This window comes from Pleurodeles waltl, chromosome 11, assembly GCF_031143425.1.
Source record: "Pleurodeles waltl isolate 20211129_DDA chromosome 11, aPleWal1.hap1.20221129, whole genome shotgun sequence".
In the NCBI taxonomy this organism is placed as follows: domain Eukaryota; kingdom Metazoa; phylum Chordata; class Amphibia; order Caudata; family Salamandridae; genus Pleurodeles; species Pleurodeles waltl.
The window spans coordinates 23,198,387-23,342,565 of record NC_090450.1 but is presented as its reverse complement, the minus strand read 5'-3'; the positions used below and the strand labels follow the sequence as shown (position 1 = coordinate 23,342,565).

Genomic DNA, 144,179 nt, shown 5'->3' with positions numbered 1-144,179 from the left:
GGACACCCCTCACCTAAGCATGCCCACTGCACATACCCATCCCCCCCCAAATCACCGTCACAACAGCCCCCACAAGGGAATGCCAGCACTGGGGTACACGGGCACCCACCCATTGCACGCTATGGCACACACAGAAGCAATAACCATACTCTTATACCCCTGCAGGACCCGAATGCCACGACACCACCCAGGAGGGTCCAGAAAAGTCCATTCCATCCCCAGTAGAGGCCCACAGTGATGACAGCAGCTCTGTCTCCCTGGACCCAGATGACCAGCCCGGCCCATCGGGGACCTCGGGACAGTCGGTTCCCCTCAGACAGCCACAGGCCACAGCAGACCTACCCCCCTCTGGGTACACCAGCACAGCACCCACCCAGCGGGCCCATGCCTCTGTCTCCAGGACACGTCAATCAGCGGTGTGTCCACCACTACAGGGCACCCAGGTTAACCCACCACCCCAACAACAACAGGGGCCTGGGGGCAGTGGTAGTGGGCACACGGTCCAGGGGACAGAGGCCCAGGGAAACAGGGCAACTGGGAGGGCTACTGTGCGACAGGGGGAGGACAGGCCAAGGGAACCCACTCTCCACAAGGCCCTATCCTCCATCATGGCAGCATACCACCGCTCCCAGGAGACGATGGCGACGGTCCTGGCCAGGTTCCAGGAGATCCAGGTACTGCAGGAGGAACAGTTTATGGGGTTCAGGGAAGAACTCAGAAATAGCAGTTCCGCAATGGGCACCATCGTTGTGGCTCTCAATCAGATTGTCTGCACATTGCGGGACCATGTGGCACCACAAAGGGCCCCTGTCACTAGCATGGACCAAGAACAGGCTACCACCTCCGCCGGCGCTAGTGGACAGGAGACCCCGACACAAGTACAACAGGCCACCAGAACCCCACCCCCTGCAGAAGGATAACCACCCCGCAAGCGGTGCCTGAGATCTAGGAAGAAGACAGAGTAGGATGCCAAGACCCCCGCCAGGAAAGGATACCCCCTGATTGTCATCCCACTGTCCCACATTGTCACCCTGTCCAACCTTAAACTGCCCCTGCTCCACCTTCCACAGGCATATGGACAATGCACCTGTGAGACTCAAAATCTGGACTCTGCCATGGACATTCCTCCACCATCACCCATCACCGAATTGCAACCATTACCCAAATTTGAGCACTTTAATAAACACACTTATTGCACAAAAATAATCTGGAGTCTGCCTGTATTTTTGAACAAATGTATTACACAGAACCGTGCCAAAATGTCCAGTTACATTGTGATGACAACATACCACTGTCACACAGCTGTAGTCCATGGGGAAACAAAGCAGAGGTCACAGAGTGGGGCCCACATCTCTGAAATTGGAAGGGAAAGACACAACTCAGTGAACATACACTGGGTTGAAACTTAGACAGTAGAGAGGCAGGAGACTTTAAGTAAATGTAAATTCCGGTGTTGATTCTTACCTGTATGTTATTGAAAATACTGCTGTATTACTCTGTCCCTGTTGTCTGTGTCGTCCTCTTCGTCTTCCTCCTCTTCACTCTCCGCAGGCTCCACAGCTGCCACAACACCACCATCTGCACCATCCTCCTGCAGAAAGGCACCTGGCGGCGCAAAGCCAGGTTGTGAAGCATACAGCAGGCCACGATGATATGGCACACCTTCTTTGGTGAGTACATTAGGGATCCACCTGTCATATGGAGGCACCTAAACCTGGCCTTCAGGAGGCCGAAGGTCCGCTCGATCACCCTCCTAGTACGCCCATGGGCCTCATTGTACCGTTCCTCTGCCCTTGTCCTGGGATTCCTCACTGGGGTCAGTAGCCATGACAGGTTAGGGTAACCAGAGTCACCAATTAGCCACACACGGTGTCTCTGAAGTAGTTCCATCAGGTAAGGGATGCTGCTATTTCGCATGATGTACGCGTCATGCACTGACCCAGGGAATTTGGCATTTACATGGGAGATGTACCGGTCAGCCAAACAGACCACCTGGACATTCATGGAATGATAACTTTTTCTGTTCCTGTACACCTGTTCACTCGTGCTGGGGGGGACCAAAGCAACATGTGTCCCATCAATTGCACCAATGATGTTGGGAATATGTCCAAGTGCATAGGAATCACCCTTCACCGTTGCCAAATCGCCCACCTCAGGGAAAACAATGTAGCTCCGCATGTATTTCAACAGGGCAGACAACACTCTGGACAACACCTTGGAAAACATAGGCTGTGACATCCCTGATGAAATGGGCACTGTAGTTTGGAATGACCCACTTGCCAAGAAATGGAGTACTGACAGAACCTGCACTAGAGGGGGAATCCCTGTGGGTTGGCGGATGGGTGACATCAGGTCTGGCTCCAGTTGGGCACACAGTTCCTGTATAGTGGCTCTGTCAAGCCTGTATGTCAGTATGACATGTCTTTCTTCCATTGTCGACAGGTCCACCAGCGGTCTGTACACAGGAAGATTCCTCCATCTCCTCGCAAGTCCCAGCGGACGGTGCCTAGGAAGGACAACATGGAGTACAGAGTCAATCAACCCACAGGTACGTTCCCACAGCTTGCACAGTACACGATTCTCAATGCATTGAATGGCTTGTATGAGTGTTGATGCAAGGCCTAGGTATGTGTGACGCAGTAGATTTTAAGCCATGTGGGCCGTTGAAATGGCGGCTGCCTGACCTGTGAAGTGCGACAGTGGGATGTGAGGTCAATGCGCTGGCGTGGCACACCGTGGCGGGAGGCGGTCGAAGACCGCGGCGCAAAGCCGCATTGGTTAACATTGAACCCTATGGGTCTCAGGAGCCAATGACGATGTGCGCCGGCGGTCGCGGTACGCACCGCCGCGGTACGCACCGCCGAGGGCGTGACCGCCATTTTCTATCTGCTTAATCACTCGATACCTGATCATCCACAGGAGAGGACCTATACTGCAAGTGCTGCTGTGACCTCGGTCTGGAAGAGACAATGGCTGCTGCGACTGGGGAAAGGGCCCCTGCCTTCACTTCTGAAGAATTGGAGAAACTCGTGGATGGGGTCCTCCCCCAATATGCGCTACTCTACGGTCCTCCAGACCAACAGGTAAGTACACTGGGACCATGCTTTGTGGCCAATGCCTGGGTTGAGTGGGGTGAATGAACGATGGTGGGGAGGGGAGCGAATGAGGCATGCATCAAACGACAGATGAGAGCATGTGCCACATGGCAAGGGTGGGGTTGGGGGGCCACTCACATTGAGCATGCAGAAAATGATTGTTTATTTTTCTCCCCCTGTACATGTCACATAGGTCAGCGCCCATCAGAAAATCGACATTTGGCGTGCCATCGCAAAGGACGTCCGGACCCTGGGGGTCCACAACAGACGGGGCACCCACTGCCGCAAAAGGTGGGAGGACATCCGCTGCGGGAGCAGGAAGACCGCGGAGGCTCTGCTGGGGATGGCCTCCCAACGTAGGAGGGGTGGCACTCGTCAATTGACCCCCCTGATGTCCCGGATCCTGGCGGTGGCCTACCCCGATTTGGATGGGCGCGTGAGGACATCACAGCAGACACAAGGGGGTGAGTACAAATACATTCTGCTGACTTTGCGCGCAGTGGAGGTGTCTGGGTGGGGGAGGAGGGCTGTGGCTAACCCTAGGCCAGGGCGATTTCCGTAGGCTAGGCCCCTCCGTTAGGCATGGCCCTGTGCCCCCACCCCCCACCTCTGTAGGTTGCCTAGTACAGCTATTCATGGCCCTGTGTCACCTATGTGTTGATTTGTCATCCATAGGCTTGTAGGCCATGTCCCACGGATTGAGTAGTGTACCCCAAGTGCGCGGCATAGTGCAGGGGGCTTCTGTGTCTGTCCTCTCGGCCAACTGTGTCGCCAATGCATGCACTCAACATGTCTTTATTTCCCCCCCCCCCCTTTTTTTGGTGGTCTTCCTGTTCATGTGTGCATTACCATCATCAGGCGGAGGAGAAGTGGCATCGGAGCACGAGGGAGCTGCATCTCACATGGCCATGGAGGGCCATGCAACCGACTCGGAGTTCACCAGTGAGACGGAGGGTGAGGGGAGCTCCACAGCGGGGACACGTGGTGACACCAGCGACACAGACACGTCCTCGGAAGGGAGCTCCCTTGTGGTGGCGGCAACATCCGTGCCCACCGCAACAACAGGTACAGCCGCCACCCAGCGCACCAGCTCTGCCCTCCCAGCAGCCCCTCAGCCTTCGCCCCGTGCCCGCTCACCCGGGAAGGTGGGCATCTCCTTCGCCCCAGGCACCTCAGGCTCTGCCCCAGTTAACCCTGCTGCCCTCAGTGAGGAGGTCATTGACCTCCTGAGGACGCTCATTGTTGGGCAGTCTACCCTTTTGAATGCCATCCAGGGTGTAGAAAGGGAGGTGCACCGGAGTAATGCATACCTGGAGGGCATTCATTCGGGTCAGGCTGCCCATCAGCGATCGTTCAACGCTCTGGCCTCAGCACTGACGGCAGCCATTGTCCCTGTCTCCTGCCTCTCTCCTCCAACTTCCTCAACCCAGTCCCACTCCCCTGTACCTCTGCCTATCCCAGACACACCTACAGACCAGCCTGCACACACCTCAACACCCAAGGGAAGCTCATCCAGACATAAGCACCACACATCACACAAGCATTCATCCAAGCAACAGCCACATGCAGACATGCCAAATGCCACTGCCTCCTCTGTGTCCCCCTCCTCCTCGTCTCCCTCCTCCCTCCTTGTGACGTCTCCACTCACACTTGCATGCACAACATCATCAGCCACTACGTCCATCACCAGCACACCCACCAGAACACTCCGCACACGTGCAGTCACCACCCCCACTACCATTTACACGTCCCCTGTGTCCTCTCCCAGTGTGTCTGTCACCCCCTCTTCCAAACCAAACAAACGCAGGCAGCCACCCACCCAACAGCCATCCACCTCACGACAGCCTCCAGCACAAGCACCTGCACCCAAAGACACCAGACTTGACTCACCTACAACCACATCCTCTTCCTCCACTCCCATACCCACTACACCTACCCTTCCCACTGCTCCAAAAAAGTTTTTCCTGTCCAAAATTAACCTCTTTCCATCACCTGACCCACCCCCTCCATCTCATAAGACTCCAACCAGCACCTCAGCCACCACAAAACCTGGACCTACAAGGACAATAGTCCAAGGATTTTGGAGTCCAACACCTTCAAGGCCAGCTACTTCGGCTAGCAGTAAAGATACAGCCAGCCCACCCCCTGGAAAGAAAGCCAAAAAAGCCAGTGCCCGGCGGCGAGAGGCCAGAGACAGCAGGCTCCAAGGGCACTACCCTGGCACCGTCAGGAAGTGGGGTGCCACCTGGCACACCGACAAAGGGAGGAAAGGGCCACAGAGGAGCAGGGAAGGGTGGCAAGGGCAGCACGCCCGACAAGTCTGGCAGCAGGCGAGCTGCCCAGGAGGGCCCCACCAGCCCCATTCCAGGGGTGAAGGAGGACACCCACGGGCCCGGGACGGCAGCACAGGAGGACCCCGCAAGCGAGAAGACAGATGTGCACGAAGGGCACGGCAGCCACATGTCGGGTGGCGAGTGAGATCCATGTCATGGCCGGATCTGGTGCCCTGGAGACACATGTCAAGCACCGCTGAACAGGGCCCTTCAAGTCAAGCACCGCTGAACAGGGCACCGCCGTCTCAAGAACCGCTGAACAGGGCCCTTCAAGACAAGCACCGCTGAACAGGGCACCGCCGTCTCAAGAACCAGTGAACAATGCCCTTCAAGTCAAGCACCGCTCCGCTGGGCACCGCCGTCTCTGCACCGCTCCGCTGGGCCCTTCAAGTCAAGCACCGCTTCGCTGGGCCCTTCAAGTCAAGCACCGCTCCGCTGGGCACCGCCGTCTCTGCACCGCTCCGCTGGGCCCTTCAAGTCAAGCACCGCTCCGCTGGGCCCTTCAAGTCAAGCACCGCTCCGCTGGGCACCGGCGTCTCTGCACCGCTCCGCTGGGCCCTTCAAGTCAAGCACCGCTCCGCTGGGCACCGGCGTCTCTGCACCGCTCCGCTGGGCCCTTCAAGTCAAGCACCGCTGGACAGGGCACCGCAGTCTCATGCACCGCTGGCCCATTGGCAGAAGGGGCAGGGTCGGATCTGTGTCGGGCAGGGCTGCACGAAGCACTCTGGGCACCATGCCTCCTCCAGAACCAGTGGAGTCTGTAATCCACTTGATTGACTGTGGCTTTGCACTCCCCAGGATGGCACAGTGGGCAAGCCACCCACTGAAGAGACTTGTGAGACTGTGGCTTTGCACTCCCCAGGATGGCACAGTGGGCAATCCACCCACTGTAGAGACTTGTGAGACTGTGGCTTTGCACTCCCCAGGATGGCACAGTGGGCAATCCACCCACTGTCTGGACTTGTGAGACTGTGGCTTTGCACTCCCCAGGATGGCACAGTGGGCAATCCACCCACTGTCTGGACTTGTGAGACTGTGGCTTTGCACTCCCCAGGATGGCACAGTGGGCAATCCACCCACTGTCTGGACTTGTGAGACTGTGGCTTTGCACTCCCCAGGATTGAACAGTGGGAATGGAGGCCCCTTGTGGATCTGGCGTCGTGGACTCATCTGGCTGAGGTGCCCCCCCTTTCCTTCCCCTTGAGGTGCCTGTAGTTTTGCTATCTGATGCCCCTGCAGTGTTCTCTCCAATGGATTCGGGTATCGTGTGTGGGCTTTGCCCATGTGTTTAGGCCCATTGGCCCACGAACAATGGCTGATACCCAATTTGCAGAGGACAATTTACATTTGTATATATAGTTATGGATGTTGGATATATTTTTTTACTTAGCCGTTCAATATACTTCAAAATTCATGAACATTTTATTTTGTCTTTGCATTCTTCCTAGGGGTTTGGGGGGTGTCACTCTGAGTTGTTGCTCTGCATTGATGTGTATGTAGTTGTGGGTGAGGGTGAGGGTGGGTGTGTTGCGTATGTGTGTGCTCGTAATTTTTTGCCTCCCCCCTCCCCTGTGTCGTAGGTGCAGTATTCACCGGTGTCTTCTGCGCCGGCGTTCGTGCTCCTGGTAGAGGAGCAGGAAGACAATAGCTGGTAGGATGTGTAGTTCGGGTTCCATGCTGTCCAGATTCCTCGTGGAGTGTGTAGAGGTGAGCGTTTTCCGTTCGTAATGTCTGTTTCCGCCGTGTTTTTATCGGCGCGGCTACCGCCCTGGAAAAGGTGGCGGATTGGTGGGTTGTGATAGGGTGGGCGGTACATTGGCTCCCGCCTGTCTGTTGGCAGTGACCGCCGCGCTGTTTGTTTGTCCCGCCGTGGCAGTCGGAGTGTTAAAGTGGCGGTCTCTGTTGGCGGTTCCCGACAGGGTCAGAATTCCATTTTTTTTACCGCCTGCCTGTTGGCGGGTTGGCCGCCACTTTAACACCGACCGCCACGGTTGGAATGACCCCCTTATTGTTTTAACTGCATTTATATTCTATAAAACAACCCCAATGTGGCGCAACATTAGAAATCAACATCATACCAACAACAAAGATTACATAAGGGAGAAACAAAAAAGTATAACCACAAATTGATCCAATTCAGTGGTACTGGTCTCTCTCCTTATTTTACAAGATACACAGATCTCTTCAACAAGTGCATTAACCACCGGAGTTAATTTACCATTTTTGCATGGGTGTCAATTCACCGAATTGCCAGGGGTAGCAGAAGTGACATCGCATAACCCCCTTTGACCCAGTGACAACGTAGGACGTGACATCATATGATATTTGACACCGAATCCTCTCAGGAAGTGATGTCACATGATCTTAACCCTGATGGCACCACAGTAACTAACACAGCCCAAGCTAAGGGGCTCATAAGTGCACAATTATATAACAACACAACAGTTACTAACACAGATAAATGTTAATTGTATATACTACCTGAATTTTAAATGGGGTGCTGACATAATAAGAACATTACACATGTATTTTTGCGCAAAATTATGTTGACAGAGGAGAATACCGTACCACAAAAAAACACAAAACAACACAGAGAAGCCAAATTAGTTATAAAACAGTTATGATTAGATTAGCTTTTTCTAGCTGCATTATTTAGTCAACCCTGCTGCAGAATTTGGTGCTCCCCTTCCGCATAATTCCAGTGGCCCTGAGTATTGTTAAAAAAAGAAATGATATACTTAGCCTGGATATTTCCTCCCTATAGATTATTATGGCCACGACATTTTTACCATGAGATTATAGTCAAAAAATATGTTGGAGTTGATATTCAGGGGCTATACCGCTAAGTGATATTGTTAGAGTGAATAACGTGTAGACCCCGAGCATTATTCATCGCACATCCTTAATCAGTAAGTCTAAAACTTCCTGCCTGCCTTTCTTTGTAAGATTATCATTCAGTTTGCTGCCAAGACATGCAATACTCCTGCATAAATGTATCCCAAATGGGTTTCAGATTAATGTCCGGACAGGTAGACTGTCTCTCAGAAACCAATTTCTTTTTCTCATCCTCCCTTATTGAGGAAAGTTTATATACTCTTTCCACCCTGGTATGTGGATGGGGCAAGTGGTGACTTACTCTGAACATCAACCTGTAAGCAATGCTTACATTTGAAGCATTCAGAAGCATAAAAGCATTAGTAAGTTTATTTTTTGCAATCCACCATTAGGGAAACGGAAGCTTGCTGCAATTACAACCCGTGGTCCACCTGAATGGGAAGCAAGTTTTCATCATCGCCAACTGATTGGTCTAACGTAACCTGGAGACCTCTCTAAGGGCCATATGTACGAACACTTTTTCCCACAGACACAGAATGGGTAAAAACCTTTGGTACATCTGGCCCTAAACCATCTCTTCCCCTTCTGGAGTGATGGAAGAGATGGTCCAGGCTCAGTCATCATGAAAAGGACGTGATCCACATATCTCATCAGCTTAAGAGAGTTTTCACCCATCTGAATTCTTTTAATGTTGTCATTCCTGTGGACTTGCACCCTAAAAGGCTCCCTCACTGGATGAACAAAAGTTGGGAGACAACCCTGTCCCATTCACTTTCTGATTCAGCAGGCGGGGGACAGACTTATGCTTACCATGACCCGTGCTGGTGGGACTCAATATTTCATAAATCCCTCCCCACATAGCTGGGACCAGATAAAATGTCACAGGCCTGTCATGTATAATGTCCCGGTTGACCCAGTCAAATGTTTTTTGCATTTAACAATAACCTGATAGACTTCTGTGTGAATTTCATATACACAGCCAATCACATGTAAGTTATTCTTTGCGTTCTCCTCCCATTGGCTCCCCTGGATGAATCTGCGCTGGTCACTACGGGACCACTGAACATATCCCGGCTGTTGGAATGCTAGTGAAAGTTTGCATTAAGGCTGAGAATCGAAATTCGTTTGTATGCCCTGCAGGATAGCAGGTATTTACCCAGCTTGGGGGTATCTATGATTATTGCCTCTGACACAAAAGTTGAGATGGAGCCTGACTCTTGAAAAGAATTGGGGCCTGATTTATATCTCGGCTGAGGGGTTACTCCATTGCAACAGTGACGGATACCCCGTCCACTGAAATCTAAACACCATAGAAAACAATGGTATTTAGATTTTGGCAGCTGGAATATCTGTTACCGTTGCGATGGAGTAACGCCTCCTCCGATATCTAAATCTGGCCCTTAAAAATGTATGCCAATATTGGACCAAGTATTGAGCAGAAGGTCATGTGAAAGAAGGAATTGTAACCATCTGGGATTGTGGCCTGCCCCAGTTTTAGTTGAGCATTACTCTTTCAATTTGACTGAGCTTTCGAAGAGGGCCGACTGAAATTCGTATTTCTTTTTGTCATTTATTCTTTGTGAGGTAATGTTAAAAGTTATGATAGCTCAGTAGGTTAAGCATCTGCCCCAGAGACCTGTATTCAGTCCAAAAGAATATCACAATTTTGAACAATTTGCTTTTAAGCATATTGAGGTCAATAAAATGGATTCCATTATTTATTTTTTAAGTCTACTTCATATAGCACTACTGAGTGAAAATACAAGAACCAGCACCCTAAGGCACTTCTTAGAATATGCATTGGTACAAATGAAGCCGGAGATAATGAAACCATGGGGGTGGGAGCAGAAATATCAGAAAAAAATAGATTAATAATTTTGTTAGGTTGTTAGAGTGTTTTTTTTACAAAGACCACTGGGAGGGAGGAGTATGCATATTTGAAGGAAAGCAGGTCAAGATGTTCTTGTGAAGCTGGGCCTGGGCATATGAGGTTGAATCTGGGGATGCAAGGTAGAAATTGAGCATGGGATGATGGGTCTGGTCATGTGAGGCTCAACATGTGTATGCCAGGCTGAACTTGGGCATGCAAGCATTCCACACATGTGCCTAGGTTCAGCCTCACGTACGCATAGGAGGGTGAAGCTGGGCATGTGAACGTGAGCCTGGACATGTGAGGCAGCACATGAGCATGCAAACCAGAGAGAAGACATTGGAGGTTGATCTTGAGCATGTGAGGGTGAAGCTAGGCATGTGAACCTGATTCTGGGAAGGAAAGTTAGAAACTGGCCATGTGCCGCGGTATGTGAGGTAGAACCCGAGTGTTTAAGGTAGAACCTGGGCATGCAAAGTAGAACATGGATGTGGGTGTTTAAGTTTTGGAATGCAAGGCTGAATGCGTGTATGGAGATGCTGAATTGGAGAATGCAAGGAATAAACTAGGCACAGAAAATGACCCAGGGCCTGTGAGGCTGAGATTGGGCACGTGAGGCAGGAACTAGGCATGCAAGGTACAAACTGGGCATAGGAGGCTGAAATTGGCATGTGAGGCAGAACCTTAGCATGTTAGGTAGAAACTGGGCATGAAACACTGAACCTGGGCATTTGAGGCACACCTTGAGTATGCAAGGCTGGACCTGGGCAAGCAAGGTAGAAGCTGGTCGTAGGAGGGTGAACCTGGGCATGGAAATTTGAGCCTGGGCATGTGAAACAATAACGCTGCATATGACATATAGAGCTACATGTACCAAGGTTTGGTGGTGCGACTCGCAATTTGCAAGTCACAAAACCTTATGTTGCATAGTGTCAATGACACTATTTGCGATTCGCAAGGGGGTCACAAATGCCCACCTCATGAATATTCATGAGGTAGGTCGCAATTTGCAACCCCCTTGGGAATGGCGGCCCTCACACGGATGGTGGCCTGCTGGAAACAGCAGACCACCATGTCTGTGACGAGATGCATTTCAAAAACAAAAAATAAAATGTTTTCATTTCATTTTTTCCACTGCCTGCTCTGAAGAAATGTTTTTACTGACATTCACAAAGGGGGAGGGGTCCCATGGGGTCCCCTTCCCGTTTGCAAATGGGTTAGCACCAGTGTGGCACTGGTGCTAACTGCGATTGTTTTGCGACCGCATTCGTGGTCACAAAACAATCATCAATGGGACTGCGAGTCTCAATTGCGACTCGCAATCCCTTTTTGCGATTTGGTAAATAGTTTTTCGAATTGCAAGGGGACACCCCTTCCTAATTGCGACTCGCAATCCCTTTTTGCGATTTGGTAAATAGTTTTTCGAATTGCAAGGGGACACCCCTTCCTAATTGCGACTCGCAATCCCTTTTTGCGATTCGGTAAATAGTTTTTCGAATTGCAAGGGGACACCCCTTCCTAATTGCGACTCGCAATCCCTTTTTGAGATTCGGTAAATAGTTTTTCGAATTGCAAGGGGACACCCCTTCCTAATTGCGACTCGCAATCCCTTTTTACGATTCGGTAAATAGTTTTTCGAATTGCAAGGGGACACCCCTTCCTAATTGCGACTCGCAATCCCTTTTTGCGATTCGGTAAATAGTTTTTCGAATTGCAAGGGGACACCCCTTCCTAATTGCGACTCGCAATCCCTTTTTGCGATTCGGTAAATAGTTTTTCGAATTGCAAGGGGACACCCCTTCCTAATTGCGACTCGCAATCCCTTTTTGAGATTTGGTAAATAGTTTTTCGAATTGCAAGGGGACACCCCTTCCTAATTGCGACTCGCAATCCCTTTTTGCGATTCGGTAAATAGTTTACTGAATCGCAAAATGGGTTGGAACATGTCAAAGTGCGTTTTGCACATCGCAAACGGCCCAATCCACTGTTTGCAATGTGCATACCGCTTCGTACATGTAGCCCATAGTTAGCAACCTGAGGGAGTTTTTTTCCTTTGTGAGGTAGTTATGAGGAGAAGTTTTTATGAAATGCCAAGATGAAACTTAGAGCACGGATAACCTTATTTACTAAGAAATAAAAGCTCAGTTTTTTGGGGGTGAAGTGCTTGGAAACCCAATTAGTTGGCTGGCATTTATTTGATGCCAGTGGAAGCTACTGCTTTGGTGCTAATTTCATCACTTAGAGAGATATTTCATGATCTGTAGTGATGGCTTCTATGACATTTTCACTACGTAAGTGTTTGTGTGAGGGGTTTGTGTGTGACATCGGTGCAACCTCCGGGGCAAGTCTCCTGTCTGAACATGTCACGTCTGCGTGACCTAAGTGGTAGCGCTGCTGGGCCAGAGGGTAAGATTGATTTAACCCGAGGGCTTGGTCTGCTGTCTGAGACCCAAGTCTGGGACATCTCTGCAGCTTTCAATGTTTGTGTTCTTGCTGCACTGGGAACGGCAAGATCAATAATGAATGTCAGGGCAATGAGAAAGTGAAAGAAAGCACTTTCAACATTTTGAAAAATGAGAAGTGGCGATGCTTCGGTGCACATCCAGATTATCCGAACTACCTGTAAATCCTGGGGCTTTTCGAGAAATTCACAAGGATTTTTCTGCTCTAAAATAAACAGATTCAGCTACTTTTTGCAAAATGTTCAAGTAGCCTGGGCATGGTCAGTCTTATTTGACAGATCACAAATTATTAGAATCCTTTCGAGTGTGACCTCATAACTGCATGTAAAACCTATTGCCTTCTAAACAATTCTTGTTTTGCCTTGTAGGGTGTCATTTATGTCAAAATCTCCTAGGGGGTGGGGCTCCAGAAACATTGTAGGTTTGGCCTTGATGGTATACAGCACTTACTCTCTAGATGCAAAAAGAAAGGACCCTTCTCCCTGATGCCACAAGGCCAGGGCACCTCAGCTAAGGATGTCCAATCAGTCGGGTAAAGATTTAGACCCTACTAGAGTTTGGCAGAGAGGGCACAAATGCAACGGTACAGGCGACTGTAACGGCCTGATTTATAAAAAGTTAGCGCCGACTTTGCGTCATTGCCTTGCACCCTAGAGGAAATCAGGCACACCAAGACAATAATTCATGTTCCCATGCTGTAGGCCCAGTTATCACCACACAGCAAGGGTAACACACAAAGTGATTATTGTGGAGATTGGTGATAGCTATAACTTCTGCAAGTATGCAACATACCTGAAAATTCACAGACACTGTGGTACAAACAAGTGCCAACACCCCCACACTTGCAAACAATAGTTTGCGCCATGGTACTATACCAACCTCAGGGTGCAAATGGGAGTGGCACATTGATTGCACAGAGGGGGCGATAATTGTGCCTATTTGACCACAATAAATGTACCAGTGATCTCTTTCCAACAGCTATCATGTCTGGCAAAGCCTGGCCTCTTGGCACTCGGTAGTGGTTGAGACACTTTGCCCAACAGTGTATAATCTTTTCTCTCACTCACCATGTTTTTCTTCTATGTGTCTCTGTCTCCCACTAACTGTCTTCTTATCCCTATTGTCCACTTTCCCGGCTAGTCTAGCTCCATCAGCCTTTCACTCTCCACCCTGTCTGTCTGACTTCCTGCCTCTTCATAATGGTGTCTCAGTAACTTCCTTTTGCCCACAGGGATCACATGTGTCCCGTAGGCCACCTGCAAGCTACCGCACTTGTCTTAGTTACCATGCACCCTGTATTACGTGGGATTCAATCAGACAATCAGACAATTTGTAAAGCGTTCTTTGTCTGATGCAGGTGGGTGGGAAGAGTGTTCCACGTTTTTGGCGTCGAGGTGGGAGAACGATCTGCGGGGGCGGTTGTTCTGCAGATGCGTGGAACGGTGGGGAGGGCAAGGTCGGTGGAGCGGAGATGCCAGGTCGGGGTGTAGAAGGAGAGCCGTCTGTTGAGGTATTCTGGTCCGGTGTTGTGCAGTGCTTTGTGAGCGTGGGTGAGGAGTTTGAACGTGATTTGCTTGTTGACGGGGAGCCAGTGTACGTCTCTCAGGTGGGCTGTGATGTGGCAGTGGCGGGGGATGTCCAGGATTAGGCGTGTACAGAGGCGTTCTGGATGCATTGCAGTATTTTCTAGAGTTTGACTGTGGTTCCTGCATAGAGGGCATTGCCGTAGTCCAGCTTGCTGCTCACAGGGGCTTGGGTGACCGTTCTTCTGGGTTCCGTGGGGATCCATTTGTAGATCTTCCGAAGCATGTGGGGGGTGGTGAAGCAGCAGGAGGTGATGGCGTTGACTTGTGTGTGTAAGCCTAACTTGTAGGGCATTGGCACCTTAAAGGATGCCTCCCACTCTTTGTACAATCGATGTATGCCTCTACACGGTCTCTATAGATTGCATGTGTGTCACTCACAATTTCAGTCCTTTAAAAAACACCGATAAGCACATTATGACAGCATGACATGGGCCTAGCTAAAGGTCTGGTACTTTAAAATGTGAAAGTGTTATAATCATTTGGTTAATGGAATTGTGTAGTGGCTGGTATCATGGTTATTATTCAATTTTGTCCTGAAGAAGTGGTTGGAATGAAACGTGTTGGCTGAGATAACTTTAGGTACAAACTTAGACATAATAAATCACAGATATACATGAATGAAAACAAGGAATTCAACTGGAAAAATGGAGTCGAATTAAATATGTATTTTTTTCTACTATAGTGCCTGAATGATTCACTGTTGCTGAAACTTATTACTTAAGTAAACAAAATTCAAGAGGTATGCAGTAAGGATTGGGAAGGAGAGCGGGTAAACAATTCCGTATCAAACTCTTTTTTAAATTTAAACCTAGACGCCCAGATCTCATAAGATCTTCCTGTCACACCTCCTTTGGCACTCCAAAGCTCCTCTGGGATTCAGGCATAAGGGTGTGCATTGCCATTGGCAGGGGTAGAGGTTGGCTCGGACTTCCTTAGTCATGACAACACCTTAAAGGCCTTGTGCATGGCAACACAAACAATGTTGATTGCCATCTCGAAGATTCAATTGAGTAGAGATTTGAAACTCAAAGGAAGTATAATGACCTTCTTGAATTGGCATGCAAGCCTACTGCAGCAATACTGAAATAGTATCTGGAACAATTGCTGGAGTGACTTAGAAAACAGTCTGGTGGTCTTCTCGCCGTGACCTTTAGCCATTCTAAAACTGGAATTGACTCATTCTTCATGACATTCCAGGCAGCTGCACCTTGTGTTTGTCCCTCAGGATAAGGAAGAATCTCTCTTTTGCTCATCCTTCAGCTCCATCATCTAAGTGGGGTACAGTAGCAGGGATTCAACACTGGCTTATGCATGGACCCATCTTTGAGTGAAGTAGCTCTTTATAGTGGTACCCATGGGAGGTTGTGCAGTTCTCAAGATCCATAACTGAGGACAAACAGCACCAGGCATCTCCTCCTGGCCATTGACACCAAGGAGCAGAGAAGGCAGGCACTAAATGGGTGAAGGGACATGGGTTCCTGGAGAGGTAGTTCATGCTTCTGAAGTGGGTTCTTCCTTTTTCAAAGACTTTCCTAAGCACCGTGGTGAACGCCAGTGAAGAGGGAATGAGAGTAAGCTTAACGAGGCTATTAAAACGTCTTCCTATCATCACACGAATGTCATAGCACAATCACTGTAGTCTTCAGCCAGACTGAAAACATGTGTTATTTTTCCAGGAGTACAGCATCAGCAACACTTAAACCTGTACCAGGTCCACTATGGAAAAATCATAGTTTTCAAACAAATGTAGTTGAACTCCCATTCATCTTAGTGCAATGCTTCATCATCGGATCCACTCCTCACCTTAGGAAATGACTCTGATGCGCTCACCGAGGGCTCCTTCATTTATTTAGTGTTCCAAATAGGTATTCTGCACAGGGCAAAAGGAAAGGCCAAGCACATATGATTTATAAATAGGGAATTTAATGACCAAAGCTTCTGAGGGAGGGAAACCAGGCTGTATCTCTCAATTGGAGTCTCCAATCCACCTGAGTTTGGGTGCAATGCTTTTCAGGAAGAAACCACATGAAAAGATTAAGGGTCACAAAGGCAACATCGAAGAGGAGGGGGCTCCATCTTGTCCTTGAATAATGCATCCTGACAGACAGTACAATACTCCCACAACAAAGAAATACAGGTCTATAGGGTACAAGCATACTACAAAGATGCCACATATTACACACCCCAATTACCTTCACACTGCTATAAAAACAAACTTTGTAGGTGTAAAACATCATAGTGCAGACATCCTCAGAATTGAATCTAAAGATCTGAAAACCTGGTTAGCCAATTCTCCGTCCATCTCTCCCTGCTGAAGTGCACTGCCAAAGACCACGCTTTCAATTTGCAAACATCTAAGAACCTTCCCTTTCAGCTATGCCTGGTGCACAGTACATCACACGTTGCATTACAATCACCATAGCCCGGTGAACATCTGATCTGCAAATGCATCCTCAAGCATTGTATCCTGTACAATTCAGATGCAGTGCTAGAGGGCACATCATGACTGCTCTTGTCATTTGTCCTCCTGGTGCAACTCAAGACAGTTACATCTGGCATTCAGCAATTGTACATTTTTATTCTTGAGGTAAAGGAAAGAAAGTTGATACATTGTGTTGACACCTGTGCAATCCCATTGTTTGCTCATTCTTTATCAGCCCTGTTAATTTCCCTCATTAAGACATCACTGAGTTCAATGAGGCACAAGCTATTTTGCTGTTGCAAACGTTCCATGGGATCTGGCAATCACTGGACCATTGTGGCGAATATATAGTGCAGGGTGACAGGACTCATTTTATGAATTGCTTTCAGTCAATCTACCTTCTCTTCATTTTCATCCGTTCAGGTCCATATAAATGTGCTTCTTCACTTGAGTTGGCTTTCTATCCCTGCTATCAGCAACACTGCTGTGCTCCCATTAAAAAGAAACCCATATCATACTCTGACAGTCCCTGAATCTCAGACGATCTCTTTTAGGAAAGAAACAAACTTGAAAGAGAGGCCCAAATTCAAGGATGGCTTTGCACTCCACATTAGCGTCATTTTTCTGCCGCTAATGTGGCGTTAGATTTCCCAAAACGCCACACCATATCCACAAAGTGGTGCAATGCATGCCTTGCGTCACTTTGCGACCCTTTGCACCACATTATGCATGCGTAATGTATGCAAAGGGGGCGTTTCGGCATTAGGAGGCCTGCAAACATGGCGCAATGAAATCTACAAGTTTTCATTGCACCATTTTGGCATCATTTTTAACGCCTGCTGAAAACAGGCATTGAAAGGACGCACCCATTGTAATCAATGGGCCTCCTTGCACTTTGCTCAACCAGCATCAGATTTTTTTGACGCTAGTGGAGCAAAGCGCAGCAATAGCATCAAAAATGTTGATGCGATTGTTCATAATACACATGGTGCACCATATCTTAAATATGGTGCACACATGGTGGCGTTAGGGGAGTGCTGGGGGAGATGCAAGAAAAGTGGCACGTCACGATGTGAAGCACCACTTTTCTGAAACCTGTGCATAGTGGACAACACTCCTCATTCCTTCTGTGCTTTAAAGGCCGCCAGGAAAAAAGCAAAACCAGCATTATCACTGCAAAAACAGTCTTTTTACAAGAGGAAATACACAACTCTCTAAAAAGATCTTTAGCCTGGCATGCGGCTGGCCGCCACTCCTGTGCTGCATATGGGCCCTGTGCCCTACTCCCATGGTGGCCACCACCGCCGTGTTCGGACTTAGTCTGTGCATGGCATGGGTTAGCTGCAGGACCAGCAATTTGTAGGTGCCAACCCACCACAGACTCTGGCACCCCCCTTTTTTAAACTTGTTTTTCTGATCCAGCCAGACTCTTGTGGGAGCTAGCACAGCCACTGTGTTTCTGGTGGACACTCACAGGAGTAAGGGGGTCCTTTTGGCTCCCAAGAGAGTCCTGTGGGAGTGCAGCAACCCATTTTTTTTTTTTGGCCCCAAGGAGGTCCCTTTGGACCAGGGGGTTAGGTTAGCACTACCACACCCTCTTATACCTTATTTTGTCCATGAAATATATCCACAACATTTCTACTCATGTTGCAGTCAGTCCTTCAGAGTGTGAGCACCACAGACTCACTGGAACCTTTGCTAACGCGGGAGCAAGGCGGATGATGGGAAAAGATGCCCTCTTACCAGTCAGATTGCTCTATTTTTAAAGTTGCATGCCTGCGGGAATCCTGTGAGAATCCTGTGAACCCAACTAGTTATACATCAATTCCAGTTATAAATTCTGAACCTTAATTTCTCAAAAGCTATCCAGAAGAATTACATCAAATCACAAAAGCACAATTTGTGGGTAAAAATCTAGTTTTCTGCCAAACTTTGTGTAATTCTGTTCACCCTTTAGGCTGTAGCGCTGCTCAAAAATCTCTATGGAAATCGTATGGGAAAATTGTGGTTAGAGAGCCCCTTTTTTTGGCCCCCCATGTGAAGTGTCACCCCAACATTTTAAAAAAATGGGCTGAGGTGGATGAACTTTCTTTGGAAAATTTGTGAAGATTGGTCATACAACAGCAAAGATATTAGCAGACCAAAAAAAAGCTCTCTTCCTATGGTAATTTGGTGCTAAGTATAGATTCACAGCGTAATAGATTGTCCACAGCTCATGGGAATTCTAGACAATGGGGGTCATTCTAACCCTGGCGGTCGGCGACCGCCAGGGCTAAAATGACGGAAGCACCGCCAACAGGCTGGCGGTGCTTCCTTGGCCATTCTGACCGCAGCGGTAAAGCCGCGGTCAGAAAAGGGCAACCAGCGGTTTCCCGCCGGTTTACCCCTGGCCCAGGAAATCCTCAGCGCCGCCATGGGGATTCCGACCCCCTTACCGCCATCCTGTTCCTGGCGGTTTTCACCGCCAGGAACAGGATGGCTGTAACGGGTGTGGTGGGGCCGCTGGGGGCCCCTGCAGTGCCCATGCCATTGGCATGGGCACTGCAGGGGCCCCCTAACAGGGCCCCACTAAGATTTTCAGTGTCTGCAAAGCAGACACTGAAAATCGCGACGGGTGCCACTGCACCCGTCGCACCCCTTCGACTCCGCCGGCTCCATTTGGAGCCGGCATCCTCGTAGAAGGGGGTTTCCTGCTGGGCCGGCGGGCGGCCTTCTGGCGGTCGCCCGCCGGCCCAGCGGGAAAGCCAGAATGGCCGCCGCGGTCATTTGACCGCAGTGCGGTCATTTGGCGGTTCCCGCTTGGCGGGCGGCGACCGCCGCCCGCCAATGTAGGAATGACCCCCAATATCTGTAACATCATCTGATGTATCAAAATGACAACTAACACTGTACAGACAATAGCTGGTTTAATAAATAAATAAATAAGAGACAGAAATGAAGCCTTTTAATTTGTTGTCGATTAGATTACAAAATCTTTCAGTGGTTGTTTTATCTCAAGGTACTAAAACCTTTTTCTAACTAGGCCATGTTCTAGTTATGCATTAATAATCTTTTTAACTCAAGGCGGAAAGTACTAAAAGGCACATTACTACACATGTCTGGAAAATGCAGGGGTATAGGTGTGATCCATAGAGGTCCCTCATTCCAGATCTTTCTCATTCATCATGGAGAGTCAGTATCTCTTGGCAAAGTTACCTATGGTGATAAAATATTACTGTGTGTTAAAAAGGCAAGTCTCTGGGTCACAATGCAGCATCCAGGCAAGGTTAAAGGTACCATCACTGGCTGCAGAATTCTGGGTGTTCTTTTGGCTTCTTTCCAGTCTTTTCGCCCTCATTCAGCCCTCAAATCTCTGCCTCTGCTTGCTTCAAAAAAGCAAGAGATTTTCTATTAATCAGAACCACTAGACTTGATTGGTGATGGACACCCCCAGGCATCTTAGAGGTACAGATTCAATTACAATGGTCTTACGTTCATATTTGAACAAATAATAACTCATTTGAATGCATCTGAATTAATGAAGAATTAATTTCTATTTTCAATCAATCTGGATTTCTAGAGCGTATTTAATCATTTGCAAGGGTAATTAGGCGCAAGGGTATCCAGACCTCGTTTTCTTGGGAGAGGATGATAGTGTCGAGGTAAACGGTTTCATTGTGTGAGGGGTGCCTTAGAAGTTGCATGTTGGAGTTGTGAGTGTTTTTCAGGAGGGGAGTTATGGTGAATTATAGGGACAACACCTCTTGCACCTTGGCCTTGGAGGAGGGTGAGTGATAGAATATCTTGCAGGACTTCTAAGACACTGATAGGCTGGGTGTGACCTTTGCACTAGGTTTCCAACAGGAATGGTAACTCAGGCTTGAGCCCATTGGTTCTGTTGTTGATGAGAATGTCCTGTGCATTCACTGATCTGCAGTTATGTAAAGTGACTCTGATGGTGTAGTTCCTGAAGGGATGGCAGTGTAACTACTTAGCGAGACATTTCTGATTGAGTGTACGCTTCTTGAAGTGTAGCCGTCGGTAGGACATAGCAGTTGGATCATGGCAGAAATCGCCTTGAGTGCTGCTAGGGAAGAAGGACGATGTTTATGAGAAGGAGGGAAAGTGGAAAGACTTAAAAGATTGAACTAAAAACTGTGTAGAGGAGAAGAAAGAGTCAAAACCTGTAGCCAGGAATAGAGGAAAGGTGAGCAGTGCAGGAGAGGACTCAACTCGCCCGCCGTGGTGTCTCCAGTAGATGACGATGCCCCTGCCTTTCTCAACAATAGAAATTCATATTAAATTACTCTCTTCACATCTGTATTCATGGTTTATATCATGGCTTTGAGTGGGCCGGGTCCCTCTCGGTCTAAGACATGGTAGCAATTAAAAATGGACATTGAAACAAGTCCAACCCTACCAAGTCTTCTATTCATGTCTTTAACTTCAAAGGCAAAAACACTGATTGATTTCTGAACAGTGAATGTAAAAAACATTAAGGTAATCGATGTCAGTGGTTTAATTCCTGTTTGTATGTCCCACGTTTCACTTCATCTTGCATTCCCTAAGACCTGACTTTTTAGTTAGTTCCTCCCACCTGCCTAGGCAAAGCTAATCTCACACTTGTGAGTGCCAGGATACCCTCCATGGTGGCAGCCATCTTAAACAAATATGTTTAGCATAACATAAATAGCACATTCTGCACTGCACTTTTGCACTTAGCCTATACATTATATTTCGATGTGTTGCGAAGAAAGGTGGCTGATCTTAGGAAATTAACCCCGATCTCTTAGATCATGAGATTGGACTGAAGTTCCTATGTTTCTAGGCCTTCTTTAGTTGTTCCCTGGTAGGACCAGCTCTTAGCCATCAGCAGAAGCTCTGACCCTCCATCAGCCTCTTTGGGCAGGCGGCAGCAGTAGTTAACGCTCCAATCACTAGCATCCTTAGAAGATATTGATTTCCACTCCACGGCGGCCTCCATTGATGTTCTCCTGGCCCTGGTGCCCTGGCAACCGCACAGCCTACAGGTTCCAGTCTCAATGGACCACTCTAGAGGCGAAGATGTTATGGGTCTCACGACTGATGATGCACGGTGGGCGTAAGGGGCTAAAACACTGCATCAGGAGGTGGGAGGAGAGGTCTTACAGCAATAATCAATAAATGAATGAGAAAAGCACCTGCAGACCCCGATTGCTGAGCAGAACAAGCAAACACAATTCGAGGTACGTGCAAGCCACAGAGGGCATGTTGGTGGTCTCTGAACCCTTCCTCCTTCCGGCATCCTCCATCATTGCATCTCCCTGCTTGTTCCCTCGAAGCAACTTAAAGCTTAGGGGAGAGGTAAATGTGTGACCCTTGCGTTTCCATTTAAAAAGGAATCAATAACTGAGAAAGTACAGAGGATAATCAAAAATGTAAATTAACCACTAACAAGATCTTTTTTAGTAGATATATGGATTTGAACAAATGTGTAAATAAAAATGAAACATAACAAATATATATATATAAATAAATAAAAGTTACATATAATGTAAAAAATTGGATAAATGGATTTTTCACTTTTAAGAAAAATGACCAAATATTCGTCTTGAAGTGGATTCAGAACAGGATAAGAGTTTCTCAGACATATATTTGAAGAAAATCTTAGTGAGGGGCAAAATGGGTGTCCTCAATTCAGAAGACCTGAGGCCAGTGGGAGGGTCGGGGAAAAGTACAGATGTTAAGCTTGGATTTACGCTAATTTACCGTGGTGGGTGGGAGCTAGGCTAGCTGTGCAAGCAGGCAACGGAAACCGTGGTAGGTGCAGAATCCTAAGCTTCGCTGTGTGAATTAGGGATGCACTGGAAGCTGAACCTGCCACGCCCATGGCGCGCCACAGGTGTGCCAGACCTTAGCGGGAGACGTGTGAGCAAGCCAGGAGCCCTATTACAAATAGGGCAACCTTTTCCTGTTTGCGGCACGGTGCACCTTCAAATCGATGTGCCATGCGCATACAGAGATAGTGCACCCTATTTTGGTGAATGTACTGCCGCAAGGTGGCGCTGGCCTGGGGGCAGCACATTCAAGTGAAATGCGTATCGGCTGCTTCAAAGCCCCTCTGTGTTTCACTGCTCAAGAGGCGACCCACCTGCACTTTCAAGGGGGATTAGAGATCCCCTTGCAGATGGGTGGAGTGAGGGACTGCACCCCCTTTCAAGGGGATATATATGTGAGGTCCATGGGACCCCCTTGATCCCCTCTCAGGGGCTGCCTTTAGGAGGTGCACTGAAAGAGGGCCACCTTTTTCTGATGCACTTTCAGTCCTCTTACTAAAGGCATATTTGCCTCTCCACCATGTCCATAATGCTGCACAGTTGCAGAGGTAAGGTGATTCCCTCATTTGCATGGGGCCACGCACCCAGGCAAATGAATGACCGCCACCATTGACAGCATTGACACTACGTGGGCTCCAGCACTATCATTATTACAGAAGGGGCCACACAAGCATCTTGCGTCGCCCCTGCCCCACCTAACGTCACCATGGTTGCGCGGTATTTGCAATATGGCGCTCCCTGGTGGTCATTAGGACAATAGTGTCAAAATTTTTTATACCATAGTGGCGCTTTGCTGCACTAGCGTCGAGCACAGGGAAGCTCATTGATTAAAATGAGTGCATCGTTTTAATGCCTGCTCTGAGCAGGTGTTACAAGTGATGAAAAAATGGTGCAGTGAACTGTTGTAAATTTCACTGCACCATTTCTTCAGACCTCCCTATGTCAGAACGGCCTGTTGCATACATTATGCCTGGAGCATTGCGCCACTTTGTAAATACGGCACGGGAAAAAGGCCTCCTTCACGCCGCCTTAGCATAAAAAAAAATGACGCCAGGGTGGCTCAAGGTGGCGCTAGGGGCTTGTAAAAATGCCCCTTTGGACAAGAAGGATGTTTGTGAATTGGAGCCTCCATTCTTTTCAGAAAAGCGTATGGGTTTGTGGCCCCTATTTGGATATTTCTCGCTCACATCGGGCAGATGGTAAGAAAATTACCTGCTCAGAGCATAAACAAAACAGCTGTGGGAGTTTCTCACCACTGCGCGTGCCAGCACCTAGGCCCAAGCTCACTACAATGTTGGCAGTTCTGTGCAGGGATGGACTTGTGAACCAAGGGCAGCCCTGACAACATGCTCAGACCAGCCTCACTCCCCTTGCTCTCTTTTCATCCATCATTCTCTCTTGTTCCTTCTCTCCTCTGTCTCTCTTCCACCACCCTGATCTTTCTCTCTACTTCCCCAGCCTCTCCTCCTCCCCCCTCTCTTTCTTGAAGTCTCTCCTACCTGCTGCAATTAACCTTGGGGAGGCAGAGGCACCAGGGAAGAGCCTGGACTTTCAAAACCAGCCTCAAATGACTCCAATCCACAGGGGAAATGCCCGGTGGAATAAAAGGCCAGTCTGGTCCTGGGTGAACACAGCAGCGCTGGTTGCATGAAGGATAAAACATTATGCAACATTCTATGTAGAAAGAGTTATGCACTATTCATACTGCAGGTACTACAATAGAAATGTCTACATGCAGACAATCACTTATGAGTAAATTACGTAACATGTGCATTTTTGCAGAGTTATACATCTTATGCATAAGCGGCACAATTTTCCATTTATCTGCTGTTTTATCCAGTTTTTATTTGTCATTTGGATTTTACACAAAGCTAGTTACGCTACGGTCTGCCTTTGTGTGGAATCGTTGGGTGTTTGCGCTATTCCAAACCCGCTATATCCACTTTCTATACATTAACAGGGGCTTGGCTGGACTCCGGGACCTGGCATGATGCTTGAAATTATGGCCATAATAACCTCACCCTACCACCCCCTGATAAAAGGAAAATGGCGTCCCCAAACCCTTGAGCATACCCTAAAATATAGAGGTTGCACAGTTTCAAAACAAATACAACATCCTTCCAACCACACACCCTACACAGTATACATTGCTGTCGCGGGCGGTGAGTGCCTCAGCGCCCACATAGGGGTAGTAAGTGCTATGGAAATGCTGCTATAAAATGCATATATTTCTTCTGATGCACCGGTCACTTAAACCTGGTGCCCAAAAGGGTAATAGTAAGATTGAAACCAACAGTGTTGCAATTAGAGCTACACGTATGATCACTAGTCTACTGGTGCTGATTTCGTATGGAATACATTGTTTCAATGGAGTATAAATCTTTTTTTTTTCCTTTCCTTGGCTGCCATTTTTTTACGTCACCAGTTTTACACCTGTTTCCTCTGGGGGTGGTGCGTTCAGGTCTAATGAGGATGTATGTGGTTGTTGTCTACAGGTAAGAAACAACTTTTTTAAGTATTTTTTTTTAAATAGGGTATGTTTACTGCGGAGAAAGGTGGATTACGGTTAGTAGAATGGTTGACATTTAGAATGGAGAATGCTTTTGTGCGTGTCTGTAATTTATTTTGCAATCTACGCCAGTTAGCGTCTTACTGTTGGACATGAAGTATGCAATCACCATTTTTTTAGCTTTTCAGTATTGGGCGTGTCATGGGTCTCCTTTAACAAAATATACCTTTCACTGAATTTTTCAGTCTTCCTGGTGTGTATTTTTAGTAATTTTAAGTTTTTCAGGTTTTTATGGTGTTGATACCCATGGAATACGCAGATGGAAAGGGGTGTGCTATTTCTGAAGTCCACAGTGTGGCAGGCACCATTGACTGCACTCGCCTGAAGGCCAGGCAGGTGGTCTGCAGAACCCATGAGATGTACTACGTGATGTGTAGCAAATGCCATTGGTGTAGGCCCATGCACACCCAGCTGCTGTTCCAAACATGCATGGTTCATACAGTATTTAGAGCGTTTCTGACTCACGTCAATCAATCAATCAAGGATTTATAAAGCACGAGGGTATCCAGGCCCTTTGAACATAGTGTTTAGGGAGCTCAGTTGAATAGCTAGGTTTTGAGTCCTTTCCTGAATTCCAGAAGAGAGGATGAGGGCCGTAGGAGAAGACAGAGGTTGTTCCGGGATTTCGCAGCAAAGTGGGAGAAGGAGAGTCCTCCACTGTTGCTTCGCGGATGCGGCGGGTGTATATGATCAAACACAATTTTCTGTCCCTGCTACGACCATATCCACATTTACTCCAACATATATGTTGGTAAATGTTCCTTGCTAATACAATATGACTTATAGTTTACCTTTCACTCAAAGTGAGCCTGTTGGTGCAGTAGAAAGGAGAATGATGGGCTGGAATAGTCATCACTTTCCCTGCATCTCTGTAAATCGCTTCCATGTGCCCTGTCACGGACACTCTTAATTCGCTACTGGGCTGCACAATGTGTTGCACAGTTTTCTGCACTTGCTCATGCTTTTTTTAAATTCTGCTACTCTTTGTTGTATTTCTATAAGTTTAGAGCAGCTTTAGTGCCCCCGGAGTTGGGTAAAAAGTGTGCATGTTGGTGCTGGTAAAACATCTGAAGACTAAACAATAACACTGCTATGTTTTCTGTTTAATTTAGTGGCAACTCATTGAACACGCCTCTATTAATACCCTTGTTAGCTTTTGCTTCAACCAAAAACCTTGTTGCTATGGAGATGTAGCAAACCATCCCCCTGCATTGCAAAAATAACACAAATGTATCTGCTACCTGTTCAAACACAGGGAGAAAAAGAACAGAGTAAAAAATATTGAAACTAACTGTTACTAAGGCTTGTGTGTGTGGGGTGGGGGTGCTGGTAACTCTGCTGTGAGTTCTCTCACCAGTGGGAACTAAGGCCTCACTCCCCAAGAGTGCTAATGATGCTCTCCTGTGAGCCCCCCTCACCAGCTGCCCCCTCCCATGGCTGTGAGTGGTAGTCTTGCTTGACCCTCCCCCCAGCGCACCTCTCCGCCTCCGCCCCGGAGGCCCTCCCACTTGCTTCGGTTCCCCACTTGCTCTGAGACCCAGACCTGTACCCCATCGCCAACAAGGAACTCATGCTGGTTCTGTGGAGCTCAGAGCCATCCAGTCCGCTCCGGCCTCAGGCAGGGAGCATGGGTTGGGTACCAAAAACTGGCCCTCTGAGGAAGAGGAGAGCTGGCCTAGCGGGCAAATTGATGGCGCTGGAAGATAGGTATGGACAAAGGAAGTCTTCATGCTGTGTTTGTGCACATGTATACATTTTTGCGTGGTGCACACATGCATTGCTCAGTTTATGAGTGTCTGAGTGTGTATGTGAGCATGCATGAGGTGTGTGCATCAGTGCTAGGTCAGCCGTCCACCCTTGTATGATACTGGCACTGACGCAATGATGGTAATTCTTTACAACGTGTGATGTTCTGTATAGGGCCCTTGCTCATCGAGGTAACATGCTGGATCTTGCGCAAGAGTAGTTATTGGCAGCGTGTGGGAATACATGGGATCATTACGCCCCTTTTCCTTTTTTCCCTCCTTTTTTAGGGGGGTGCCCTGTCCCGCCTGGACAACCCATCCTCTAATCCATTGTGGCCACACAGTGAGCCCACTGCCTCCCATCACAGCTGGGTACCCGCACACTTGGCTTCATTCCTACTGGCGCGGGATCCGGAAGGCTTCGTTCCTGCCTGCACCGAGGGGCGGAGTTCAGCGCCCTTCACCCCATTTTGATATCTTGCTGGACTTTGTAGGTCAAAGGGAACTGAAACGAGGCTCCCAGTAAACCATGCTGACTGTATGATGAGTGCACTAATACTACAAGAGCTATCCCAGGTCAACACCTAAACATGCAGAGCCCCCCTTGCACCAGGCCACCTGTGCGCAGTTACCAGGTTGCACACAACAGTAGTCTCACACATGCACCCCACAGTTCCTGGAATATTGTGTACATCAGTTATATGATGAAGACTATTTCCGACATAATTGTTGCAACAATAGTGCCCATCCCTGAGAAAGTTTTTCATGGCACCCTGGTGGTAATTTCTGGGATAATTTGGGCATCCATGGCACAATGGCGGTAATTTCTGGAATACTGTGGCCATCCATGGCACAATGATGGTTTTGGTAGTATTGTCTTAATTCTTGACACATTGTGGGCACCCAAGGCACTCTTATTGGCATTAATAATGGCCGTGTCTTATGGTAGGAATTCGTGACCTATTCCGTGTTAGCATGACATGATTGTACCAAGCCACAAATTTAAATAATTTGGAATACGTGCCAGTTGAAGCAAAGCTTAGAGAGAAAGGGAGGAGTGCAAGAGACCATATGTAATGTATATGCTAATGTTCATCCTTAGTCAAACCTCTGGTCAAAACACTGGGCAGATAGTTGTTTGCCAATGCTTGGTTCTGGAGAAAGGGTTAGGAGGCAAAAACTGTGCATTTGTAAATATCTGATCATACATGGTGCCAAAAATGAACAGCGCCATCATAAGCGGTGAGCCCTGGGTGTGCAATTGGAGCTGCAGTTTACCCCACAGGCTTCAAGGCGGCCAACATTTTGCATTTCCTTGTGCATTCCAAATGCCGGCAATATCCTGAGGCACCAAACGGGACCCTTTACTCGCTGTCTTCTGATCGTGCACGTCATGCGCATTAGACATTTCCGTCACCCTCGGAGAGTCAGGTGGCAGATGACGGCTTGTGTGCGGTGGAGCTGGGATTCACTGTCTTGAGCCAGATGCCTTCTGCTCACAAAACCAAGAAAGGATGCAAGAAGCCTGTGCCGGCAGAATGCAGTGACACCTTTTTAAGGGATACTGAAATCAAGAAAGGATGCAAAAAGCAGCCTGTGCCGGCAGAATGGAGTGACACATTTTTTTAAGGGATACTGAAATCGTGAAAGTGCAAAATGGGAAATGTGTAGCTGTGTATCCCAGACTCTGGTACGGGACACACAGGTGCATCCACCAGAAGGGATCTGGTGGAACGCATCCCCTCCAGTGCTTAATTTGATCCGGGTGGGGCCCACCGGCTGTCAGTTGTGGGGACTGGCACTTATTTTTCCTTATCAGACTGGCACCCAGAGCAAGAAAGAGAAACACAAAAAAGGTGGAAGGAACCATGAAGAGAAAGGCGGAAAACAGTGACAAGCGGAGAATAAGAGGTAAAGAAGAACTAGCAACTGTGAAATAAAAGGATTGGGCAGGGCTCTTCAAACGGGGAGGCAGCCCCCCCCGCCCCCAGGGGGGGCTCAAGAGACCCAGGGGGGTGGCAGGCTGTGGCCAAAAGAAGGGTTATGCAGATAAAAGTGCTTTGTTTTAAGCAGAAAAATATTTAATGCATTTTTAAAAAGGTAACGGAACTTAACTGCAATGTTTAAATAAGTCTAGGTATTTTTTAAACATTAACACTTAATAGAATACTTATGAAAATTTCTGAGGGGGGGGTGATTTATTTTTTCCCCATCGAGGGGGCGCGGCATTGACAACTTTGAAAACCACTGGTATGGGGGCAGGGAGGTAGTTACCATTGAGGCAATGCACTGAGGTCTAGAGGGGCAAGGACATAGCTACCACTGGGGCAATGCACTGGGGTCCATAGGGGGCAGGGACGTAGCTACCACTGGGGCAAAGCACTGGGGTCCAGAGGGGCAGGGACGTAGCTACCACTGGGGCAAAGCACTGGGGTCCAGAGGGGGCAGGGGCGTAGCTACCACTGGGGCAATGCACTGAGGTCCAGAGGGGGCAGGGACGTAGCTACCACTGGGGCAATGCACTGGGGTCCAGAGGGGGCAGGGACGTAGCTACCACTGGGGCAATGCACTGGTGTCCAGAGGGGGCAGGGACGTAGCTACCACTTGGGCAATGCACCAAGGTCTAGAGGGGGCAGGGACGTAGCTACCAAAGGGGCAAGGCACTGGGGTCCAGAGGGGGCAGGGACGTAGCTACCACTGGGGCAATTCATTGATGTCCAGAGGGGGCAGGGGCGTAGCCACCACTGGGGCAATGCACTGGGGTCTAGAGGGGGCAGTGCTGTAGCTATCACTGGGGCAACGCACTGAGGTCCAGAGGGGGCAGGGACGTAGCTACCACTGGGGCAATGCACTGGGGTCCAGAGGGGGCAGGGGCGTAGCTACCACTGGGGCAATGCATTGGTGTCCAGAGGGGGCAAAGACGTAGCTACCACTGGGGCAATGCACTGGGGTCTAGAGGGGTTAGGGACTTAGCTACCACTGGGGCAATGCATTGAGGTCCAGAGGGTGTCCAGAGGGGGCAGGGACGTAGCTACCACTGGGGCAATGCACTGGGGTCCAGAGGGGGCAGGGACGTAGCTACCACTGGGGCAATGCACTGGGGTCTAGAGGGGTCAGGGACATAGCTACAACTGGGGCAATGCATTGGGGTCTAGAGGGGGCAGGGACGTAGCTACCACTGGTGCAGTGCACTGGGGTCCAGAGGGGGTCCAGAGGGGGCAGGGACGTAGTTACCACTGGGGCAATGCACTGGGGTCAAGAGGGGGCAGGGACGTAGCTACCACTGGGGCAATGCATTGAGGTCTAGAGGGGGTAGGGACGTAGCTACCACTGGGGAAATGCATTGGTGTCCAGAGTGGGCAGGGACGTAGCTACCACTGGGGCAATGCACTGGGGTCTAGAGGGGGTAGGGACGTAGCTACCACTGGGGAAATGCATTGGTGTCCAGAGTGGGCAGGGACGTAGCTTCCACTGGGGCAATGCACTGGGGTCTAGAGGAGGTAGGGACGTAGCTACCACTGGGGCAATGCACTGGGGTCCAGAGGGGGCAGGGACGTAGCTACCACTGGGGCAATGCACTGAGGTCTACAGGGGGTAGGGACGTAGCTACCACTGGGGAAATGCATTGGTGTCCAGAGTGGGCAGGGACGTAGCTACCACTGGGGCAAAGTACTGGGGTCTAGAGGGGGCAGGGACGTAGCTACCACTGGGGCAATGCACTGGGGTCCAGAGGGGGCAGGGACGTAGCTACCACTGGGGCAATGCACTGGGGTCAAGAGGGCGAAGGGACATAGCTACCACTTGGGCATTGCACTGAGGTCTAGAGAGGGCAGGGACGTAGCTACCACTGGGGCAATGCATTGGGGTCCACAGGTGGGCCAGAGGGGGCAGGGACGTATCTACCACTGAGGCAATGCACCAGTGTCCAGAGGGGGCAGGGACGTAGCTACCACTGGGGCATGGCACTGGGGTCCAGAGGGGGCAGGGTCGTAGCTACCTCTGGGGCAAGGCACTGGGGTCAAGAGGGGGCCGGAGCGTAGCTACCACTGGGGCAATGCACTGGTGTCCAGAGGGGGCAGAGACGTAGCTACCACTGGGGCAAGGTACTGGGTTCCAGAGGGGACAGGGGCGTAGCTACCACTGGGGCAAGGCACTAGGGTCCAGAGGGCGAAGGGACATAGCTACCACTTGGGCATTGCACTGAGGTCTAGAGAGGGCAGGGACGTAGCTACCACTGGGGCAATGCATTGGGGTCCACAGGTGGGCCAGAGGGGGCAGGGACGTATCTACCACTGAGGCAATGCACAGGTGTCCAGAGGGGGCAGGGACGTAGCTACCACTGGGGCAAGGCACTGGGGTCCAGAGGTGGCAGGGTCGTAGCTACCTCTGGGGCAAGGCACTGGGGTCAAGAGGGGGCCGGAGCGTAGCTACCACTGGGGCAATGCACTGGTGTCCAGAGGGGGCAGGGGCGTAGCTACCACTGGGGCAATGCATTGGTGTCCAGAGGGGGCAAAGACGTAGCTACCACTGGGGCAATGCACTGGGGTCTAGAGGGGTTAGGGACTTAGCTACCACTGGGGCAATGCATTGAGGTCCAGAGGGTGTCCAGAGGGGGCAGGGACGTAGCTACCACTGGGGCAATGCACTGGGGTCCAGAGGGGGCAGGGACGTAGCTACCACTGGGGCAATGCACTGGGGTCTAGAGGGGTCAGGGACATAGCTACAACTGGGGCAATGCATTGGGGTCTAGAGGGGGCAGGGACGTAGCTACCACTGGTGCAGTGCACTGGGGTCCAGAGGGGGTCCAGAGGGGGCAGGGACGTAGTTACCACTGGGGCAATGCACTGGGGTCAAGAGGGGGCAGGGACGTAGCTACCACTGGGGCAATGCATTGAGGTCTAGAGGGGGTAGGGACGTAGCTACCACTGGGGAAATGCATTGGTGTCCAGAGTGGGCAGGGACGTAGCTACCACTGGGGCAATGCACTGGGGTCTAGAGGGGGTAGGGACGTAGCTACCACTGGGGAAATGCATTGGTGTCCAGAGTGGGCAGGGACGTAGCTTCCACTGGGGCAATGCACTGGGGTCTAGAGGAGGTAGGGACGTAGCTACCACTGGGGCAATGCACTGGGGTCCAGAGGGGGCAGGGACGTAGCTACCACTGGGGCAATGCACTGAGGTCTACAGGGGGTAGGGACGTAGCTACCACTGGGGAAATGCATTGGTGTCCAGAGTGGGCAGGGACGTAGCTACCACTGGGGCAAAGTACTGGGGTCTAGAGGGGGCAGGGACGTAGCTACCACTGGGGCAATGCACTGGGGTCCAGAGGGGGCAGGGACGTAGCTACCACTGGGGCAATGCACTGGGGTCAAGAGGGCGAAGGGACATAGCTACCACTTGGGCATTGCACTGAGGTCTAGAGAGGGCAGGGACGTAGCTACCACTGGGGCAATGCATTGGGGTCCACAGGTGGGCCAGAGGGGGCAGGGACGTATCTACCACTGAGGCAATGCACCAGTGTCCAGAGGGGGCAGGGACGTAGCTACCACTGGGGCATGGCACTGGGGTCCAGAGGGGGCAGGGTCGTAGCTACCTCTGGGGCAAGGCACTGGGGTCAAGAGGGGGCCGGAGCGTAGCTACCACTGGGGCAATGCACTGGTGTCCAGAGGGGGCAGAGACGTAGCTACCACTGGGGCAAGGTACTGGGTTCCAGAGGGGACAGGGGCGTAGCTACCACTGGGGCAAGGCACTAGGGTCCAGAGGGCGAAGGGACATAGCTACCACTTGGGCATTGCACTGAGGTCTAGAGAGGGCAGGGACGTAGCTACCACTGGGGCAATGCATTGGGGTCCACAGGTGGGCCAGAGGGGGCAGGGACGTATCTACCACTGAGGCAATGCACAGGTGTCCAGAGGGGGCAGGGACGTAGCTACCACTGGGGCAAGGCACTGGGGTCCAGAGGTGGCAGGGTCGTAGCTACCTCTGGGGCAAGGCACTGGGGTCAAGAGGGGGCCGGAGCGTAGCTACCACTGGGGCAATGCACTGGTGTCCAGAGGGGGCAGAGACGTAGCTACCACTGGGGCAAGGTACTGGGTTCCAGAGGGGGCAGGGGCGTAGCTACCACTGGGGCAAGGCACTAGGGTCCAGAGGGGGCAGGGACGTAGCTACCACTGGGGAAATGCACTGGTGTCTAGAGGGGGCAGGGACGTAGCTACCACTGGGGCAATGCACTGGTGTCCAGAGGGGGCAGGGGCGTAGCTACCACTGGGGCAATGCACTGGTGTCCAGAGGGGGCAGGGACGTAGCTACCACTGGGGCAAGGCACTGGGGTCCAGAGGGGGCAGGGGCGTAGCTATCACTGGGGCAAGGCACTGGGGTCCAGAGGGGGCAGGGGCGTAGCTTCCACTGGGGCAATGCACTGGGGTCTAGAGGAGGTAGGGACGTAGCTACCACTGGGGCAATGCACTGGGGTCCAGAGGGGGCAGGGACGTAGCTACCACTGGGGCAATGCACTGGGGTCTAGAGGGGGTAGGGACGTAGCTACCACTGGGGAAATGCATTGGTGTCCAGAGTGGGCAGGGACGTAGCTTCCACTGGGGCAATGCACTGGGGTCTAGAGGAGGTAGGGACGTAGCTACCACTGGGGCAATGCACTGGGGTCAAGAGGGCGAAGGGACATAGCTACCACTTGGGCATTGCACTGAGGTCTAGAGAGGGCAGGGACGTAGCTACCACTGGGGCAATGCATTGGGGTCCACAGGTGGGCCAGAGGGGGCAGGGACGTATCTACCACTGAGGCAATGCACCAGTGTCCAGAGGGGGCAGGGACGTAGCTACCACTGGGGCATGGCACTGGGGTCCAGAGGGGGCAGGGTCGTAGCTACCTCTGGGGCAAGGCACTGGGGTCAAGAGGGGGCCGGAGCGTAGCTACCACTGGGGCAATGCACTGGTGTCCAGAGGGGGCAGAGACGTAGCTACCACTGGGGCAAGGTACTGGGTTCCAGAGGGGACAGGGGCGTAGCTACCACTGGGGCAAGGCACTAGGGTCCAGAGGGCGAAGGGACATAGCTACCACTTGGGCATTGCACTTAGGTCTAGAGAGGGCAGGGACGTAGCTACCACTGGGGCAATGCATTGGGGTCCACAGGTGGGCCAGAGGGGGCAGGGACGTATCTACCACTGAGGCAATGCACAGGTGTCCAGAGGGGGCAGGGACGTAGCTACCACTGGGGCAAGGCACTGGGGTCCAGAGGTGGCGGGGTCGTAGCTACCTCTGGGGCAAGGCACTGGGGTCAAGAGGGGGCCGGAGCGTAGCTACCACTGGGGCAATGCACTGGTGTCCAGAGGGGGCAGAGACGTAGCTACCACTGGGGCAAGGTACTGGGTTCCAGAGGGGGCAGGGGCGTAGCTACCACTGGGGCAAGGCACTAGGGTCCAGAGGGGGCAGGGACGTAGCTACCACTGGGGAAATGCACTGGTGTCTAGAGGGGGCAGGGACGTAGCTACCACTGGGGCAAGGCACTGGGGTCCAGAGGGGGCAGGGGCGTAGCTACCACTGGGGCAATGCACTGGTGTCCAGAGGGGGCAGGGACGTAGCTACCACTGGGGCAAGGCACTGGGGTCCAGAGGGGGCAGGGGCGTAGCTATCACTGGGGCAAGGCACTGGGGTCCAGAGGGGGCAGGGGCGTAGCTCCCACTGGGGCAAGGCACTGGGGTCTAGAGGGGGCAGGGGCGTAGCTACCACTGGGGCAATGCACTGGGGTCCAGTGGGGGAAGGGACGTAGATACCACGGGGTCAATCCAGAGGGGGCCCAGTTTGGCCTGCACCAGCTGATGTTATTTCAGAGACTTCTTGTTCTGGCTGTTTTTGACACTGTGCATGCCTGGGGCTTGGATGTATTAAATTTTCAGGGAAGGGTACATAGGACTAGAGGATTAGGGAAGGATGAAGAAGAGAGGGGAAACAGATGAAAGGTAGAGTGTGAAAAAACAGTGGGAGGGCAGGAAAATGTAACAGAATAGAAGAATGAAATAAATTTGAGCGAGAAATAGAAAGGAGATATGGATGAGCATAGTTGGCAAGAGAATAGGAAGAGAGAGGAACTAGAAAAAAGAATCAAAGCGAGGAAGGTGGATAGGATGAGTGAGAGACTGAAGAGAGAGACCCAGGAAGGGGATGGAGAGAAGACATTAAATGGATGTAGGAGATGAGAGGAGAGAGGGCTGTGGATAGGTAGGTGAGAAGGGAAGACGCATGGAATGAGAGACATGGAGTCCCCTTACGTACGTTAGTGCAGCAGGTACAGTGTCGGGGGAAGGGGGGTCACCTCATAGCAGAATTGTAACACTGCTGGGGGCCTAGTTTCCTTGCTTACTCTAGGATCATGATCTCTACGCTATGTCACGGGGTACGGGGTGCCTGGTGGTGGATAATGAGGCATGAGGTGCAATCAAAGCTATGCAGCCTTGGCACTTGGCACCACCAATATTCATAGCGCCAACTGTCGGATTCTGAAGAAAGCTTTGGGCCTTCACTAATTGCTGTACAAATTAAGCACTGATCCCCTCCCAAGATTTGAAATGCACCTTAGGTGGCCAGTACATTTTCTTTCTTCAGTGAATAGCTTTGTGGGCTGTGAAGTCTCTTTCTGTGCTAAAGTGCTGCGCAGACTGCCAATGAATCATAATTGCATGTTGCAGGACATTAACGGAGTCGTAGGATTTAGATAAAGGTTGTGATGCTGTGTATGGGGCCGCCAGTGCTGTGGCTTCTTTCATCACACTACAGGTTTGCTGAGCATGTGTTATCTTTAAAGCACCCGCATTGCGAACAAAATACTGATGGCCCTAATACATGCATATGTTTCTTCCTGCATTTCTTGGCCTTTCTACATACATTTTCCCCTACTGGTGTCCGCCATGTCTTGCATGGTGGACGCGGACAGAGAAAACAGTGAATGTTTCCCCGCTCTCATTAGAGGAGTGTGCCCACCACTGTTGGCAATCCCCTGGATGACGGAATGCCAGGGAAGGGATTCATCATTGGAAAAGCCAGCTGAGCCTCTGTCAGCAGTAATTCAGCAGTTCCCTGCCGTTGAACGGGGTTGTGAAACCATAGGTTTGGCAGGGAGAAAGGACCTCCCCCATACACCGCTCCTCCTGCTCTGCCAAATCCTCAATGAGGCCCTTTGATTTTCCACCGTAGAGTGAAATGTATCAAATGCTGGACGCCCAGAAAGAGGAGAAGAAACCAACATTTGGAATAGAAACATTGTTGCGTCCTCCCCCACCCGGAGTAAGCAGAAAAACACGCTACACATGGAGCGCATCTCTAACGTCTTTATTCCACAGCGTACAACATGCAACTCACTTCACACTTTCACATAACCGTTAAAGACCACACCCTAACACCTCCCAGATTAATGGCGTAATCCCTTTCCTTGGGCCCACCCCTTAGCCGTGGGGTCTTCATGCTCACAGTCCCAAGACACTGCAGCATCACAGCTATTTTTTAGGGAGCTCAAAAAATAAATCTGGCTACTTTACAGGCCAGTGTTGTAAGACACATACATACTAATGGACACTATCAGAGTCCAAAAACACAGCAGAGACCATCAGGCATCCAAATAGATAGTGGCATTGTCAGAATCTCAATGAGATAAAGAATTACCTCAAAGACCCATAAATTGCTGGGCGCCCAAAGGCTAAGAGACAATATAAGACATTGAGCAGTAACCATTGTCCTCAAAACAATTTTCCCCAACATTAACCACTGAACTACATCAGAAATTGCCCCTAGCAGCATTCATCCCCCAGCTCAACTTCCCTTCAGCAGCAAATACTGCCCAGTCAGAAGCTGCCACAATCAATAACCTCTCCCGCAGCAGAAATCACCACAAGCAGGAATTATACCAGCTGAATATTGCCATTTTTCCCAGGGGCCAAAAACATTGGTCTGTGATGTGATCGAGGGCCACATTGGTGGCGATCGGTGGGGTAGGGAGTGAGGGATGGGGTACGGGGGTGAGATGGCAGTAAGGCGGGTTCAGGGGAAGCAAAGCATATGCATCTAGTGGCTGCATAGCATAAGGTGTAATCGGAAAACCTGTGATTAACCTCGGCTTCCCCACTTTACCAAATTGTGTGGTCCTCAGCAATTGTTTTATTTCACTTTCCTTCCTTTTTCTTTATTATCATGAATAAGAGGGCCTCGAAATGCATGGTTTCAGGTTGTATGCTCTAGAAATCCTGTGTTTGATTTATTAAACCATATGTTGTTCATGTATAATAGGAACCCAGGCCACATAAAAAGTACTCATAACAGCTGACGTGTGTCTTGGTTCACTATTAGCATTGTTGCTGGGGTAGGGGGAGAACTTATGTTTCTAAATTCATGTTTGAAAACTATGAAAAATTACTTTTCATTGCACTGATATAATCTGATGTACTAAGGTGAAAAGGTTCTGTATGTTATGAAATACACATATTGAATTTTGAAGAGACTTTATCATATTTTTGCACTTTTGCCGCCAGATGTCTTAAAAAATGAAGGGTTTCCTAATGTTAAGTGGTGCAGGAAGATACTTCCTTTCTTTAACTTCAATTAATCTTTAAATAAATGCTTGCCTGTTTATTGAACACATTTTAATGGTAGTGCTGAGTCACGTAAACAGGAGTCCAGGGGGCCAAATGCAAATATCAGGAGGGCCATATGCTAGCAGGACCAACTCCTTCCTCTTAGGGATAGTAAAATATAGGGGTGGGCAGTGAACTCTGCTCTGCTCGGGGAGTTTGCAAAGTTTTTCCCACTCCACGCTCCGCTTAGCGGGCGCAGTTGCAAAAAAACTCCGCACAGAGGAGTTTTTTCCTCGTTCGCGCTCACCAACATTATGTTGGTGACCGCGAGCAAGGAAAATCTAACTCCAGAGCACTTCCCAGTGAGATTTCTAAACGAGGGCGATCACGGATGGTCGCTACTGCTTGCGTTGGGAAACGCTTTGAGGAAGCTGCTGCTCGAGTAGAAAATCTATTCGAGCCGTAGGAAAGAAGCAGCGACCTCTTGCTCTTTGTGTGGTGCCGTTCATTCTGATTTGACAGCATGAGACAAACACCCAGTGCTAAAATCAGCGTGAATTGTGTGACCTAACGCACTCCTCTGCTTGCGGAACTCTGCATAGCATTGGTAGAGTTTTTTTATCACTTCGTGGAGTTCCACTACGCCCAGGCCTAGTAAAATAGTGCCATTAAATGGATAAAATCACCTTTTTTTACTTTGTTGAGAATTAGCAGGTGTTGTATAGAACACTATCTGAAAACAAATTTGTATTGTTATGTATGGCTTCCATAAAGAACGATCATCAGCATGAAATCCAGATTTTGAATCCAGTTTTTCACTGCTATAACAGAACACAAGCAGAAAACCAAAGGCTGTTAATCCCCTTTTGTGATGTTATAGGGAAGCTAGTTTGCGTAACCCCGCCGCACCTTAGTCTCCAGCAACCGCAGAACAGCGGCGGAATGGTGGCTGACGTACGACGACCAGATCTTGAGCACCAATAACCAAGACATTTTGCAAAAATTGAAAAGGGACTACTTTTTTACATCATTGGAGCATCGCGGAAGGACAGCTCTCATCAACATCGGAATGCCGAAGAGGCAATAAAAAAGTAGATAAAATGTCATTTTTTAAAACCAGCTTCATAGTTGATAATTAAATTGCTTACTTATAACAACTGCTAGCTAGCACAGCTTTGGAACACCTAAAAAAGTGCCCCTCACAGCTTTCAGTTGAGCCACCCTGAAAACCAGGACATAACCAAATTTGCTGAAATCTGCCAGGACAGCTGGTGAACACAACAGGACTGTCCTGCCAAATCTGGGATGACTAGTCACTCTAGGCTGACAGCGTCACCCGCCTTTTAGAACCTATCTTGGATTTTCATTGGCTCTAGAGAGTGAGGAGAATGCAGGCAGAGCGCTGCCTCCTCCGACCGCCACATGCCGTACAGAGGATGCGGGACGCGCACTGCCTCCTCCGACCGCCACATGCCCTGCAGGGCAGAGGTTTCTGCAGCCCTGCACTGACATGAAGTTCCAAGCGGCGTGCTGGGTCACTGGTATGCAGGAGGGATGAGAGCATAGCTTCAGACTGGGGAGCCAGGGAAGCCTAAGGGAGTGGGGTAAAAATGGCAAAGCTGAGGGTGACATTGTAATCCATTTTAAATATGTGGGAGCCATAAGGCTGAGGAGAGGGAGGGCTTGTAAATTTTAGTTTACATACAGCACAGGTTGAGGGGGGCGTGGACTACTTGTGCATGACTTCCTGATGTGTAGCATTCTGCTGCTGACTTGGGAAGACAAATGGGATTTGGGTGGGCCGTACATGAAAAATGGAATGGCGAGGACGTTTTTCACCTAAGGGGTGTGTGTGTGACATCTTAGATAATACCATTTTGGCTGATGCGTTTGAGGTCACTCAGAATCGACTTGTAAAAAAAAATATTCACAGTTACCCATCTATAATTCTATAAATTATTACTGTGTGTCAAAAGTTCTCATTTGCTGTCTACAGCTTTAAATCCTCGCCTCCTTCCGATGCATGCGTTCCTTTGCATAAACTACAAGTATACCAGTGGCAGCTTGTGGGAGGGAAAAGGGGTTGGGCGGCGCGTGGCAGGGGGAGGTAAGAAAAAAAAAAAGAAATTGAAAAAACGTACCTTAATTCCGCGCCGCCCTGCTCCGCTCCTCCCTCCTTGAGTCGACTGCAGACACAGGCTCCCAGCCTGCCCTGCGGCCACTCCTGGCGCTGCTTAGAGCAGCGTTAGGATTGGCTGGGAGCGCCCAGCCAGGGCTCTCCCAGGCAGACTGGGAGCCGCTGCATGCTCTCTCCAGCCTGGCAACATGCTGGGCTGGGGAGAGTACACTGCGCATGTGTGTTTGGCCAACCCGAGACGGCCAGCCAAACAAACATGTTTTGAGGGGAGTGCACAGTGCACTCCCCTCAGTGCTCGTCACTGTCCGTGGCCCCACCCCTTTTAATACAAAACAATAATAAACACAGTTTATTATCTTTTTGCATTAAAGGGACGAGCCACCCCTGAAGTATATGCCGCTTCCGAACACACTACATTGTTACCACTCATCCTGTTCTTACGGAGTGTGGTTGCGCACCATTACTCAGGTCTATATACTTCTGCTATACATCTAGAGTGATCACATTGGAAGAAATCGAATGTATAGACATTTGCCAATATTTGTGAGTACCTACATCATACCAATACGTTAACACACGGAAACAAGTTAAAGAACCAAAACAGAGAGCATGTAAGAAAGAGTGTGTTTGCGCGAGTGTGTGAGAGAGCATGAGTGTGTGTGAGAGAGCTAGAGTGTGTGTGAGCGTAAGTGTGTGTGTGTGAGAGAAAGAGAACGAGACAGAGAGAGAGATAGAGTGGGAGAAATAGAGAAAGAGTCAGATAGAGAGAAAGAGAGAGAGAGAGAGATGAAAGAGAGAGAGAAAAAGAGAGGGAGAAATTGAGAGACAGAGAAAGAGAGTGAGATTAAGAGAGAGAGCAAAAGAGAAAGAGAGAGAGGGAAGCCAAAAAGAAAATGAGTGGGAACGGAGTCAAGAGCGTGGCGTCCTGGAAGTGCCAGTAAGAGTGTTGGAGGTGAATTGACTCCCAGAGTCTCAGATGTAATCTAGAACAGGGGTGCTGATGAATGACGCGTCAGGCTCGCTGATTATGAATCTGCTGCTCGCATTACCAGCCATGCTAGGGGAGGCGCACCTCATCCTTCAGATCCTAGTGCAGGGACATGCTCACTTTCGAGGTGCATTCAGAGCACCTTCATGCAGAGCCCTTAACAAGAGAACGCCTTCGCCCTCCCATCAAGGAGCTACACGGCCACCTGCCTGCTGTATCTACATAGCTGCTATGCGTGACACTTTCATAATTTCAGTGTAGTTATGAGTTACATTTCAATGACTATGACTGACACTTTCTCACAAGCGAAATCAAGTGATGAAGACAAGGGAACCATAGAAGTATCGCAATATCAAGAATCGTAAACCTCCCTTTGTACAACAGTGCCACCTTGTGGTCTTTGATAAACACTACTCTGAGCTTACCTGGCAAAGTGAGAAACTGGAACAAGAAGGTTTTAACGCAATTCAGGACACAGTTCTTTTGCGTGACAATCTCAGGCACTGCAATAATGTGAGAAAATGACCGGATATGCGTTATTCTAACACGAGATGCGTGACACTTGGCCAGGCTGCATTTAGTCACTTCTGCCCGACTCCGATCCACCCCAAGAAGTCCAAGCCCAGCTACACCACTACTGCAAAAGATGATATGGTATGAAGGCAGAGTATGGCGTTTTAGAGTCTATTCCAGAAGCATACGCAAGGTAAGTATCATTGCACAGAGCATCTTCATTGACTAGAAGCAGTGGCGAAGGTGGTTGCAGGACACCTGAGTCAACCTGCCATTACCGTCCTCATTTTATAAGTAACTACCTCCGCTGACCCAAGTCCTGCTACCTGGCGTTCTCAGACTCGAACCCTAGATGCATCCTAACTTTAGACAAACTTTACACTCAGCTTAGTCTAACAAGTCCAGATGTACAGCCTATTCTCCGTCAGGGCCAAGGAGACCAAATCACAAAAGACACAGAATGGAGTGGGCCAGTGGGCCTGCCACATATTCAAGAGTAACCCTCTCTTTTCTAAGGAAAAAATACATTTCCACCCGAATTTCTTATTTTGTTCAGGCCAAACTAGAAGGACATAAGAGACAACTGAATAAAGGAGGCTGAAAGAAGAGGGGATCAAAAGATATCAAAACACGTCTCACAGCCATTCGATTCAGGATAAGCTCTGATTCCAAATAGGCTCAGAAACTTGCATTTAAATTGCCTCAGTGAAATCCAATCATTTCTGATAGTATTTTGTATTTAATTTACCATGAATGCATTTAAGGTTTACTCAGCGCTCTTATAGAACAATTGTTCTGTAAAAGGAGCCACACCTAACATTCTACCCTATATGACAAATACAGTCAGAGGCCAAGTTATCATATAATTCATATGGCCAGGCCCTGCGGCCAACCCCGCCGCGTAGTCGAAGGTCCTTCACAGCGCAGGGTTAGGTTGTTATAGGCGTCGGCTGCAGGCTCTGTAACTATAACTCGCCCCCGCCATGCATTGCTAATTAGCTCTGACATTACAGCACTCATGACAACTTCTATAACGTTATTAAAAATATAAATGAAGCATTAGCAGTCAAATTACAAAAAAGAAAAAATTGTGCATGGTGGGGCGTGCGTTATAGTTACTTAACATAACTCTGACTATAACTGCTGAATTTTTCTGGTTTTGTGCGAGGAAAATTCAGAGCCTAACTATAACATCCTTGTAACCTTTGTTTTTTCATTGAATATATACATATTTATATATATATGTATACACACACATATATGTATGTATATATATATATATATATATCCTAAGGCCCCCTATAGTTGTAGGAAATTAGGAAATGGCAAACGGCCATCAATCTAGGGTGTGAAGCTCCTGCCATGTGTCCGAAGGGAACATAACGTGAATGTCTGATGCTCGCAAAGTTCTAGATGTCGTCAGGTGTTGCCCGCTGCTGCCTCTTTAACAGTTAATCTTCAAAATGTTGAAGTAAGAGAGAAGGCCTTCTTACTAGAGTCTGGAGCCATTCAAGTAAGAGGTGCATTCTCATTTCATTTTAGGTCCTAAGGATACAGAACAGCAGTTAGGTCCTGTCAGGGCCACGTCCTCCCTCAAACTGCCTCCATATCCTCGGTTCTATTCCACAACACGCTGATATTCTATCACATCATTCACTCTCAGCGTTTCAGACACCAACGTTCTATTACATCATTCACTCTCAGCGTTCCAGACACCAACATTATATTACATCATTCACTCTCAGCATTCCAGACACCAACATTTTATCACATCTTTTACTCTCAGCATTCCAGACACCAACATTTTAGTACATAATTCACTCTCAGCATTCCAAACCCCAACAGTGTATTACATCATTCACTCTCTGCATTCCACCAACGCTAACATTCTATTACATCATTCACTCTCAGCGTTCCAGCCACCAACATTTTATCACATCTTTTACTCTCAGCATTCCAGACACCAACATTTTAGTACATAATTCACTCTCAGCATTCCAAACCCCAACAGTGTATTACATCATTCACTCTCTGCATTCCACCAACGCTAACATTCTATTACATCATTCACTCTCAGCGTTCCAGCCACCAACATTCTAATACATCATTCACTCTCGGCATTCCAGACACCAACATTTTAGTGCATCATCCACTCTCAGCATTCCAGACCCCAACATTCTATTACAGCATTCACTCTCTGCATTACACCAACACTAATATTCTATTACATCATTCACTCTCAGCGTTCCAGACACCAACATTCTATTACATCATTCACTCTTGGCATTCCGGACACCAGCATTTTAGTGCATCATTCACTCTCAGCATTCTAGACCCCAACATTCTATTACATCATTCACTCTCTGCATTCCACCAACACTAATATTCTATTACATCATTCACTCTCAGCATTCCAGCCACCAACATTCTATTACATCATTCACTCTCAGCATTCCAGACACCAACATTTTAGTACATCATTCACTCTCAGCATTCCGAACTCCAACAATCTATTACATCATTCACTCTCAACCTTCCACCACACACTCACATTCTATTACACCACCCACTCTCAGCATTCCAGACACCAACAATCTATTACATCACTCACTCTCAGCATTCCAGACACCAGCTCAGACATACAGGGAACGAGGATCACAAAGGATGCCACACCAAGTTTACAAACCTACCCTTCAGACTTTCAACTTAGTCAGCAGTGCTATCGTTTTCATAATACATTCAGCGGGTCATTCCGACCCTGGCGGTCGGTGGCCGCCAGGGCCACCGACCACGGGAGCACCGCCAACAGGCTGGCGGTGCTCCTACGAGCATTCTGACCGCGGCGGTTTAGCCGCGGTCAGACGCGGAAAGCCAGCGGTCTCCCGCTGACTTTCCGCCGCTCGTAGGAATCCTCCATGGCTGCGGAGCGCGCTCCGCAGCCATGGAGGATTCCGACTCCCCCTCCCGCCATCCAGTTCCTGGCGGTTCTCCCGCCGGGAAACGGATGGCGGGAGGGGGAGTCACGGGGCCCCTGGGGGCCCCTGCCGTGCCCATGCCTATGGCATGGGCACGGCAGGGGCCCCCGTAAGAGGGCCCCTAAAAGTATTTCAGTGTCTGCAAAGCAGACACTGAAATACGCGACGGGTGCAACTGCACCCGTCGCACCTTCCCACTCCGCCGGCTCTATTACGAGCCGGCGTCATCGTGGGAAGGGAGTTTTCCCCTGGGCTGGCGGGCGGTCTTGCGAAGACCGCCCGCCAGCCCAGGGGAAAACTCGGAATACCCTCCGCGGTCTTTCGACCGCGGAGCGGTATTTCGGAGGGGGGAAGTCTGGCGGGCGGCCTCCGCCGCCCGTCAGACTCAGAATGAGGGCCTCAGTCTTTTACTTGGATACCATAGCTCTCATTCAGCTAACACACCTTTCTGATTATTGCTTTCAATGGAAGAGCTGCAATAAGCAACGCGATGATGGAACAAATACTTTCAGTTTATTTCGGCCACTTAAAATCACTCTGGGGGCACAATCAGGAACATCATGTTTTCCACCCTGTACTGCCAGGCCAGGTCCCAGCAAGATGGAAAAACTAGAAACCCTAGCTTGCTTCTGTTGACTGGTTTTGACTTACTAAGGGGTCATCACTGAGGCATAGCTTAACTCCTGTGGCACGGAGAGCACTGGCCCCCATGTCTAGGATCTGATTAGGACTTCAGGCCGAAATGATCCTACTGGAGCAGGACCACGGCTATTTTACACATGATTGGTCCCTGTATGAGGTGGGATGGTAGGCAAAAAAAGATGGAATGGAATATATCCCAAAGTAAATACCACTGGCTGAGATTAATTCAAGGGATTCCATCATCAATTTTTTTAATTGTTTTACACGACACGTGCGAGATGTAAGCCCAGACATGGGTCTCATGCTCACTGTGCCACTGGAACCAAGCCAAACCCTACTGATGAGGCACAAACAGGCGAACGACAGCAGAGCTATCCTTCGGATGTGGAGATCCTTACAGCATCCGCTTTGAGCAGAAGACCTGCTTCTCTGGACCATGGAGTCTCCTCCCCTCCTCATCTGAAACCCTTCTCTTTGGCACTGATTGCATCCAGGGGGACAGAATGCTAATTGAGCATGCCTGGAATATTAGAGACAAGATGCCTCTTAATTGATCACAGGTGCACTCCGCCACTCGTCATCCCCTGGACTGACATTTAGAAATCACTTAAACAAATCCATCAATGTAACAGCAAGGTTCTTCACGGGCTCCTCGACATATGTGCAATTAACAAGTGTTTTCCTCTAGCACGAGTTCTGCTCGAATCCCTAATTAAAGGGAAAATAAGAACAAAAATATGTTATTTTTTTCAGGCTCTGTTCATGCCTTGCGTGTTTTTTATTCCTGTTTATTTTAAATATTATTTTGCATTCTCTGCATTTTCCATTTTTTCTAGGAGTAATATTTGTGTTCTTTGTCCCATTTCTCTAACCTCTAAATAAGCCCTTTTATCTAAGGATCTCAATAATTTTCTGCCTATTCCTTTTCTCTATAAGATTCATTTCTTGGATGGATCATCTTCCCTCAACTTCCCTTCTTTTTTCTCACAAATGATCTTCTTCCGGACCCTAAAACTCAGCTTCACAAGCGCTCTTCCGTTCATATCCTTCTGGACCTCTCTGCTGCTTCTGATGTACAGTGTTCAAGGCAAGACATGAAACATGGGGGGCCATTTAAAGCAGGGCCGGCTTTAGAACTGGTGGCGCCCTGTGCAACAGTCTTTTTTGGTGCCCCCACCCCATGACCACCTCCTCGGATTCACCACCCGGCAAATGTGCCCCTCATCTCTCCATAGCCCCCCTTTCACATACATTCATTTGTTTTAAAGCGCTTGTAAAGGCTGGCTTCACATCTCTTTACCCAGCAGTAACCTTAATCACAAGAAGTATCTTGACATTTTAATTGATTTGAAGGCTGGTCGCACAAGTAACTTTTCAGTAGGTGCTTTTAAATCGCAAGTTTCGAAAGTAATTGCTAAACACAGCGCCCCCCTGAGGTCAGTGCCCCCCAATCCAGGTCAGCACCCGGTGCGGCTGCACCGCTCTCACCGCCCTAAAGCCGGCCCTGTTTACAAGAGGCCTGCGCCACCAGAGCGTCACTTTTTGAGACTCTCCGGTGATGCAGGCCTCCAGATCACCGCTGCCTTGCCTTACTCTGCATCAAGAATCCATTCCATGGGCATTGCGGTCGGTGGTTCCACGCAACACCCATGCATTTTGGCGCTGCCCTGATTTTACAAAATCAGGTAAACCTGGGGCAGCACTAAAACCTAACGCCTCCAAGAGCAGGCGTAACGAGGAGGAACGCTTCCTTTTCTCCTCGTCTTTTCCTGTTTCTATGTGTGCTGCGTTCTGCAGCACACATAGTATGAGGAAAATGCCTCCATGGATTGTTTTTGTGCAGGAAGATGTCCCTTCCTGAATACAAACAATCCTGCCAACAACACAGACACCCTTGCACCATGGAGCAAGGGTGCCTGTATTTGCGGTACGCACCAAATTGTGCACCGGTGCTGGCTGAAAGCACAGGAATGCACCATAACCATAAATACAGTGCATTCCTGCCCTTTTGATTTTGCATAGGGCAGCACAGGAAACTGATTTGCGGCACTGCCCTATGCCAAATACTTGTAAATGAGACCCAAAGACTAGTTTCTGATACCTGGCTATCCACGCGTGGTACTCAGCAGCAAAGATGTGCATCAGAAAAGATGTAGAAATATCTCTACTGAGATTGGTGCGCCCTGTACAATGATGGACAAAGGGGAACGCATAGAGTGCTGTGGATGACTGAATATGGTGGGAGCCCTACAAGTGGCTTATTAATTGGATATCAGTGCATGTTACTAATTAATATATTTTTATGAAATATATAAATGTATTAAAACTAAATATATGGTTTGAGGACAAGAAGTCTCACACTAAACAGGACTTTGAGTGTTCAATTCTCTAAGGCTTCATTTGGAGATTCCCCCTTCCTGTCTAGAATGGGTAACGTGAGTGCCAACAAGGGTTTTTTTTTAAAGTACTCACTCATACTTATTAATCATATACCAAATGGATGATCTTCATCCCTAACATCTCAATTCAATTGGACAGGAACTTGGTACAAAAAATACTTATTCAAATGGTTGAATAAATCACATAGACAAGTGTTTATGCTTAATATAGATTTATATTAGAGAATGGGGTGTACTACAAATTTATATACACATAGTACATTGACACTGTATTGACTACAATTCTTTGAAACTCCTACTTTTTAAGATCATGTGTCAATGTACTTAGAAATCAGTTTGCGAACTCCAATGAGAAAATGTCCTTCGTATGACGAAAATAGTTGGGGTGGTAAAAGTAAACCCAAGAGCAAGACGGACTGTGTGTCGATGTTTCGGTCTCATGAGGGAACAATCCAAGAGACCATCTTCAGGACTATGATATTTGTGTGTTGATCGAAATAGACCCCACTATAAACAATGAAAAGAAACTGAAAAATTACAAGACAAACACGTGGATACTGAAACCATATATTAAAACTGTAGTTGCAAGAACAGACTAAACAGTGCCGTTCTTCAGTCATATTAACTACAAAGAAGAAAACTACTAACTTCCTGTCTACGTCACCAACACGCAGTATAAAAGCAGATAATTGGATGACATTGGCAGCCCTGGCACTCGTAATGGTTACAATCCAGTCTGCCATGGATGCTAGTCAATGACAAGACTGATGGTGGTCACGTGATGCTTGTATGCAGAACCCAGTTAGAAAATAAATGTATTCCTGGTGGAATTATTTATATTCTAATCAGCAAAATAATATATTGGTCAATTTAATGATCTAACATCAAACCATTAGAGAATATTCGAATAATCAATCAGCAGTGTATTGTTATTAGCAAAAATATATATACGTTTCTACAGAGAAATAAATCAATATTATATCACCAACATGAACAGAGCAGTATATAAAGCAATGTACCAATATAACAACACTGGTGCCCCCCCCCACAATCCCTGTACATTTTGTAGTGAATATTAAATCTGGGGATCTGAGGAAGTGCAAAATCCTCTTAACCATGCAGGTTTACATATCCTTAGTCCTATCTAATTTTCATTTTTGGATTTCAAATGTTCAGAGAGAACCGAAGCTCCATATGTCGTAATCGGTGCTGTTGAAGAGAACATATTGTTGACGTTTTGGCCTCAATTGGCCCAAAAGGTCCGTGAGACCTTCATCAGGATCCAGTGTTGGAAAAGAAAAAAACCTGAAAAGGCTTGCCAAATTATCAATCTTGCACAAGGTTCGAAGATACCATATACATCAATTTTAATTCAAGTAGAAGACTTTTTAATGGGGAGAAGAACTGTTTCTCCAATCCGCAAAACCACACAAATAAATCAGCACATTCACCTTATTAATGTGGCTTTGCTGATTGGAGCTACAGTTCTTCTGCCCATTAAAAAAGGCATCATTTTGAATCATCTCAGGAAGGCTGAACTCTTCTTCGATGTTTTATAAATATTAGTATATTGTGTATACTTGTTTTATTTCGAATGTTCTATTTTCTTCTGTATAAAATAAATCAAAAAATATTTTTCAAATTAACTGTATTCAATATTGTTTTTTTGAGGTTGACAAAATTAGGACGCTTGAGTTTAGTGGTATACATGTAAGTTTTTATTACATACTAAAGATAATTTTGTTTACATTGTGTACTACTCAAATGGCCAATATTAATATAATTCTAGGCAAACAGTTGAATATGCGATATTTTAGTTGTAACAATATGTTTATGTGCGGAAATGGCTTCTTTTACGCCTGCTAGGCGTTCATACAAAGATTCCTATAAAGTATAAATGTTTTTATTACTACTTAATTGTATACCATGACTGACTATAATTCTGCACTAACGGTTTCCATGCAATAGATGGTGAGTGACTGGACAAGTTGTGGACTCATCAACTCTTTCCCATCCTGAAAAGGGTCAGAGATGTGTTCCATCTATGGTTTGGAGTAAATCCTCTTCCAACGGGAACATAACACCCTCAGACTTAACGGGGGTTCAAGGGAATGGATTTTTGCATGTGCTAAACATTATTTCCTGTGGTAAAAAATAATAATAGAATTGCACATCAGGAATTACTTTTATCAGTGCAGAAGTGTACAATTCCCTTTGACTTTTCTGGGAGTACACCTGGACGCCTGCCACAGACGCAGCCTTCCTGGGTACTCCTGGAAGGGTTCGCGAAAAGCAAAGAGTAGCGAATCTGCACCGGTTCTTATGAGTGCAGATTTACTAGTTTATTACGGCTCACGCTCGGTGCGCTTTGGATAGGGATATTATTTTCTATATCTAACAAGAAATGGTCAGGAGGATTAAAGACAATCAATGCAGCATCCTGATAACTACGTCTAGCCACAAAAGAACTGAGGGGCTTTTTATTAGAGGCTTCCACTGCGTCAATTTTTCCGGTGGCGTAAGCCTCTCCACCATATCTATGAGATCACACAAAGCCAATGTGTGTGTTTGTGAGTGTCCTCATAGATATGGAGCAAGTCAAAGAAGTGCAAGTGACTACCCTACTCTGTACCAGTGAGGCGTGCCGTGGGCGTTGCAGTGGGTTTTCCCGCACACCTGTGAATTTTGATGCTAGACAGAATTAACCTAATGACATAAACCTGTGGCACTGCTAAATCTTACGCCTAAGCAGAGCAGGCGTAACATGGAGACATATTTTTATTTCTCATGGTTTTTAACTCTTCTCCAAAGACTGTTTCTGTGCAGGGAGGTGTCCCTTCCTGCACAAAAACAATCCTGCATGCAATGCAGACACTCTTGCACCATGGTGCACAGGTGCCTGTGTTGGCACTAGGCTGCCGAAACAGCACCTGTGCAGGGGGAAAGACAGGAAAGCAAAGTATTTCATAAAATATGGTGCATTTCTGCCCTTTCACATTGGCGTAGGGCAGCACAACAAGAAGGCTTGCGGCACTGCCCTAATCTCATTCCTCATAAATATTGCCCTGTTTCTGATGTGTAGGGAGCGGCACAATGAGAAGACGGAATCCTGGATGAGAGGACCTTCTCTGTTTCAGGGTGAAAGCACTCACTCCTCCAGTCCATGGCATCCTCCATCATCGGCCCCTCCTGGAACTTCTCCAGTGGCATAAGCTGCATGCTTCTACGCGGTAACTTACTATTCATGTTCAGAATGAGCAATAAGGATGCTGTTGTTTTCCTTGGTGCATGTTATGGGCTTTCAAATGCAGATTTTTACATGACAGGTACCTTAGTCTGATGGAACATAACATAGCCGTGCAAAACATGACATGACATGACATAGCACAAACAAGACATCATTCAGCACACCAGGAAGGCTGCACCACGCTGTAATAATGAACCTTATAAATGGAACAAACTCCCCACACATGACATAGAGTAATTTACAACATAGATAACATGCACAGTGATAAACTGGAAGGAGCTCCCATACCAACCATAAAGAGCAGAAAGAGAAAACCACAGATCACCAGAGAAAAAGACAAATCACATCAACCAGCGAAAAATTAAAACAACAAATGGCCCCAAACCTCTATTACTTCAAACATCTCTGAAATGCCTCCTGGCTAACTGTGGATCAGCTTGAAACATACCCTGCAGAGGCTAAGAGAAACTTAACAACCAGCATCAGAACTACTGGTCCCTATGGAATACTCCACCATCAACCCAGACAGAGCCAACAGACAGGAGCAAGTGTGGCAGCCATCTTTAAAGACTTTATAAAGTGCAGGAGCCATAGCAAGGAGCAACTCAGTCTTTGCAGGACAGCTATTTGAACTTTTCAACGTTAAAGAGATCAAGTGAGAAAATAACATCTTTTTTGGTGATTGTAGTCTTCATGGGGGTGACTAAAAGGACCGTAAGTTGTCTCTCTCATTCTCTCATATTGAAAACAACAATTTGAGAACAGTAATGGGAATCAGCACTGCGCAAAACTCTTGAAAAGTACAATTGTGCGTATTCTCCATTCTTACCAAGGGAGCCACAGTGAACCTAATCATAGCAACTCCATCATACTAGCTGATTAGTCCAATCACCCACTCATTATGTTCTCAATTAACTCAGCAAGAACCATTCTGAATGGACACTCAAAAGTTAAAAAGTTTAGATGAGAGACTTAAGAAACTTGGACAAGTAACTCTCACTACTCCACTTGAATGTCAATTTCAATCCTTTCCCACATCTTCTGAGGTCAGTGATCTCACCAATCGTTACTCTAAATCAACCCCTATAATCCTGAAACGACAGAAAATAAAACCCTTAGCCTTGCAGTCATTGAAGGGATTGAATGAAGAAACAAGAACCTTTTGAACTTCTGAAAGATTATGGCAGCCTAATCCATCAACCAGTATCTTTTCGACACTTAGATCAACAAGAAGAAACTACTAGGAACACATCTTCAAAGTTAAAGCCCAGTACATCAAAATAATAGCCTTTTCGAAACTATTTCATATTGTAATTATACCATGAGATCTTTCCCTACGGTGAGCAGCAATGTACCCAAAAAATACAAAGAGTTCTTCAACTATTTCTGGGGAAAAAATTGAAAAGATTGGATGCTCCCTGGAGAACTCGCCACGTGACTAAAATCTCATTAACCTAACCAGGAAATCGGAGAACGAATGGAACACTTTCCAAGAGGTTATTCCCCCAGCTATGGTCTGTGGTCTGTTCTCCCCGTAGACTGTTGGGCACTGTAGAGAAAATGGTGCTGTGCGAATAAATATAAAAAAAAGAAAGAAAGAAATATATATATATATATAGCAGACACGTACGTAAATAAAGACAGTGATAAATAGGAACATAAATTGATAAATAAGAAATTACATAAAGAGTAAAGTCACTTTGTAAGGTTCTTAACAATCTTCTTGTGACCTATGTAGATAATGTCCCTTCTCCGAGCTATTCAGCGAAAAGCATGAGAAATAACTAGCACTAACCAGGTTTAGCATTGTTCCACAACATGAGGTCTTAAAGTATGACTGCCAATGTTGTAAATTCTTGTTGATGTTAAAATAAGGTTGTTTTTGTAGTCCAACAGAAGTTCAGCTCTGGAGGAGCTGCAGACTCTACCACTGAGCTACTTATGTCTGTAGTTTCAAATATTTATTTAAACATTTTTTTTTATATATATCATACTTATTTCAACCAAAGTTATAAAACATTTTTTGGGACTGAGACACATACTGTATTTTTCAAGATCTTTGAGACCAGAGAGGTTGGCCGCAGTGTAATTTTCACACAAGCCTTTCCTCAAACAACGTTTGTTTGCTCAATGCATTCAGCTTTGATGATTACTTTCTGCCTTGTTATCTACTTCAGTCCCTTTTACTCTGTTGGAAAATTAATCATGAATCCTGTTTGTTGCCCTGTATTGGTGTGTGCACAAGATAGTGCTTGCACAAGTTCTGGGTTTCCATCAGAGGGCATGCAGAGGTCTGTGGGTGCAGGAGGTGTGGGAGGGTGTGTGGAATGATGTCCTCAGGTCATCAGTGGCCAAGGTAGGTCCTCTTGAAAAGAGGGCCAGGCGGGCGGTGACCCGGACTGGTGGGACGGTGCACCGGGCCTGGCGGTGCTCCGTATTTTGAAGTTACCTTTTCAGTTCACGACCATATGTACTGAGCATGCAAACGCCCTAAAGTATGCACGCGACCAATCTTCACCCCAACAACCTCTCTCCCCTTCCTCACGGCTTGTATTTCTCTTTCCCTTCTCCACTTTTGATGAGAAGGGCAGCAATATGGCACTTCCGGGAGGGCTGGAAATAAGGAGCGGTCGCATCATTGGTGAATCAGCACAAGTGAATTTTTAAACCAGTGGCCTCTGTATTCTCCTATAAAATAGGGGCCACATGGCCAGTGGTTTCCTGACAACAGAGATACATTTCCAAGATTTGGTAGATGACCATAGGGGCCTCAGCTGATCCAGTGATCCACCACAGTCAGTGCCAGAGGCACATTACCCACCAGCCTGTAGTCCAAAGATGTGCTCTTTAGTGACCATCCGGGCTGAGCCTGGCCCTGCATGTGTACCGGAAGTCTGTAGGCAGCACAGGAGTGTAGACCGGTCCAGACATCTTGGGATCACCATTTCACCAGGCAAGTTTGAAAGTATCATTTTAGTTGGGAGTGGAACACATCCTGAACATTGTGGTGTTGTCCCGGTATTTAATTTGCACCATTTTGTGTTTGTGTGGTGACGGGTGGAGGGGGGACGGGACATTTTCCCTGAAAAAAAATAGTTGTACTTTTGAAAGTAGAAGCAAGTCTGCATATTACTGCAGCAGTTAGTTATTACAATCAATTATTGGAATCTGACTGAGCTCAAACGGTGCCAGAGCTGTTATCCCTGTGTGGAAGAGTTTACCTTGCCTTAGAGTTTACCATATTTTAAAGTTTACAAAAGAGTTTACCTTATCTTAGAAACTTTTTAAACTATCCAAAGTTGACATAAATTTACTTTTCACCGTGTGTTGTGTCTGATTGTATGGATCGCCATTGTCTTTGGGGACCTAGGCCAGGACTGGCACACTGGCAACAACTGCTTTGCACTTGGTGGGAGTGACAATACAGGGAGGGACTCATTATGCCATAGCGTGGGCACGCGTGCATACACACGCAACCACACACCTACACACCTGTTCCTTTTGTCCTAGGTGGGGAAAGAGACACATATACACACACACCCCAAAACTTTACTCGTCGTTGAGGAAGGACACACACACACACACAAAGATTGTTTTTTTCCTAGGTGAGGAGGGACACACATTAACACACACACACACCCACAATACACACACTCACTCAGATCACACTGAACATTTATGGATTGTTTTGCGCTGCCGGGAGGAGTGGACAGCTGGAAGATGAGTGGTTTTCCACGCCGCAATGGAGACCACCCTTTACCCCAGTCTGTCGTCTATTGGTAGTTGTGACAAACAAAATCCAAAGATGAACTTAAGAGCGGCCTTTGATACGGTCAGTCACACCATCTCGATCTATCATCTCGCTGAGATGGGAATAGGCGGCCCTGCCCTAAATTTGAATAAATCCTTTCTTTCTGAAAGAGTCCAACAGGTGGCTCCAGGAGAGTTTCTCTCGGACCCTTTTTGGGTACATGTGGAGTGCCGCAGGGTTCCTCGCTCAGCCCTACGCTTTTCAATCTTTACACTTCCCCTCTGATGAGTTTGAATAAATCCTTTGGCTTCTCGGTTGTGTCATACGCTGATGATACCCAGAGTGGGGATTCAGTATCCTCGAATTTAGAAGACACCATGCTGAGATTCATCACCTGTGTCACATATTGACTATTGGATGAGGCAGAATTGCTTAAAGCTTAATTCGGGGAAAATTCAGGTCTTCTTTTAGTTAGGGACAAATCATTTTGGTCACCTAAGTGGTGGCCCCAGGAACTAGGGTCTCTCCCCGCACCAGTGGAGAAAGTGAGAAACCTGGGGATAATTTTTGATGACAGGCTCACTTTTGAACAATAGATTATTTTTTTGCCTCCTGTTTCTTACATGAAAAAGTATCAGAAAAATTACCCCTTTTATTCCACTGGATGTTCAGAAAACTGTGATTACTACTCTTGCCCTGCCAAAATTGGATTATTGTAATGCCCAGTACCTTGGCATCCAGAAAATACTTTTTTATAGACTTCAGATGCTGCAGAATGTGGCAGCTCGGGTCCTGTTAAGTGAACCAAAATGTCAACCCTCGTCGCAGGCATTGATTAAGCTTCACTGGCTCCCAGTAGCAAGAGATTATAATTTAGTGGCCCTTTGTATTGCATTTAAATCACTTCATAATCCTGGCCCGGATTATTTCCAAAACAGATTTGTGTGGTATACACCTGCCCGGACACTTAGATCAGCGTCAGCAAAGCTCTTGGTCCTACTCAAAATCAAGTGAGCAACTTGGGGAGGCAGGATTTCTTTTTTTAGGACCACCGAACTTTGGAATTGGCTTCCTCTGAGCCTAAAAAAGAGTTCAGACTTATTGTCCTTTAGAAAGCTCCTTAAGACATTGCTTTTTTGCCAGTGGTCTTTGGTTTTTGCCCTAGGTTTTCTGTTTGCATTTCAGGAGTAGCGCCAAGAAGTCCCAGGGCATTTGTGTACTGTTTAAAACTGTGAATCAAATCAAATCAACAAAGGGGCAGGTACTGTTTTTCTTCATATATGTTCATCTGAATTTCACAAATGTGTCCACCTGTAAAGGTTGGCAGTGCTTAATTTGTAAATAAAAATGTGTTGTGCCCAAAGCTCTCCTTTGAAACATGTGGCTGCTGCATTTAAATGTGTGAGCACAGATTACCGAAGTAGCGTCCTCTTGAAGCCATCTCGGGCCTCTTTAATCCATTTACAGCCATCCCTGCCCCTTCAGCTCACTCTTGCTGCTTTCTGTTTCCTCCCTTTGTGACGCTGTTCCGTTTTTGTCTTCCTCTGTCTTTCCCATATGTGTCTTTTGATCGCTGTAAATGCCTGATACAGAAAGCTATGGGCCGGCTCTCAAAAATAAGTGCTGGTGCCCCGCACTGGAAACCACTGGCTCAAATTAAGCACTGAAGGTTGGGCTCTCAGAAGTAATGTGTAAATTCTACTGCAAGCAGAGGGTAAGCTCCCCTAACACATGGTGGCATTCATGGCACCTAGGAGGCACCAGTGATAAAATCCAGAGAACATTGGCATGAAGTGGGCTTCTCATTGCTCACTTACAGTAGGTATTCTTGGTAACCAGTGAATAGCCACTATTCCTAAAGGAGTGAGTTCTCATAAATGGCTGTAGATATCCGAAGCACGTGTGTTCACATATGAGCAAGTCATGCAGACCAGTTTCTGCCCAAACCTTGGCCACACATAGTTGCCGGGGCCCTTTGTCATGGCTGGCACCTCACAGTGTGCAGAGCTTTGAGCCAACAGCACTTTGCATGCAGGGATTAGAGCATCCTGAATTGCAACATTAAAAGTGAAACAATCCCTCAGGACTATCAGAATTACGCTCCGTTCAAAGGCGCAGAATCTTATCAATATCCGGGCTGCAATATCTTCCATAAGAAGCCTGGACTGAAAGCACAACCCATGACCAGGATGTGTAAAACTTAAAGTATGGGAACAAAATGTCTTGGTTAATCCGGAACACCGGCCTCCACACACTGAGTGGGTTTCCTGCTTCTCATGTATTTGTGTGTAGTTTTACCTCAGAAACTCAAACTTTCCTCACACTAGTTAGCGCAGAAAATATATCCGCTGCTTTCTTTAGAGAGGTAACTTCAAACGTTTTCCTTGCGACAGAGAAACTGGATGGATGGATGTTAGTGGCTTGGCGCAAATTGCCCTGATTTTAACATGAAAGTGCTTTGCAAACTACTGGAAGTAGCCAGAAAACTTGCAAGAATTTCTTCAAAAACGCACCCGGGGGGTGGGGCCAACACTGTGGCAGCTAGCAGAGCGCAGAAGGGGCGCGAGTGGGAGGGGAGGAGGGGGAAATAAGAAAATAAAACATAAATTAATTATGGGGAAAAGAAATTAACAAACCTTCTCTCTTCCGTGCAGCTCCTCCGCTGGATGCAAGCACAGACTCCCATCCTGCCCTGCGGCCAATCCTGACGCTGCCTAGAGCAGCATCATGATTGCCTGGGAGCACCCAGCCAGGGCGCTCCCAGGCAATTGTGTTGCTGGGCTGGAGAGAGCCTACTGCGCATGTGTGTTTGGCCGGCCCAAGAAATCCAGCCAAACACACATGCGCTCTGAGGGGGAGAGCTGAGCACTCACCCTCACTGCTCGTCACCCCCGTGGCCCCGACCCTTTTACTAAAAAAACAATAATAAACCTAGTTTATTATCGTTTTTTAGTAAAAGGTTTGCAGCGGCCGCTACTGGCAGGGAGACGGTGACGTTCCTCTGCCCAAATGGGGGAGCCAACATCCTGCCATAGGCCTGACAGCACTGCAGGATACTGTAATATTTACTTCTCTCTGGTGGGCTGGACTTATTGGGCGCTTTAAAACACCTCCTCGGCGCTGTGCCTATGAAATCCAAATAGTGCGACAATGTTCCCTGGCTCCCGCCACATGTCGGTGTGTTTTACACACAAAAAAACAGCAGGATGGGTTGTTGACAGTCTTTTATCTTCACAGCACAGCCTCTCACCCCCTTTCTCTGCCCAGGCAGCATGAGACCCGGGGCTATCTGTGCACAACAAAGACACCTTCCAGCCTCGAGGTGTGGCGTGTGACCTCTTGTGTCGGGATGTGAGGCGGGGCCTCGGGCAGAAAGAGTGGGACTGCGACTGAAAAACCGTGCAGAGTACACATGGGAGGGTGAAGTGATGGAGGGCACATGCTATGCCCAGGAGCACACCTTCCTACTGAAGGCGTTCTTGCATCAATTACTTACTGCTGTGGTTCCCAACCCTTTCACTTCTGTGCACCCCCACTTTATCATTACTGGAAACCGGTGAACCCCACAGAAGGATTTTTGGAAAATGGGGATCTACCAGTGAGTCATTAGTGGAAGCCAGGGACCCCGGCCTGAACATTGTCGATGATTTGAACCACAAAAAAGTACACAAAACATACAGGGAAAAACATTAATCAAAACACACACAAATGAAAACACATTTTATTTAATTTGCAAACAAATATAAATAAATAAATAAAAATTAATAGGAATGTTGGAGCTTTTCTAAATTCAATTGAAACCACTCATCGTTCATACTATATGGCCCTGTAATCCCAAAGCTGGGTTCGCCAACCCAGAGCACTCTGACTGCAATTTGAAAAAAATATTGCAGCTGTCATTATGGGTATGCAGTCATGGCTTCCTGGAAAAAAGGAAAAAAAGATGAAGACTTATAAGGGGTGGTGGCAGCGTCCTCTGACTCGTGGGCTCAGGTAGACGGCTCCAAAGGAATCCCCATTTTATTTATATATAATTTACAATATTGCCACCAAGTTTGCAGACCACCAGGCTGGCTTTGTGGTCATCCTCAGAAAAGCCCGTGTGGTCCACAAACCATCAGCAAAAACTCCCCGACATTTGCTGGATGTTTGGTGTCCGAGTTATTGTTTTCATAGCTGTTGCACAAGTTATAGATTGTGGTCCTAACCAAAATCTATCTATCTATCTATCTATCTATCTATCTATCTATCTATCTATCTATCTATCTATCTATCTATCTATCTATCTATCTATCTATTGGGGATTTAAACTTTGATTCTGAGTTGTGCCGAATTTGGGTGATAATTACAGCACCTGGTAAGGACCGCTTCCCTGGTATACCTTATTTACTGGCTGAGGTACTTTTCTGTGTTCCCTGCCTCAGAAAGAGGCATAACACGTGGAATCAGCGTTTACTGCACCAAGTACTACATGTTTATCATTTATTTATGAGCATGTTCCCCTAATACAGTTTTTCATGCTTTTAGGGGCGAGCGCAAAGCGCTCCGTAACTCTTCTAATCTCTCTTTAGTGGGATTATAACCACACCCATGTCATGTCAGTCACTTTCATTAGTTCATGGGCTTGCTTTTAAAATCCGCTTGTTTTCATTCATGAAAGGCATGCAAAGGTCATTCCTTTTCCGGTGTTTAGCCCTCCTCGAGAGCACTGGTAAGCTACTGGACACATACAAGGCTCCATGTTTTCCATATGATTTCTGGACTACTTTTTCTCTTTATTTCGCAGCGTGTTTTTTTTTTTTAATTTGATGTGGCAAGAAAAGTCCAGTTAGGAGTTTACAATGCTAATAGCTCTAACTTGACGTAATGTGAGACCTGTTGCATTGCAAATGCTTGTTTCTTGATGAAATCTGTCAAGGGGACACAGTGGAGTAAGGTGATAGATACGGAATTGATAATCTGATGGGTGCACAGACTCCCCTATCAGCTGTGATCAAAATGAAAAACACATCTTGGAATCAGGGCCTGAGTATAAAGTCTGTAAAGTTATGTAAAGCAGAGATAGTTTAGGTAAACAGAGATTTGTTGCAATTATTATGCCCTTATAGTGCTGTAGTGCTGAAGTATATTGTACTGCATTTTAATTGTGTTTCTATAAGCCTTAATTATCTATATGAGGTACTGAGGCTCGCTGCTCTGAGTGCTATGGATCGAGCCTGTGTCACGTGACCTACACAGACTGTGTATATGCTGTGCACGGTGATCAGAGTTGTGCTTTTGCCATGTTGCTGCGGTTGTGTATGAGTTTAAAGTATAAAGGAATGATAAATGCTTTTGACTAATTCTCATGCATGTATGAGATACGTAGAAGTGTGCATGGTGGCCTTAGTTTGGAATATTTTAGTATGAGATGAAAGGTTCTATCATTCAAAGGTGCAAAGACCCTGATTCAACTAGTGAAAGGCCACAGAAGTTTAACCAATTACCCTCAAAGCATCTTCGAAAGAACGAAAATGCCAGATACACTTCACAGTTCATGCAAACCTACTGCACTTTAGAAGAAAGAATGGCCGTGGAGGGCTGGGCCATTAAATAAAATCATGGCTAGAGTCTCATGACAGAATGCAACATTTTTATTCAAGATTCTATTTAAATAGTGCCTTATGTTAGGAATGGTTTCATGACACTAAGAAAAAAAGTTCATTGTCATTTATCTTCTAATGTTATAAACATTAATTTTACTTTTGATTGGAATGCAAAATCATTCTTAAATTATTTCTGATGTAAAAGCCTCATAAGCATTAGGAAAGTGCTAGAGGATGGACAGCAGAGCTGTCTCGCGCTGTCACATTTTAAAGGAAAGATACTTATCTCTCCTTTTTAGACGCCATTCTGTTACAAGGTACCACTGCAGTGCATTTATCAACGGGGAGAGATATGCCAATGTAGCTTTTCAGCCCTGTTACATGTCCCAAGAATTTGATGCCTTGCAAGTGGGATGAAGAGAGAGAGAGAGAGCGAGAGAGACTGCACGGGAGAAATTGGAAAAACAATGCCTCCTCCACTTTTCAGAGACGTGTGGAATGGCCGGTGAAGTACATTAGGCCAGTGCCCACTTCAACTAAAAGAATCCTGTGTCCTGGAATCAGCAGCAGCCCGGGCTACGGCACACGACGAGGAAGGCTGAAGAAAAAAAAAGAATGAAAGAAAAAGGATTCATCTGAAGGAAGAAAGTGGGAGGCATGTGAAGAAAGGAAATAGAAGGCAAAAAGAAAATAGAGGAAGATGGGAAAGAAAGAAAGAAAGAAAGAAAGAAAGAAAGAAAGAAAGAAAGAAAGAAAGAAAGAAAGAAAGATGCAAGAACAAACGAGAGGAAGTCAAGAAAGAAAGAGAAAGGAAAGAAAGAAAAAACATAACAAAATAAAGAATGAAGAACGAAAGAAGGAAAGCAAGAAAGAGGAAAGAATGAAGCCAAGACAGAAAGAATGAATGACAGAGGAAATAATAAGGAAATGAAGTACGGAAGCAAGGAAGGAAAAAAGAATAAAAGAAAGAAAGATGGAAGGACCGAAAGATGGAACAAAGGAAAGGAAAGAAAGAAAGAAGGAATTACAGACAGACAGATAGAGCTACAAATATAAAGCCTACATAAGTAGTTTGTGTGAGCTGTGGGTGCTGTGTGAAAAAGCAGCAGTCAGGTAAACAAAAGACCCTTTAAATGAGTTTACAGCAGCAGTGGCTGGAGACAGGAACTGGTAAAACCAGATTAGACTCTTCAAACAAAGGTAATGCTAAAGTAATAATAGAATAAAAACAAAGAACAACACTGGCACAGAAGGGAGCTACTGTGAGTGAATGTGCTCCTTGTGAAAGGGTTAAAGCAGTCACTCGAAGTGACGTCAGCCAGTGGCTGATGTAGGCTGGCCCATTGTCAGTGCTTTATGCTGTTGTGGGCGGGCAGGAGTGTGAATGACACAACAACAGACCAATGGATGAAGAGAGGTGGCTGAAAGCCCCTTTAGGGAAGTGTATGAAACATATAACTTTAGTATAATGAAAAGGTCTCTGCTAGCGCCAGACCTTAAAATTAGCAGATGTACTATATGCCCAATGCCAGCCGTGCTGTCCACAGATGTGCACAGCAGGGGATTAGTCAGGCCCTGGTCATAGGCCAAAATGAGCACCATAATTCATGTCACCTGCCAGGCACAAAATACCCATTTGCCAATGATGGTGGGAAAAAAAGGTAATAAGTCTAATCGAGCAAGAGTTTTGTGTGTTGGATAACATAACCGGGGAATGTAAGAATTTTGCATGTCTGAGCAAAAACCACAACTTTGTTTTTAACCATAACTTTTTTATTGTGAATATATATATCGACATTCTGTAATTATAGTTAGGACTTAGTTACCTTATGAAGTGCTTTTTTAAGTTTGCTAATAACTTTGGAATCTTCTTGAAAGTTCCAAACAAAAAAACTCATCCACCCCAGCTCCTTCCTGAATACCGTCAGGGTGATTCGTCAAGGGGGGCAGAGAAAAAAGCTGGGTCCCAAAACACAACTTCCCCATCCATTTGCATAGGATTTTTTTTTTAATAGGGGTACCATAAAAAATGGCTGAGCGTAATCACACCAAATTTGGCAGAAAGCTAGATCTTGGTCCAGGAAGCGTGCTTTTTGTAATTTGATGTAAATCTATTCAGAAGTTTGAGAAATTAAGGTTCAAAAACTTTATATATCTGGACGGTTGGGTCGTGGGGCTCTTGCAAGAGGCCCACAATAGATCAACTTCAAATAATAAAGCATTCTGATTGGCTGAGGGAGATTTTTTCCTGTCAGCTGTTTTGCTCCCATGGGAGTGAAAAGCTCTCAATAACACCCCCAGGAGCTTGCGTTTTGATTGGCTGGTGGCAACACAAAGAGAAATGTTGTGGCCCTCAATTCGGGACATTGGAATTCTGTTCCCTGTGTCCTAATTTTTTTATTTTTTTTAAATAGACTATAAGAGGAAGGGTAAGGGCTGGGGTGGTTCCTTCGCAACGGCGAACGAGCATCACCTCTCCCCCAGCTCCCTCCCTCCTGCTAAGCCAGGAGCTGAAAAATAAAACTATATTTCATTATTGTTTTATTTTTCATCTGCTGACTCAGCCAGCAGTGCAAGGAGGGGCAGGGCTGGGCCATGGGAGTTGAGAGGGGACAGGAGGGGTGGAGGCGAGAGTGCACCTAAGTGTGCATCTGTGTCTGGCGGCCCGTCTTAGGCCAGCCACACACACATGCGCACCTAGGTTTCCCCCACCCAGCTGTGTTGAGCTGCTGGGCTGGAAAAACTGCAAAGACCCCAGGTCAGTGACTGAGCAGTGGAAGACACTTTGCAAAGGTTGACCTTTCACCTTTCTGTAGTTTATTGCCAAAGCTTGGTGCTAAAATGGTACTAATGAGGTCAAACTAATGCCAGGCACTTTTAAGTCGTTTAAAAATGACTAAATAATGAATTAATGGTGTCACAAAATGTGCCACAGAACGCCGCATAATTGACTATTTCCTTGCCGCATAATTTACCTACCCCGCCGCATAATTTGACCCTCCCCTGCCGCATAATTCCAGTGGCCCGGGTTATAGGTCTTGATTATGTAGCAAATCCAGCAAATTCAAAATTCTGCGGAACAATCTGCGGTTTCAAAATCGCTCCGTTTGTATTGACCTCCTGGCCGTGATCTCTGGTTTATCTCACAAAATGGAAGGACTGTTCTCCATTAAATGCCTTCTGTGTCGAACATAACATGCAAAACGGTAATATGATGTTCTTTCTTCAGTAACAGCAGGTGCAGGCTGCAAGCGGCGGGCGAGAGACGTCAATGGGGTCTCATGAGCACCAGAGCTCACCTGTGTGGAATCACACCTGGAAAGGAACACAAGGCCCACGCACCCCTGGCACCACGAAGTGTGTCCAGGCAGCTGCCCAGGCACTCCTTGGCTCTCACACCAGCATCATCTGCTCGGTGAATCAAAATAGATGCAAATTTTCACCTTGTACGGATGCTGACAGGTGTTCCCTGGAACACGGGTTTCTTCTGAAGCCTGCACTCATGGGTTTGACATCGGAGACAGGGGACGTTTTCCTGGATATGATCAGATTTATCATTTGTAACTTACAAAATAAGTGGGCGCACCTGTTGAGCGCCTGCTCTCCTTTTTATTTTGTTAAAATTACATTTGTATAGCGCTCACTAACCCTGACGAGGCGCTGAAGCACGTGTCCTTGTTAGTATTAGGCTGATCTGGGAAATACCTGGAGTTAGTGCATCGATCTATTAATTTTCTCTAGTATTTTCATGTGTGGTTGAAATTTACAGCTTTAAGTCCTGTGTTTTTATGATGAGCTATTTCATGCAATAAAAATATTGATAATGAATCAATTACATTAGAAACACTGGAAACACAATCACAAGAACTCGATTTGTTGCAGCGCTCAAGTGCTAAGAGAGGTGAACAGAGGATTAGAACGTGCTTAGAAATGTTATATTCTGGGTGCAGGGTGTATATAGGGTTTAAACGGGGTTCAAAGAAGCATTTGATAATTATTCGGTGGGAGTGGAAATGGGCGGTGGCAGGAAAAACATTCAATAGATGTCAAAGCCCCTTCTATCCTGGGCAAAGGGAGGATGGATGGTTGTTAGTCAGGGGCGAGTCCTCCACTACGGAGAAGAGGCATCACCCACCCACCCCCGCCCGCACACCAGCAGCTGGCAAAACTTAAACTGTGTTTATTATCATTTTTTTGTAAAAGGGGCGGGGCAACGAGCTGTGACGAGCATCGAGGGGAAGTACACAGCACTTCCCATCAGTGCGCATGTATGTCTGGCCAGCCAAACACACATGCGCACTGGGATCTCTCCAACCCAGTAATGCAGGCACTGCATTGCTGGGTTGGAGACAGCATACAGAAACTTTCACTCTGCCTTGGAGCGCCCTGGTTGGGCGCGCCGTCCAATCCTAATGCTGCTTTCATGCTCCCAGCAGCATGAAAGCAGCGTTGGGATTGGACGCAGGGCAGTCTGGGAGCCTGTGCCTGCACTGCAGTCGAGGACCAAGGATCGTCACGGCAAGGTGCAAAATGTACCCCTCCCGCAAGCCGCCACTGTGTTAGATGCAGGAAATGTTGTAGCATCTTTGCTGGTCCATTTAGTTGTTGATGTGTAAAGCTCCCTTCTTTAACCTGTCAGCTGCTGAAGATTCCTTCCCCCTTCCTCCTTCCCCTCCCCAAGTGCTGTGTCCTTTTTTGGCTATTTGGGGTAATTCGTGCTTGGGGGTCCATAAAATGTTTTCCACATAAGGCTGTGATCCACAGCCAGGAAATCCTGTCAACCGAGGCCTCCCTGAAAGATGGGGAGGCCGTTTTGGCCTTTTTTTCCCCACCGGAGTGGGAGACAATGCTTATCTGCTTCTCTCTTCTGCTCTGAGCTGGAAAAAGTGGCAGTACACTGACCTCACAGATCGGCAGGAGGAGAGTTGGGTCACAGATGTGATTTTGCATCCTCCCCTGCTTTTCTTTTTAGAAAAGAAATAAGGATTCTTTTAAGCCCTTCCCAGTGTCGGCCGATGCCCGACAGACACACTGGGGATGGTGTATGTGTGTCGGCCATTGGCTGACACATATGCTTAAGGGGTTAGTAGATAATGTACTACATAACAGTTATTCTTGTGTTCAAGCGCAGCTTCTTTCTAATGTGCGGTATGTTGTTATTAGGGGTGGGTGTAACTCTTGTAATTCCGTGTAGTGTAATCACACAGAATTACCTAAATATTCCAAGAGATTACAGGTAAATATGTGAGAAGCATAATTCTGCATTTAGCACTTTTTTTTCTTAGGGTAAGAATGCCCCCTTGCATCCAAAATGGACGCAAACACGTATTTTGGCTAAGAAACAGTGCTAAGTGCAGCAGAAGATGAATAGCAGCGCAAGCAGCCGCTGAAGCTCACAAAATGTGCACTCGGAGTAGAATTTTCTCCCAACTTACTCCTGACATTTAACACTAGTTTCTTAGCACAAAATGCACTCTTGCATACAAAATGGGTGTGAGAATGTAAACAGCAGAGTGAGCAGTCACTCAAGTGTGCTAAATGTGCTCTCACAGTAGGGTTTTTCCCCCAAATGACTCTAATTAATGTGAGTAGTCGTAATTGCGTTATTATCGGAAATTCTGTGCCAACTAGTAGCAGAGAATTACCACAATTACTTTAATTACTCTGGCATGATTAAAATTACTCCTAGACCCACTTATTATGTGGTATGTCTTTTAAGATGGCCCTTGGATTTTGGCAAATAAAGATTTAGAGGAATGGTCCATCTTCACAATTTTTATAACTCACTCTGTCATGTTTGAAACTGAGGCTCAGGTGGCATGTCTGGAAGGGGATAGGGTTCATTTGGTTCACTTTAGATTTTAGCTCACAGTACACGGGCATCTGACGGTAGACAGAGGGGTTAGTATTTGTCTTGAAACATAGATGTTCTCGGATGGATCATGTTGGGACTAATCTACTCTTAACCATTCTCCTGAACTCCAAGTGATTCTCAGTGGCTCTAAACTTTGCTTTTGCTTCGGTAGAGATTTCTATGATTTGGTGAGTTCAGAAAGACCCATAATCATGCTCTTCAGGGTACGGTTGAATCTCTCAACCAACCCACTGCTTTGGGGGTTGTGAGGCGTGGTAAACTTGTAAGTTGCACAACACTCCTTCCACATAACCTTCATGTACAGTGACATGGAATTGGTACCCGGGTCAGATACCACTTCCTTGAGGCAACCCACGTGGGTAAAGAACCCCATCAGTGCCCTGGCCACAGAGGGTGCAGTCAGGGTCCTCAAGGGGATAGCTTCCGGGTATACGGTGGCATGGTCCACCAAGACCAGGATAAACCTGTTGCCCATGGCTGTCTTGGGATCCAGAGGCCCAACAATGTCAATGCCCACAAGCTCAAAAGGGGTGCTCATAGCAGAAAAGGGTTGAAGAGGAGCCTTGCACCTCTTCTCAGATTTGCCACTCGTCTGGCAGGTCTGGCAAGTCCTGCAGAATGCACCTGAGTTCTTGCTCATTTGAGGCCAATAAAAGTGAATGACAAGCCTTTCAAAGGTCTTTCCCTGCCCCAAATAACCTGCCAATGGCACATCATGAGCTAGACCCAGTAGGAAGGCTCTGAAACACTGGGGTACCATCAGCACACAAGCTGTCCCAAGCTCAGCAACCTTAGGCTTACTATACAGGAGATCATTTTGTCAGTAAACCAGGTGAGATCCAGACGTGTCCCCAGCTGTCTGGGCCTGTTTCTGAAGGATGACAAGGGTGGGGCATGGTTTCTGCACTGTGCAGAACTCCTCCCTGGTGGGGCCTCAATCATGCTGACAATGGGTCAGCTCAGGCAGGTCCCCCAATTCAGCCACTACTTCCGCTGTAGGTTCGGGGGCATCCTACTCAGGTTCCACCTACTCCCGGACTGCGGGAATCTCAGGAGGAGGTTTCCCACGCCCCTTGCCCCTTCCTTTCCTGACCGGCAATATTGAAAAATGAATTTGGCAGTATTTCACTATCAGGATACGTAAAACACATCAGTACATGTCCTACATCTTAAATACACTGTACTCTGCCGATGGGCAGGTTTGGGCCTGGCAAGTGAGTACACTTGCCAGGTTGACTTGGCAGTGCAAAAACTGCACACACAGACACTGCAGTGGCAGGTCCGAGACATGTTTACAGGGCTACTCATGTGGGCAGCACAACCAGTGCTGCAGGCCCACTAGTAGCATTTGATTTACAGGCCCTGGGCACCCATAGTGCACTTTACTAAGGGCTTGCCAGTAAATCAAATGTGCCAATCATGGAATACCAATTGCTAATATCTTTTAGACAGAGAACACTTGCACTTTAGCACTGGTCAGCAGTGGTAAAGTGCCCAGAGTGTCAAAACCAACAAAAACGAATTACAGCACAGGGTCCAAAAACAGGAGGTCGGATGTACAAAGTACAGGGAAACCACGCCAAGAGCTGCCAGGTCTAACACCTCATAAGTCAAGAAGTAAAGATTGGGTGGGAGACCGTGTCGAAGGGGGCAGATAGATCAATCAGAATTACAACATTAGCACTATCCTTAGTCCAGGCAAATACAAAGTTCATCTTGAAAACCTAAGAGAATAGACTTTGTACTAAAGCTCCATCTAAAACTGGATTGGTGTGGATCCAGTTATTGCACAGCCTCACGATGGGAGGATAAAAGTGTGTTGACATTGTATTCAGTGATTTTTGCAGGAATGTGTTGGAGAGAAGTGGGTCTGTAGTTTAAAGTTATGGGGTCCACAGGTGGCATTTTAAAGAGAGGGAGGACTAAAGCTTGCTCCCAGGTATTGGGAACTCGTCATTAGAGATAGACTGGAAAGTTAGGAGAGTAGGGGACGGCGCTTATGTAGTTATGATCAGCTCACAGTATCTATTAAAACAAATATTTTTGTTTTCTTAATAATGCTGTTGCTGTTCGACAAACCTGCACAAAGGTTCATCTAATTTGAGTTCTTCTTGGCACGTTTCATGCTAATTTATCGAGGGGCGGGTTATGGGTGTCAAAAAATGATTTTTTTCATTTTAATTTCCATAGAAATCTTTGCTCTCTGAAACAGAAAAACACAATTCTAAACAGAATTGCACCAGACTTGGCATGAAAAAAGAACTTGCTTGGTTTGGTGTAAACCCATTAAGTAATTCTAGAGTAATTCGCTTTTAAAAACATTTTACAGTTGCCATAGATGAGGATACAGAGTGGTCCTTCATCACAAGAAGGACAATAGCTGGGACAAGATAATTAAGGGGTGCCAATCGAGACAAAATGAACTAAAGGAGATTGGATTATCTGAGGGCTTTCCTTTTACTTTCGGAAACACCAGAAGGACAATGAGTCCTGAATAGACTACTTCTGTTCTTACTGGTTTTATACTTACCCAGGAACTGTGGCCACAGATTGTCATTGTGGCTAAGCCTCCATCTTGAGTTTCTTTCCAAAAGTTACCTGTATGAGTCGAAATAAAAAATGAAATTAAAAACACATATTACTTTAATTTAAGGTAATTAATTAATTATTTAAATCGAAATGGTTCGGCTGCTTCTGATGCAACTCATTCTTTGTGTGAAATACATTAAGTGAAGCATGACATCGAAAGTGATTGAAACCTTGTTTTTTTATTTAGTCCTAATCTTATCCCTGATGTGTTGAGAAAGAACCCAAAAAGGTTTTTTTGTCAAATTTAATGACAGAGGAAAGTAGGATATTGGATTACTTTATTCACTTGCTAAATAAGATCATGAAAACCACAACACTGAAAAAACCTCAAAATCTTACTCTTCCTTATTAGGAGAATTTGCAGAGAAGCACCTGGTTGTAATTAGGGATGCTGGTTAGAGGAGGAAGTGAAGGGTAGTGGTCCCCAAGATTTGGCAGATAGCCTTTGCACTTTGGCTGTAGGATGCCCCTGTAGAGGAATATGTATTTATATTTACATATGCATGGGCTCTGAGCTATCTTCAATCATGTGGTTGAGGGCTGGCAGAAAGTCACCCCTCCCTGCAGTAAAACCTCTTTCGTGAAAGTCAGTGTTGTGCTGCCTTGCATTCCAGTAAATGGCAATCTCTGTGTAACTGAGGAAAAGCAATGGATAGTGCTCTGAAGTAGTCATAGTCCGGGGGAAATTTATGGCCAGAGAGGTGGCTGACTAATACAAGTGGGTGATAGACTCAACCTACCCACTCATCTTAGAATTTTTAAAAAATCAATGTTGCCATGAACATTGTTAGAAATTAGGTCTCTAGTTGACAGAGGAATGCACAATGTCCAATTAGGGACCACAATCCTAGGCAGGGTAAGTTAGATGCATGTTCTAAACCTCTACTTACCCTCTGGTAACTTGGCAAAGAGTAGTCGGAGTTAACGTAAGAAGCAATGTGTAAAGTATTTGTGCAACACGTAAATGACAGCAACACAGTGAAAACACCCAAAAAGGACTCCACAGCAGTTTAGAAAAATTGAGAATATTTGTCTGAGTAAACCAAGACCAAAACGACAAAAATTCAATTGGTACAATTCAAGATATGATTTTTTAAAGAATGAAACATAAAGCACCAACTGGGGATGTCTGGTCAAGCTAGACCTGGTTCAATACAAAAGTTCAGGCCGAACGAGAAGGAGCGCGGGTCAGATACAGTCTCAAAGTTGAGCCAAGAGTCCCATTTGCAGGGAAGAAGTCACCAGGAGCAAGGAGAGCGTCGCTGGTGGTGGTCCGCGGGTGCGAAGATCCGGCTGGGTGTTGCAGGCGGGTGGACTGGAGCCTCGCAGTTATGTGTGGTGATGCTTGCTGTGTGAAGAGACAAACTTGTGGTGGCTTGTGCTGATTTTCTGTGTGACCGACGTGGTTCTGGTGCGAGCGGGCCTATTTGTTGGCTTGAAGAGCCCAAAAGCTTGATTTAGGAGTAAAAAAACACTGGGTCACCACAGAGTAGTGCTAAAAAGCTGCAAAATTGAAGGTCTCAAGCTGCGCTGTCTGCAGTGCATTGTGGAGAGGGGTAGCTGCAGCAGAGAACACAACTTGAGACCATTTATTTTGAGTATTTTTAGTGCCACTCCGTGATGACCCAGGTGGCACTTGATAGATCTAAGTGGGGATGGTTTTAGAATGACTAGAAGACTACTACTGCTATCCACAGTTTTGATTGTAGTGTGATGGGACGACTCTCTCCATACTGTTATGTAGATGAGGTTTACTGGACATGACAATTTGCCAAGATCCTTGTTGACAGAAAAAGAAAGATACATTATTAATTCACAATTTTGAGCTGTTTTTGACCATTGCATCCATTAGCAGCTTTGATTTCTGTTTGTAATCATAACACAGGAGGCCCTCTATTTAAGTTTGGTTTTGGCTATCTCTTAGTTGTTTTTAGTCACTTAGCCAACAATCTACACTTAGAGCACCTCGCCCATCAGCTTTATTCCTGGCATTTAAAAGATCTTCGGCAAAGTGCCCCCTTTGAGGAGCCCGTTGGGCATTACAGCGCCAGCACAACGAGGAGCTAGCCCGAGGATGAAGCATGACACCCAATTGCGTGTATGAGGGCTCTTGCTCCTGAACAACAGGATCCCCTTGGATCCCGGAGCTCAGCTTATTTCCTACCCTGCCTACCCTATGGGTGTCTCTCCTTTTCTTTAGTTTTCTGCTTACTACTGTGGGAACTGCATACGTTTTTAGTATAGTTAAGTGGGTACACTTTCCAGGCCGACCTGGCAGTTTAAGACTGCACACACAGACACTGCAATGGCAGGTCTGAGACATGTTTGTAGGGCTACTGTAGTTGGGGGCACAATTAGTGCTGCACGCCCACTAGTAGTATTTAATATACAAGCCGAGCACATACAGTGTACTTTACCAGGGCCTTTCACGAAAATTAAATATGCCAATTGAAGATAAGCCAATATTGCCATGTTTTAAGTAGAGAGCACAAGCACTTTAGCACTGGTTAGCAGTGGTGAAGTGCCCAGAGTCCTAAAACCAACAAAACAAATTCAACAAAAAGTTGAGGGAAAAGGCAAATATCTAGGGATGACCCTGCAGAAAAGGCACAGTCCAACAAACATGTTGTACAATAATAACCCGTATTAGAACAAAGCTGTTAGAATTGCCCTCATTCATTAAGTATGCTTGCTATAGTGATCAACACCTGAAACATATTATTTTGTTGCAGATCGATAAGTTGTGAAGACCAACATATGTTTATGTCCTATTCCTTTCTAATTTAAATTCCTAGCTGTGAAGTTATGATTATTGCATGTTAAAACTGTTGTGTTATAATCTTACATATATTGGTTGATTTATGAAGAAATTGGTATTATGGACATGGATCTCTGAAGTTTGGATATGCTAAAGACAGAGCATAGGATTTAATATGGAAGAAAGTCAGGGCAGGACATTGAAGGGGAAACAGAAGCCATTTTGAATTTAACCTCATTTTGATTTCCTGCCTTTGGGATGTGCGCTCTTAAAGGAGAGAAAGCCATGTTATATCACTGTGGTCTTGCAGGGGAGACATGTTATATAACTATGGTCTTGCAGGGAAGAAAGGTTATTTCTCTGTGATCTTGCAGGGAAGACACATATTCTACCACTGACATCTATCCATCATAAGAACATTTCTGAATGGCCTTCCCATTATCAGCACCTATGAAGGTACTGGTGTGAATGTTGCTAGGACCACTGATAGTACCTGACAGATGTTACCATGGACTTTATGATAGGACACAGAGAGAAATTTAAAGATTACTTTAAATTGTTTACCCTTCTATTACAACAATCATACCGTTAGGCTGGGTCTTAAACAGCGAGCATCAGACCTTCACTTTAGGCTTATTTTATCTCATTCCTATCACTAGAGTTAAGAAGAGATAAATTATTTGTGGAAGGGATACCTGAAAACAGAAAAGGGCACACTGCTATCTACCAAAAATTGATGTAAGGTGTGCAATCGACCGGACAGAGCAGACATTAGACAATGCTTCATTCAGTTCTGTACTAAACAATCGCATTTGATCTCATTCTGGCTGTAATGTAATATTGTTTATGAATCTACTCTTCTTGGCCCATTGCACATAATAGAATAATTTGGGATTTAATTTGCACAAACTGCCTCAGGGCCAATAGGTACGACGTGGGGTCAGCTCTGTCACTGCAAAACCCAAAATCCAGTTTTTCATTTCTCACTTCTCCAAAATACTGAATCAAGTACTGGTATAATTTCCTATACCAAATCACTGATTTACACCTAAAGATTTCACATTACTTGATTAATATTGTTCTAAAAAGTTTAAAGCACATTTTCAGTTTGCACATCATATTTCTTCCTGTAAAACAGGCTGTGTGTACATTTGGCAAAGCAGGTTGCATTTATCTTGGAATAAGTGTGATCTTTCTTAACTCAGTTAGAGCCTAGCAACATTTCAATTATGCTGGTGTAATTTCCGGGAATATTACATAACGCCTGTTCCTCAAACTTACACCATTACACCTCGTTGTGTAATTAAGCTGCACTCTTGTCAAACTTATAGCTCAGTAGCATGGAAACAACACGAATGACTGGAACAAATTGGCTGTCCAATTCGCAAAACAATTATGAGTATAAGAATTAGTACTGCAGGAGTACTTTGTCACATACTCTTACATGCTTTTGTGAATCTGCCCCGGAACGTCCAACTCCATATTAGTAAAAGGGCAGTCCTTTCTATTTGTACCATCTGTACTGAATATTCACTAAATGTTCATATTTTCTTTCTATTTTAGATCACGTGGAGCCAATTCACCAAGGCATGTAAGAGCAATTAAATGAAAAATACTGGAGTATTTCTTTACCTTCTCTAAAATGCATTTCTGACTGACAGACAAATAATGAGACTGTCTTGAATTCAGAAAGATGCTGCAATGTGAAAAAAAGAGGGAAATCAGCTTAATTTAGACTGACAGGCGACCTACGCATGTAGGACACATTCACCAAACACTGCTCTAAATTTCCTAAATGATGGGCAGTTCTGAGGTAAAAAAATTATCTACCAAAGCAAAAAGGAATTGTGAATATCAAAGTTTATAATTGTGATTTTATATAAGTGGATAAGCCTAAGAATAGACATTATGATGATAAGATAATTTTGATGGTATTTAATATTTGACACTATTATAAATTCATAGTCTAGAGAAATTGATAAGAAAAACAATTATTTTTAGTTGGAATGAACTTCTTTGTTTTAATTCAGTTGGTGTTTTAAACAGATTAATCTGAATATCAAAACTGATGGAAAAGTGGCATTTCAGATATAGATATATAAGGAGATATTTGTACAATACGAATGTTCCTGTTACTATGGATCTGATTCTGCCATGCTTCTCGTGTTGCTTATGTTGTTCCTGTTTTCTTCTTTGTGTTTTTGACTATTATTCATTCCATTAATTTGCTACAATCAGTGATTCACCATTGTTGATATCAAGAGTATAATTACACTAATATATCCAAGAGTAATAGGAAGTGAAACTTAAGTATTGGAGGTACACGTTTATGCCTTAACGGATACGGTCACACATGTACACCATGAGTCAAGAGGCTAATATTGAAAAAGTATGTCAGAATACTGAACGCAAAAATATGACAAACAATCATGTAAAAAATTATTGATGTAAAGAATATTAAGTTTTACATATTTATAGTGTAAAAACTTTAAATATCAACTTTATAAATCAATATGTACTGCCAGAATATAATACAAAAGTAAAGTAATCAGAAAATAGATTTCATCATGACATCAAATTAAGGAGTATAGCTTACAAAGCTCTTAAAAATGTTTAATTACAATATCTCCATTTAAAAAAATATAGTCGTGTCACGACTCACGTGCTGCCTGCGCCTGGAATCTGCAGATCTAGTGGCGTGGATCTTGAGCGTTCAGCTTTGGCCCAAAAAGGGGCGACTCTTTCTGGTAGCCACGGTGCTGTAGGCAATGACAACGCCAAGAACAGACCGTGACCTTCAGAAAATAGCGCCAGAGGGAAAAAAAACCTACCAAAGGGAAAAAAACCTCTAACAGGAAGATTCCTGAAAACAAGAACAGAAGAACAGGAATCAAAAAGAACTGAAGTCGAATAACACAGAATTGGCGAATTCCAGAACCAAAAGGCTAGGAAATCAGGAGCGAGGACACCATCTGAACAGAGAGTGTTGCAGCGCAAGGAAAGGAAGAATAATTCTCTTTCCAGTACTGAGTAATGTTGTTCTGCAGTAGAGAGTATATGAGACAAATAGAAAACAGGATGTTCTAGACCATCATCCCCTTGTTGTTGAAGTAGGACGGCTCCAATGGCTTTTTCTGAAGCATCGGTAACGACAATAAATTGTTTGTTGGTATCTGGATGTCTTAAGATAGGAGCTTGAGTGAATGCCTTCTTTAATTCTTGAAAGGCTGTTTCAGCCGCTTTAGTCCAGACAAACCCTTTAGTTAAATTCTCCTTCTTTAAAGTGTGAGTTATATGGCTAGTTTGTTTTGCAAAGTCTAAGATGAATTGCCGATAGAAGTTCGCTAGTCCTAGAAAACATTGTGTTTCCTTAATAGAGGATGGAGAAGGCCAATCTAGAATAGCTTGTACCTTTTCTTGATCCATAGCTACGCCGGTGGGACTTAAATGATAACCCAAATATTTGACTTCCGTCTTGTCAAACTCACACTTTTCTGGTTTGCAAAATAGTTGATGAGCCCGGAGTCTTTGAAGGACTTGTTTCACATGGAAAGAATGGAGTTCGGGATTTCTAGAATAAATAAGAATATCATCTAGGTAGATTACAACTGTCTGGTTCAGAAGATCAGAAAACACTGAGTCCATAAATCTCTGGAAGATTGCATTAGTGAGACCAAAAGGCATTACCTTGTATTCAAAGTGACCAAATGGAGTCCTAAAGGCTGTTTTCCACTCATCTCCTTCTTTAATGCGTAAAAGGTGGTAGGCTCCCCGTAGATCCAGTTTGGTAAACCGTTGAGCTCCTCTGACTGCCTCTAGAATATCCCTGATGAGAGGCAAAGGATAACGATCTTTAATGGTGATCTTATTCAGGCCTCGAAAATCTAGGCAAGGGCGAAGATCCTTTGTCTTCTTGGGTACGAAAAAGAGAGGTGCCCCGGCCGGAGAAGACGATGGAACAATAAGACCACTTTGTATATTTTCTTCCAAATACTCCTTTAGTACTTTCTTTTCAGGTTCCGTAAGGGAATACATCCTTCCAAAAGGAACGATAGTGCCAGGTTCCAAGGGAATAGCACAATCGTAATCTCAATGTGGAGGTAATACAGGTCTGAAGGGTTTTTGGAATACATCTTGAAACTCCAAATAGTGTTCAGGGACTCCTTGAACTGTATTAATGGTAGAACCGGTAGTACCTTCCGTGATTATTGATCTCTTAGGTGACCAATACTTGTCAGAAGCATAACAGTGCTCGTGGCAAAACTGTGAAGACAAGGAGACCGTCCGGGTTGCCCAGTTTACATATGGATTATGTCTGATGAACCACGGAATTCCAAGAATAATGGTATGGTTGGGGGATGTTATGAGATCAAAGGAGATGTGTTCTTGATGGTTATCGATCTGTAAACTCAGCATCAGGGTAGTTGTATCAACCGGACCCGAGGATATCAAGGATCCGTCCACTGTGTGTACTTGTTCGGGAATTTCCTTAGGTTGTGTAGGAACTTGTTGTGTAGTGGCCCACTTCTTATCCATATAAATACCACTAGCTCCACAATCTAGTAGTGCCATAGTCTTTTCTTGACGGCCGTCAGGAAATTGTAACATGACTGGTACTAAAAACAAGGATGTGGTATTGTCATTAAAGGAACTAATGCAAGGTATAGCCGCTAATCCCGTCCCCTCCCTTCTTACAGAGGACGGGAAGTGGCGTTTCCCAATGGCCTTGATGGACGTACTGGACAGGTACGAAGCATGTGGCCGGCAGAACCGCAATACAGACACAACCCTTTCTTTCGTCTGTCTTCCCGCTCGCTAGCGGAGAGAGGGCCTCGAGTAGTATCCACCTGCATGGGTTCTCCTTCGATGTCTCTAGCAGGGGGGCGAGATTCCTCAGAACGATGCGGATAAACTCGTGAAGTGCTTGGTTGGAAAGACCCTCTACTCCTTCTCTTCTCCGATCTCCGTTCCTGAAGGCGATACTCGATGGAAAGGGCTTGATCCATCAGGCCACGAAGATCTTCCACTCTGGTGGAATGTACTAATTCATCTTTTATTTCTTCTTTGAGTCCTCTATGAAACAAAGTCACCAAAGTACGTTCCACCCAAGTGGTCTCTGCCGCTAGCTGACGAAAGCGTGTTATGTATTGAAGGACATCTTGTGAGCCTTGTTGGATGTCGCATAAGGCTTCTTCCGCTGAGGCCTCCAATCCCGGACGACTAAACATTTGCTTGAAGTGGTTCACGAAGGCGGGATAGTCCGACAATACCGGGTCGTTGGATGATTCCATCGGGGTGGCCCAGGCCAAGGCAGGACCGGACAAGGCACTGATGAGATAACCCACTTTTGTTCTGTCATGGGAGAATTGGGTGGGTCGGAAGGCGAAGTACACTGTTAATGAATCAAGGAACTCACGCAGTTTGGTTGGTTCACCAGAAAATCGATGGGTAGAGGCGGAGAGCGTCGGAACATCACCACTGCGGAAAGCCAAAGCCTGTCGTAACGCAGCATTCTCACTGCGTAGTTGTTGTAATTCTTGAGCTTGTTGCTGAATCGTAGTCAGGAGAGATTGATCCGGATCTGCAGCAGCCACCACTGTGTCATCCGTGGTGTTAGAAGACGTCGGGATGGTTTGGCGCTGCAATCTGTCACGACTCACGTGCTGCTTGTGCCTGGAATCTGCAGATCTAGTGGCGTGGATCTTGAGCGTTCGGCTTTGGCCCAAAAAGGGGCGACTCTTTCTGGTAGCCACGGTCATGTAGGCAATGACAACGCCAAGAACAGACCGTGACCTTCAGAAAATAGCGCCAGAGGGAAAAAACCCCTACCAAAGGGGAAAAAACCTCTAACAGGAAGATTCCTGAAAACAAGAACAGAAGAACAGGAATCAAAAAGAACTGAATTCAAATAACACAGAATTGGCGAATTCCAAAACCAAAAGGCTAGGAAATCAGGAGCGAGGACACCATCTGAACAGAGAGTGTTGCAGCGCAAGTAAAGGAAGAAAACCCCACTCTTATATACCAAAAAACAGGAAGTGCCCCAAAGGAAGAAAAAGGACGCCATCTTAGGTAGGGAAAGGTAGATAGAATAGAATGGAGTAGAAACCATAGAGAATAGGGAATGAGGAATGCTGGGAAGAGAAAGGTAACCTGGGAAGGGGAAAAAGACATAAAGGAAAGTGCAATAACAGATCCAAGAAAAAAGAAAGAAGAAAGAAGAAAGAAGAAGAGCAAGGACAGGTAAGAGGGGTCAGGAGACCCCATCAAATGCAGAGAGGAAGAGCAGAGCGAGGCCCCATGTAAGATCTGGGGCCTCGTAGGGTGCAGGAAAGGCTCGGGGCGCGCCGCGTCTTAAGGACGCGAAGCGCGGCCCGAGCCGAACGCCCGGCTTGTGCCGAACGCTCGGCTCGCGCCGCGCGGTGCGGCGCGACAGTAGGTCCCCCTCCCGAAGGCCCCGGTTTGAAAGGAAATAAACGGTGAAAGCGCTGAATCAGAAGAGGTGCGTGAACAGAAGATGCATCCTCCCAAGAACATTCACTGAGAGGATAACCCTTCCAATGAATCAGGTACTGCAGACGTTTGTGAAAAAGACGAGAGTCACAAATTTCCTGAACCTCATATTCAGGAACATCATCCACTAAGACAGGAGGAGGACACGAAAACTGACGAGAGTAAGGGTCCGGCACATAAGGTTTGAGCTGAGAGACATGAAAGACAGGATGAATCTTCCACGTGTGAGGCAAGTGAAGACGGACAGTGACAGGATTAATCAACTGGAGAATACGGAAAGGCCCGTAGTAGCGAGGTGTGAACTTGTTCTGAGAAAGACGTGAGGGTAAGAATGTAGAAGAAAGCCAAACTTTATCTTGTAGATGGTAGTCCGGAGCGGTCCTACGTTTCTTGTCTGCTACTTTCTTCATATATCTCTTGGTGCGTAATAGATTGGATCGAATTAGTCTATGGATTTGTAAAAGGCGTTTGGAGAAACAAGTGATAGCGGGCAGGGGAGAGGAAGATCGAGAAGAAGTAGGGAAAGAGGTAGGATGAAAGCCATAGGAACAGAAAAAAGGAGTAACCTTGGAGGCATCTTAGGTAGGGAAAGGTAGATAGAATAGAATGGAGTAGAAACCATAGAGAATAGGGAATGAGGAATGGTAACCTGGGAAGGGGAAAAAGACATAAAGGAAAGTGCAATAACAGATCCAAGAAAGAAGAAAGAAGACAGAAGAAGAGCAAGGACAGGTAAGAGGGGTCAGGAGACCCCATCAAATGCAGAGAGGAAGAGCAGAGCGAGGCCCCATGTAAGATCTGGGGCCTCGTAGGGTGCAGGAAAGGCTCGGGGCGCGCCGCGTCTTAAGGACGCGAAGCGCGGCCCGAGCCGAACGCCCGGCTTGTGCCGAACGCCCGGCTTGTGCCGAACGCTCGGCTCGCGCCGCGCGGTGCGGCGCGACAAGTCGTAATTAATTATTTTATTGTTTAAGTATTCACTTTGAAAGACTCTTCCATTCAAATTTATAAATATTCTATAAATATACAGTCTGTAAAAAAAGGTAACTGTGTGTGCATATGTTTATGTATGTGTGTTTACAATTTTATTTATATTAGAGTGGCAAAATATGTATTAATATTTTTAATAAAATCCAGAGCCATGGTATTCATACTACTCTAATTCCATAAGAAATAGGAAATTGCATCAAAATTCATTATTTTACTAATGATTATGTACATACATTGATAGAAAATAAATAAAATGTGAGCCATAACAAATTACCCATAAACACACTTATAACAATGATGAAAACCCCAATATTTTTAATTACTAGAAATCAATAGATATACCTTATGAATTTATTTAAATGTTACGTCCGAATTTTACAATCTGAATACATTTTCTAAAACTATTACATAATACTTCATAATCACATTAATAGCACTTCCAAACCCTAATAATCCTTTAAATATTTATTCTAGTACTAAAGCACTACCCAGCTAACTTCCTATCTCAACCAACAACCAATTCTATTTTAAAACTGCATTAATAAAAGAAATTAACCCGAAATTAAATGCAAAATGTTATATTTTAATTTCTTCAAAATAAATAATTAAAAATACAACTATGAAATGCAGTTCCAAATGCCACCCTAATATTAATAACAATATCGTTAGTTAAGTTAAAACAGTACTTACCCAAACCTCCAATAAATCCACAATCTATCAAATATAATTAAAATCTCAGTCTGAAATATCATAACTGAGTAAAGAAAGATGTTTAAAACTAACATATACATAATTATTATGAGATCTGTAATAAAACAGTTAAGAATATAAAAGAAAATGTGATGCATGTATATGTATTTGAACATGAAGCACTTCTCAGTAAAACCTCCAAAACATCAAACAATGCACAAAAATCAGCAACAAAAACATTAAATATTGCTGACAATTACGAAAACAAAAATACATATCTAATCTATAAATATACACATAACTATATTAAACTGTTTTAAATGCCATAAGATTTACTGGGTCTGGTGGCTCAATGTATTAATCTATCTACCCCAGAGACTCGTCAATGACTTCATTTCCACACGTTCAAAAACTGGCGGGCCCACTAAGACTTTCATCCTTCTGAGGTAAATAAAATGGTTACCGTTGGCTAACAACGAATAGCTGTGTTCAGCACCAAGAGATGCCCAGAGAGGTAAATATGTGCTTTAGACATACACATGTTACGCAATATTTTAGTATACTGTATTTTAAGATCGATGTCGCTCATAGAGGAATAAAAGATGTACTGACCTTTGTCACTGTGCTCTTACAATATTTTTAAAGTCAAGATATTTTTAACATGATATTAAGATTAAATAACATTTTCAAGTTGATGCTCAGGCAGCATCATCTTATTTATCCCTTAAAGGTAAGAGGCACACGTTTATACTATATTGATAAGAGACTGGTTTATACCATATGAGTAATAATTAACCACACATTTATGCTTAACAAACACTCATTTACCCCTGAGTCATCTGAGGTTCACATTTCTACCTTAATGATAAGAATCACACATTAATAAATTAATACATATAATAAGGATAAAAGCTGCATTTCTGCATCTTATGGGTAAGAGGCACACATAACCCCCTAGGGGTTAGAGGTGAATTCATACCCAATGGGTAAGAGACACAAATTTACTCCATAAGGCAAGAGGTAGACATGTTCACTTTGTGTCTGCTGTCCTCATCCCATTAGGTAAGGGGCAAATATTTACACGCTGTGCCACTTGCCATCATGGGCTACCTTAAGCGGAACAAGACCTTCACATGTATACCTTATTGCTTCAAGCACACATTTAAACCTTACATTTTACAGAGGTTTATTAGTCATTTGGGGTTACCGGCGGTTGGCATCACATATGTAAAAAAAGTACCACCCTGCCCTGGTCTGGCAATTTGTCTCACTCCTGTCCAGGTTAGTGGCTATCACCCACATGGCTAGCTGTGGGTGATCCATGTAACAAGGGGCTTCAAATACATATTCAATATATTATATTCTGGGTTTTTTCGCTTGATCCTGGCACACCTGAGCATTGTATGAAATCAAGTCATCCAGATGGCAGACCACTGCCTGATCTTGTCCCAAGGCCTCAGCCAATGCCCCCAAGTAGGTACCAAAAAAGTGAAAACATCTGGGATCCAGATGAAATCTTTACAATGATGGTCAAGATAAAAGCCCCACAAACGTCAACTCCCTATTATGACAAGCTTAAAGAGATCACAGTGGTTTCTGATTTTTCTATGTATGTCTTAATATTGCCTGAATATTCCTATGTTATCCCCATTTTAGAGGTTTGGGGTCAGTTCACAAAGGCACATAAGAGTACATGAAAGAACACTGCAGGAGGCCTATCTTAGTTACTCAAATATGCAAATAGGCCACAAAGTCTATATTCGATACAATAGGTCTCTATGCCGGCAAACAGCTGAAGCAGTCTGTAGGCTAGACCTAATCAATACTTCAGAGATTTTGGCACCAGCTGTGCACACATCCCTGGGAAGCTCACAGTCATGACATTACTACAGGGAAGGACTATATTGGCACCAAGCCCTGCACAGAAAATGCTAAATTTAGTACATAGCTTGCATGAAACAATTTAGTGATTAATTAACACACTGCAGCTTTGAAGACACACTGGGTGGGGTTTTCTCATTTGGATGCTAGCACATAGTTTTCAGTTCTCTGGTGATTCTAGAAACCCTCAAGCTTGGTGAACATGTGTTTCCCTTACATTGACAATCAATCAAATCTGAAATCATGGGAACATGTGTTTTCTGGAAGTTGAAAGCATAGCCTTTTTTGATCCATGACCCAATACTACAAAGGAACACTTTCTCATGACCCTCCCACAAGTGCACATGTGAAGAAATATATTTAGCCTTGCATTTCTCACATCTTTTTTTCTGTTTTAGTGATATTTGCTCCTGCATTCTGGACTGTTAAGTTGCATTTGCTAAGTAAATGTGGCAGGGTTAGGCACAATGGAAGGAAACATGGCAGTGGCAGAGATCCATAGAGATGGGTGAAAGGCAATCAGTCCTCACTCCTGTCCCTGACACAGATAGTGTAAAGGTTAATATCAGAAGTCTGAGTAGACAGTGTCAAGCTGTGGACCTGCCCCATGGCTTGAACTACAGTCCACGAGCATCCAAAGTGCAAGGTCATGCTGACCTTGAAGAACGATTCTGTGCAGAGGCTGGACTGCACATCACTGGGTTGCATACCCCAAGCCTAGGCATTGCCACAGGCCAGCAGGGGCATCTGACCGTCCACAGGTCCAGGGTAAGAGGCCGTTCAAATTACAAGACGAGAACCCTCACATGCTGTCTTACGGCATAGCACAGTTTGGAACTATGCTAAGTGTGCAGTTCCACCTACCACATTTTTAGGCATTTAAAGCCCCACAGTGCAAGTGCATTCAGATAATAAAGCAACACGCTAAGAAGGGCCTCTCTTTCACTAGAGGTGTAATGGAGAACTGCAGGGGGCAGAAGATGGAGTCTGCCTGGGGGACCTTTCAGCTGTTAAAACTGTAACAAGGTGAAAGAAGTCATGTTGGAATAATAACTGGATTTTAGATTGTGGATCGAGTTTCCTCTGGTTATCTTAGCATTGTATGCAGTGGTTAATTTGTAAATAAAAACGTGCTGGTGCCCAAAGCTCTCCTCAGAAACACGTAACTGCTGCAATTAAATGTGCAAGCACAGAATACTGAGGCAGCGTAATCCTGAAGCCATCTCGGGCCTCTTTAAGCCATTTACAGCCACTCCCTGCCCCTTCAGCTCACTCATGCAGCTTTCTGCTCTCTCCCTTTGTGACGCTTTTCCCTCTTTCTCTTCCCCCTCTTTCCGATATGTGCTTTTTGCTCACAGTAAATACCCGATGCAGAAAACTAAGGGCCAGCCCTCAAAAATAAGTGCTGGTGCCCTGAACATGAATTAAGCACTGATTGTATGCAATATTGAGGTTGGCTCAGTAAATTAGGAAGTCTAGGTAGCTCCTTCTCTCTACAGGCAGCTGGTAATTTTAAAAGGAAGGCACGGGCGAGACACACAAGCACACATACACACTGGCACCCATGCATTCACACACAAACACACACATCTATTCACAACACTCACTATCAAATATTCATACATCCACATGCATTCACCAAATATTAATTTTAAAAAATCACTCACTATCAAATATTCATACATGCACACGCATGCACCAAATATTAATTTAACAAAATCACTCACTATCAAATATTCATACATACACACGCATGCACCAAAGTTTAATTACAAAAAATCAGAAGCTCTGCCTCGGAGGTCCCAGGAGGGTTGAGAATGCTGCCTTCCCTCATTGGCTGACCTGGGAAGTCAGCAGTCCCTACTCGCCACAGAGTGGAGTGAGATCGGTGAGAGTTGCTGACCCCACCTCACTCTGTGACGAGGTGACACTGATCGACACTCTGCCCTGGGCACTACAGGGCTTAAAACTGAAGCACTCTGGTCGGAGTTAATCAGTGACGCTCCCCCTTGTCACGAGATGGAGGAACTTGAGGACCTTTGCTGATCCGAGAGGGTCATGCCCACTGGAGCTGTAACCTGCCTAGCCCCCGCAAAGTTCAGATGAGGCAGTGTCTAGCGCCTGGCTGCCTGCCCTTAACATAAAGAGTGTCTGCCAGGCTGACCTTCTCTCAGCCTGACAGACACTCTTCTTGATTGGCAAAAGGTGAGCGGGTGTTGCCCCCTCAGCTCCTATGGTCGAGCCGCGGCTGCCAAAGGGATGTTCAGAAACTCACTCTCGGCATTATTAAATGTCAGCACGGCAAACACCACGTCGGCGTAGCCTGAAAACCACCTCAGGCCTCTTTAATCAACTACCAGACACTCTCTTCCTCTTTATCTCACGTTTGCAGGTTCCTGCTTTTGGCCTTTCTGAAGGTTTCTCTTTCGCCTTTTTTAGATTTGAGTGTGCTTCCGTCTCCTGCAGTCGGAATTGTCCGATGAGAAAAATAAGTACAGGACCCCAAAAATGAGTGCTGGTGGAGGCTACTTGTTGCTGCCAGCTCCAATGAAGCACATTTGTATGTATGTTAAACTGAATAGGTTGGGAGATGGAGAAGGCTGTTTATAGCTTAACTTCTCTTATGTCAGTATCTTTTCAGATATAATGTATGCAGGTTGGACGTTCCTATGTTAAAAGCCACGCTTAACTGGTACAGTGAAATTTACTGCATTTCACTGCGTCGTTCTGCAAGTTCACTGCGTCAAAAGTGTAACGCCTGCTCTGAGCAGGCCTTAGACTGACGCAGGGCTTTTTAACATGGGAGGCTTCCACGCATTGCTAGAGTGGCATCTTTTTTTGATGCGAGTCCAGCAATGCGTCAGTTTAGCGTCACAGATGCATCAGAATTTCTGACGCATCTGTGGAACTGTGCGCCGTGGAGCTCTGTATCATAAATACAGCACTATCATGGCGTCGTTAAGGGATCCAGGGCTTTTGCAAGGAAACAGGAGCATCGATTCCGGTGTGCCATTTTTTTGTAAATAAGGCCCTAAGGGCATGATTTCGATCTTGGTGGAGGGGTATCCTACGTCACAAACATGTCTGCCGTATTATAATCCCATGATATCCTACAGAGATCGAAATGATGCGGATGGTATATCCATCACTTTTGTGATGGGGCATTCCCTCCACCAAGATCTAAACGAAGCTCTAAGGGCATGATTTAGAGTTAGGCTGAAAGGTTACTCTGTCACAAAAAATGACTCATATCCCATCCGCTATGTTACGATTTGCATAGGAAATAGTGGAATTATAATAAGGCGGATGGAATATCCGTCATGTTTGTGAAAGAGTAACCCTGTCTGGCAAACTCTAAATTAAGTTCTTAATCTGCTGTTTACCTCATTCATTGTCACTTTCAATTCCCGGTATTTAATTTGAGCCGCATGTTGGTGGGGGCCACTGGCATTTATTGTTGGGGACCAGCACCTGTTTTTCCTGCGATATTTATGTGTGCAAAAAGATAAAACACACAAGTGGGAAAGATGAAGAAATAAAAAATGCCAAGACCGTCACAAAGGGAGCAAGCAGGAACCTGCAAGAGTGAAATGAAGGGGCAGGGGGGGTGTCTGGATTTGATAACCAGCCGTGTTATTCAGCGCGCGGAGGTTTAATTGCACCGGTGCCGGTCTCTGGCCAGAGCTTCGGGAACCGCACTCTTTCTTTCACAAATTAAGCACTGTTCGAGCCTACAATTGTGGGATGGCAATTAACACCAGTCAACCACGTCACTAAGGGGATTTACGTTAGCACAGGACAATTTACTGAAATTAATGCTGTTTCAGGGGAAGTGCAAAAGTGCCTTGAAACGAGTCAGATAGCGTGCTAGATCTAAAAAAAAAAATAAAGAAAAAACGAAATGGCACATTTTTTTAGTTACATCAACAACCCCGTGCCCTCCTGCAAATCTCTAAATTCAGATCTCTGAGCCAATGACCTCTCTCCTCTCTTTAGAGCTGTGGTCACCTTGACGACGTTCTATATCTACTAAGCTATAATGTTGGGTTCACCTACATCCTTATAGTGCCGCATTGCTTCAGTAGGGCATCGCAGAGCTGTGGGGCCTGTGTATGGTTTCAGGTTGAATAAGTGTGTGACAGTTGTTACGCTGTATAGATACAGATTTTGAGTTTTTTCTGGACCTAGGGGAAGAGGTGTGGCTAAGCTTCCAACTTTGGAACTGGGGCACCAGGTTCGAATCCCGCCTCCGCCCAACAGCCTGTGATTCTGGGCAAATATCTTAATTTCCCTGTGAATAACAAAAACAATTTTTAAAAAATGCTTAAAGTAATCTTGTGCTCATCATAATCGCTGTAATGTTGTTGGTCCAGGTGCGTGCTAAAAAAATGCAAAACAAAAAACACCAAGAAGAAAGTGCATCTCTTCTTCCCAGTTTTAGTAGCTGACACTTTCCATTGACAGGAAAACAGATGCATTTGTGATTATTTACATTTTTTGTATGAAAAACTTTGTTAGTGGAAAGAGTTTTAGTAACAATTTAAATAACCTTGATAACAATAGAAGGAAATTATTTCACCCTAGCCCTGCTACTTTTGTAATTAGAAAATAGAACTTACTTTGTTTCCCCTAACCCTTGGCTTCGCCCTTCACGGACAATCTCTTGTAATGAAAACACAGCAGACATTGTGTGAAATCAGTTTTAACGCTTTTCCAGACGCTAAAGTTTAGTTTGGAGCAAATGCACTAAGCTCCGTTCCATTGTGCACAAGCAAGAAAAATTCACGTAAATGGATTGGCCCAGAGCAAATATACTCTGAAAGGCCCGTGTCCCTTCTAAAAACACAAAATAGCAAAAATGTGACTGACAGACACACTCACCAACCAGATGTCAAGTTCCGGGAAGCCTTGTCCAGTTGTCCAGCCTATCCACATCTTCCACTCTAAGAACTACAGGCCTGACACTTACAATGTTGCTGGTAAGAAGGCCGGAGTACTTCTTTGGAGTAACTATCCTTTCATACCTTTCCCCATACTTCTGATATGTGGGAGTTAATAGTCCACCTTCAGGCATGTGGCCACCTCTTCGACCTGCCACAAACCTCCCACATTTCTTACCAGACTTCCATGCATCACCTCTACAATGTGAACATGAGGTCTTGCATCAACCTTTTCACACAATGTGTCCGAACACAAAGCCTGCTCACTGCACATCTACCTTAGATCCACACCCTTAGCCAACATAGCTTTCCCCATAATCCCCATGTACCATCTAGCGAGGGGGGGGGGGGCAGTGTCACATTTAGTTAGAGATAGCTTAGTTAGGGGGTTGTGCACAACCATGCTTTCAATTGTCGGGTGAGAGGATCTTCGAAGAAGCACATTAAAAAGTGATGCCTGTAGCTAAGGCAACAGATGTAGGCCTTTCCCTAGCTACACATCCTATTTATGCAGGAGTGCGAATCACTGAGCCTGGAACTCAATGGGGCGCACACGCTGCAGAGGAAAACTTCAGGGTAGATAAAGAGAAGTGCATCAGAAAATGCAAAGCATCCTGCATGTTTTAATTTCTGCTAAAATACATTTCAATAAGGTATTAGCATTCGGGAATATATTCCGTCGGTCCTGGTTGGTTGAGAAAAATGAAACTGAAGCCTAGGCCATTTAATCAACACATAGGAGAAATACGTGGGGCCTATGCGCATGCATCTTTGGTGTCAGTACCTTCGCAGCTTTCTTACACTTCTCTGTACCAGGCACGAGGGGGCAGAAGATCAACACAAAGGAGAAATGCGTGGGGCCTATGCGCATGCATCTTTGGTCTCAGTACCTCTGCAGCTTTCTTACACTTCTCTGTACCAGGCACGAGGGGGCAGAAGAGCAACACATAGGAGAAATGCATGGGGCCTATGCGCATGCATCTTTGGTCTCAGTACCTTCGCAGCTTTCTTACACTTCTCTGTACCAGGCACAAGGGGGCAGAAGATCAACACAAAGGAGAAATGTCTGGGGCCTATGCGCATGCATCTTTGGTCTCAGTACATCTGTAGCTTTCTTACACTTCTCTGTACCAGGTACGAGGGGGCAGAAGATTAACACAAAGGAGAAATGCCTGGGGCCTATGCGCATGCATTTTTGTTCTCAGTACATCTGCAGCTTTCTTACGCTTCTCTGTACCAGGCACGAGGGGGGAGAAGATCAACACAAAGGAGAAATGCGTGGGGCCTAGGCGCATGCATCTTTGGTCTCAGTACCTCTGCAGCTTTCTTACGCTTCTCTGTACCAGGCACGAGGGGGCAGAAGAGCAACACATAGGAGAAATGCATGGGGCCTATGTGCATTCATCTTTGGTCTCAGTACCTTTACAGCTTTCTTACACTTCTCTGTACCAGGCACGAGGGGGGAGAAGAGCAACACATAGGAGAAATGCGTGGGGCCTATGCGCATGCATCTTTCATCTCAGTACCTCTGCAGCTTTCTTACGCTTCTCTGTACCAGGCACGAGGGGGCAGAAGAGCAACACATAGGAGAAATGGATGGGGCCTATGCGCATGCATCTTTGGTCTCAGTACCTTTGCAGCTTTCTTACACTTCTCTGTACCAGGCACGAGGGGGCAGAAGAGCAACACATAGGAGAAATGCATGGGGCCCATGCGCATGCATCTTTGGTCTCAGTACCTTTGCAGCTTTCTTACACTTCTCTGTACCAGGCACGAGAGGGCAAAAGGTCAACACAAAGGAGAAATGCGTGGGGCCTATGCGCATGCATCTTTGGTCTCAGTGCATCTGCAGCTTTCTTACACTTCTCTGTACCAGGCACGAGGGGGCAGAAGGTCAACACATAGGAGAAATGAGTGGGGCCTATGCGCATGCATCTTTGGTCTCAGTACATCTGCAGCTTTCTTACACTTCTCTGTACCAGGCACGAGGGGGCAGAAGATCAACACAAAGGAGAAATGCCTGGGGCCTATGCGCATGCATCTTTGGTCTCAGTACATCTGCAGCTTTCCTACACTTCTCTTTACCAGGCACGAGGTGGCAGAAGATCAACACAAAGGAGAAATGCGTGGGGCCTATGCGCATGCATCTTTGGTCTCAGTACATCTGCAGCTTTTTTACACTTCTCTGTACCAGGCATGAGGGGGCAGAAGATCAAGACATAGGAGAAATGCATGGGACCTATGCGCATGCATCTTTGGTCTCAGTACATCTGCAGCTTTCCTACACTTCTCTTTATTAGGCACGAGAGGGCAGAAGGTCAACACAAAGGAGAAATGCATGGGGCCTATGCGCATGCATCTTTGGTCTCAGTACATCTGCAGCTTTCTTACACTTCTCTGTACCAGGCACGAGGGGGCAGAAGATCAACACAAAGGAGAAATGCATGGGGCCTATGCGCATGCATCTTTGGTCTCACTACCTCTGCAGCTTTCTTACACTTCTCTGTACCAGGCACGAGGGGGCAGAAGAGCAACACATAGGAGAAATGCATGGGGCCTATGCGCATGCATCTTTGGTCTCACTACCTCTGCAGCTTTCTTACACTTCTCTGTACCAGGCACGAGGGGGCAGAAGATCAACACAAAAGAGAAATGCATGGGGCCTATGCGCATGCATCTTTGGTCTCAGTACATCTGCAGCTTTATTACACTTCTCTGTACCTGGCACGAGGGGGCAGAAGATCAACACATAGGAGAAATGCGTGGGGCCTATGCGCATGCATCTTTGGTCTCAGTACCTCTGCAGCTTTCTTACACTTCTCTGTACCAGGCACGAGGGGGCAGAAGGTCAACACAAAGGAGAAATGCGTGGGGCCTATGCGCATGCATCTTTGGTCTCAGTGCATCTGCAGCTTTCTTACACTTCTCTTTACCAGGCACGAGGGGGCAGAAGACAATTTTGGCCAGATTTACTGATCTTAGGAGCAACGCAGTAAGACAACTTTCTGAGCTGCTTCAAATGAAGAGGGCAGAAATGCGTCACATTCACTTACACTTGCTCTCTCTGCGCTGGATCACTAAGTGGCCGCCTAGCGCCAATGCAGGCACTCTTGCGCCATGGTGCAAGGGTGCAGGATTGTTTTTGTCGAGGAACAGTCACCATGCTTCACAAAAACAATCCTCTGAGGCATTCTCCTCTTTGTATGTGTGTTGCAGAGTGCAGCAGCTGTAGAAAGAGGAAATAACAAGGAGGTATGAGCATATTTCTACTTTTCGGGGCTCACTGGGAAGGTGTAGTACCTTGATGCATTTGCACGTTTACTAGTGTAAGCAAATCTGAGAATGCACCAAACACTATGGGTGGATGCATGGGACCACCCACACTCCACCCATGGGACGCATCCCTGAGGTAGAGTAATGCACGGCAGTGACATGCGTTACTCCAGATTTACTACGTCACGCACAGGCAGGCATGGTGGCTCTATATGGCATAGTAAATCTGACTTATGGGCTTGCGTGATGTAACGGTGACAGAAGCCCTTAGTGAAAATGGGCCCTAGAATGGGAATAAAATGGGAATATTCATGGAATATTCATATTCATTCAGTACAGATACAGAGGACTGTAGAGTATTTGCACTCTACTAATATTTAGTCGGCTTTATGGCTGTCACAAAAGCTTTTAAGAGTACGTAAATCAGTCCTCCTGTAGTACCACATCAAGTACCAATAAATGCTTCTGTGACTCACACCACTGGATCGAAATATGTCTTCTGTGGATTAACTGGAATTATTTAATGGCTCTGAACCTATACTGGATACCCATGTTCTAATACATATTTCATGAGAAGTACAGCATTATTTTTAAGGGTGTAACACTTCTTGCATCGGCTCGTCTTTCAAAGCCTTGAAGTGAGTTTCTCATCACTGGGGACTTGTTGCAGGGCGCTCAAGCCATTCCCTTCTGGAGCAGAGCATCAATGGTGAAGTAGTACAGGTAGCTTGAGCCATTTCCTGCTGGAGCAGAGCATCACCGCGGAATTGTTGCAGGACGCTCAAGCCATTCCCTTCTGGAGCAGAGCATCACTTGGGACTTGTTCCAGGGCCCTCGAGCCATTTCCAGCTGGAGCAGAGCATCACTGCGGACTTGTTACAGGGCCCTCGAGCCATTTCCTGCTGGAGCAGAGCATCACTGGGGACTTGTTACAGGGAGCTTAAGCCATTTCCTGCTGGAGCAGAGCATCACTTGGGACTTGTTACAGGGAGCGCAAATCTTTCCTGCTGGAGCAGAGCATCAATGGGCACTTGTTACAGGGAGATCGAGACAATTCCTGCTGGAGCAGAGCATCAATGGGCACTTGTTACAGGGAGCTTGAGCCATTTCCTGCTGGAGCAGAGCATCACTGGGGACTTGTTACAGGGAGCTCTAGCCATTTCCTGCTGGAGTAGAGCATCACTGGGGACTTGTTACAGGGAGCTCTAGCTATTTCCTGCTGGAGCAAAGCATCACTGGGGACTTGATACAGGGAGCTCGAGCCATTTTCTGCTGGAGCAGAGCATCACTGGGGAGTTGTTACAGGGAGCTCGAACTATTTCCTGCTGGAGCAGAGCATCACTGGGGACTTGTTACAGGGAGCTCGAGCCATTTCCTGCTGGAGCAAAGCATCACTTGGGACTTGTTGCAGGGAGCTCGAGCCATTTCCTGCTTGAGCAGAGCATCACTGCGGACTTGTTGCAGGGCACTTGAGCCATTTCCTGCTGGAACAGAGCATCACTTGGGACTTGCTACAGGGAGCGCAAACCTTTCCTGCTGGAACAGAGCATCACTTGGGACTGTTACAGGGAGCTCGAGCCATTTCCTGTTGGAGCAGAGCATCACTGGGGACTTGTTACAGGGAGGTCGAACTATTTCCCGCTGGAGCAGAGCATCACTGGCGAATTGTTACAGGAAGCTCGAGCCATTTCCTGCTGGAGTAGAGCATCACTTGGGATTTGTTACAGGGAGCTCTAGCTATTTCCGTCTGGAGCAGAGCATCACTTGGGACTTGTTACAGGGAGCTCTAGCTATTTCCTGCTGGAGCAGAGCGTCACTGGGGACTTGTTACAGGGAGCTCGAACCATTTCTTGCTGGAGCAGAGCCTCACTGGGGACTTGTTACAGGGAGCTCGAACTATTTCCTGCTGGAGCAGAGCATCAATGGGGAATTGTTACAGGAAGCTCGAGCCATTTCCTGCTGGAGTAGAGCATCACTTGGGACCTGTTACAGGGAGCTCGAGGTATTTCCGGCTGGAGCAGAGCATCACTTGGGACTTGCTACAGGGAGCTCTAGCTATTTCCTGCTGGAGTAGAGCATCACTGGGGACTTGTTACAAGGAGCTCTAGCTATTTCCTGCTGGAGCAGAGCCTCACTGGGGACTTGTTACAGGGAGCTCTAGCTATTTCCTGCTGGAGTAGAGCATCACTGGGGACTTGTTACAGGGAGCTCTAGCTATTTCCTGCTGGAGCAGAGCATCACTGGGGACTTGTTACAGGGAGCTCGAACTATTTCCTGCTGGAGCAGAACATCAATGGTGACTTGATACAGGGAGCTCGAGCCATTTCCTGCTGGAGCAAAGGTTCACTTGGGACTTGTTGCAGGGAGCTCGAGCCATTTCCTGCTGGAGTAGAGCATCACTGGGGACTTGTTGCGGGGCCCTCGTGCCATTTCCTGCTTGAGCAGAGCATCACTGCGGACTTGTTGCAGGGCGCTCGAGCCATTTCCTGCTGGAACAGAGCATCACTTGGGACTTGCTACAGGGAGCGCAAACCTTTCCTGCTGGAACAGAGCATCACTTGGGACTGTTAAAGGGAGCTCGAGCCATTTCCTGTTGGAGCAGAGCATCACTTGGGACTTGTTACAGGGAGCTCTAGCTATTTCCTGCTGGAGTAGAGCATCACTGGGGACTTGTTACAGGGAGCTCTAGCTATTTCCTGCTGGAGCAGAGCCTCACTGGGGACTTGTTACAGGGAGCTCTAGCTATTTCCCGCTGGAGCAGAGCCTCACTGGGGACTTGTTACAGGGAGCTCTAGCTATTTCCCGCTGGAGCAGAGCCTCACTGGGGACTTGTTACAGGGAGCTCTAGCTATTTCCCGCTGGGGCAGAGCCTCACTGGGGACTTGTTACAGGGAGCTCTAGCTATTTCCCGCTGGAGCAGAGCCTCACTGGGGACTTGTTACAGGGAGCTCTAGTTATTTCCCGCTGGAGCAGAGCCTCACTGGGGACTTGTTACAGGGAGCTCGAACTATTTCCCGCTGGAGCAGAGTCTCACTGGGGACTTGTTACAGGGAGCTCTATCTATTTCCCGCTGGAGTAGAGCCTCACTGGGGACTTGTTACAGGGAGCTCTAGCTATTTCCCGCTGGAGCAGAGCCTCACTGGGGACTTGTTACAGGGAGCTCTAGCTATTTCCCGCTGGAGTAGAGCATCACTGGGGACTTGTTACAGGGAGCTCAAACTATTTCCTGCTGGAGTAGAGCATCACTGGGGACTTGTTGCGGGGCCCTCGTGCCATTTCCTGCTTGAGCAGAGCATCACTGCGGACTTGTTGCAGGGCGCTCGAGCCATTTCCTGCTGGAACAGAGCATCACTTGGGACTTGTTGCAGGGTGCTCGAGCCATTTCCTGCTGGAACAGAGCATCACTTGGGACTTGCTACAGGGAGCGCAAACCTTTCCTGCTGGAACAGAGCATCACTTGGGACTGTTACAGGGAGCTCGAGCCATTTCCTATTGGAGCAGAGCATCACTGGGGACTTGTTACAGGGAGGTCGAACTATTTCCTGCTGGAGCAGAGCATCACTGGCGAATTGTTACAGGAAGCTCGAGCCATTTCCTGCTGGAGTAGAGCATCACTTGGGATTTGTTACAGGGAGCTCTAGCTATTTTCGGCTGGAGCAGAGCATCACTTGGGACTTGTTACAGGGAGCTCTAGCTATTTCCTGCTGGAGCAGAGCATCACTGGGGACTTGTTACAGGGAGCTCGAACCATTTCTTGCTGGAGCAGAGCCTCACTGGGGACTTGATACAGGGAGCTTGAACTATTTCCTGCTGGAGCAGAGCATCAATGGGGAATTGTTACAGAAAGCTCGAGCCATTTCCTGCTGGAGTAGAGCATCACTTGGGACCTGTTACAGGGAGCTCTAGGTATTTCCGGCTGGAGCAGAGCATCACTTGGGACTTGTTACAGGGATCTCTAGCTATTTCCTACTGGAGCAGAGCATCACTGGGGACTTGTTACAGGGAGCTCTAGCTATTTCCTGCTGGAGCAGAGCATCACTGGGGACTTGTTACAGGGAGCTCGAGCTATTTCCTGCTGGAGCAGAGCCTCACTGGGGACTTGTTACAGGGAGCTCGAACTATTTCCTGCTGGAGCAGAGCCTCACTGGGGACTTGTTACAGGGAGCTCTAGCTATTTCCTGCTGGAGCAGAGCATCACTGGGGACTTGTTACAGGGAGCTCGATCTATTTCCTGCTGGAGCAGAGCCTCACTGGGGACTTGTTACAGGGAGCTCGAACTATTTCCTGCTGGAGCAGAGCCTCACTGGGGACTTGTTACAGGGAGCTCTAGCTATTTCCTGCTGGAGCAGAGCCTCACTGGGGACTTGTTACAGGGAGCTCTAGCTATTTCCCGCTGGAGCAGAGCCTCACTGGGGACTTGTTACAGGGAGCTCTAGCTATTTCCCGCTGGAGCAGAGCATCACTGGGGACTTGTTACAGGGGGCTCTAGCTATTTCCCGCTGGAGCAGAGCCTCACTGGGGACTTGTCACAGGGAGCTCTAGCTATTTCCCGCTGGAGTAGAGCATCACTGGGGACTTGTCACAGGGAGCTCTAGCTATTTCCCGCTGGAGCAGAGCCTCACTCGGGACTTGTTACAGGGAGCTCTAGCTATTTCCCGCTGGGGCAGAGCATCACTGGGGACTTGATACAGGGAGCTCGAACTATTTCCCGCTGGAGCAGAGCCTCACTGGGGACTTGTTACAGGGAGCTCTAGCTATTTCCTGCTGGAGCAGAGCCTCACTGGGGACTTGTTACAGGGAGCTCGAACTATTTCCTGCTAGGGAGAGCACCCCTGGTGACGTCTACAGGGAGCAGAGCATCTCTCGAGAGCGGCCTTTCAGCAGAGACGGTCTGCCCTCTCTCCTGTGTTTTAGGCGTGAGCAGCCGGCGCCTTCCTCGCGGCGCTGCAGACAGATGTACAAAAAGTAGAAAAATTCATCTAAATGCAAATCTGAGACACAATCAGCACGGCACGCTCCGACTGTCACAACGTTACGCTTCGGCCCATCTCTCGCGACGTCCCTAGCTTTGGTTGTAAATGAGCACTCTTAGCGCGTGACCGCCAGGTAATTAATGAGTTTACCGCCAACAAAGCGAACATTTCTACATGATTCAGAGCCATTCCGAAGAACAATTTATTTCATTTTCACTCAACGCATTGTTTTTAATGTAGTGCTCTTTCTATCATTGTAATGCGCTGCAGGGATACCCATTCTTAAGATTACCTGCCCGCCCTCGACAGCTCTTCATCAGGGTAAAAACATGCATTAGGCGGATGAACATTTTCACAAAAATAGCCAATTTTTAGCCTCAAAGATTCAAAGCAAATTATCTGAAAATAAATTGCAGATCTAAAGGAAAGTCAATTTCAAAGCCATTGTGTTAGCTAAACTCATACATTTTCAAAGATGGTAAACAGAGACAGAGGTTTGACACTTGTGAGGCGCATTTGTGAGAAGTATTTGACAGGTTCCGAGGTCAAGGAATCTTAGTGGATGTCGACAGCTGGATAATATAATGTCTGTCTGTCCACCTACAGCCCTGATTACGAAGTGGTTACAACCGGAGATGGTGAATACCGCCTGCTGGGGGATTGGAAGCCGAAACTACCGCCTATCCTGAATGTAGACCTTGGAGATGAGGCCCAGCATGCATGTTCTGTATATATTTCACCAAATAAGCAAGTTTTCAATAGGCAGCCCTCTTCTGACAAAGAGATTTTAGCTGCCTTTATCTCTTAGGAGGAAACAGTGGAGATGTGATAACTACTTCAGGATTTGGGATTATGGCACCTTCACAAACTTTTTCTTGCCCAAGGACCATAATTTCGCCCAGCTCATAACCAGGGATAATCTTTTTCCTCCAAGCACCAAAGGATGCAGAATTCCCCAAAGGGACAAGGATTCGTTGTTGGTACACTTTTAGTTAAGTTGCTCACCTTGAAATGTGGAGATCAGAATTAAGTTTAAACTTTTGAACTCGACCAATAACCCAGTGATTCTGGGCAGATCACTTTATTTCTCTGTTTTACAAACTGTTTGGGCAGGTGGTCATCTCCCTTTAATGACCCTACAACCTCATCTTCATCCCTGTGTCCTTTCTGGGGTGGCCGATCCAGACTGTCGTCTGAGTAGAGTCCTAGAGATGTGACTATGTAGAAGAGATGATGGTGCCCCATGGGAGTCAGGGTATCTGATCACCCACACATGGCACATGTCATTGCGGGCAGCCCAATATCAGATGATCCCGCAAGAGGAAGATTGGGCCAATGGCAGGACCAGTAGTGTAGCCCTGGTCCCAAAGACACCAATGCGAGCAAGGGAAATGCCTTCATTTGGCAGTAAAAAAAACAACTATAAGTGGGCCCCTCACACCCCAGAGCCCTGGTGCCACTGCACCCGCTGCACCCGCTGCACTCTGATAGCTACACCACTAAACAGGACTACGGATAAGGCTGTTTAAAAGGGCTCTTCATAGAAGAGGAAACAAAATATCCTGTTTACTTCCTCTCTCATCAATGAAGAAGCGCAGACAATGAGCATTCCAGAATGTCCAGATAATGCCCGTTTCACTTGTGAGATGTATTGTGACGTAATTCAACAGACGGCTCATTCAAGAGAGATGACGACACCTGGCGTTCAAAGCTAATGGAGTAATAGAAAACTAAAAAGAACAATGCCGCACTTTTAGTAACGAGATTCAAATATCTAGTTCTACACCTACTAGAGTAAAAACAAGGTTATACAAAAGCACACTTGTTATAAATTATCGTATATGATAATGAAAGCGCACACAGTGCACCCCTAAAAGCAAGGATGCTAATTCCTAAGTCTCGGTCATGGTTTGCTCTGAAGAGAGGGCTAGGTGTTAAGGCCTGGCGGTGCCGGGGCAACGTGTTATGAGCACTGATTGCCCGGTAGGGTAACTCTTGGGGGTGTCCGCGCAAAGTACATGGAGGGGCCCCCTCTTTTGACTCACTCAGGAGCTCTCAGGCAGGGAACAGTGCTGAGGGGACCCCATGTAGCTCGCCCCACCCCCTTTGTTATGCCACTGTGAAAGCACCTGGGTCAGATGATGGACAAACAAACCTGGGCACAGATAAGATGAAGCCCACTGAGTCACGAAGCGGGTCTGTTACCAAGAGGATGCGGAATGGAAGAAAGGGAGTCGGAGAAAGGCCCCACCCCTGGGGGGTGCTGAGGAACAGACAGAGCTGACAGACACCGTTGGAAACCCGGAGCCATGCACCCCAGCCAGCCACATCTGTTGATGTAATCCTGCCCAGGCGGTGCTCCTAGAACACCCTGGGGCTCAGGCCCCTTCTGGGCGCATTAGCCCGGTGAGACAGGCACCACTTAATCAAGGAAACAAAGGGACCACAGATCAGACTCCAATTTCACTTTCCATGCAAACTTTATATTATCTAATCACCCCTGCTCCTTCTCAGTCTAGCGTTGTCTAATCCCCCATATGCTTCTCAAGCTACCGTAAATGTCTAATCACCCCCTATGCTTCTCAAACTAGCGTTAATGTCTAATCCCCCCTTCTCCTTCTCAAGCTAGCATTAATGTCTAATCCCCCTGCTCCTTCTCACGCTAGCGTTAATGTCTAATCCCCCTGCTCCATCTCAAACTAGCATTAATGTCTAATCCCCCCTATGCTTCTCAAGCTAGCGTTAATGTCTAATCCCCCCTATGCTTCTCAAGATAGCGTTAATGTCTAATCACCCCTGCTCCATCTCAAGCTAGCGTTAATGTCTAATCCCCCTGCTCCTTCTCAAAATAGCATTAATGTCTAATCCCCCTGCTCCTTCTCAAGCTAGCATTAATGTCTAATCACCCCTGCTCCTTTTCAAACTAGCGTTAAAGTCTAATCACCCTTGCTCCTTCTCAAGCTAGCGTTAATGTCTAATCACCCCTGCTCTTTCTCAAGCTAGCATTAACGTCTAATCACCCCTGCTCCTTCTCAAAATAGCATTAACGTCTAATCACCCCTACTGCTTCTCAAGCTAGCATTAATGTTTTATCACCCCTGCTCCTTCTCAAGCTAGCATTAATGTCAAATCCCTCTACTCCTTCTCAAGCTGACATTAATGTCTAATCACCCCTGCTCCTTCTCAAACTAGCATTAATGTCTAATCCCCCTACTCCTTCTCAAGCTAGCATTAATGTATAATCCCCCTACTCCTTCTCAAGATAGGATTAATGTATAATCCCCCTGCTTCTTCTCAAGCTAGCATTAATGTCTAATCACCCCTGCTCATTCTCAAGCTAGCATTAATGTCTAATCACCCCAACTCCTTCTCAAGCTAGCATTAATGTCTAATACCCCTACTTCTCCTCAAGATAGCATTAATGTCTAATCACCCCAACTCCTTCTCAAACTAGCATTAATGTCTAATCTCCCTACTCCTTCTCAAGCTGGCATTAATGTCTAATCACCCCTACTCCTTCTCAAGCTAACATTAACGTCTAATCCCCCTACTCCTTCTCAAGCTAGCATTAATGTCTAATCACCCCTGTTCCTTCTCAAGCTAGCATTAATGTCTAATCCCCCTACTCCTTCTCAAAATAGCATTAATGTCTAATCCCCCTACTTCTTCTCAAACTAGCATTAATGTCTAATCCCCCTACTCCTTCTCAAACTAGGATTAATGTATAATCCCCCCTGCTCCTTCTCAAGCTAGCATTAATGTCTAATCACCCCTGCTCCTTTTCAAGCTAGCGTTAAAGTCTAATCACCCTTGCTCTTTCTCAAGCTAGCATTAACGTCTAATTACCCTTGCTCCTTCTCAAGCTAGCATTAATGTCTAATACCCCTGCTCCTACTCAAGCTAGCATTAATGTCTAACCCCCCTGCTCCATCTCAAGATAGCATTAATGTCTAATCACCCTTGCTCCTTCTCAAGCTAGCATTAATGTCTAATCACCCTTGCTCCTTCTCAATCTAGCATTAATGTCTAATCACCCCTGCTCTTTCTCAAGCTAGCATTAACGTTTAATCACCCTTGCTCCTTCTCAAGCTAGCATTAATGTCTAATACCCCTGCTCCTACTCAAGCTAGCATTAATGTCTAACCCCCTACTCCTTCTCAAGATAGCATTAATGTCTAATCCCCCTGCTCCTTCTCAAGCTAGCGTTAATGTCTAATCCCCCTGCTCCATCTCAAGCTAGCATTAATGTCTAATCACCCTTGCTCCTTCTCAAGCTAGCATTAATGTCTAATCACCCCTGCTCTTTCTCAAGCTAGCATTAACGTCTAATCACCCTTGCTCCTTCTCAAGCTAGCATTAATGTCTAATCACCCTTGCTCCTTCTCAAGCTAGCATTAATGTCTAATCACCCCTGCTCTTTCTCAAGCTAGCATTAATGTCTAATCACCCTTGCTCCTTCTCAAGCTAGCATTAATGTCTAATCACCCTTGCTCCTTCTCAAGCTAGCATTAATGTCTAATCACCCCTGCTCTTTCTCAAGCTAGCATTAATGTCTAATCACCCTTGCTCCTTCTCAAGCTAGCATTAATGTCTAACCCCCCTACTCCTTCTCAAGATAGCATTAATGTCTAATCCCCCTGCTCCTTCTCAAGCTAGCATTAATGTCTAATCCCCCTGCTCCTTCTCAAGCTAGCATTAATGTCTAATCACCCTTGCTCCTTCTCAAGCTAGCGTTAATGTCTAATCCCCCTGCTCCATCTCAAGCTAGCATTAATGTCTAATCACCCCTACTCCTTCTCAAGCTAACATTAACGTCTAACCCCCCTACTCCTTCTCAAGCTAGCATTAACGTCTAACCCCCCTACTCCTTCTCAAGCTAGCATTAACGTCTAACCCCCCTACTCCTTCTCAAGCTAGCATTAACGTCTAATCACCCTTGCTCCTTCTCAAGCTAGCATTAACGTCTAACCCCCCTACTCCTTCTCAAGCTAGCATTAATGTCTAATGACCCTTGCTCCTTCTCAAGCTAGCATTAATGTCTAATACCCCTGCTCCCACTCAAGCTAGCATTAATGTCTAATCACCCTTGCTCCTTCTCAAACTAGGATTAATGTATAATCCCCCCTGCTCCTTCTCAAGCTAGCATTAATGTCTAATCACCCTTGCTCCTTCTCAAGCTAGCATTAATGTCTAATACCCCTGCTCCTACTCGAGCTAGCATTAATGTCTAATACCCCTGCTCCTACTCAAGCTAGCATTAATGTCTAATCCCCCTACTTCTTCTCAAGCTAGCATTAATGTCTAATCCCCCTACTTCTTCTCAAACTAGCATTAATGTCTAACCCCCCTACTCCTTCTCAAGATAGCATTAATGTCTAATCCCCCTACTTCTTCTCAAGCTAGCGTTAATGTCTAATCCCCTACTCCTTCTCAAGCTAGCATTAATCTCATCACTGGGGCAAGAGGCGCACCAGGCACACCAGACTACCAGTTCTACTCAGAGATGCTTGAAACAAGGACCTGCCACCCGGCTGTTACAATGATGTGTTTCAATGGCTCCAATGCCTTTTGGCTAGCTTTGCACTATAGAAATACCACATACATATACATACATAGTCCTCTAGCCATGAATAGTGATACAAAAATGTAAAACTTCTAACTTCCCACATTCCGAGTGGGGAGTTTGAGAATGTCAGTTGCTCTCTGTACTAAGATGATGCATTTTTGATGCAGGCTTGTGCATAGTTGAATCTGAATAAAGAACTATTGAAAAAACTAAGGACTCATTGTTTCATGGCTGGCCAGGAAGGCTACTTAGCTCTTCAGGGGGAAACCAGCACCCCCTGTGGCCTTTTCCCCCCCCAGAAATGAATTTGTCGATATGTTCAGCCAGCTCTCTCTGGGCGTCGAGATTGTTGACAGTGTTGTGGTAAGTTGCCGTTTGTGTCTTGACTTTGTTGGCATTTTCTTTGGACCTTGCCTCTGTGGTGTCCACAGGAGAAATGTACTTGCTTGAGCTTGTTCTGGGTGTGGAGTGATGTGGAGTGATGTGAGAGGCGAAGCCCAGGGCTTGTCGTGCCCTGTGGTCCCACAGTTAGCCCACATCGGAAGCGCAGTGTGAGAGCAAGGGCTGTTGTTCTGAGGACAGGTGGCTTCTGTAACTGCTTGGAGGAGGAGAACCTTTGGATTGTACTTAGGCATAAGGGTGGTCATCAAACCACACAGAAACAGGGACTGCTGTAGAGGAGAGGTTGCAGGCTCCCTGTGAAGAAAGGACCCATGCTTTTCTTGGGTGACAGTGTGTGAAAAAGGTGTGATGCAATGGTACCAGACCTGACCGCTTCAAAATAAACTTTGCCATGTGAGAAGGGGGCATGGCCTTTGAGTGGGTGGGGTTTTGTGCCAAGAACTGCAAGAAAGGTTCTTCTTCTCCTGTCCCCTGCCCCTATGGTCCTCCAGCCCCCCAAAAACAAGTTTGCTGAAGCTGCTGTTGTTGTCCAGGGGTAATTTCATACTTATCAATGGACATCAGCTGTTCAGAGCCTCAAAAGATGAGCTGGAAATACACTCTTTAAAGTGGTGTCCTGCTTGTTGTTTCTGCCACCGTGTGATAGCTCCTCACCGGATCCCTGTGTGAAGGGAGCTGATATCGTGTGACACGTGGTAGGACCGTGGTCTGCAGTTTGAAGGTTTAAATATGGACTTGCAATAAGGTGACCAGGCATCCTGGATTTGCCGGGACAGTCCCAGTTTTTCACCAGCTGTCCCATCACATTTTGGCAAAGTTGGCTCATGTCCCAGTTTTTAAAGTGGGGGCGACTGAAAGCAGTGAAAGGCACTCTTTAGGTATTCTACAGCTTTGCTACTTAGCAGGTGTTGTAAGTGAGCAATTTACCTAACAGGTAAGATGCTGGTTTTAAAGATTAAATTTTATGTCTCTTCAGAATGCCTGCTATGTATTGCTTTGTTGATGAGAGCTGTCATTCCGTAGCTCTACGTTGACGTAAAATTGGAGTCGTTCTTGTAGTTTTGCAAAGTGTCTTGGTTTTTGGTGCACAAGCTCTGGTCACCCTAACTTGCAATAATATCGACCATACGGACTACCAATACGTCATTAAGATTAATTTATAAGGATATTTACAGGTTTATTATTCTTGCCCCCTGATCTACATAATAGGGCTTGACAAAATGTTCCATTCTGCCTATGAAATTTGAGGAATTTGGTGACTCCAGTTAACTCTTGCCACGTGGAATTCTGGTCAAATGTCGCCAATCACCGCATGGCAGAATGTTTTTCCACGAGGCTCCAGAAATCTGAGTGTGAGAGAAATTTGGTGACCATTAGCACCATTTTGGTCACAGGCAGTCAGGGGCTGGTTCTCCAGTAGATTTTATTCTGCTATAGTAGATGTTCTACTTAAGCGGCAGCAAAATCAACTCGAATGGCCGCACGCTTTGCGCACGGCAAGCTACCATTCGCAGTGATTTTTTAGCGCTGCTCATACTGCTTGAGTTAAACTGCAAGGCGAGCAGCGTGACATGCATATTTCCGCCTGTGGGCTAAACTCCACTGAATCTCGCAGTAAGTAACTCTATGTAACTCCATAAAATTCCATAAAGTGAAACTCCACCAATTCCGCCCACCCCTACTACATACCGTCGTGATATTTATATCATGAAGATTAGCAGATACGAGTTAAGAATAGTTCCATGTACTTACTTTGATGATATAGTGATAGTCACTATTGTGAAGTTGATGTTTGCGCAGATCCATAGTTTCCCTTCGATATTCTGAAATACCACAGTAGGCTACCGCAAGCTTCTGGTGAGCAGCACAACCAAGTTCTGCACCGGTGGAGTGAGCCATGCACTGAAATTTAGGAGTGCTGGATGTTAGCGCTTTGAATCATTTAGAGCATAATAAAGAGGAACTAGAGAGTATGACATAAATCCTGTGTACAGATTACACCCTAGCCCAGAGGAAAACCAAAGTGAGTGATAGAATGCTGGATTTGATCACAGGCAGTAGTAATTACTCCCAACTACAATACACACTCATTATTTTTCACACAGTGCTGCTAGACAAAGGGACCTGCTTTATGCAAATGAGTTTTGGTCTTGCTCAGTCTCAAAAGAGCAGCCAAAACTGCCTTGTTCCTTCTAATCAGGAATAGGAAAGAACCCAGAAGTTTTCAACCTTGCAGGCAGATATCAGTGAGGTGGTGCTCGAGTCCTACTGCACAGAAATTGTTAATGAATTTCATTTAGAAAAGCACAAAAACTGAAATATGGCATTATTAACTTTGTCTCAGCGCCTAGTAATTACTCTGGGCTGCTCTTTACTCCATTATTTTGCACACAGTAGTGTCTTAGCTCCAATTTACTGGGTTACAACTGGTAGATCCCCTAAGAAACCAAGTGGTAGAAAGAACAATATAAAACTGTTAGAGAATCTGTTGTTCACAGGTGAAATACATTGGGCACCACCCCATGTCCTTGAAACCATCACACGCAAACAATAGTTGGCATTTTACTATAAGATTATTTCTTTGTTGAAGGGTGGGTCGGAAATAAGGTTTAGGAGGATTGGGTCGTGGATGAATTTTGCCATTTATTACAAGTACATATGTGTTCATCGCAAGAATAATGCTTCTCTTGTTTTTTTTCTTCCTTAGGGAGCGTACAGTGTGTGTGGCTCAGCTGTGACCAGGGAGTGACGGTTTCTCTTGTCCTCTTTCCTTCTCTCAGAATTCCTGCCGACCTCCCGCCATCACCCTCGGGGAAAGAAGAGATACTGCAGTAAGTTGTTGTCTTTTATAGTATGCACCACCACCGATACACACCTGTGGTATTACTCATTTGGGGGACAGAATGTGAGGATTATGCCCCTGGGAGGGGGTGGACAAGCTCTCAGGTACTGGGGAATGGTATAGTATTCATGCACGAGAACACCGTGGTGACTCGAGTAGATGCTGCATGTCTTCAGCGGAACACTCCCCTCCCCCCGATCTGCAAGGCATAGAGAAGAAAGAAAGAAATGGCCTCAAACGCAGGACAGAGGAAAAAATAAAACACAGAAAAAAAGGGAAAAGAAAAAAAATCAATCTACAACAGAAATAAGAAAAACTGAAAGTATACCACAAAATAAACCCTCCCCGCAATATTCAATGCCAGCCCCGGTTCACTCACAGCGAGGGTCTCAACTCTCCCTGAAATTGTGACGGGGTCAGCGCGTAGTCAGGAGGCGATGAACACCACCATTCGTTTGTCCAGGTCTTGTCCTTGACCTCCTCTCTCCGATTGGCGCCTTCGCAGTCGGCTTCCTCCGTCGGGTTGTGCTGTGTCTGGTTTCACAGCCCGTAACCGACACACCCCTTCTTTGTTTTTCTTGCTTCTCAATATATTCGCTTTTTCTTTGTCCTTTTTCCCTTCACATTTTCTATGCTCCTTCACCTCCCCATGCTCTATTTTGTTTCACCCTTTTACTTCCGAGTTCCGCCCTCCTTCCGGTTGATCTCTCAGGTTCATCCAATGGAATTCGTTGGTTGGAGAGTCACTTCCGGCTCTCCGTTCATGAAAGCAAAAGTCCTTTGTCACTGTTGCTGTTTTCGTATCCCTGACCTCCTGACATCTGTTTTCCTTCACTTCTTGTTCCAGGATCCGCGTGGATTGAGTGTGAGTGGAGGGGAGTCGACCGTCTCTGGCCCTAGCAACACGCCTTGTAAAGAGGAGGTTGGGGCAGAAGTACCTTCACATTCTTATATACTATTTGTATAAAAATCATGTTTATTAGAATTACTCTAAATATTATAAACAGCTCAGGGCCAATTATTCAAATTAGTGAAGTCAAATATTCCCAAATTATATTGCATCATATAACCCTGTAGAACTAAATTTATCTAAAGCGATTGTAACCAGCTGTCTTTACAGCATGCTTGAGTAAATTTTAATTATACATTAACGTGCTAATATACCACCAATGTGCTAATTATTCATTGATGTGTTAATATGTCAAGTCATGCAATCTCTTCCTGGATACCCCAAGGTGGGTTCAGGCGTGAAGTCAGAAATTTATCGATCAGCAACCAGTCCATGTATTCGACCACAACCCTCTACTAATAAACTTCTTACCTCTCGTAAGCGTGGTGTTCAATGGAGCGGGAAGAGTTCGGCTCATGCTTACCTACTTCATATGATACCAGATACTAGAGCCATACAATTTGTACGTGGACGCTTACTGCTACGTTCCTTCCTTCTCTCTAGGGGACAGAACACAAAAGGTCATCTCCCTCTTTCAGACCTGCCAACTCACACGGTGCCACCCTGTGTCATATGATTTTGGCTACTTTCACGCCGTCAGCCGGTGAGGAGCCGATATCACACGGTGGCAGAGGAGGTGAGTTGGAAACACCTGCAAGAAGCATTTCCAGCTCACGTTGTGCTTAAGGCCGGCCACAGCTGATGTCCATCAGGGGTTTAAAACCTCCCCAGGACATCAGCCGGAGCCTGCAAATTGTTTTTTTAGAGGGATTAGGAGTTACTCTGGCTCACGGGCAGTAACCTGCCCAAGGCCCGCACTTCACCTTAATAGCCACACCCACCTCAGAAGTACTTTCAGAGCTTCAGAGGATATGGACTTACTGTCCCGCCTCCCCTCCTTAGGCGCCGCCCCCTCCGTGGTGCCTCGTCACACACCGTGAGCTTTATCAGGAAGATGGCAGGTTTGTTCTTACCTATCTCTTGGGCTGCTACTTTTGCAAACAATGTGTGCACCGAAGAAAGCACATTTTCCTTCTTGGTCTTGTTAGCATCCAAGCAACAAATTTGGACTACTTTCTGCTTTCTGGGTCTGGATGCTGCGTGCACCTTGCATGCACAGCATCTGAATACAAAGCGATGTTAAGTTGATGATGGCCATCCTCATCCTCAAACAATGTGAGAGTTCAAGGATTCATTGGAAATGTATAGTTGTTCTAGCAGGCACAATCAGATAGTGCATGCTCCATGAAGCCGTCCTCCAAGTGACGCCAATAATCCGTGACCACTGCGAGCCTTTCCTTCATCAAAATGAGCTTAGCGTGAGTGGAACTGGAGAGTTACGCCTGTGCACTCACTGAGACATGAAAGGTGAGCCATGACAGATAAGAAATAAAGAGCCACAGCACCTCGAGGGCTTCATTTAAGGCTTCAGAGAAGAATTTTAAGGTGGTAAAAGGAGGAAGATACCAGTTTGAAATAGAAGAGAGATAGTGTATGTGTGTGTGTGTGTGTGTTAGTGTAAAGTACAAGAGAGTGTGTTAGAGTGTGTGTGTGTCTTTGTGAATATTTGTGAATGTATGGGCCTCTCAAAGCAGCCACAACCCACAATTCAGTGCTTTATTTACAATGTAGCACTTACCCCTGGTTTTCTGTTCCACACCCCTACCAGCGGCGTACTAAAGGTCCCAGAAGGCTCCGCGGTATGGGGGGGCTCCTGCAGTCCCGCATCCCTTGCGGTGTGAAGGGGCCCCTGAGCTCCAGGGGCTCCCCTCAGCACTGTAACCGGGACAGAGAGCTCCTGAATAAGTGTACTTTGCGGGGAGGGGTCACCCCTCAAGTTTCATTACTCCTCTGACCCCTACATAGAAAAAGAAACAGGATAATACATAGACCCATAAAGAAAGTATCTTCACACCACGGGAATGAAGCATTGGCTGTCTCTATGACTTCTGGAAGTGAATTAATCCAAACTGATATATGCACAGCATCAATGTCCACTTCCATTAGTTAGTAGAGTTCCAACATTTGAATGGAGAATTAGACATTCATCCACTCAGGCAGTGAGAAAAACCATGCTTCACCAACCTATTGCTTTAACAAGAGACTTATGGATCTGACCTCTGTCAGGAATAGGTCTTTCATCAAAAATCACTCCCTGCAACCCTGTGACCCCCACCCCGGGCTCAATATCACAGGTCCCACCTATGACCTACCCAGATCAGGCAGTGGATAAAAGTAACGCATAAGAAATTAGGTTATTAGTTAAGAGTGGTTGACTACTCACCTCCAGTAATAATCACAATCCTAGTCGGGGTGAACTCTCAAAGTCACTAAATCAATGTGCGCTCAGCCTCCCGGGAAGCCAGGGCACAGAGCAGACAAGCTTAACTTAGGGCAATATGTAAGCCTGTGTACAGTCCCGAAACAGTAATAAAGTCAAAATATAACCCAATAAAAATACATAACCTAGTTAGAAAAATAGATCAAATTTTAATAAATAAACGAACGCAAATGACAAAAATCCAATAAGGGAAAGCAGGGATATGAATTGTAAAACATTTTAAATAAAAATATCAGCAGAAAGTATTAGGCTGGTTGTATACAGGGACATGGTTAGAGTAAAAAGCGTAAAATCTCCAGCCGTACAAGGCAGCAGATGGTAATTGAAGAGGGGTTTCACAAGGTTGGATAGCAGTTGAACACGTCCCCTGTGAAGCTGTGGTTTTGAGAAGGTTCCTTGCCAGCCGGATAATTTTGACACCTTCGCCCAACAAGTCAAGATTTCTAAGTTTGCAATCAGTAATTTGATCAATGCTTGGAAACCTTCAGCGGGGCAAGGCTGCAAGCTTAGTCGAAGAGGTCTCTGTGATGCGGCATACCTTCTCCTCAAGGTCCCACTACCCAAGATTCACTGCCATGCCAAAGCTCTGGGAGAGAGAAACCAGAATCTTCAGCCCAGCAGCAACGAACCTCGGGCAGATTGGCTTTGCATGTTTGCCCTGGTCCTCCGGTGCATTCTAATGTTTCTATGAGGAAAAGCCAGCCGTGCTACAGTGAAGTCAGCTTTTAGGTGCTAGTTATAGTAATGACACATTTAACATTAAATTTCTACGTGTTCTACCTTTACGCACCATGCACCATGCCTTATGGGCTGAAAGGGCCACACAAAAGTGACTTATTCAAATTGAAAAGAAAGGTTTTGACATATCAAAAGGGTTTTATGACAGGTTGAATTGCAGTTTTTACACAGTTACTGTCATTCTGCAATGGTAGAACTGAAGCCATATTTGCACTGTCATTGCATTGTATGGCAAAATGGGTGCTGCAGTCCACTAGCGACATTTAACTCACAGGTCCTGGGTGCAGCTGGTGGCATATACTAGGGGACATATCAGTGAGTTAAATGTGCAAAATAGGGATATGCCAATTCAACCATGTTTAAATAGGAAGCACGTGCACTTTGTCAAGGTATTAAAGTGTCAAAGTAGTGAGATGATAATCGTACAGAATATGCCACTTAATGGAACCGGTGTGTCTTTTGCAGCATAATTTGAGAATCATCATATATAATTTAGCCAGCTACTGCCCTTTCAAACTATGGTGGTAAAGCAATTGCTCTGTGGCAACCAGCCACAGTTTTTGAGTTGAAGCATTTCCTTTTTCAAAGTATTACTTTCAGGTGTGTTCATCACCCGCACTGCAGAGTGTTCTCATAAATTATGTAATTTCAGATGATGCAGTCATGTTATGAATGATGTCATAGAACATATCAAAAGTTATGAAACATGGGAGCTAATTAGCAATATTTAGAGCGATCTCGAGTTACAGCTAATTGAGATAACTATAACTGCTGAATCTCGGTGGTTTTGTTAATTTAAAACGGTATGTATTAACTGACATTTTCACCAAGCTACAATGTCCCTTTAACCTTGTTTTTTCTGTGAATTTCTAAGGTGCTTTTAAATGCAAAGCAAGATATTATTACCATCTCTAACTATAACGTCCCCTTAATCTATGTTTCTTTCAGTGAATTTCTAAGGTTTTATTTAATACAAGGTGAGATATTATAACCATACCTAACTATGCCCTCACTTTATCCTTTGTTTTTTTCCAGTAAGATTCTAGGATTCATTTAACGTAAAGTAATATTTTGTAACCGTAAGTAATGCCACCCTCACGCTGCACATGGCCTACAGCCAGGCCTTGTGACCAAATATGGCAAGGTAAGCAACCCCCCATCCGGCAGAACCGAAAGGCCTGCGTCCAATCCCCGCTTGTTCCTCGACCCCACTATTGCACACAAGCCGCATGCAGCAGGATCTGGGTATAGAGCATGGTGCCCAAACTCCCACGCACACAGATTTCTGAATATAAGGAGTGTCATTTTAAGTAAAGCAGAGCTACTAACTTTGTCAAAGGATCAGAACATCAAAGTATAAAAAGTGGGTCTATTGGCTTTTTGAAGAGGGGCAGAATATCAACATGTAGAAATCACATGCATTGTCTTTGTCAGAAATGGCCTTTAAATGTAAAGAAATGTATATGATTACTTTACATAGTTCAGTATTTAATAAAATGGATTGTCATTAAAAATGTAAGAAAGTTTTATTAACTCAAAACCATCAACACACTGTGAGTCTTTTTTGAAAAATGTTCTGGCAACAAAGTTAGATTCATTGCTACATATAATAACAAGGCACAGAAGGTCAGAGGGATTTTTCAGAAAAAATTACCTGTTTTACAAGAGAAGGAAACAATTAAGGTTATTAATGCAATTACATGATTTCTAATGATTTAGATAAAGACAAGGCAATGACGGATGCTGTTTTTTTCACATGTGAAAAATGCAAAGCGCACAGATTTAGCAGGAATGTGAGGAAATTCAGGAAGCCCAATATGAATCAGGCGTTTGTTATCCAGGAAAATTTGTCATGCAATTCAGATTTTTGTGTCTATGCCCTCAAATCAACTTGCAATCAGAATCACGTAGGCAGCAGTATTCACGAAGCAAAAATATGCATAGTGGGGCATATGCGACCTATCATCCGGTATGATAAACAATGCCCAGTAGCTAAACACCTTAGAGAATACCATTCGAGTGCCAGAAACCAATTTAATTTCTTTGTGTTTGACAGATTATTTCCAACTATATGTGGGGGCAATAGAGAGTTAGCCTTACAGAGAATTGAGTCTTATCACATTATTGATTTCAACGCAATATATCTCTCGGGGCTGAATCTGGACGAAGAACTGGCTGTCCATTTGGGTTAATCTTCGTGTATCTAGCATTTTGTACAAGTAATTTGGGAATCTGTAAATTTGCAAGCTGTCTCTGCTGACAGAGTTTGTTTTTATAAACTTGTTAAAGCTTTTCAGCTTTTCACAGAGGTTCATTTTCATGTCTGCAACATGGATATGCTGTTTGTCAAAGCTAAGAAATTATTAGTTTTTGCATACTCATATAGTATTATAATTTTGATCTATTTTGTTAATTAAAGCTAATTATGTTGTGTCTGATGGTCTTCCTGAACGTTTGTGTAATCTTGATGTACTGTGAACCAACGTGGGGCTGATTTTTTGACCTACTGGAAACACGTGGTAAAAAAATCCACTTATGTATTGTTACTTTCATAAGTTCTACATGCATAGCAAAATGTCTGTACACCTTTCATTAAAGGGAACACAGTGCTTACCTTAATATTATGTCCTTATCGTGCTGATTTTTGGTATGGAGCATGACAAATTGGAATGACTATTGATCAATGCATGTATTATTTAAAGCAAACAGATTCGGGCCACACTTGGGCTCGACTTGTTCCTCATAAACAGTGATTTGTAATTCTTTTTGTTGATGACAGGTTAATTGTTTTTTGCCCAGTGGGGCACACACTGATCATTCTGTTTTATCTTTATGGTTGACTCGTTACTTTTTGTGTAAATACCTGGATATTTTATGAGAAAGTATGGTTCATTATGTTAATTGAACCCTTCTAAGATGGTGACTCGCTATTCACATTAAGGAATGCTCCAGTTGCAGTCTTTTGTTTATGTGAACTTTCACCCTAGCACTTTAATATCTCTCTTTATTTTATCAATCCATCTCATGATCAAGGCGGGTTGCCGCTGAAATGCTTGAGTTGATCTTATCCCATTAAAAATAATTCTTATTTGAATCTGCTACCTTTGGAGTGTGCGTGCCTTATGTTCATCAGAATCGAAAATTGGAAGCCGTTTGTGAGATATGAAGTGTCTTATACAGTACACACACAGCTGCCTTGGGCAGGAAGGAGGCTGTGGGAGTGAAATTTGGGGATCGTAGATATATATATGTATATATAAATTATACATATGTATATATATCTGTTCCACAGTATAAAAGTCCTCCACTCCAGAAGTCCAATGGCAGCGGTGCATGTACTGGTTGTAGCATCTTTCCCACCTGGTACCCGCTGAATGACTAGGCCACACACAAAGCTGTAAATCACACATCTTTATTCCTCTGCGTGTATCTGTGAACTGCAATATTCAAAACCAAGTTTTCCTCACATTCTATTCTAGCGACTACGTCACACCCATAGAATCCTCCGGGAGCCAGAAAGGTTCCGTTTTAAATCATGCAAGATGCTACATCTCCCCATCTGTTAAATGAAAAATTATTTTTTTGGTGGGGGAAATCATTGGGCATACACAAAAAAATATATATATATATATACACACACACACACACACACACACACATATATATATATAATATACACACACACACATATATATGTGTGTGTGTATGTTTGTGTGTGAGTTTGTATATATATATATATATATATATATATATATATATATATATATATATAATTGTCCAGTAGAAGGCGCAAGCCAAAACGTGTTGACATTTCTCTTTTGTTTGGAATTAGCACTATATTTGTACCGTATTCAGAATAAATTAATAAGCATCAACGAATGGAGGATTGTACTTTCCATGTGATGGCAGTTGTGAAATCGTCTCATGGTGCATCCATATGACGAGTGAAATCTCGTCTCTGTGGAAGATACATATACCTATATATATATATATATATCTGTATACACATATATATATATGTATATATCAAACGGGAGGTCACCAGCAGGTGGTTATAGTTAGGACCATGTTTCCATAGAAAAAACGTTTTTTGACTTGCCTATACCTTTGCCACCGTTTGCTGAATCTTCACAAAGGTTTCGAAATAAAGTGACTTGGTGATTCATGTTGTGCACAGGAAGTTTTGGGGTGATCCGTCAAGTAAGGGTTGAGAAAAAGGGGGCTCGAAAAATGCTGCATTTCCCATGTTAATTCCCATAAGACCTGTCAACACGTCGACAGCCTGAACCTCTGGACGGAATTACACCAAGTTCAGCAGAAAGCTATCTGCTGGTACGCAGAATGTGGTTTTTGTATTTGTGTAAATCCATTCAGTAGTTTAGTAGATATTTAAGGACAAATAAGTTTGAATATCTCTGGCCGCAAATAATTTGCCAAATACGCAAATTTTCACTAACACACATGCAAAAAGAAGCATTGCAATTGGATGAGCGCAACCTGACTAGGAAGTTGTGACAACCATTTAATTTTACAGGACACGGTCCGCGGGGATGAAAATTAAAATTGAAAGTGGCATAAGAGGTCAGGGTGAAGGTACCCTGACCCCAGGGGTGTTGCATAGGTGTGTTTTAGGATCAAATTATAGGTTTAATATATATTTGCATTACGGCACATGATATTCGTGAAAAATTGTGAATTTTCAAGAACGTATGCAAATTAGTCGGATTCATATGAAAGGTATTGAACAATGTTTATTTTCAATGTAATCTTTTGACAGTGTTGGTATGATTTTGTTGATTTGACATGTTGCCTTGTCTTTGCCTGACTTTTTCCTCACAGGTGGCCAGTCATACATCTGCACATTTTTCTGTGGTAAGCATTGACATGGACAATCACTTTCGTCAATTTCACTTATTGCTGAGGTAGAAGAACTGTTTGATGATGATTTAAATGACAATCGACTTTGTTTAGTCAAAAAATGGTTCTCTTTAACGTAGCATTTACATGTCTGACCAATGGCCAGACATTTTCCTTCGTGTGGAAATGCAAATCAATATTTGAAACACAGCTTCTTTTTGTGTGTAGACATCACTTTGGGGGTCATTATAACACGGCGGTCGGTGTAATAGTGGCAGTGGTACCGCCAACAGGCTGGTGGTACATACCCCAACTATTATGACATTGGCGGTTTGGCCTAAAGCCAGACCGCCAAGTTAACACACCGACCGCCACGGCGTTAACGACTGCCGGGCTGTAGACTACAAGCACCAACCGGCAGCTGTCACTAGGCCGCCCTTGGCATTTTGACCCCGCCCACCATCATGGTTTCCGTGGTTTCTGTGCCGCCACGAAAACCATGGCGGTAGGCACTATCAGTGCCAGAGAATTCCTTCCCTGGCACTGATAGGGGTCTTCCCTGCCCCCCACCCCCTCCCCAGAGTCCTCTACCACCCTCCCCCTTCCGCCCCCCGACATATACGCACATACATGCACATACATACACACACGCACTCCCACATTCACACATGTATGCATACATTCATACACACTCACAGCAACACTCACTAACATACATCCAGGCACACACGCAATCACACGACACAACATAGATATACACAGACACCCATTCATGCACACACTCATTACACACGCATGCAAGCATTCAAACACAGTCACACAGACCCCCACACACGCACACAACACCCCCACCCCACTTTCCTCTCAGAGAACCCGACTTACCTGCTTGCAGGGCGTCCTCCGGCAGGAGACAGGAAGCGGGGCTGCTGCCGGCAGAGGCGTCCGCCAGCAAAACACCGCCAGGTCGCATCATGGCTCATAATACGGTTGGCAGTGTTCTGCTGGCATGGCGCTGCTGCTGGCAGCAGTGCCACCTTACTGCCGTCCGCCACCAGGACCATAGCTGGAATTACGCCAGCCTCCTGGCTGAATTCCAGCTCCGGTCATAATTTGTTGGACGGTCGGTAGCCGCGGCGACGGTATGTTGGAAGCCGTTGCCTTGGCGGTAGGCGGCATTTGCCACCAGTCTTATAATGAGGGCCTTTGTGTCCTTCAGTCTTTTCTCTTGAATTACTTTTCACACTCATGGCTCGGGGCACCTCTGTCCTCCATGTCGGCAGCTTGTCTCTCAGCACCTTCCTCAGCTCTGGCACCCATCAACACTTGCTCCAGACAGAGTTTCTCTCACCACTCGTCGTCCGAATGAACGGGACAGGCATCCATCGATCACTGTAAGCCACGAGGCTTCTTCATCATTAAATTAATTGAACTTACAGTGTTTGATGAGCGTGTCATGTCTTTCCACGAATTCATCGATTGTTTCGCCAACTCTCTGATGCTCTGGACTGAAAACAAATCCCTCATAGTCAACGTTTGGTACTGGATTAAACTTGAGATTTATTGAATTCTGAATCTGATGGCATGTAACTTCTTTGTCAATTCTTGGCATTTTCTTTATGACTCTTTCACACCACCACCAGGATGATTTTTGAGATATTTGATAATCTTCCTGTTATCAGTCTCTTCAAAAGCATCAATGAAATCTCCAAATGTCTCTATCCAGGCGGTCCATCTATTGCCACTATTTTGTTTGTTGGCGGTGTCGAATGGTGGTGGTGGTTTTAGGAAGGTGGCAGCATTATAACTGTTCATGGGAGTGACTGATGTTGAGGGTGGAGCTCTGTCAAATGCTGTCAACTATCCCTGGGAATCTGCAATATCACTGAGGATCGACCATGTTTCAGCCTCCGGGTCATCCAGGACAGTCTTTAGATTTGTAACCTTCTTCTTGGTCTCCATCAGACCCGCGTCTCCAGAGGAGACCTTTGGAGTTGTTCTTAGCCACCACCCGGCAGCTTCGATGGTGAGGTACTTTAGGTATTGGACAGCTAGTAAGCACTACACTAGTGCTGCTTCTTCGATCTCCTGCAAGGTGCTGAGGTCGTAATGCTCCAATTATCAAGACTGAGGTAAGGGTAATAGCATATGCTTCTTTCTAGGTTTATCTGCACAGCGCTTGTGCTGTGCCCGTGAAATCTATTAGATTTAATATAAACCTTAAAAGGGGCTTCCATCCCGCCATCTTGCTTTTCTTGCTTTTCATTGGTTCCTGTGCTTGCCACTTACTTTTCCTCTGTTTCTATTGGCTATTTTCTGTAGTTCCTCATGTGTTTCCTCATGTGTTTCTCTTACTAGTGTCCTGGGGCCCAAGTACTGTTTCCATCTGCTTTCGTGGAACGTTTTTTTAGGCTTTGTTTTACTTTTTTATGCTTTGTCTTTGTTTCCTGCCCCTTCCTTTCTCTTAACATCAGACACCCATTAATGCCCTCTTCTATATGGTCCAGCATGAGTCATTAAACAAAATTTTATTTGCTCGGATCTCTGACTTTAAAACAGGGCTGAAATTCTTGTTTCCCTAAGCCTCCAGCTGATTGGCTATAGAGTAGGTGCATGTACTGTGAGACACGGCTTTTTGTTTACACTCGTGCTCTTTGGCTGAATGATTAAACACATTGGACACCTTTAGTCGGGTTCAATTGCCATATTGGTGTCTGGGTGCCAAGGTTTGGTGCAGACTTGGCTAGAAACAGGCTTCAGGTCTTTACAAATGTCAGGCTTCAGGTCTTTACCAATGGCGTGACTTTCTGAGGGGCGTGACTTTGTGCATGAGACGTCTTTTCTTGACAAAATCGTTTACCAGATGGTAGTGTTTTACTTTATGCACATTTGTGTTCTTCACGTGGTCGGTCAAAGTCTAGTTGAATATGGAGGCGTGGTACTTCTAGCGCGGAAGACTTGAAGTTGGCAGATGCCGTTTTGCACGGATACATTTGTCTGCGGCACACGTTCCCCAAGACAGTCTGATTAGCCACCTCGTGCATGCGTAGTATGTACACAGTCTGCATTTCCAACCCAACACCGGCTTGTATACCCCTCAAGATCTACGATTGGAAACATTTCCATCACCTGGGATCTCTTGGCATCTTGCACCATAAGGTGAGTACTAATTCATTGATCTACAGCCGGGAGTCTACCGGCCCTAACCACGCTGCCCACTGTTTAGCTCAATTGCCTTTTAACAACCAGTTCCTGTATCGCCCGACAGAGATGTGCATGTTTACAGTATTTCTGTCCAAGTAACCATACCGGATTCTGGGTAATCACTGTGCCCGGCTCTTCTTGGTATTAATATTGTGTGGTAGCTGTTCTGCCTCTTGGACCATGCGGTATTCATTTCTGCACTGCGAGGAAGTTTCGCCCTCTTTCAGTCCTTGTGACTTTGTCCCATCATTCACTACCACGGCCTCACAAAGTTGCTGTAGTGCATAGGTTCAGCTCAGTTCTCTCAAAAGTACTGCATTTTCTTTCATGTTTGTTCCCATGTTTTACATGTGGCCGCTATTCTTATCCCAGCGAATGCAGTCTGCTAACCCACTATGCTCGATTCTAGTAGTCAGAGGTACATACTATCTATCCTCAAGCTTCATTGCCTCCTTTTCCCCGTGCAGTTTAGATATTTCCATTAATGTTATCCTCACTTTTATGGAGTTTCTTTAAGTTATAATGCACAACTGCTCACCAACTTAAAACTTACCCAAAACAATATTATGAATCACACATGTGTTTACCAATGCTTGTTTGCTTGTGCTGTCAGCCAGCACTATAATTCGTAGTAATATTAAACAACATATGATTGTCTTTATCTGTACTTAATAAGCCTAGTTGCATCGGCCTTCAGCGTTAATGCTCTTTATACTGTATCATTTTATTTTGCATAGCAGCACGGTACCTTTTTGTATGATCTTGGTCATAGTTCCTTGACCAATCATGTGTAGACGTTTCTGTGAAGCTCTCTTTCTGTTTACATGCTTTACACCAGCTGGTGTTGCGCTTTGAGTCCACATATGCCAACCATCAACCCAGCACTTCGACAAAGGCACACGTGGCACACAAAAGCAGTTTGCTTGGACCTCTGCAAAGTTTCCAGGACAGCACTTTCCTTTTTGGGTTACTTATCCCCTATCTTGTCGCCAGTTGTAGCATCTTCCCCAGCCTGGTACCCCCTGAATGACAAGGCCACGTACAGAGCTGTAAATCACAAGTCTTTATTCCTCTGCGTGTACCTGTGAACACCAACATCTTAAACCAAGCTTTCATTACATTCTATTTTAGGGACTACGACACACTGATACTGAGTCCTCAGGGATCCTTAAAGGTTCTGTTCCAAATCATGCAAGACACTACGTGGGTGAGGAGCTGAATACTCATCAAATACACTTTTTGGGGGGACTGAAAGAAAAGGTGCATTCCATAGTTGATCATCAAGGCACCATGCAGTGATCAGAAACCGCCTTGCTCACTGTGAAGATAGCTTCACACTAAAACATGTCAGATGTTTTGTGATCGCTGCATGGTACCTTGATGAAATTCTTCACATCGTGTCTTCATGAAATTTTTAAAACTAGCATGGCACTCACCGCAGCTGCTGTCTTGAAAGTTTCAGGGTGACTCATCAAGCAGGGGCCGAGAAAAAGGCAGGTCCCAAAAAGCATTTTCCCCTGCAATTTCCCATACAGATTTTTTGACACTCCTACAGCCTGAGCCGCTGGATTGAATACACCGAATCTTCCAGAAATCTAGATCTTGGTCCAAAAAGCGCCCTTTATGTGATTTTTATGTAAATCCATTTAGTAGTTATGGAGATATCAAAGGAACAAAAGATAGATATCTAGGACGCGGATCCACTACGGATCTGACAGATCTCATGCTGAAATTTGATTAGCTGCCAACACTTCAACCTGGAAGTGCTGGCAGCCATTTTGGGACTCAAACTCACCAAAGTCCCAAAACAAAAGTTAAAAAAGAGAAGGGAGAAGGGTAGTAATACCCTGACTCCATAGGCCTGGTGGTGGGGTCCCCACAGGGACCTCATCAGGGCCAAAAAGCATTTTCTTTTAATCTTTGCTGTGAAAATCATGGAGGATCCATGAACTAGCACATTTTTTTTTTTTAAAACAAGCATGGTCTCCCGCACTTGTTCGTATATGAGGCCTCGCATGGGCCAGGTTCCGGGGGCGTATTAAAATATATACTATAGGGAGGGGGGAAGATAAGGTCCTCCTCCACATGACCAATAGGGGCCCTGGGGCCCAACACCTCCCTGGGGCCAGGACAATGTGCAATTATGAGGAAGGGGGCCATGTGATCCCCTTCATAGACCTTTTATGGTGCCAGGGACCACCACCTCCCTGATGCTTGATCTTAAAATAAGAAAAGGGCCTCACTGACCCCCCTCCTCCGTAAGAAATCTTCGTGTCGACCAGAGCCTCCCTGGGTGAATGGAATTTGAAAGGAGGAGTGGAGCTGCGTGGCCCTCCTCCTAGGCAATATTTGACCCCGGGGACCACCACCTCCCTGGGGCCTGGACAAATTTTAACTAGGAAGGGGGTCACAAAGCCCCCCTCCTATGCTGTTTTTGGTTCCTGACACCATACCTCCCCAGGGCTGGCCCTATATAAACAAAAAAGGGGGGCTGCGTGGCCCCCTCCTGGAGCAAATAATAGCCTTGGGCACTGCAACACCACCCCCAGGGCAGGCTCCCTATGTCCACCTCTCTGAATGTAGTAGATTGCTGTCGTTGGGGAGCTATGACAGCTCCCGCCAAGCAAGAGGAAACTGTAAGTCTGCTCCGAGTGGATAGGAGCCAGAAAACTTCTCCCGCTTGCTGGGAGTGGAATTTCCATCTGTTTTCCTGCCCACGTTCAAGCAGTTGTTGCTGTTCCAATGCTGACTTCCGCTGAAGGTGGTTAGTTAGCAGGGACTGTTGAGGATTTGAGGCTCCCTGCGCAGTCCCGAAAAATGCTCATGCACCGAAGATAGAGTGGCTGGGCCCCGGGTATAGGGCTGCCTAGGGCCAAAGTAAGCCCTTGGAAGGGGGTGAGAAGTGGGGGGTGGGTGCCTTCTGCCAGGCCCTGCAGTGCAGGGCCAAAGGTCTATGGGAGGGTTGGTTTCAAGTCCTGCTGCCAGCCCCTGAGGAGCACGGCCAATGGCCATGCATGGAGTGAGGTTCAGTGTCTACAGGGGGGCAACCCCAGCTGCAACCCCTGCTGCACACAGCCAAAGGCCACGTGTGGTGCAGGGTTATGTGTGTATAGGGGGGTTGGCTGCAGGGCCTGGCTACTGGCCAGGATCTGCGGCCAACCCCTGCTCTGCACGGATTATCATAAATTAATTAAATATTATATAATGTTACAAAAGTAGAAATCCACTGAAAAAACAAAGTTGACAGGAATATTTTAGTTAGGAAATAGAATTTAAAAACCTTGTGCTCTGAGGTAACTATAACTTGCGCCCTTGTCATGCACTGATACTCACCCCACATATTAAATCACTAATGACATCTTCTAAGAAATTTACAATATAACTTCAACATTTGTAATAAAAATATTGATGAGAAATCTGGGCATGTCGGAGGTACGAGTTAAAGTTACCTTAGAGCACGAGTTATAGTGTCTTGGGATAAGAAAGACTATAACTGTTGAATTTCTGTGGTTTGTGCATGTAAATTCTGAAACTACCTATAACATCCCTGTACCCTTTGGTTTTTTGTGAGTGTATCTATAAATATATATATATATATATATATATGCAGAACCTACTGGCAGTTGCCAGTAGGTACTTATAGTTAGGACTGTGTTTCCATAGAAAAAGTGTTTTTTGACTTGCCTATATCTTTGGAACTGTTGGACGAATCTTCACAAAATATTCTAAAATAATTGCCCTGGTGATTGTTGCTGCGCACGGGAAGCTTCGGGGTGGTCCGTCAAGCGGGGAGGGAGAAAAATTGCATTTCCCATGTTACTTCCCATGGAACCTGTCAACACGTCTACAGCACGAACCACTGGACAGAATTACATCAAATTTGGAAGGAAGCTAGCTGCTGGTACGCAGATTGTGCTTTTGTTTTTGGTGTAAATCCATTCAGTAGCTTAGGAGATATTTAAGAGAAAATACATTTGTATATCTCTGTCTGCAAATAATTTGAGTAATTCGTGATTTTTCGTGAACACGCATGCAAAAAGAAACATTGCAATTGGCTGACCGCAACCTGACTAGAAAGCTGCAACCACCATTTTATTTCATGGGACACGGTCCCCGGGGTGAAAACTCCAATTGAATGGGGCATAAAGGGTCATGGTGAATGTACCCTGATCTCAGGGGTGTAATATGGGTGTGTTTTAGGGGGAAATTATAGGTTTAATATAAATGTGCATCACAGCGTGCCATATTTGTGAAAAATTGTGAATATTCACAAATTTCTGTGAATCATTTGCAGAATATTCACGATTATGGACAATTTTGAAAGTAAAATCACATACTCATTCTTACACTAATTAATTCACTCATACATGCACTCAGAGGCTCAGGCACCCACTCACACACCCACTCAGACACGCACTCAGACCCACTCATAGACTCACACACCCACTTTCAGACCCACTCAGACTCTCATGCACCCACTCACACATCCACTGACAGAGACGGGCCCTGTGGTCAACCCACAGTGTCCACAGCCTAAGGCCATGTGTGGCGCGGTGTTGGGTGGTAATAAGGGCTTGGCTGGAAGGCCGGGTTGCAAGGTCAGGCTTTGCGACCAACCCCCACCATGCATGACCAAAGGCTGTGCGCGGCGTGGGTTGGAATAACGTATAGTAATTTAAATTACTTTATGTTAAAATATAGAAATTCACTGAAAACACAAATGTTACAGGGACATTATAATTAGGTTCGGAATTTACTCGTGCAAAACCATTGAAATTTAGCATTTATAGTTAGAGTTCTTTTAAATAACTATAACTTGCGCCCTAAAGTAACTATAACTCGCGCCTTCGCCATGCACAGTTAATTACTCCACATATTATGTCATTGATGAGATCTTGTAGGGCATCTTTGATATCAATGCAATGTTTGCAATAACATTATTGATAATACAACTGTGCATGGCAAGGGGGCGAGTTAGTTACCTTAGGGCACGAGTTTTAGTTACTTAAAAGAACTCTAACTATAACTACTGAATTTCTATGGTTTTGTACGAGTAAATTCAGAACCTAACTATAATGTCTCTGTAACCTTTGTTTTTTTTCAGTGAATACATGTATGCCAACACTTCCTTGTTGAAGTGTTGCCAGCCAATCAGATAGCACAGGGCCAGTTGAATCCGTGGAGTACCCGTGTACCCAGATATCTGTATTTTTTTACCCTTTAAACAGGTTTACACCACATAAAAAAAGCCTGCTTTCTGGACCAAGACCTGGCTTTCTGCCAAACTGGTGTAATTCCATCCAGCGGTTCGGGCTGTAGTCGTGTTCAAAAATGTGAAAAGTCCCATTGACATAGAATGGGGAAAAATGCTGTGGGACCCCCCTTTTTCTCGGCCCTTGCTTGAAGGATCACCACAAAACTTTCAACACAGCAGCTGAGGCGACTAACGTATATGTTTTGAAAATGTTGTGAAGGTTCATCAAGGGGTACCAATGTTAAAGGCAAAACAAAAAACACTCTGTCTATAGAAAGTAATTGTCCTAACTGTAACTACCGACCGGCAAGCGCCAGTAGGTTTTATATACAGGGCCGGATTTAGGGAAGTGTGAGAGGTGCAACTGCACCAGGTGCTGACCTGAATTGAGGGGTGCTGACCTCAAGGGGGCGCTGTGTTTATCAGTAACTTAGAAACTCGCAATTTAAAAGCTCCTGCTGATAAGTTCCTTGCCTGTCCAGCCTTCAGCAAGCGATTAAAATGTCAAGATACCTCTTGTGATGAATGTTCCTGCCAGGGAGAGAGATGGGGGTTTTGTCTAGCGGCAGCTTTGACTCACCATAAAGTAGTTTAGAGGGTTATTATGCCTGCTGCAAAGAACACAACTATATTCTAAGTGGGTAGCTGAGTGGATTACTAAAGCCAAACTTTACAAGCGCTTTAAAACAAATAAATGCATGTGAAAGGGGGGCTATGGACAGATGAGGGCCACATTTACAGGGTGGTAGGGAGGGAATCTGAGAATGAGTTCACAGGGTGGGCGGGGCGCCAAAAAAGACTGTCGCAAAATATGTATATATATATGTAGAGAGAGAGAGAGGGGTGGGGGGTGTTACTTACCTTATTAGACCTGTCATGGGTGGTGAAGGAGGTGTGGAAACCACATACATGGTGAAGGCATGTGTTGTATGTTCATACAACTATGCAGACTGCCCTCAGGCACAACACGCGCGAGACTTGAGGGGGAGGGCACGAGAACCAGCAGAGCCGGGGCCAAACACACAGCTCCACACCAGGGCTCGTGCGGATGTTATTATTCTACCAGTGGTTTCATAAATATTTCCCAGCCCCGCCTGACACGCACCTGCCATTCTGGAGGAATGATTTAAACCCGAGCAGCGGGGAGCTGTTACCCCGTCAATTTGATTTAAGGTGTCACTTAATTGCGGGCGGCGGGAGGTGACTCAGCCCAGCTTCCAAGCGCTGTCAGGAGGCATAGTCCGGCCTTGTGCTGCAACCTGGACTCCGAAACCCGTCCAAGCCCGAGCCGCCCAGGGGGCCTGCTACCCCACTACCTCAAACATCAGGGGTGCATGATTAATGGGGGTTCTAGATGAAGGTGTATAACCCATCAACATTTACCACCAGAACTGGTAAACCAAGGTTTGATTCAGCAGTTTATTCTTCACTCTCACCCACAGTTTGTGCTTATGCGAACATCACAGCTCTACAGGGACATCAAAATATCAAAATATTCCCAATTCTCTATGAGACTGGTAGTCAGGAATTATGAGGCGCGCGCGTGTGCGTGTTTGTGTACACACATATAAATATGTATATATATATATATATATATATATATATATATATATGTGTGTATTCAGTTTTATATAGTGCAAAGTGCTCGAGGACCTCAGAGCACTATACAAGAGAACAAGACACTACACATATGTGTAGGCTCGGTGATTGTGCCCAGGTTCACAGGATGCTGAGCCAAGTCCATCAGTCAGCTTCCTATCCGCCCGAAGGTCATTGAACTGAGTACCATAATTTGAATGATAGTAACATTATTTACGGAACACAATGCACTGTGTAAAGAAACAAGCGAATAAGTACAAAACAAGTTATTCAGAGTGGTTCTCCTTGGCATCAAAGAAGGGGGAGGGGTACGTAGTACCCCCTCCAGGGTGGGTGAGTTGAGAGATGTGACTGCTGCTAAGCCCAATGCTTGGCCATATGTCAGATCAGAAGTGTAGATGTTTACTTGAGCTCAGTCCACTGAAGTTGTAGTGTGAATTCAGCACATGTAATTAAAAATGGACAGACTGGAGCAGGTTGTGGCCACCAATCCCATATAGAGTCTGCAACTCTAATGCATCGGACCTCTCAGGTCTTAATTATTCTGCTCCGTTCAATTTAGTTCATTAAATTGCTAGGGCTCTCCTTAAAGTGTTCGCTCAGTCAGGGCAAGCCATTGACATTTACATATAGAGTGCTCTGTCTTACACTGAACTTTGTATTATGATAAACAGCACAGGCGCACCTTTAATGTGCACAGCTTTCAGGTTTGCTTTATATGTTAAAATTTGATTTCTCGTGAGTGGTCTTTCTATTTCAAAGGATCAAAGGAGATCTGAATAGGTTGTACCTAGAAAGGGTTCTGTATAATTAAGATTAATTTAGCATGACCTGGGTGAATTTTGCAAATCAGCTTCACTGAACACATTAAACGAATGCATCTTTTGTTGGACAAAGACGTAGAGAGCTTTGTTTTTCTGTGTAAAATAGAGAACCGGGTGCTGTCCTGGGGCAGATCTACAGACTTTCTGATTGAAAGGTCCCATCTGAATTACTGGCTGCACCCCTAGTACACATTGTGTGACTCTGGCCACTCCTTTCTGCATTAATGTGTCTCCGAGAGCATTAAGAGGCCATGCAGAGCAGAGTACTGTAGAAACACAGAACCCTGACTCACGTAGGCCGTCACATCACCTAGAACATCCATAGTACAATCAATACTCACTATAATGTACACATCACTAATAACAATGACACCAATACAAGTGACAACAGTAATGGAGCCCCTTTTTCCAGTGTACATCGCACATTTAATTCTTGCCACGTGAATCACTGGTGCCAACATTTTCAGTGTAGCCTGGGGGGGGGGGGGGGGGGGGGCGTACTCTTGCTAGAATCTATTTTTTATGTTTAGAAATTATTAATTCTCCTAAAACGCACTGAATTTAGTTAGCTGAGCTCCTGACAAAATAGGAACTTTTCTCAGATGTAACCAAGCAGTTCTGTTATTTAGATAACAATTCGTTCGATGGCTTGGGTCATACGTTGGCACAAGTGATGGACGAGCCAGGCCCCTGCTGAGCTCCGGCTCAGCTCGCCAAGTGCTTTTGTTTGTGAACTAACTTCTCGTGCAGGCAGTTGATGCTGCAGTAGCCCAGATGTGTCACCACTTCCGCTCACATCACCTCCAGCTGATGAAGAGATTCATGTGGACTCTCTGGAGCAAGGGAATGATTTGAGAAGGACACACGCGTTCCTCCTGGGCCGTGTCTCTTAGCTTCCCTGCTGTCTTTGAGGTGGCTTTGGGCTGCTACAAATTTGCATGATAGAGGTCTGGATTGATCTCACCCCAGGCCCATCAAAAGGTCAGAATCCAAGATTAAAATCTAGTCTTTCATCCAATGAAACACACAATGGAGGCACGCGGCAAACTCTCTAGATTCTAAATTAAAAGCGCATCTAGTCAGTCGAGTAAACTTGAGGTGGGGTGGGGGGGCTGCATAGTACATTGGGAGCCCCTCATCTACACCCCACACCCCCAAATTCAGTCAGGAGCTCTCAGGCCAGGGGCCAGACTCAGTCACTGTACTGTGCCGAGGGGCCCCTGCAGCATCCCCCACCCCCGCCTATGGGGGCTGCGGCGACTCTTGTTACGCCACTGCCTCCCGTGTGACGCCACTGACTGTTCTTGCACCTGAGGGCACACCGTATGAAAGAAACAAGCGTCTGACAAGGTCATGTCCTGACCACTCTAGTAACAGCGATGTTTTCTGTCATCCTCGCTGCAGAAATGAGAATTAATGCCTGAACCCCATTCAATAGAAGGCAGTGTGCTACAGGCCGTGACACACAGGATACAACAAAAACAGTCACTGTTGCTCTTGCGAATCAAGGATGACACTGGGCTCTGGCCCTGCTAAGATTTACTCGTGTGATTCTGAAGAACGTGCTAGCTGAAAAGCCCCAAACTGCTGCACTTGTTGAAACAAAACGCGGAAAATAAAACTGAACTCGACAAAAGATGCTCCGGCTGGTATGGCGATTGAACATTTGCGGTCATCAGGTGTAAAAACGTTGTCATAGACGATGCCATTATCATTGCCTGCATAATTAGGAACATTATTCCTAGGCACAGTAGCACACACGAGCGCGGAAAAGCATTGTTAGTTTAACACACAATTCTTCAACTTCTTGGAGGTTGTGGTCGGAGGGGTAGGTCAGACCTCCCCGTGCCTTTCTGACTAGGACCAGGGTCAGTTTCCTCCCTCTCCTCCAAAGGTTCAGGAACCGTCACACTTGGACTTGCACCGCTAATGTCCCTCCTATGATTCTGTGGGGGTCTGAGGGGTGGATTTGCTGGCGGTGAACATCGGGACCCCTTGGTGGTATCAGTTTGAAGAAGGATGCATTCCTCGGTATTCTTTCCCCTTGCTTCTGGGCAGAGATCATAGTTCCCCTCACAGCACTCATTCTCCGTGGCTCAACCTCAAAGGGCAAAATAAATTTGCCTCCTGGATGTCGATTTTTGACAAGTACCAAGTCCTCAATTTGAATGTGTCGCTGCTTGGCCCATGGTCTCCTGGATGTACTGTCATTTTGTGTATGGCATCTCTGTAGAACCTCTGCAGCTTTCTCTCAGATCTCAGAAGTTTCCACCACATGAGGAATGGTTTCACCTACCAGTCGGTTGATGCACAGACCGCTCATGGACACTCCAGTGGCAGCATGTGGAGTGACACAGTATTCATGAAGAAAAGCGTGTAGTGAACACTCCGTGTTCTGACCATTGCCCACTGCTGTCATCAGGACTTTATTTAAAGTTCTCATTGAGCGTTCTGCCTCACCATTCACTTGTGGCCGGGGGGGATGATTTTGAACATCTCATGAGGCCAGGTACTCCACAAATTCCTGACTAGAAAAAGAAGGACCATTGTCAGTCCTGAGTTTGTTCACCTGACCATGAGTTGCCATGACTTCCTGCACATGGGGTATGGTCTGGCCAGCCGTCATTGATTCTAAAATCTCAACTTCAGGGTATTTTGAGAAACAGTCTGTTATTACCAACATGTGTTGGCCATCGGTCAGACTTACAAAGTCAGCGCTCGATCGGTGCCAAGGGATGGGAGCAATGGGTTCCGTGATGAGAGATGCTGGAGGATGGAACATTGTTTCACATTTCTTTCCACCTGGTCATCTAAACCCAGGATCCAGACCTGGCATCGGGGTCTGGACTATATCTTCACCAATCCTCGATGAGCAGTGCTAGATCAACCACCTGATTTTGTAGTGACACTGAAATCACCAATCGAAGATCTCTTAACAGGCACCCTTCAGGAGAGACCGCCAGTCCACGCCGGACATTATGTAGTGACGACAATCTCACATGGTCATCATCTGTTCCATGCGAGGCATTGAGAGTGAGTGTGTGCCAATTTCCAGAAGCCACTGCTGATATTGCTGACTGAAGGCAGTCATCTGACCGGTTAGTGGCTACAAAGTCATCCAAAGAAATAGGCAGAAGCCTTGATCGCTCTACCACCAATTACACATACTCCTCTACATCTTCGGCATCCGATTCTTCACTGAAAGTGGCTGGTCTCGCGTGTCTGGGGATAAAGGGCCACATGTAGCAAAGTTCTGATTTGCGACTCGCAAATTGCGAGTCAGAGCCACTCGCAATTTGTGACTTGCACATCCAAATGTAGGATAGTGTCCTTGACACTAATTGCGACTCGCAAGGGGGTTGCAAATGCCCACCTCATGAATATTCATAAGGTAGGTTGCAATTTGCGACCCCCTTGGAAATGGTGGCCCTCACAGGGATGGTGGCCTGCTGCAGACACCAGACCACGATGTCTGTGACTGCTTTTCATAAAAGCATTTTTTTTTTTGTGATGCAGCCCGTTTTCCTTAAAGGAAAACGAGATGCATTACAAAAACAAAAAATAAATGTTTTTGTTTAATTTTTTGGACCACTGCCTGCTCTGAAAAAATGTTTTCAGTGACATTCACAAAGGGGATGGGGTCCCAGGGGGACCCTTTCCCGTTTCCGAATGTGTTACCACCAGTGTGACACTGTTGGTAACTGCAATTGCTTTGCAACCGAGTTCGCGGTCACAAAACAATCCTACATCGCACTGCGACTCACAATTAGGAAGGGAACACCTCTTCCTAACTGCGAGTCGCAAAACTCAGTTTGTGCATCGGGAAGTGCTTTTTGCATGTTACAAACAGCCAGATTTGCTGTGTGCGAGGTGCAAAAAGCATTGTACATGTGGCCCATAGTCAGCTGGGATTTGAGACCCTGGACGATATACCACGGTGAAGTGGTATTCTCGTAGCTGAAGAATTCATTTTTCTATCCATGGAGGTGACTTTGATGAAGATCCTGTGAATAGAGGTGTTGTAAATTGACCGTTTTGCTGGGTTATCCACAAATTGTTTCCTTCTTCCTACTATTTTTTCTAATCTGTTTTTGGTGGTTTATTGTCCCTGCGCACTTTACCACTGCTGATCACTGCTAAAGTGCAAGTGCTCCCTGTGTAAATTGTATTGGTGATTGGTTTTTCCATGATTGGCATATTTGATTTACTCATAAGTCCCAAGTAAAGTGCACTATGTGTGCCCAGGGCCTGTAACTCAAATGTTACTAGTGGACCTGCAGCACTGGTTGTGCCACCCACATGGGTAGCCCTTTGAAGATGTCTCAGACCTGCCACTGCAGTGCCTGTGTGTGCAGTGTTTAAGCTGCCAATTCAACCTGTCAAGTGTACCCACTTGCCAGGCCCAAACCATCCCTTTTACTACATGAAAGGCACCCCTAAGGTAGGCCTTAGGTAGCCCCATGGGCAGGGTGCAGTGTATTTAGACGGTAGGACATGTACTGATGTGTTTACATGTCCTAACAGTGAAATATTGCCAAATTTGGTTTTCACTGTTGCAAGGCCTACCTCTCTCATAGGTTAACATGGGGGCTGCCTTTAAATAACTTTTAAGTACAGTTTCCCTTTGGGAGCAGATAGAGATCTGGAGTTTAGGGTCTCTGAACTCACAATTTAAAAACACATATTTTTGTAAAGTTGTTTTCAAAATTGTCTGTTTGAAAATCCTACTTTTAGAAAGTGGGCATTTTCTTGCTTAAACCATTCTGTGCCTCTGTCTTCTTGTGCATTCCATGTCTAGGCCAGACTGACAGTTGGGCTGGTGTGAATTCCCTCCAGACAGTGACACAAAGGGAGCTGGGGTGTAGCCTGCATATCCCGATGAGTCTCCTGGGCTAGAGTGGAGAGGGAGGAGTTGACACGTACACCTGAAAGGGCTGTGCCTGTCCTCACACAATGCAGTCTCTGACCCCCTGGAGTGTGTCCGGGGCCAGGCCTGGGCAAAGCTGGGATCTTGTCAACAACAGAGACTTTCCTTTGAAGTTTGCCTACTTCAAAGGCAGAAAGGGGTATAAGTAGTAGATCCAAAACCCCAGACTTTTAGAATCTTTCTGGATCAAGAGGAACCTCTGTCAAGGAGAAGAGCTGAAGAGCTGGAGGAGGAGTACTGCCCCTTTGCTATGTTGCTCTGCTGGGATGGCCTGCAGTTGCTGCTTCTGCCTTAAAAGAGAGCAATGGGTGAGCTCTGCTGTGTATCCTGCATGTGAGAGTTCTCCAAGGGCTTGGAGTAGAGTTTGCCTCCTGTTGGAAGTCTCAGGGACACCAAAGACTTCAGTTTCATCTGCCTACAGCATGGGGAACTGTGCGTTTTGTGCTGTTTAGGAAGAAAAACCACTGCGCCGCCACTAAGGACACCACTGGCCTGCACTGTGACCTGCCAAAGCCGCACAGAGCTGCACTGTCCACTTCGCACCGCAACCTTGATCTCATCAATGCTACCCTCTGACACCGCCTCTGAGTCGCTGCTTGCACTGTGACCTGTGGGCCCGCCCTGCTCACACCACAGCCTGGGCATCCCCGACAACGCCACTCCTGCTGACACCGGCGCGCTGCCTGCTCCGTGGCCTATGGACACTGCTTGTGAGGAACGCGAAGCACCGTCCTGTCCCTCACCGCACCCCCAGCCCATCGAAGCCAGCACCATCAACTCCAGTGTCGTCAAAAGACGTCTCTGTCTGCACCGCGACCCGTGCACACCGCACGAAGCCCATCCCACGCTACACCGCCGACTTGGGCCTACCAACGACAGCACTTCAGCAACGAGATGCCACTGCCTGCACCGTGACCTGGTGACACCGCACGTGGCACCACCCAGCTTCACACCGCAGCCCTGATCTCACCGACGCCTCTGATGCCATCACTGAGGCGCTGCCTACAATAGGAGCTATGGGCACCGCACGTCGCATCATCCCGCTTTTCACCGCAGCCCCAAAGCCTTCCACGGCAGCGCTCCTGACTTCATCAGCCCGGAGCTCAATCTACAATGCGTGTGACTTAAAGGGCCCAACGACCCCACACCGACCTCTAGAACTGACGCCTGTGACGCCAGCGACGCCACACTCCGGACCTCATCGCAAGGATCACGACATCCTGCATTTCCAAGGTACTGTTTGCGGGTCTTCCTGACACCGTAGCTTGCCCGCGATGCCGTGGCCCGCCGGAAATGTTGGATTTGTTGTTCACAACACCGTGATAGCCCCAGATGGAGCTATTGACTTCAAGGAACTGTATTTTGAAGAACTTCTTACAAAATTCATAACTTTATTGTTGTATATAGGGTTTTCCTCGTTTTGGTCTTGTTTTACACAGATAAATATTGGCTATTTTTCTAAACCTGGTGTGGTGTCCTTTTGTAGTGTTTTCACTGTAGTACTGTGTGTTATGTGCAAATGCTTTACGCATTGCTTCTGAGATAAGCCTGGCTGCTTGTGCCAAGCTACCAAGGGGCTGTGCAGGGGTTATCTGAGCTGGGCATCTCCCTTATCCTGACTAGAGTGAGGGTCCCGACTAGGACAGGGTGCAAACCGACTGCCAACTATAGACCCCATTTCTAACAAGAGGTATCGATGGTGTGTGATCGGTGTGAACTATAAATGGTTGACTGTAAAGATAAAGGTGAAAATGAAGAAACCCCCAGTTAACCGCAATAGCTTCCTTCTCTATTAAGAGTAACACTGCTCCGTATCGATGAGAGCACGACTAGCGTACACCACTGGAGCCCACTCACCATCAGTAGGGCAGGCATCCGAAGACAATTCTGATTCAGGGCGAGGGTCAAACTGCCCTTCTCATTATGAGAGTTGCGCTGCTCCGTATCGATGAGAGCATGACTAGCGTATGCCAGCAGGGCCCACTCGCCATCTGTAGGGCAATCATCCACTGACAATACTGACTCACGGCGAGGGTCACACTACGCCAATGTGGTTTGCGCTGACAGGACTCATTTTGTTGCTTGAAGCGCTTCCTCTTGGGTAGGCCCCCATTCCCAAACTGCATTTGCTTTAGTCAGTTTGTGAAGAGGAGGTGTGAGTGTGGTCAAGTTTAGAATGAATCGGCCAGAGTATGTGACCATCCCCAAGAAACTGCGCAGTCTTTTAATACTGGTTGGTGTGGGGGCTGATTGAATGTCCAGAAACTTTTCCTGATCAGGCAAGACCCAATCTTCAGAGAACCCATAGCTAAAGAAAGCAATTTTCTTTTTGGAGAAAAGCACACATTTTACAGTGCAGGGGAAGGTCCATTGTCCTGTAAATGATTGAACGTTGCCGGTCAAGATGTTGTTTGATGGTTGGAGCATGCACTAGCATGTCACCACTGATGTTGATAACCCCTTCCAGACTAGCCAGCGTGCTTCCGATGGTGTTTTGAAAAACGTCCACCGCACTTGACACACTGCAAATGAGGCATTTATATCTCCTTAGAGCTATGTGTGTGGAGAATATGGTGATAGCTAGGGATTCCAGATGCAGCAGCAGTTGATGGTATCCTGCTCGAAGATCCATCCTCAAGAACCACCTCAAACCACTCACTTCTGCCACAATATCATCCACAGTGGGTATCAGGTGGAGTTGAAGCCGGATGGCCATGTTGAGCAATCGCATGTCAATGCAAATCCTAACTTCACGAAGCTGCTTAGCCTTGCAAGCTACTACAACTGGGGACCACCAGGGTGTATGACCCTCTACTTTCTCAATGAAGTATGCCTACTCCAACTTTCACAGTTCATCCTCCACCTTTGGGTGCAGATGGAAGGCCACCCGGTGGTGTTTCAGCACAAAAAATTGGATAGGCTTGACTATGTGGAGGTGTATGAGATGGTCTTTTAGACAATCTATGCCTGGGAATAGCTGTGGGAATTCCGTCAGCAGAACGTCTACTTTCCCCAGGTGCACACTGAAAGCTAATGTGACAAGATGAAGTTGATCTGCCATGTGACAGCTCAGTAACATTCCAGAGCCATTCTTGGTGACATATACCTTGGCACGTGTGGATTGTGATTTGTGAGAGATCTCTGTCGTGCATACTCCTGCCAGGCGAAGTGGTGTTGACGAGCCACAGGCAAACACATTCATTATATCTAGATGAACCAAAACAAATACCAGGTCAGAATCATATCCGATCTTTGAAGCTCATCCTAAACTCTGTATAGTAAGGTACCTAGAAGCATATGAGGAGATGACAATGGAAGTAAGACCACCAGGTGAGAACCAATTATTGATTGCCATCAAGAAGCCGCTTAAGGCGGTTTCTTCACCGTCTATTGCCAGGTGGGTAAGATGGCTTATGACAGAGGCAGGTATTGATGTTCGACTCTTTGGCGCTTACTATATTAGAGGCGCTATGACCTCTAAGTCAATCCAGGTAGGTGGCGCGCTAGAGGATATAATGAATGCGGCGGACTGGTCTTCAGAATCCACATTTAGGAAATTATATTTCAAGCCTACACATGAAGCCGCATCCTTGGTGATGAATAAGCTTTGAACATGCATAGTCCTCGCCTCCGGTCCTGGCATAGAATGAAAACTTTCCTAGCTATCATAAAGGAAAGTTTCAATTCTATTAAGGACACAGAGGTGAGGATTATTCCACCCTATACATTTACAATCCAGCAAAGGATTAATTTTAAAGCTTCGTGTATGGTACATCGAGGTCTCCATGATAGGGGACCTTCTTTTATCAGGCGCATGATCACACCTACACCCCCCAGAGATCTCTTAGATCCTCATCTGCTGCTCTAATTAACACCTTCCATGTTAAAAAAACAAGATGGGGAGGTAGGTCCTTCACATTCAAAGCACGGAATCTATGGAATTCCCTCCCCCTGTCACTTCGAATGGACAATTCCGAACTCTCTTTTTGAGGTAATTTGAAGACTCTACTCTTTCCAGCATAAATTCTCACTGTGGTGCCTTCGTCCTCCTTCAGCTCTGGGAGGCCTTCGGGTAGCCATGCGCTTTATGAATTTATTAAACTAAACTAAACATTACATCCCTCTCTGTTTTTCCTCGAATCAACCAAGAATTGGTGCAATTGAAAGAGGGTTATTAAAGAAGCCAGGTATAATTACAGGTAGTATTTCTTATTCACAAACTACGACTCTAAGCATTATGTTCATGAGAAGATTGCATTACATTCTAATTGCCAATTGATGTTCATGATTTTTTATTTGGAGGCGTTTTATTAAAATAAGCTGCTGCTGAGATTTCTTACGATACTCCCACTAATGGTTGAGAAAATGTTCTCAGATGTGCTGGAGGTTGATTAACGTTTCGTCTGTATTTTAGGACATGACGCCAAAATGGATTGAGGCAGCTTGAACTTAACTTCCTACGGTGAAGAATTCAAGGACCGGACCTGACACGCACTTAAATGGACATTCGGACAGTGTTACTATTGGTTTATGGTTACTAGGGAAACGTTAACAGACTCTTGGAATATGTAGTGTTTATGGTGTTTTTTAAAAAAAATGTATTTGAACTTGCTGCAATACTGAAAGTGAAGAAAAAAACTGCATAATCCTCAACTCCGTGTCCTTAATAGAATTGAAACTTTCTTTTGCGTTAGCTAGAAGATTTATCGTTTCCCTCTGGGAAGTCCTTTCTCCATTCTTCTTCGATAGATGGGCACGCAGGGTACGCAGCACCACGTAGGGCACGCGCTCTCAGCACGCCACTAAAGTTATCCTTTTCTTTGGCCTGCGGTCACTAAGCGCCACTGCATCACCTTGGTAACACAGGCCGAAGGCACATGCTCTCAGTGTCTTTTCAATGCCCCGAATAATGGAATTCTTGGACTCCTAATAGACATTTTGTCTCAAACAGTGCTTGTGCCTTTTAAGGCATTCATGCATTTCCAATGGATTGTCACCTTTCTCAAAGAAAAATACTGGCTGTTTATTTGTGGTTTGATGTTCTGGTAGGGCCAGGACCTTGTGCTTAAATACATTTTTGTGTACCATACTCTATGTTTTCTTAGAAAATGGCACTCCCACTTAATGGTTTTACAACCCACTAGGAATTATTATACAAATTTAAAACACTTTAGAAGTGAGATTTTCATGTATTTGCTGTTTAATTTAAATTTTTGTGAAAACGTACTCACAATATGCTGTATTATTATGCATATACGTTCATTAAAGAAACGCTCGCCAAAGTATATACATATATATCATGAAAGTACTCACTTTCAGTTGAATAAACTGTTATTTCTATTTCATTAAGGCCATATTGTATTAACCATAAACCTTTCCGGGACTTAGTGGGCTCGAGTCACAATGTTCCTAGTTGTTCATTCGTACATTGTACATTTTCATTAAACATATCCTTGATTTCAGATATGGCAAAGGGAAGTCGGGTTTTATGAGAAGAATGAAGCTAATCTTATGTAAATGAATAATATCTTCCCTTCAAGGCCATCCTCTGCTTCCTCGAGAGGAAGCGCCTGACAACTGCACTTTAGACAGTTTTTTGCTGAGAATAGCAGATGTCTGTGACGCGGCCATGTAGATTGATTTGTACTGAGCAAAATGTGTAAATATCTATTAGAAGTATTTTATGATGTTTCACCGCATGGCTCCAATTGACGCTTTTCTGGCAGGGACCCTGGTCAGTGTAAACAGCAGTTGTGTCTCATGCACTGCTTGTTTGGGGTTAAACAATAGTTGAAGTTTGGGGTTCCTGGTATATTGTTTTCTTTGTAATGGATGGTGCATTTTGTCGATGGGTACTGCTTCCATGAGGAGAGCATTAGGGAAGCCCTAAACCAGACACCACACCAAAACCCCAGGCACCAGAGGTAAAGGTAACTTTTCACTGGGCTCACTGGGTTGGAGAACGCCCCAGCACCGAACCTGTTAACTGGCTGAACTACGATTGCAGGTCGAACCTACATTTTAGTTTAAAAGGCTAACAGTGTTTACTTATGGCTAATCAGTCCTTAATTTGTGCTTGTTTTTTACGGTTCTGAGCACCAGCACTTATTTTTGAGGGCCAGCGCTTAGTCGTCTGCCTCAACCGTTTGCTGCGAGCAAAAGACACGTTTGGGAAAAATGGAGGAAGAGAAAAACAAAAAAGCGTCACAATGAGAGAAAGCAGCAAGAGTGAGCTGCAGGGCAGGGAGTGGCTGTAAATGGATTGAAGAGGTCCGAGATGGCTTCAGGATTACGCTGCCTCAGTATTCTGTGCTCACATATTTAATTGCAGCAGCAGCGTGTTTAAGAGAGTTTTGGGCACCGGCACCTTTTTATTTACAAATTAAGCACTGGGCTAGGTTTATTGGCTTGCACTGTTTGTGGCTAATGTATTGTTGAAAGGGTGTGCACAACTGTCATCTGAAGGCAACGGAAACAAAAAGAAGAAGACTGGAGGGCACGTAGGACTGGGAGGAGCCCAGAAAGGAAATCAGTGTGAGTGAAATCCCATCGTATGGCGTGAGAGAGCTCTAGAAACAGTGCTGTAATGGGAATGATAGGCAAGAGTGCCAGAGCCCAGACAGCTAAGGTAGAATGTGTGAAAGAAAGAGACACTCTGATCTAGCCATGTGGCATCTTCACAAGTTCCATCAGGCACAGACCCAAGTGAAGGCAATCGTATCTTCAGTGTGAGGCTGCGATCTCTTACACCCCTCCACAAGATCATTTAGAAGTAATCATTCCCGGAGACAATCCTGGCCCGTTCTCTGTTACTTTTCCTACTTCACTCCATAGCATGAGATGCAGGCACAAAGCTTGCATACTCTTTTTCCCTTATACTCGAGTGACAAAGAACATCAGGGAATTGCAATGAGTCCTGAACAGGCTAAATGCTGTCAGCCCCCACCAAAAAGCAACTGCTGCTCACACTATGTACCAACAATACGGTAAACTCACATGCAAATACCTCAAGGAGTGGGTGAGACTATCCAGGAAGATGGAAAGAAGCCCTTTTTAGGTCATCCCTGGGCAGGATGCTGCGTTCAGTTTAAGGGCTTAAACCACGCCCACTCTTGTCATTCGTTCTTTGTTGTGCTTGTCTTAAATGCTTCACTTTTATTGGTGCATTGTGATAAATGTCCCTCCTTTGAGTGCTAAGTTCACGCCCAGGGAGCATTCACTAAGAGAACATTTTTGTTGGCCATCACACTATGTCACGCTTCCTCCAGCGTGTGATTGCCCCACCTCCCTCCTCCCGTTTGGTTTCAGTTTTCCCTTTAATCTGAGCTGCGATCCTTTCTCCTCAGGGCTCGGCGCCATGCTTCATCTTCTAGGGTGTGTTTTTTTATGGTGACATTTAATTTTTAAGAATTAGGAATTGCCTTGCAATTTCAATATTAAGGAGGATTGAACGATTCTATAAAAGCTTTATTTAGGTTTTGTGTTTGTTTGAAAGATTTATTAGCTGCATGAAGTAATTCCTCCATGGCCGTTTCCTAAACTCCCCACTTCTTGTCATGTATTTATGTGTGCGAGGCACTCTGCAGAAACCTCTTTAACTGCCTACGCCGATTCTTTAAAACTACTGTACCCATTCTTATAAAAAAAAACAATAAACTTTTAAAGCTTTATATAAATGTGCAATGACTCGACAACAGTGCTTAGACACATTATAGAGGAGGACACCAGGCACTACCCCCCCAACAGAACTCTCTGTCACATGTGACCATCTCAAGTCAAAGCCCCACCCAACTCATGAATTCTTAATAAATGTACTTATATGACAAACTTTTCTATGTGTGCATTTCTGTCTCTCTGTGTCTGTTTACCTTCCTGTCTGACTGCCTGATGCCTAGCTGTCTATCTACTATCTTCTGTCTCTATTTCTGATCCTCCCTCTCTGCTTGTCTGTTTTTTTAGTCTCTTTGCCCATACATCTACCTCTCTCGTTCATTTTGTGTCCATTTTTCTCTCTCTGGCTGTCTGCCTGTCTTTTTTAAATCTCTTTGTCCATAACTCTAGCTCCCTCATTCACCAGTCGCAGTCTTCCCCTGTCTTTTTCTCTCTGTCGTTCTGTCTTCAATCCCTTTCTCCCTTTTCTCTTGATCCGTATCTCTCATTCCCAATATTTCCCTCAACATTTCTGTGACTGTGGGGTCTCCTTCAAGATTTGAGGGCTCCCTGGAGAGTGCCCCCCAAGCACCTCAGGGGCTCCAGGGTCCTCCGTTACGTCCTTGATCTGAGGAAATCGTACCTTTATAGGAGCATCTCTAGTTTGCCATATCTACTCCAGAGTCCGCTGGAAAATACCCAAGAGCACACATGGTTGCAATGTTCAGAGGCCCAATTTTAGGTCGAGTGTGACAGCTTTAGATGTTGATACCGAATGTAAACAAGTAAATTAGCATTGGCAATGTAAACCGGTGCTTGCCCTTTTAAGTCAAGTGCACAAGCGCTCTGGCCTGTTGCCTTCTATCTGTGGGCTTTTAACCACATCCATCCCACTCCCATCACTATCATTTGTTCATGGGCTTCCCTCTCAATAATCCTTTGTTATCATTAGTAAATGCTTTACGTTGTCCCTCCTTGGGGCAGTTACATGGATAATTGCACATTTGCACATTTGCTGATACGTTCGACTGTGAGCAAGCATATTTTTCCTTTTGTGTCTCTCCTTCGCGCTCATGCTCATGGTGGCTGTGGTGCTTTGAATCGGCTCGTTTATGTCAATGTTTTTACTTTTCATTTTCAATTTATGTGGCAAGAAAAATCGAGTTAGGAATTTACAACACTTATAGCTCTAACTCGAGCAAACTTGAGACCCATTGCATTGCAAATGCTGGTTATATTATGGTATCTTTGATATAGAAAGATTAGCAAATCTACAGAAGCCACTGTAAGATCTAAAGAATAAGTCAAACAGTGGTCTCTATTCATTACGTAGCACGAGCAGACACTTAAATGTATACATGAGACTCAGGAAAAGCTGGAATATCAAATCAGTCCCCTCAAGTATAGGGTTAGATCTTGTACTCCAACCGATCCACCTCCTTCCTTCCCATTCCACCAGAATACTGAGCCACTGGAGAAGAAAGAGAGCAAGGAGAAGAGGGAGGAGGATTGGTAGGATATATTCCCGATACTGGCCGATGTAGGTGTGGGCGCACCTGAAGCTGCACCTGTAAACCGAGCCGCAGCTACAGGACCATCAGTGGCTGGCTCACAAAGATGTAACAAGCAAATGGGCGCTGCATTGAGACTGGCTGACAGTACCGCAACTACCTTGGAGGTGAACTCCACTACTGTGTATCTGTTTAGAATACAAAAGTGCTCTACAGGTTGGCTGTAAAGACTGCCTCTCTCATGTTTCACTCAAGTGACGTGGTTGACGAGACTCCGTCACCTTTGGCACTGCTTCTTCTGAGGGAGTATCAACAGCCACCTCAGAATGGTTGGAAGTGTACCCCTGTTGTCATATCTCGGTGTAACTGTCCCCATTGTCATCACTATTTTCCAGTTGGGCAGGTACCATGTACTCTGCTATGTACTTTAATTTGCATGTTCTGCTGATTGCTTAATTTAAAGGGCCTGCTATGCACTTTAGTTTGTGTTCACTATAAACAAACCTGTTTAATGAAGTGCAAGTGCCTGGTATTTTTGTTAAAACAACATGAGCTGCTGAGCAGTCAATGAAAGACCATCATTTCATGTGGTCCTTTTTTCCTGCCAGAATGTCTGATATTTTGTTTTCGTTCTGACTAATTATACACTGCTGACCAATTAAAGACCTCCATGTGCTGCTGCAATAATTTTCTGCCAGAGTGTCTGATATTTTGTTTTTGTTTCCACAATGACTGCTGACTAAGCAAGGACCTCGATTTCTTCCCTTTGCCTCCTGCCAGTCACTGTCTTCTGATTGGCAGGCAGAACTCTCCATGTGCATGATAAGCTGTAATACCACATTCAAAGTGTAGCAGCCCACTTGGGTTCATCAGTCTATCTGTTGTGAGAGCTGTGCCTTCTGCCAGCACAGCCCTTGGGTTCTGAGCCCCACCTGCTTGTGACTGTCACCTGGAAGCTTGGGTTTCTCTTGGAATCTCATCCCTTCAAGATGACTTTCTACTTCCTTGAAGCATTGAACATGGTGGTGCAGGTGGTACCACTGCTCCTCCAGCATGTTTGCGGAGCACCTTGACTGCCAACATCATTCTCTCCCTGCCACTCAATGCTGCAGCTACTTCGACCCATAAGCAACAACCAAAACCTGACAGTTCAATGATTTAACTCCTGAACATCTAAAGGTAAATGATTCCATTGGAGCCATCAATAAGTCATACCACTAAATGGACTATTCAAGAATTAATATGTATTGACTCTTATAGCTTAATATGTCTCACATTTTAGAACATAAATAGTGAATTTCACATATACATTTGCCAAAATAGTTTCAAATGCATAACAAGCAAAGACAAATAATGACAAAACACTCTCTGACCAGCCATGCCCCACATACACTAAAATCAGTAAACACATCCAGTCATATCACAGGCATACTTCATTGCTACTAGTCACACCTCTCACAAACCAAACTCATGAAAACATCTAATGCTAGGGTTGAAGACTAAGCACAGAAAATGAGCAGAAGAAACTTTTCATAGACTAACAATAGTGCACAAAAAATGAACTGCATCAGTGTCCTTTACATTATCATATGACGTCTAATATATATTTTCTATTTTATCTCAGACCAAGTTACACAGTGGTCTCTATCCCCCTGTAGTGCACATTTGCATAAAATGTTGCAGTTTGTAGCTCCTCACGCTCAAAACGTTCTTCAACATTCTCCAACAATATTGTGCTCTTCAGACACCAATTCAAGAAGTGCTGACACTAATTTCTGTGGGAAGTTCCTAAATATGGACCACCTTCTTCAGAGCGCAAAGAAGTTAGGAGCAGATGAGGGGGTGGAGGAACCACCCAGCGAGAGTAAATCTCCACAACACGGGATGAAGATAGAACTGACTATTACATCAAGAAAACATGGGAATGGGGGACAGGTGGGCCACCTCAATCGAGGTAGGCATCCCTAGGGCAGCAGGAAGAGAATCAAGGGAGCCTCAGAGTAAGCTCAGGGTGGAGGGAAACCAAAGAGGGACCCGCAAGGGTTCTGCTCAGATAAAATATGTCTATTTCAAGAGAGACACAGGTTTGAGGTCCAACCAGGGTTCGGCTGTGCCACTTCAGATGGTCGCCTGAGGAAGAATGTGGCATCATGCAAACGCTCCCGCTCATCCGGTTAGCAAAAAAGACTACTTGGACCAATTACCCAGAATTCAGTGTGGTGCACTAGCTGTGCAACTCTCAGTTTTGATTTCTTCTTTCTTCAAAGACACCATTAGAGTCTGAATTTAAATGAGGAAGTTTCAGCAGAAGAAAAGAAAATAGGACAAATTATGTGAGTTGTGTGAAATAACACAACGTAAAAGACAACAAATTGGGTCATTATCATCAGCGAAGCAAATAACAAAAACAGTTCAATCTACTGTAAGGCAATAAGCACATGACACAAAGATGACCAGGGTAGAGGGTGCACAATGTGCAGAATTCTGCGGCAAGTGCAGAGAGGATGATTGTAAGTCAAGGACTCAAGAGTGTGCGACTGCACAGAGACAGCTATAGGGCATAAAGCACCGAGCTGTCAAGGGGGGAAGATGCAGAAAATGCAAAACACCACAGCAGGCGCATGGAAGGACTTGTCATGGCATAAGGAGAGTTGGAGAAACCAATCACAGTGGACATTAATCCGCACAGTTCTGTATTGTTTTATTTTGATGGTGGCAGCCTGCATTTAATTTTGCATTTACATATTGGAGCCCGTGCAGTTGTCCTCCACTTTCCCGCACCTAAGGCATATTTTGTGCACCGGACACAGTTCCATTATGGCGGCTGCTTCCACCTGGTGATTATTTGCTGCCCTTGTACAGTTGTAATTGCTAGTTTAATTTAATATACTTGTTGTAACTGTTTATTGACTGTGCATGATATGCTTGCTATTTGTTTGGGCACCACTAGGTTGCTGTTCACCAGGCTGACCACTGTACAATTTTGACATGGGTGTTTTAGTGTGGCCACCACCGAGCCTCCTACAGATAATTTACTTGAAACTATGTATCCAGCAGAGTTTCCTTGAGCCTGGAAGTGTACTGCTTTTAGTGGTCAGAGACCTAGTACTTACACTAGCAAGTGCCTTTGATGTGGGGGATGACTACAAAAGATTTATATGAAGTGCACAGCTCAGCCTTGACTCCCAACTGTCAGTGGGAGGTAATCAGCCCTTATGTGTGGGCTCTGGTCACTACCCTTTGAAGTGTAAGGGTGAGCCTTCCCAACCTCATACCCATCAGTATGCAGAGATATGCAGATGAGTATCCTGTGTTGTGGGTGTCTGAAGCAAGTGCACAAATGTAGCTGTTACCCAGCCCTGGGCAGACGTGTATTGGAGATAGGCTGTTGGCACACAGGGCAGTGAGTGTAGAGAAATGCTCACTTTCTAAAAGTGGCATTTCTAATATAGTAATAACAAATCCGACTTTACTAGTAAAGAGGATTTAGTATTGCCATTCCAATGGTACTAAACATGATGCAGCTACTCCTCTCAGATCAGGAATTACAGCTTAACGTTATTATAAGGAATTCCCAATGCTGGCCCATGAGAGGGGTAGGCCTAACAGTAATGAAAAACAGCTTTGAGGAGCGTTTCATTACCAGGACCTAAAATCTTAAAAGTACATGTCCTGCCTTTTGCTTAAATGGCATCCTGCCCTATGGGTTACCTAGGGCCTCCCTTAGGGGTAACTTATATGTAAGAAAAGGGAAATCTTTGGGCTTGGCAAGATGTTTTACATACCAGGTCGGGGTGGCAGTGAGACGGCACACACAGTGGCAGGCCTGAGACATGTTCACAGAGCTACTTAAGTAGGTGGCACAATCAGTGCTGCAAGCCCACTAGTAGCAATGAATATACAGGCCCCAGATATATGGTATACCACTTTACAAAGACATACATGCAAACTAACTATGGCAATTGTGAATACACCAATGTTACCATGTTTAGGGGAGAAGTACATGCACTTTAGCACTGGTTAACAGAGGAAAAGTGCACAGAGTCCTAAGGCCAACAATAAAATACAGCATCAAAACAGGAGGGAAAAGACAAAGGGGGTCATTCTGACCCTGGCGGCCGGTGACCGCCAGGGTCACCGACCACGGGAGCTCCGCCGACAGGCTGGCGGTGCTCCCTCGAGCATTCTGACCGTGGCGGTTCAGCCGCGGTCAGAAGCGGAAAGTCGGCGGTCTCCCGCCGACTTTCCGCAGTTCGGGGGAATCCTCCATGGCTGCGGACCGCGCTCCGCCGCCATGGGGATTCAGACACCCCCTACCGCCATCCTGTTCATGGCGGGAAACCCGCCATGAACAGGATGGCGGTAGGGGGTGCCGCGGGGCCCCTGTAAGTAAGAATGAGCCCCATAATCTCTGGGGTAAGGCCACCCTAAGTATGCCAGTTCTAACAACACTCTTGTACAGATTTGCCTGCACTCTGGCAATATTTGCTAGGTTTTGCTAAAATTGGATGTGTTGTGTCCACAACTGGATGGATATTGTTGATTTGTTTGTTAAGCAACTTATACGCTGACTTCAGTATGAAAACACACATGAAAAAATGTTAGTGAAATATGGGTAGTAATCGTACTATTGGCAAGTATTATCATAAGTTAGTAAGAAAAAAACTTTGTACATCTCTAGCTTTAATTAGGAGTGGGCAATAAAGTATGCTAATCTGGTGGAATTGGTGGAATTTTGGCAAGTCTGCATTACTCAAGTAACACAGAATTCTGGCCAAATTCAGTAAGTTGGCGAGAGCAAGCGAGAATTGGTGAACTCTAGCATAATTTTTGTGTGCTAGGAGGGCATCCGCTGCAATTTTCTCACCACGAACGAACGCGAGCGGTCGTGACCTCTCGTGGTTAGAAAGCTGCCACTCGGGTAGAAAATCGACTTGAGCAACAGCAAAATCAACTCGAGTAGCAGCACCGTTTGGCCCACCACGTGGTGCTGTTAGTGCTGATTTTTCAGCGCAGGACAAGCTCCGGGCCTAAAAATCAGCAGAAGCAGAACAATGCGCCGATCTCTGCTCATTCACTGACCTCAACGGACTCTTGCAGAATTTTCATTTAATTCTGCAGAATTCTGCGGTGTTAAACTCCGCAAGTTCCACCCAACCCTAGTTATAATCTTGTTAGCAAAGGGATAAGCCAGACATTTTAGGGAGGAAGAGGAAGGGGGAATACTAACCAGACATTCCAAACCAACTAAGTGGAAATTATAGTAACATCTCACTGAGAGCAGGACTTTTCACTCTATAGCTATAAAATGTGGAGTGAAATTGTTATATATTTCTGATCAGGTGTGCGGTAACTGGTTTTGCTGCACACAGCTCTGGGTGAAAAATGGGAATGTCATATGTGCAGCAATACTGTAGAAGCATAGGCAGGGCTGGTTATGGCTTCTACAAGGCTAGTTTAGATATTATCATCATGTTCCATTATTCAGAGTGAAATTAGTCCCTTGTCCTGACATTTTACAGAATGTGAAAAAGACAGGAGAGATGCATGTGACTCTGAGAGCTAATGTACTGTATCATGCCTACAGGATGCATGTTGGTTCCATAAAATGTATTGCAAGCCCCATTGAATAGTTTTTGCCCTGGACTAGCCTATCTTCCAAATTACACAGCTCCCTGGGCACATGAAATGCTTTATATCATTACAGGTTCATAATGCTGAAACCACATTAGGAATATTTAGAATAATGTACCCCAGCTGTATAGCACACAGGTATAATACATCAAAATGGGCTTTTGTTTCACATGCTTTATTCAGGCAGAAAGCTCCAAGCTGAGTTGCAATGCCTTCATCTCTTGTATCCTGGGTGTGATCCCTGAAGGCATCAGTCTATGTGCTCTGTGAGTAGCTTACAGGCACCAGACACTGGGACCTATCTGGTCTCCAGCAATAATGTTTACTGCTTCCACTTAGTTTCATAAATAAACAAAAAATACAAAAGCTATAAAGCATCACCTGCCGTATGTTATATAAGGTGTTAAATACCCCCCTGCCATATATTAGCAGGATATTGCAAGTCATTGAGGAATTCAATGACCATATAGAGGTACGAGGCCAAAGGCCGAGTTCCTTTGTTAGGTTATGGAGCTCTGAGGCCACTTACTATATCCTTATCATGTACAACTGGAGTACTTTATTACTTATAAAACATGATCATCACCTTTTCCACAAACCACTCAAATCAGTGTTTTTTAGCTCTTTCATATGAAAGAGAGAACATGTTTCCAATTATGTAGAGAAAAATAGAATTTCCAGTGCAAAATTAAACACATCAAATAGGCATTTTTTTGCAAAAAGATATTAAAATCACTTTACTCAAATAAAAATTAAAAAAAAAAATGCACATTTGTTTGGTTTGTATAGAAGCATGCAGAAAGATTCTAACTTGTCTATAATTACCTAAGGAGAGCAAAAAATAAACATTGCCATAAATATCTCCTTTCTGCTTGCTGGACTACCAGACAAACAGAACAGAAGAAAGAGCAGCAATAATTCACCTTCATTCTTCAAATGGCTGCTTTAATTATGATCAGTGATGTGACCTGCCTTTCCCCTCAGCTGTTGCTTCTGCTGCAGGTATTGTGAGGTCAGAACTCAGCTGTAATAAGTTATTACGTTTAAACGGTTATGTTATTTCTTTATAACAGGAGACAAGGTACGTCACAAGTCACCTATTATAGAGAAATTAGAGACGTGTTTTTATACAAAGATTGAAGAATCCCAAGTATCATGAGTATATTGAAAACCACTGGGGAGTTCCATTACTGTATAGACGAGAGGCAGAAGGTGTACAAAGTTATTGATTAACCCATGTTTTCCTACAGAGAAGAGTTCATAAATATATGTTCTATCAGAGATCTTTAGATCCTAAAACATATATATTGAAGGTGTTAGGAATGGGTAAATACAATTAAAATTGTGTTTGAAGTGGTTGTGTCTTGCCGGACCTAACTTAAAAATAACGTCTCAGTGTATGTTACTGCCACTTACGTTATTAATGAACGTTCATTAAAAAGACATACCTGAGCATAAGTTCAACCCAGGTGCTGATGTAATATCTGTTTATCATTCTGAATTGAAGAATACTTCTATGGAGAGAGGAAGTATATGTTGTATGATGGCTAAACTGCTGACCTGGGGACTTAGATTCCAATCTTGTGTCTGGCCCTGGAAGTCGTGTAATTCAGATTAAATTACTTATTTACCAAGTGTACAATTTACGATGGTAAATATATCTGAAATGTAATGAATGTGTACCTATGGGACATTTAACGTCATTGTGCACTTCAAAAACTCAAGCCACCATTTGATGTTCAAGATCTTGTGTTCTCTCCAAAAAACCCTAGTAATGTACAGTGGGATGCAGCTCACCGGCTGCCTCTTGAGCTGTCTACAAACCCAGCATCAAGCAGAATCCCTGAAACCCAAGAGCCTGATTGTGAGTTTGGCAGATAGG

The 144,179-nt window shown here is 45.8% G+C and overlaps 1 long non-coding RNA gene across 2 annotated transcripts; it reads right to left on the bottom strand.

Moving 5' to 3' along the window:
• Window positions 1–47,135: 47,135 nt before the first annotated feature.
• LOC138265263 (uncharacterized) lies at window positions 47,136–103,228 on the bottom strand. 2 transcript variants are annotated; one of them, XR_011199326.1, is made up of 5 exons: window positions 103,192–103,225; window positions 102,687–102,777; window positions 101,723–101,872; window positions 67,929–67,996; window positions 47,136–47,447 (listed from the first exon to the last, which is right to left on the bottom strand). It is a non-coding gene; the product is annotated as an uncharacterized lncRNA (long non-coding RNA). The 2 variants fall into 2 exon arrangements; XR_011199325.1 differs by lacking the exon at window positions 102,687–102,777 and having other exon boundaries at window positions 103,192–103,228.
• Window positions 103,229–144,179: the final 40,951 nt, after the last annotated feature.